We start from the raw sequence: 141229 nt of genomic DNA, 5'->3' as shown, positions 1-141229 counted from the left end.
TAGTCTTCGTATTTCTCCTTAGGGTGTTAACTTTCTCTAGTGCCTGTCTTTAGTAGGAACCCATAGGAGTTCAAGATGATCCAGGAAACTCAAAACACATTCTTTATTTCAACAAGCCTAAATTCAGGATTAAATTACCCACAAGAAGATCAACTCCTAAAACTGCAATCATTTTGTTTGACTCACAATGATGAGGTTTAAAAATAAAATAAATTCAAGCCTATGTTTAACAATGGACAGTGTTCATTTAAAATAACAATTAGCCAATGAGGTGGCGCAAAGGTCAAGACTCTTGCGGTAAAGCCTAATAATTGTAGTTCAGGCCCTAGAACCTGCACTGTAGAAGGAGACCCAACTCCTGCAAGTTGTCCTCTGACACACAAACAAGTGCATGCACACAATAAATGAAAATACAAATTAAGATAAAGAGTTAGGGAGAAGGGGCTGGAGAGCTGGCTCAGCAGTTAAGAGCATTGCCTGCTCTTCCAAAGGTCCAGAGTTCAATTCCCAGCAACCACATGGTGGCTCACAACCATCTGTAATGAGGTCTGGTGCCCTCTTCTGGCCTGCAGGCACACACACTGACAGAACATTGTATACATAATAAATAAATAAATAAATATTTTTAAAAAAAAGAGTTAGGGAGAAGACAAAAAAAAAAAGGTACTTAAAAAAAAAAAAAGAAAAAAATGGGGCGTTCAGTTGGGCATAGTGGCAAATGTCAACTTTAATTTTAATCCCAGCACTCAGGAGGGAGAGGCAGACAAATCTCTGAGTTCAAGGCCAGCCTGGTCTACATAGTGAGTTTCAGGACAGTCAGGGCTACATAGAGGAACCTGATCTACGTATCTACATACATACATACATACATACATACAAACAAACATTCTATATACTTCAGCTTTCTAGTTCTTCTTGGAACTATAAAGTTGGACAATTTGAGGTCACATTCTCTTGGGAGCAGGAGCTGGTGCTCATAGGCACTGTATCCTTTTCAGGAGACCCCACTTCATGTTCACCACACGCCATTCATTCCCCGTGAACCTGTTTCCTGCCCTGACCTCTCAGGGAATGCACTAAACAACTGGGATAAGAGAAGGAATTTCACAACAGCCGTAGAGCTTGGCTTCGGAGAGTCTTGTCATTTTTTTACAGGGAACATCCATCACCCCAGACTGTGAAGATTTATCTGTTTTCCCTGAGTTCTTATTCTCCACCGTGAATGCAGAGAAGACCCACAGCTTTCTTCTCTTCCTGTTCCTCCTCAGAGACTCTTTCCTTGCCAGCCTCACCTGCCCACTCCAGCATGTCCTCAATGTTCTCTGCTGCCCTTGGTACCAGTCGGCTCTGATCAGTGTCCTCCAGTCTCAGAATGAAGCTCCCTCGGTGCTTCTTGGCAAAGATGTAGTTGTAGAGAGCGGTACGGAGGCCACCGAGGTGCAAGAAGCCTGGCAGAAGAGAAGAGGTCAGACAGGACAGGGAAAAGGCTAGATCACAGGCCTCAACTGAAATGCAAATAAGAATGTCCCAATCAAGTTTCAAGACCAAGAAATGGCTGTGACTGTCCTATTTCTTTGGTTGATAACCAGACTGTCACTGAAAAGGACACAGTGGGGATGGAGAGAAGGCCTAACGGCTATAAGCACTGGATGCTCTTCCAGAACCCAGGTTCACTACCCAGCATCTACATGGTGGCTCATAACTATCTGTAATCTAGTTCCAGTGGATCTAACACCATCTTCAGACCTTAGCAGGTACCATATAGAAATGGTACATATACACACATGTAGACAAATTACTCATAATGTAACATAAAATAAATAAATCTTAATAACAACAGAAAGAAAAAGTAAAGGTCAGGGTAGTTGACTCCATTTAGTCCTTCATCTTGGGAATGGAAAAACACCCACAGGTCAGGTCCAGGAGCTTGTCACCATATAAAAATGCTCCAACTCTTCCTGAGTGCCTTTAGCATTGAACTTTGACATTTACCTCAAGGCCAAGTTTCACCAGAAGGAGAAACAGCATTCATTATCTGTTTGAAAACTATTCAGAGGCCAGATCACACTAGCATTTACATTACATAAATCTACTGATATATTCCAGGGAGGAAGAAGGCTAATTCCATGTTAATAACACATCTAAATCCTATTTAAAAAATATTTTCATATATACTCTACATATCATACTTAATCACATCATGTAATCTGCATTTTTCCTACTTGAGATTATCACCATAAGCACTAGTTATAAGTAATTGTAATAAGCCAGGTGGTGGTTGCACACGCCTTTAATTCCAGCACTTGGGAGGCAGAGGTAGGAGGATCTCTGAGTTCGAGGCCAGCCTGGTCTACAAGAGCTAGTTCCAGGACAGGCTCCAAAGCTACAGGAAAACTGTGTCTTGAAAAACAACAACAAAAAAGTAATTATGATCAAAAGTAACTTTTGATTTTACGATATTTCCCTTTGTTGGAGTTTAAACTTTGAAAGTACTGTTACTGACTAAAAGTTTCAAATTTTCCCAGGTTGGTCATTTCCCCTTTCCACTCCTTTCTTTGGTCCAGGCCAGGGTCCTGGATCTCCACAGTCAGGCCATGTACATTTATAACGACCTTATCTGCATCTCCAGGTACGAAGGCACCATCAGACAGGAAATGTTCTATGTGAGTCTTTCAGCAAACCCACAAAACAAGTAGTTTCCCGTAGAACCGAGTTTCGGGAATTTCAAGACTAAGTGGCTTGAGTCAATAAAGTGCCTGCTGCGCAAGCATGACAACTTGAGTTTGGATCCCCAGCTAACCCTAACCCTACATAAAAGCCAAACATCCAGCTGTTAAGTCCTGCGCTGGCAGTGGGAAACAGGCAGATTCCTAGAGTTCACTAGCCAACCAGTTTTGGTGACTCTTTCTCATACCCACATGAAAACACAAATACACCATACATGAAATTTAAAAAAGAATTTTCAGTCTACCATTAAGAAATTCCTGCCAGGGGCACGCGCCTTTCATCCCAGCACTCAGGAGGCAGAGGCAGGCAGATCTCTGTGGGTTCAAGGCCAGCCTGGTCTACAAAAGCTAGCTCCAGGACAGGCTCCAAAGCTGCAGAGGAATCCCGTCTGGAAAAAAAAAAAATTCCTAACCTTTGAGAATTCACTTAGCTTTCACAAGTTTCAGTTTGCTGATGTCAGTAGGCTTAAAAAAAAAAAAAAGTCAGGCTGGATCTGGTGGCATAAACCTTTCCTCTTAACCGCTTTGGAGGCAGAAGCGGGTGATCTGTGTAAGTGAGCCAACAGCCTGGTCTACACAGCAAGTTCCAGGCCAGCCAGGGATGCAGTAAGTTCCTGTCGCAACTCAACAAAAACACCTGGATTCTTCTTTATCATTAGGTTGCTATGATACCTAAATGTTTACCAAAGCAGAACTTTAAGCCAGGTCTGGTGGCTCACACCTGTAACTCTAGTATCTGGAAGGCAGAGACAGGAGGATTGCTGCAAGTTCAGTGCCAGCATGATCTTCACAGTGAGTTCTAGGCCAATGGGCAATACAGTGAGCTGTTTCCAAATTAAAACAGCCAGAACAAAAAAAAATGTATACCTTCAATTAATTTTTTTTGATATACCTTCAACTAATTTTAACTATCACAGTGATCTACACTGATTGACAACTCCTGCTCATCTGGGTTTTTCCTGCCAGTCAGCAATGAAAATGAAGTCAGCAAAGAATTGAAGTGAAGGCTACTTCACATAGCAGATCTTGCTGAGTGGCTCAGCTACACTGGCTCAAGATCATCAGTCAAGAACTATTATTAGCCCTACTTGACAAATAGCAAAACTAGGACATAAACAGAGCAGAGAACATTGCCAAAATGACACATCTAGGAATGGCTAAAAACAGAAATATAGGCTCGGTGGTGGTGGCACACACCTTTCATCCCAGCACTCTTGGAGGCAGAGGCAGGGGGATCTCTGTAAGTTCAAACCCAGCGTGGTCTACAAAAGTTAGTTCCAGGACAGGCTCCAAAGCAAAAGAGAAACCCTGTCTCAAAAAACAAAACAAAACAAAAAAAACAAAAAAACTCTATGTATCTAGATAGACGTATGCAGAAAATGCCAGGCCTTGGTGACCTACACAAGTGCCTCTTCACATCCAGTGCACGCTCACAGTAGGTAAGTACAGAAATGGAGAGTTGAGGTTTAGAAACTTGCATCCATTTCATAAGCCATTTGACGTCCACTGAGACTAACAAAAAGAAAGGAGCTTTTGTTTTGTCTGGTTCCCAGATATTCGTTTTTTCCCTAGTAGTTTCATTTATGTTAGTCTTAAATACAGAATTACAACTGGTAATTAAGAATTGGGGCTTCCACCACACTGAGTTTAAAAAAATTACACGATTTATATCACCTGCCCAGAAGCAACGTGTCATTCCTGCGCAGCTGGGACTCCGTCCCAATGATCTTTTTCTGCTGACCTTGGGTCTGGAATGCACAGTGTCAAGTGGGTGGAAGGTGACTTGAGCTAAAGGAGGGTTGGGAACGTGTGGTACGGAGGGTAAGTGACGACAATGTTTCTCTCATTTTGGTCTTTTGTAGCCCTGGCTGTCCCGGAACTCTGTAGACCAGGCTGGCCTCGAGATCCGCCTAGCTCTACCTTCCAGGTGTTGGGATTAAAGGCGTGTGCTCCACCATCCAGCAAGACGACAGGACAGTATTTCTAACAGGCTATACACTGGCCTGATTTCCCTTGGCTTGCTAAGCTTCCAGCAGTAATAAACCCGGGCCACTGCGCCATTTGCTCTTAGGCTTCAAGCAGGTCTCCTTAACATGTGGTTCTCAACTCAAACGTTAACTCTTCAGCAATGCCTTCTAAGGCACCCTATTCCGCTTCATTTCCAAAATGACATATCTAACCCTAAAATTTTTCTTGTAAGTGCATGTCGTGGTCACTAGAATGACAGTTTCTTCAAAGCAGGAACCCTAACTTTTCAATGACCACTGCATTCTAGCGCATAGGGCTTGGCACAGTGTATACGCACTACACAAAAAAATAACAGAGACATTATAACAAAGGAATTTCCAGGAACCTGAATCACTTCAGATCTTAGTCCTCCATTTCCGTCTCTGTAAAATGGGGTCGCGCAGACACCGGAAGGGACTGGTTCTGGAACGTTCGGGGGCGGGGACAGACCGGTGGGCTGCGGCGCGGGCGTCTCGTCCGCCAGGATTACCTGTGGGGCTGGGAGCGAAGCGAACTCGCACCGTGGCCCCGGGATCTGGGCCCAGACTGGCGTCCCGCCGTCCCACGCGGTGGCCTAGGGCCGCCGCGCGAGGCCCGGCCCGCGGAAGCCTCTGGAGGAACGCCGCCATGTGAAATAGAAACACACACGTGGGCTTCTTCGAGCGTCACTTCCGCGCGGCTGGGGGGGCGGGGAAGCGCATTCTCACCAATCAACTTTCGCCACAGCGCGAACGGCCCCGCCCACTTAAAGGCGCAGGCCGCCCACTCCCCTCTGAACAGCTGGGACTGTGCACCGCCGCTAGGGGACGGCGCGCAGGGAGCGGGCCATTTCCCAGACCCGCCCCCTCGGCTGCGGGAATGCTAAAGCGTGGCAGGGGCCGGCCGGGGAAGCGGAGGAGGCGGGTCTCCATAGAAACCTCCACCTGTTTCCGGCCAGGCTGAGTGAAATTAGGGGCTGTAGCGGGGGCCAATCTCAGCCAGCTCGCTTCTTCCCGGCGGCCCCTGCGGGCGCCGTGGGTGTTGTACACAATCATCATGGCGGCGGCCGGAGCCCCGGATGGTGAGTGCGGAGGGGAAGGCGGTCGGTCGGCGGCTGAAGAGCTGCCGGCGCTGCGGGGGTCGGGGAACGGGAACTGGCCCTAGAGGGAGGAGGTGGCCCAGCAGCGACGGTGCAGTGGCGCCCGGGCTCATTCTCGTCGCAGGCCCGGCCCGCGGCGAGCGCCCACCCTCTTAACCCCTTTGCAGGCATGGACACGGAGGCTGAGGCTGTGCCCACCGAGGCGCCCGCACGGCCCCACAACTGCGTGGAGGACGAAGCAGCGGCGGGGGCGGCGGCCGAGGACTCCTGCGACGCGCGAGGCAGCCTGCAGCCGGCCCCTGCCCAGCCCCCTGGGGACCCTGTGGCTCAGGCCTCGGTCAGCAACGGCGAGGACGCAGGCGGCGGTGCGGGCAGGGAGCTGGTGGAGCTGAAGATAATTTGGAACAAGACTAAGCACGACGTGAAGGTCCCGTTGGACAGCACGGGTTCCGAGCTAAAGCAGAAGATTCACTCCATTACAGGTATTCTAGGAGCTGACAACCAACTGCCTCCATCCCCCACCCCCACCTTCTAGTCCGTATTGCTTACGTCGTGCTAGAACTGCTGTGTTTTCCTTGCATGGACTCCCGCTACCTTCGCTGCAGTTTTCTGAAGTCAGTATTTGCATGTCTTTTATTAATCATAGAGGGAAAACTGGACCCGTGATGATATAGAGCTACCAAGTGGTGGAGCAGAGATACAAACCTTAAACCGAATTATTAGGCTCAGCCTTCTAACTAATGTTGGACTACTAAGGATAGTGAAAATCTCCCATGGCATTTATTAAATTCACAGCTCCTGGGCACTAACTGTAGAGACTCTGAGTGGGTCTAGATTTATTTTTAGCAGATAGGTAAGTCTCATAAGGGAAGTTCCTGAAACATTAATATTGACTGACAGTCATGGTGGCCCTTCACAATTATTCATATTTGGTCACTCTGTTTGTATTGATTTGCTATTTAAAATTACTTCTTGCCGGGCGGTGGTGGTGCACGCCTTTAATCCCAGCACTCAGGAGGCAGAGGCAGGCGGATCTCTGGGAGTTCGAGACCAGCCTGGTCTACAAGAGCTAGTTTCAGGACAGGCTCCAAAGCCACAGAGAAACCCTGTCTCGAAAAACCAAAATAAATAAATAAATAAATAAACTTACTTCTTTCTTAAGCTATTCCCATGTAGCCTGTAAATGCCATAGGAAAGTAACTTACTGACTGCTGTGTCCCTGATGCTTGGACATTCTCAGTATCTAGGTGAGAATAAGGCTGAGGAGCGATTTGGAAGGAATGATAACGAAGACATGTTGAATAATTCTAAATACCCTAAATCTACTAGAAGGACCAAGTCTTAGCAACCAAATATCCTGCTGGTCCAAATTCCCCCAAGTTCAAAAAGCTGCTAGCTGATGGAGCCAGTGTTCACTTCCTGTTTCGTTACAGAAGCATGATGGTCCATGCATTTCCTGCTTACTCCTTTCCCTACCTTCCACTTTTTGTCAAGGTCTCCCACCCGCCATGCAGAAGGTCATGTATAAGGGACTTGTTCCTGAAGATAAAACGTTGAGAGAAATAAAAGTGACCAGTGGAGCCAAGATCATGGTGGTTGGCTCTACTATAAATGATGTTTTAGCAGTAAACACCCCCAAAGATGCTGCCCAGCAGGACGCAAAGGCTGAAGAGAACAAGAAGGAGCCCCTCTGCAGGCAGAAGGTGAGTGCACTGTGGACTTTCTTGTTGGTCCTGGGAAGTTGGAGGCTGGTTACATTCTCCCTAGAATAAGATGCTTTTTGGACAGGGCCCATGATGGACATTTATGGAGCAGTTGGGTGCAGCAGTGGAGTTGACAGCTACCTGAAATTTGCAACTTTGTCATCTGGCTGGTTAGTGTGCCTTAGTCTTCCTTGCTTTAGGATAAGGCCTTTGTGAAGGGAGACTTCTGCGAGTTAGCAGGTGGAACCAGATGTGGGTTTCTTTTATTTCGTGCCAGAGAAGATGACCAGCGTTAGAATGGAGCCCTTATTCTTTACAGGTGTCTTCTCAAGTTCAAAAAGCCCACTTCTGGATAGGTATGGAAGTCAAGAGATTTCAGAGGTTCTCCTAAAACTGACCATTTCAGGAACCCAAACCAAATTGAATAAGAAGATATTGACACTTTTTGTTGTGTGTTTATTGTGGCCCTTCATGACATAGCCTGCGTTTTATATTAGCTCTCTTACTCATTTTTCTGCTTGTTCTTTGAGGCAGGGTTTCACTTCTTAGCCCTGACTGGCCTGAAGCTTGATCTGGATACTAAGTTGGCCTGGACTTTGTACAGTTTTCTTGTCTCTGTCTCCCTGGTGCTGAGTTTGTGGGCATGTGCCATCATGCCTGTTTATAGGTGTGTGTTTTGTGTACACGACGCGGAGGACTGGACCTAGAGTCTTGTGCACAATAGTAGGCAAGAACTGTACACTGAACTACCCCCTAGTCCTGACCAGAGTAAAACTGACTTGAATGAACCAACATTAGTTATAGGGCCACACACTACAGACATAGTTCCAACCATGGGAGAAAGATGGTTTTGTGTTAGACACTTACAATCCATGTTTCCTTCATAATCAAAAATGAGTATTTTTAAAATTTTGGTAGCAAAATTGAACAAGTGTGAGGACAGTTACACTTTTTAAAAAATATTTTTTCTTTTTTTCTTTTTAAATATTTATTATGTGTATAATGTTCTATTTGTGTATATGCCGTAAGGCCAGAAGAGGGCACCACACCTCATTACAGATGGTTGTGCGCCACCATTTGGTTGCTGGGAATTGAACTCTGGACCTTTGGAAGAGCAGGCAGTGCTCTTAACCACTGAGCCATCTCTCCAGCCCTATTTTTTATTTTTATTTATTTCTTTATTTATTTGTTTTTTCGAGACAGGGTTTCTCTGTAGCTTTGGAGCCTATCCTGGAAATAGCTCTTGTATTGTTTTGTTTTGTTTTTCGAGACAAGGTTTCTCTGTAGCTTTTGTGCTGGTCCCAAAACTAGCTCTTATAGACCAGGCTGACCTCGAACTCCCAGAGATCCGCCTGCCTCTGCCTGGGATTAAAGGCGTGTACCACCACTACCCGGCTAAAAAATATTTTTTAAAAGATTTATTTGTTAGTGCTCTGTCTACATGTTCCTCTGCTCGCCAGAGGAGGACATTGGATTCCATTATAGATGGTTGTGAGCCACCCTGTGGTTGCTAAGAATTGAACTCAGGACCTCTGGAAGAGCCAGTGCTCTTAACCTCTGAGCAATCTCTCCAGCTCCTTTTAATATTTTTTGATGGAAATACTAATAGGCTTGAAAGAAGTATTGTTCGGTTATAAGTTACTACCCCAGATATCATAGAGAATATTATCTAACGTGTTTTAAAACTGTTATCTTTACAAAATCCCCAATACTCTGAAGTTCAAAACACCTATTTTTAGGGTATTTGTTTTCTGTTGTATTTGGTGCTGGGGATTGAACCTGGGACTTTTTTTAGACATATAACACATGCTCTACTGCAGAGCATCACCTCTATTTAGATAAGTGTTGTAAGGTTGAATTATCATCTAGAAGTAAATATTTATATGACCCATTTTCATCCCTAAATATGGGGTCCTAATTTCCTGTAAGCCATTGAGGTCATTGGTATTTTTTGTCTTCCCTTGCCACATTTATAAGGAAATGTGAGTATTTTCTCCTGTCACATCCTTAGTGCATAACTTGCCTTGTAAATACAGGTTTTGGGTTACTAATGGTAGCTTAACAGGCTTAAAACTGTTTACCACCGTTCAGGGACGATTCTCCCAAAGGTACTTATAAGGCATGACTCAAATATACTTCCAGTCTGTACTGCTTTGCTTTGATGATGCTACTGGTTACGAGGCATAGCACAACCTCCTGAGGCTTTTGATGAGCATGTTCTGGAATCTGAGGCTGATGTCAGCAGCAGCCCTTTGCTAGCCATCCCTGCCACGGGGTCCTGCTATACCAGTGAAGGCTGGAGTCGGCTCCTTGCCTGTGGGTGCTGCATCTCACTGAGTTTTACCCTTGGCCCATTTATTGGCCTATAGTTCCAGCCTTAGCAAGCAGCTGCTGTACCTGTGAAACCACAGATGTAACAGAGATGAGACGAAGGCATTTAGGGACTATGAGTTTGAAACGCGAGTTCTGAGATAGAAAGTCTGTGAAATTTTTATGTCTAATATGGTAGCTATGTGTGGATAGTTAATCTTAAATAAAAATGAGAAGTTACTTCTTTATGTTGCTAGTCACATACAAAGTGCTTATAAGTCAGCGACCAGTGGCTAGCTAGCCCAAGTAAAGGAACATTTTTTTTTCTTTTTTTTTTTTAAATTTTTATTATGTATACAACATTCTCCCTCCATGCATGCCCACAAGCCAGAAGAGGGCGCCACATCTCGTTACAGATGGTTGTGAGCTACCATGTGGTTGCTGGGAATTGAACTCACGACCTCTGGAAGAGCAGTCAGTGTTCTTCACCACTGAGCCATCTCTCCAGCCCGTAAAGGAACATTTCATTATCAACATAAACTCCCTTGAACACATTTGCTCTGCAGTGTTAAGGGATCTGTTATCCAACAAACATTTAGGCTGCTTCATTCTCTCTATTCAAGAGATAGAAACCTGGCTCAAATGTAGTAGAGTATCTTATGTCTTATTTTCCTCTTTGTTCTGACTTACATTGTAGCAACACAGGAAAGTGTTGGACAAAGGAAAGCCTGAAGATGTGATGCCATCTGTTAAGGGTGCCCAGGTAAGCTGGCCTGATTTTTGAACCCTTGAAGAATTTGGTTCCACAGTCTAAGATTCCTATAATCATGGCCTCAAGTTCTGTCTCATTTCCCTCTCTCTGTCCTACTGCCCCTCCCTTTCTCACTGTGCTCTTGTGCCTCCAGGAGCGCCTGCCAACGGTACCCTTGTCTGGCATGTATAATAAGTCTGGAGGGAAAGTGAGACTCACCTTTAAGCTAGAGCAAGACCAGCTGTGGATCGGCACTAAAGGTACTCTAGTTCTCAGCCTCTTTGGCATCCCGGCATCCTGCCTGCTTCTAGCACCCAACAGCAGTGGCTCCTGACTACAATTCTGCCTTTCATTTGGAGCCCCTCTCATCATGCTTTGTGTCTTCATAGCTTTTGATTGTGTCTTTATATGCTTGCCTCTTGGTTGGTCCCATTCCTTTCTTTCTTTTTAGTCTGATCTCAGAGACAATCCTTCACATTTGGCCCTTAAGTTAATATATAAACCAAGAGATCCCGAATATATGACCTAAATCTGGTCCTTAAGCAAGGGTTTTATGGATATGTACGTAGTTTATACAAATCAGATTTCTCTGAAACTAATGGGGAGAAGATCTGGCCACTGGAGCCTGCACTCTTTATGAGGCATTGAGTAGCTGTGACTAAGCAGTGGTATTCACCACAATCCCCATGGCCCCATCTAATTTTAGTTAGCTTTGCTCATGGTGCCTATGTGGTCCCTCCCTATTGGTCAGTTTGATTCTAGAAGTGAAATTTCCCTAATTGCCACCTAGATTTTCCCCCTTTGCTTGCTGATTGCCCTTTATATACATCCTCATCCCATGTCAGTAACACTCTGCCTGCCCACAGTATCTGGTTCAGCCTTGCTGTTTCTGTGAAGTATTTCTGACCATTTCTACTCAACCTTTCCTTGAGGCCTACTGAATTTTATTTATTATCTTTTTTTATGTAGTACTTCTTTATATAATTCAGGCTATCCTGGAACTTGTTCTGTAGACCAGGTTAGCCTCAAACTCACATCTTCCTGCCTCTGTCTCTGAGTACTGGGATTAAATGCATGCACCATCACTCCCAGCTAGTTGCCAAATCTTATTGGTAACACTCCAGAATTGCCCTACGTCCCTTTAGCTACTGCTAAAGGCTACTAGCCTGTTTTGAAAAGTTGCATTAGGAGCAAGTTTCTGTCTACCTGGCCCCTCTGTCTGTCAACTTTGGTCGTCATTGCTGTACTGCTTTTTGTCTGTTTCCTATACCTGTAAACCATTAATTCTTCCAGACCTGCTTCAGATGGTTTCATCATACCCCATTCTAAGTCCTCGGCCCACTCTGTCAGCCTTGTGTACTTGAGGCACATGCTTGAATTCTCCAGCTCATATTTTGCAGAATTCTTGTCTTTGCTGGGCCCTACCCTGGAATGTCTTCTCCTCAGTCCGTGGGATTAATAGTCTTCCAAGTCCCCCCACCCCCAAGATGCCCTTTCCTAATGAAGCCTTCCTTACATCTCCCTAGCCCTCCACTGAACTTTTGTTCCTTTGAGTTGCTTGTGCTCCTCGAGCACCCTGTTTATGTCCCTAGAGCACTCACTGCTCTCTGACTGTCTGTCCCCATTAGATTCCTAGAGGTACCTGAACGTGCCTAATTCAACTGTTTGTGGCTAGCACTGTAGGTGTTCAGTGTTTGAGGTACATGCCAAAGAGGAGAATAGTGGTCCCATCATCAGAGACTTGTTTCCAAGGGCAGGTTGCAGAAAATGGAATCAATTTTACAAAAATAAAACTTGGGCAGGGTGATGGGGGTTTGGTTTTCTTTCTTTCTTTCTTTCTTTTTTTTATTTATTTATTTTTTTTTTTTGGTTTTTCGAGACAGGGTTTCTCTGTGGCTTTGGAGCCTGTCCTGGAATTAGCTCTGTAGACCAGGCTGGTCTCGAACTCACAGAGATCCGCCTGCCTCTGCCTCCCGAGTACTGGGATTAAAGGCGTGTGCCACCATCACCCAGCTTGGGGGTGTGGTTTTTATTATCTGAACCATGAATCTAGAACACAGATCACTGTTTCAACCCTAGGGAGTTAAAAATGACTGTGAAGTGTTGAAAGTGAGTTTTCTCATTTTCTGATAGCTAGCTATATCGTTTATTTTATAGCCAACTCTTAACTGCGTGGTCAGACCAAATTCTCTTAAGTTTTAAAAGGTTTCTCTAGTTTTCCAATGGCTTTTGAAGGCTTTGCTCGAACATGCTATTCAAGAGAGCCTGTCATACTCTTCTTTGCCAGTGAGTAGCAGCCCTGCCTGGGTTTTCTTGGTGATCTTGCCTCATCTTCCACTACTGAGTTTCTTGCTGATGCGTATGGCTCTCCTCTGTAGCTGGGTGTCTCTGCTTGCTGGCAGCCCACATTGAGAGCAGTTGCACAGGCTGGTCTTGGAAGGCCATCATGTCCAGGAGGGTAGGTGCACGCAAGTGGTTTGGGATAGTTTTTCCCATGAAGTTGTGTATGTTGTTTGATGTTTTTGAGGAAACTATAGCTTAACCTGACCTCAGACTTTTGGTGATTCTTCCACTCCAGTTTCAAGAGTACTAGATTTAGGTAGGCATGAACTATCATGCCTGGTTCAGAGATTTTATTTAAGCTTCTGGAAGCAGCTGGCTTCCTGCTTTAGTGTGAGGGCAGAGCTCTAGCAATTTCCTGATGCACTGAGATTTGAGCTGTTTGAGAACTCCTTCCATTGCTGTATTTAAGGAACATGGCCATGAACTCCTTGTACCTTTCATGGTTGATAACCTGAGCTGTTTCGTTCTGAGCTAAACTTTTCCTTATCAATGGGCTACCTCCTTAGTAGCCCAGAGGGTGGGTAAGTGTTTTTCTTAGGTCCCCAGGAGTTTTGTCACCTAGCATCAAAGGGACTTGGGGAAGCACAGCTTGCTCTGGGAATTGGCTAAAAGCCATTGGCTTGTTTTTAGTTCAGCAAGAAGCTGCTGTAAAGTGAATGTCCCAGCAGCTAACTGGCCTCTCTATGAGTACTTTGGTGAGTAAGGGACTTTCAAGACTGCCACACACAACAAACTGTTGCCTGTGTAGGAAGAAGCAGGGTGAGACCATGGAGCTGCACAGGACAGCATGCTAGGCTTGTAGTCAGCTGCTGCGCCATACTTGTAGGACAGTCAAAGCTTAGTTGATTTCCATTATCAGCTGTGTGGTGTTTGCATTGTCCAGCCTTTGGAATTTGAGAAAAAGTCAGAAAAGGTGGAAAGTATTTGAATAGTCTCAATCTTAAGTATGCCGCTGTTCTTGCCTGTGTGTGGCTGCTGTTTTAGAGCCATGAAGTAGACATTCAGGCCCCTTCTCCCCATTCCCAGTTTTCAGAAGTCAAGGCCTATGGAAGTACAATACTTAAAGTGTACTGGTAAAACGAGAGCCCAGGACTCTTAAATTTCTAGTTCCATTTGATAACCTAGTTGTTTATTTATCTGTATTTAAGATCTTTTTTTTCTGTAAAAGCTCTAAGGAGTCTTTTCCACCTTGATTTAACAGTGTTATGACAATGCCTGCCTGTACCTCAGGTATCCTGGGTTATTCCTGTGGCAAAGATTCCCTGCCTCATCACCATTACACTTGTCTGCTACAGGTGCCTCATCTCACTGAAGGCCTGCTTCATGGCTGCCTCCTCTTTCCTGCCATCCTTAAACTTGTAAAATGGTCTCTGCCCCAGTGATCATTGGTGTTTCCAGTGTTAATCAGGTGAGGGCGTAAATGTTTTTGAGAGACCACCACAGTTATGTTTATGAAGGGTTTGGAAGTTTTGGCACAGGCAATAAATAGCCTTGGAAGCTTGGCAGATAGTCTTCCCTTCCCTCCTGTTGCTTCTTTGTCGTGGGCTTCTTTCTTTTTTTTTTTTTTTTTTTTTTTGGTTTTTCGAGACAGGGTTTCTCTGTGGCTTTGGAGCCTGTCCTGGAACTAGCTCTGTAGACCAGGCTGGTCTCCAACTCACAGAGATCCACCTGTCTCTGCCTCCCGAGTGCTGGGATTAAAGGCGTGCGCCACCATCGCCTGGCTTTGTCGTGGGCTTCTTGACTTTACCTTTTTTCAGGTGTTCAAAACCTTAGCCAAACTGGGCGGTGGTGGCGCACGCCTTTAATCCCAACACTTGGGAGGCAGAGGCAGGCGGATCTCTGGGAATTTAAGACCAGCCTGGTCTACAAGAGCTAGTTCCAGGACAGGCTCCAAAACCACAGAGAAACCCTGTCTCGGAACAAAAAAAAAAAACCTTAGCCAATTCCAGTTTTGGATTATGAAAGCAAAATGATGTTTTGAGGTGTTTTTTAATCATCAGACTTGAAAACTACTATTAAGATGGGTAAATGTGCTCTGACACTTTTACTCCACCGCCACTGAACCCTGTTTTCAATTTGATGCTCCAGATTTCCTAGCTCCCTTCCAGGCTATAGGTGCATTGGTCAGAAGATGCTGTCCCTTATCCCTAGAGGGCGTGGTACCTGCCACCTAAGTTACTATATATCCAACCAGCCCTAGTGTGGGAGGAATTGCTGTGGCCAAGGTGGAGTTGGGACAGGTAGACCTTTGAGTAACTGCTGTCCTTCTTTAAACCTAGAGCGGACTGAGAAACTGCCCATGGGCTCCATTAAAAATGTGGTTAGTGAACCTATCGAAGGACACGAAGACTACCACATGATGGTGAGTAGCCTCAGCCTGCCTGGCCGTCTGCTCCTGCTTTCTCTTGAAGGGAGTGGATTTCTAACAGGGCATTGCCAACTGAAAAGTAAGCAGTCTTCAGAAGACTGTGGAGATCCTTATGTTTTCTTGTCTACTTAGAGTTGAGTTCCCAGTTATGGGTTTTTTGTTTGTTTGTTTGGTTGGTTGGTTTTTTGTTTTTCTTTGATACTCTCCCAGTAGTCCAAAGGAGGGTATGTTTTCTCCTCTTCTTTTTAGAGAAATCTCTTCTGTTTCCCTCTTATTTGTTAAACTTTGTTTTTAGGCCAGGAAAATGAATTGGAATGGCTTTTGGACTTTCATTTTAAGTTTTGTCTTGCTTATAAAAGAGAACATCACCTTAGCCATGGGGCTGTGAAGATACCAGAAGTCTCTCCTGTAGTGGTCTGCCATGCCCAGCATGTGCCCACATGGCCGGGAGCCCTTTGGGATATGGGACCCAGGGCACGCTTGCTCTGTATGGAGCTCATCAGTTTGTCTAGAACAAAGCAGGCAGTGTAGTGAGCTGATAAAATGGGCAACTCTACAAGTGAAGTTTATCTGCCTAGACTCCAAAGTTGCTACAAGAGGCACCTAACCTGGGCTTGCAACAGTTCGAGGGTGGGTTTGCCTGCTGTTCTTCTCCAGGGGGCAGTTTTTTGTTTTGTTTTGTTTTGTTTTTTCCAGTATCTAGCTTATCGTGATGCTGCCATATTGCCCCCCACCTCCATGAGCAGCTAGGTGTTTAAACTATAGATAGGAGTACCAAGTCCATGGCACAGAGATACGTTGGACAATCTACTTGTTCTAGGGCAGTCAGCGAAAGGGACTTAGGATACAATGGGCTGCATAGCTGGTGTGTCCTTTCCTGCCTGCTCAGGGTCAGCTGGATGGTGCCGAAGTCAAGGCCATGGAACTGTAGTCGCTAGACACTGGCTCTTTGGAATTTCTTGGCGGTGATGAGAACATACTGGGGCTTCCTTTAGGGCCATCAGGCAGCCTCTACTGCCTGTAATATTCTCTGTAATATATAAAACAAGATAGCAGACAAATTGGTTTTGCCTGCTCAATTATTTTTCTACTTTAAAAGTTGATACTGATAATTTTAGCCTGACCCTTTCACTCCCTTTTGAAACATTTGTTTGAACAGTTTGACACTGTGGCCTTGCAAATTCTGTTTTCCAGGCAGCCTGGGGATGGGGAAGCAGATAGGGTAAATGGACCACATTAGACATTGCCTAAGGAATTTGTTTCCATGAATAATTATTTAGAATTTGGTTACAATGTTCTGAAGTCATTTTAGGCAAAAAGTGGATTCAGCAGTCCCCTCAGTCTTTTTTATTTATATATTTATTTATGCCATTAAATAGCACTTTTACCCTTGTCCTCATGAAAGATTTGCTTTCCTCTTCTAGATGTCATTTGTCTACTAGAGTAGTGTGTCACAGTTCACAGTGCTCTTTCATTTTTAGGGTTATGTTTCAAAGATACAGAAAAGGATACATCTTACATTTTATACCATAACCCGTATATCCATCACCAAAATATGATAGTTGTAAACATTTTGTAACTTGTTTTAAATCTTTTAAATAAAATTTTTTTACCAACAGTGATGTTGTCCCCATTGTCTTCCCCTCCCTTCCCCATTATTGTAAGCTATCATGTATGTTCTTCATCTGTCATTGCTTTTGTTTATACATATGTCCATGAACAAAATGGTGTACTGTGTTGTTTTTTCAGTTTTCATAAATAGCATCATGGTATCTACCCTTCTGCAACTTGATGTTGGCATTGTGATCTGTCATAACTCTAGATTGAAAGGATCTATTCATATCTTAATAAAAGACTCCAGTGTTTGTATGACTAGGCCACACCACTCTGAATTATGGGTACCCTTCCATACTGGTGGGTGTGTACATTACTGTCAAGATTTTAACATTTCAAACAGTGCACTTTAGACATTCATACCTGCTTCCTATGTGTGAGTGACATGTTTTCTAGGGCAGCAGTCCTCAAACTATGGCCTCTGGACCAGTAATGTTGAAATTACCTGGGAGCTTGCTAAAAGTTTTTTGGGCTTTGCCTCAGGGCTCCCAAACTAAAATCCAGGGGCTGGAGCCTGCAATCTATTTTTGCAAGTCTTTCAGATAGTTCTGATGTGTGCTGAAGTTTGCAAACTACTGCCTTAGAGTTGGCTGTGCTGAACTGAACTTTCTCCTCCCCACTTGCCCTTTTACCCTCCCCTTTTTTTAAGTATAGGAGAAACATGTACACAATTTGCTTTTGTTTTTCTTCCCTTTTTAATCAGTTTGCGCCCTTCCCTCCTGCGTCTGTTGTTCTGCCTGCTTGGTCACCCTCTTCTGAAGCATCGCTTGGTTTTTCCTTTTCCCTTGCAGGCGTTTCAGTTGGGCCCCACGGAAGCCTCTTACTACTGGGTGTACTGGGTTCCAACTCAATATGTGGATGCAATCAAAGACACTGTGCTGGGCAAGTGGCAGTATTTTTGAAAGCACTTTCACCTCTGGCCCAGGAGACTGACCCAAAGTGAAGGACATTGCCGGGAGAGGTCTGCAGCATCCCTGGATTGCAGAGTTCTGGGACTTTGTTCACACACAAAAAAATCTCTATTCAATCTGAGGTGATGTGGTGACTGAAGCCAGAGGTGATGTACTTTCACCATTAGCTTAATTTGAACTTAAAATCACCGGTTCCCTTTCTTGCAGTCAGCTTACCATTTTTAAAGTCAGTATGGTGGAAATTAATAAATCCAAGTTTCGAACATGTGTGGAATACTCTTAAGTGTGTTTGAGAGTATATCTGCCAGTATGCTGAGAGGGAATAATCAAAAGCTTTGTGGTTGTTTTCTTTGTTCTTTTTCTTTCTTTTTTTGTTTTGTTTTGTTTTGTCTTGTTTTTAGAAGTGATTTCAGCTGAAATCTTCAGATGTCTTTGGTTGCAGACATTTGGATTGGACTGCATTGAATGAGTTGGGTTTTTTTTTCTTTAGTATTAAAATCGTATGCAAAATGGGGGTGTTTAGTAAGCCATATTTTTTTGTGTGTGTGTGCTCATTGATTCAGAGATTTTCTTTTTAATGTTTCGCACTTCCTATGATTTTGTTTTAAACCCAAAGATGCCAGTTTCTCTTTTGGTACCTCATTCATCTTCACCTCCTTGCCAGGCTCTCTCCCATGTGCTGCTGCTGCTGCTTGGGAATACACATGGGAATAACAACTGGTGGTCTCGGTGTAGGGGCTCCCACCTTCCTGGGGTATTCGTTGAGCAGCAGAGTATCTCTCACTTGAGTCCTGTGTACACGTCTTACCCTCTGGACCCCTGTTCCGGGGAGTTCCACTGCTGGTTTGGTTGTTGACAGCCTTTCTTGAGCTTGGGTTTGAAACTCTGCCTATCACCACAACCTGGGACTTGCTGCTCCAAGGCCCCCAGCTCTGAGGAGCCAGCTCGCCATATGGCCTCAGATCACACACTTTCTTTCTTGGGAAGCTTCCTAGAACTCCTTAAGCAGTCCAGTGGTTGTTTGAATTATGCTTCTCCATTTGGTCCTCTGCTCATGCGTTCAGTTCAAGTGTCCTTTATCCTAGGTTCAGAAATGCTGCCTTTCTCACGGAAGACGTCTGACCCAGTGGGTCAGCCAGTGGTATTCCAACAACAGAGGTGGGATAAATTGCTTTTAGGACCAGCTTGCTCTCCTGGTTTTAGCCCTGATGTTCTTTGTACATGTGAACTGCTGTCTTCTCTGTAAGCCTTGACTGACTGAAATGAGGGACAGTCTCTTGGTGGATGATTCCCTTTGTGCCGTTTGCTGTTTTTCTGCTGCCGTCTTTGCAATTCTCCTCTCACTGGTTGCAGGCTCTCATAGTAAGGTTTGGTGAGAAACCTTTCCAGCTTCACATTTTGGAATCTAAGCTGTTACCCGCCTTCATCCTGTGAAATGTATTCGCATGTATTCGCCTAAGATGACTATTCCTTGTGAGCCAGTTAATGACGATATTTATGCCCTTCCCTTCTAAGCTGTAGTTTGGGAATCCAGCCCACATAGACAGACTCTTGCTTTTTGTGGTGTATTCAGTGCCAAGTTATGCATCTGGACAGGAAAACCTACTCTGCTTTTTGGGCGTGTAAGTAACGTATGCAAAATTCAGCGTCCAAGAAACTGCCTGTGTTTCAGCATCTCAGTGGTAATTGTGGATTTTCTGTTCTTGTTGGCCTGCAGTCCCTGGAGAAAGTAGATTTTGCTCCTTGTCCCAGCCTCCTCCTGCACTTGGCAGGTCTATCAAGGAAGTGACCAAGTGGCAGGTAGAACATCATCTTGGCTTGAATACTGTCATTTGTATGCCAATGTCCCTGTCCTTGAGACTTGTCTGACAATGCCACACACCCAGTTTTGGTCTCTCTGAGCTGACCTGTGTGTCCCCACCTTAGCTCTGAGGCCCCTTCTGCCAGCCCCCATTTTCTGTGAGGGTCCCAGTGCTCTCTGCCTTCTCTCCTAGTACACGTGCCCTGCTGTTGTCCCCCTGCTGCCCAAGAGCCAAACTGCTTCTCACGCAGGCTGGTGTCATTTCAAGAGGACCAAAGCCTCTGTGAGCCTTTTTATTTTTAGTACAATGGTGCTTTTTCCTTACTTGGAGATATTCTCTATACATAATGTAAATGACACCTTTTCGTATGGAGCTGTTTTGAGTATTGCTTTCCAGAGCTTGAGCTGTGGCTCCTGATCCTGTCAACACAGAAGGCTGCGCCAAAAGCTCTCAGAAGGGCAGGGGCAGGCAGCACCAAAAGCCCTGGGAATAAGTGTTCAGATCTGTCTGGGTCACAGCAGTATTTGCTATTTTGTCACTCAGTCCCTTGAGCAGTCTTTATATATTTCTACCATGTGGAGTATACTAACGAAATCTGTGTGAGCAAATTGAAATTCTCTTCCCGCTAGGTAGCATCACAGTGTTTTTTTCCTCAGGATTATTTCTGCACAGTTCCTTCACTGTCAGAAAAGAGGGCATGCAGGGAGCTCTTCAAAAGGCTTTTGGTGGCATTACATGAAGCTAGCTGGAGGAGTCCTACTCATGACGAGGCATCCCCTGGGCTTGTCAATGTAGCCACTCAACGGGCTGCTCTCCCATCTATAGCCCTTCTGCAGGATTGTCCTCATAGACATCATGCCTTCCTTTTCCTCCCTGAGGCTACTGGGCAGAAAAAATGTGACTACATAACCACTGCTGAGCCTGGGTGCCTCAGCTCAGAGCACTCAGACTCAAGATTTGCAGGACCTTTGTGAGATACTTAATCTATAGTGGGCCTTGCAGATAGCTTTGGCTCTTGGGCTAGGTTTGACTGAGCAAGGATGCACTTTCATAGCATCTTGTGGATATAGTAGGGGCCTGGTAAGGCCTAAGTAGCTCCTTATTGCTGCTTTCTCTTCTGAGGGCCAAAGAGATTAACTTTGCTCCATTGCCACGTCTCAGAAAAGTTGCCATGCCTCACCCAGAAGGGAATTCTTCCTCTTTAATGTGCCTGGAGGAGCATTGTGAGCTCTTGCAGTTGGCCAGCCCTTTTTTTTTTTTTTTTTTGCCAGGAGCCAAGAAGGGAAGGGATGGATAAATAAATTCCGATGTCAGGCTTTCTTTCCACACATCTACTGAGGGAGCCAACTTTCTCTTGCTCCTTGCTACTGTTCAACCCTGTTCTCTTGGAAAAGGACGGCCCCTTTGTCTTCAGATCAGGCCCATTTCCTTCTTCATAGGCCTAGAAACCTTTTTGAAGTCACAGTGGCCAGGAGCCCTCTGGTTTGCTGGTGGATTTACCTGCCAGGCTGGGTGGTTCTGCTTTCTTGGTGGCTAAGAACCTTCTTTACCTTTCCTACAGAGTTCTGCAGAGATATCTGACAATATGTAAGTACTATGTTTCCTTGTGGTGTACATTCTGTTCTTGTTTGTTTTTAAATCAAAAATGCCTGTTTGGGAGGAGATGAACGTATTTAGTCTATTAGATTTGCGCTGCTGGATTTTTTTTTAATGTGTAATCTTGACTAGCTGTCTTATTGTTTATCCTGTAAGATTAGTCTATCAATTAAAGTTTGATAATTAATTGCGTCTCTTTCCTTCCAATTCTTCATGCGCCTAATCTGTTCTTGGGACTAAGCAACATTTAGAACAGGACCCAGAGCTGTCCTCTGTCAGCTGTGGTCTGACTTGTATGATTCTGAGTAATATATACAAGTTTATTTTCTGAAACAGATGGCAAAGAGATGTGATTGAGTCTGAAATATCAGACTAATGAGCTTGCTAATCAGCTATTCTTTTGCTAGTGCAGCCCTCCACCATGCATGCCTCCAGTTAGGGGAAGCTGCCTCTCTGGCTTTTTTTGTTTTGTTTTGTTTTTTTGTTTTGTTTTTTTTAAGACAGATTTCTCTGTGTAAATTTGGAGCCTGTCCTGGAACTCGCTCTATAGACCAGGCTGGCCTCGAACAAAGAGATCTGCCTGCCTTTGCCTCCCAAGTGCTGGGATTAAAGTCATGTACCATCACCACCAGCCTGCAAAGACAGGTTTTTTTAAAAAAACAAACAAAAACAAAAACAAAAAAATCCCAAAACAAAAACAGTGGAAACAGAGAGGAGCCACATGCTATACAGAGAGGAGGAGGAAGAAAACTATTTCCAGAAATAGGATAAGACCAGAATTCTTGGCATTAAGGATGACAGTTTTTCAGGATGTGGCATAGTCCACTCGGTCACTCATGTTAGACATTTTCTTTCCCTTCCCTCCATTGGGCAAGTATTCCTGACGGTTCTGGTCTCCCAATTTTCTTGTTTTCTAATACCTCCTACTTCTGAAGCAACACTGAAAAGTAGTTTTCTTTTCTTTCTTTCTTAAGATAGGGTCTTGCTAGGTGGTATAGGCTGGCCTGGAACTCAGGATTCTCCCACCTTACCCTCCTAAAGGACTATAGGCATGTGATGTAATGTCCAGCTTCACCGTCTTAGATTTCTATTAAGAGTTTTATTAAAGTTTTGTGTGTGCACACATATCACATGTGGAGATTAGAGGACAGCTTTTGGAAGTCGGTTCTTCCCTCCTGCCATGTAGTTTCCAGGATGGAAAGGCTTGGCAACCGGGTAAGCCACAGAGCCATCTTGCCAGCTCACCTATAGATTCTTCAAGATCTGGCTAACAGCTGTTTCCACAGTAGAGACCCTACAAACAGACAGTCCTCAGAGCTAGAGACGGGTCTCTTCCCACTTTTACTTGAGCCAAAGCCAGCTGAGAAGTGTGAGATGCTTCCTGCTGTGAGACCTCTCCCACACAACTGCCAAGGCTGCTTTTCTTTCCTCTCACTCCCCTAGCCATTTCTATTTGACATAGTTGACCAGGGCCATTTTTATTTTCAACCTGTCTTGCTTTTTCTCCAACTTTCTTTTTATTTTTTTTACTTTTTATTTTTTTTTTGGTTTTTCGAGACAGGGTTTCTCTGTGGTTTTGGAGCCTGTCCTGGAACTAGCTCTTGTAGACCAGGCTGGTCTCGAACTCACAGAGATCTGCCTGCCTCTGCCTCCCAAGTGCTGGGATTAAAGGCGTGCGCCACCACCGCCCGGCTTTCTTCAACTTTCTTGTTCACCCAATCTTTCCACTAATTTTCAAACTTCTCATTTTTATGCCTTCTGCCCTTATCTAAATTCTTTGTTATTTTTCTGACCTTAAAACTTTTTTTAATTGCATGTATGTGGGCACACTTACTAAGTCGCTCATGTGAGGAGGTCAAAGGGCAAGTTAGTGGACTTGGTTTCCTACTTCCATATTGACTGGATTCTAGGAAGCCAACTCAGGTTATCAGGTGTATGCGGGAAAAGTCTTCACCTGCTGAGCCATCTTTAGCCCCTCTTTTTGTTTGGAAAGTTGAAATATCCTAATCTGTTCAGCATCCCCATACCTTTTACTTGGTTAACCATTAGCTATGGTATTGTCCACATGTGCTTTCTAATCAGACCACGTTACTGTGCTGATGAGAGACATGCAAATCGAGACGCTTGTGTTTACATAAACATATCTCCTAGGAATAAGTATGAATGCTACTATCTTATCTAAAATATATCAATATCTAATTTGTAGAATTTTTTCCTCTTAATACTCATGTACTTTTTTTTCTTTTCCTTTTTTCTAAAACAGGGACTCACTCGAGCTCTGGCTGGCCTGGAACTTGGTATGTGGATCAGGCTGGCCTCGAACTCACTATGAAGCTGAGGGTAGCCTTACTCCTTCATTCTACTTCTATTTCTGTCTCCCAAGTGCTGAGACTAGGTGTGTGCCACCATGCACTGTCCTGCTTGGTTATGAGTCTTGTTCTACTTCATGCTACAAGTTTCCATGGCTAGGGATCCTCTGGTCTGGGTGTGTTTAGCAGGGATTCTCCTTCTACCCCTCAGGGCCAGGTCCGTCTGTATAGCGATCACTGTGGCTGTGCTGTCACATCCACGTCTGAGACTTAGACTCCACTGGTCAATTACTGAGGGCTGATGAAGCGTTTACTTACATTGTTCTATTAGTAGCTAAAACTCTGGAGTCAGGTATTGGGGTGAAAACCTGACAGATCCAAAGAGTTATGTAGTAACAGTCAGCTAACTCTGCCCCTCCACGATTCCCAGAGCCAAAAAGGCCACAACTTCTTCTGTTTCACTCCAGAATCTATGGCTACGACTTCGTGTTTCTCTCTGTATGTATCCTGGGTCTTCCAAAACCTCTGTGGGTAATTCTTGTCAGCTAGTTGCTAACTCTGCCCCCTGATTCATGGTTAAATTTTATTGGAAGAATGTCAGTGTGAACAGATATCCCAAAACAAACAGACTGATAAAAGTTTTTGTTTTTGTTTTGTTTTGGAGACAGGGTTTCTCTGTCTAACAGCCCTGGCTGTCCTGGAACTTGCTCTGTAGACCAGGCTGGCCTTGAGTGCTGGGATTAAAGGCGCACGCTGCCACCACCACCACCGGGCCTGGTGTAGTTCTTGATAACAAACTCTGTTCCCATAAGTCAGGCAAACAACTTAGGCTCTTTTACTAAAAATGGAAACCCAGAGTGTCAGACCCAGCCCAATGCAAATACTCCAGTAAGGTTGTCAGGGGTGACTATGTAATGCCTGGTTCTGCTGTGTGTGATCTCTGTGGAGCTGGAACCTGTCCTCTAGCAACACCACAGGAGGTTTTTTTGTCCCCAGAGTTCTGGCAAGAGTTCCAGTTGATGCATTATTCTGTTACTCTTGCCCTCCACAGACCAGACATTGTCCCTTCAGTTTCGAAGATGCCCCATTCATTGTGAAACTGACTGTTCAGCAGTTACTCTATAGAGATAACAGCACTTTGACAGGCCATCTCACAGGGCTTTGACCTCTTGCTATGTGACAAAATACTGCCTGAATACACCTTTTCTAGGGCTCCAGCCTTCAAGGGAAGAATGGCGGCCAGAGAGGAAGACCTGAGGGGCTCTCTCATAGGACTTATTCTAAATACTGCATCCAGCTCCTGCAATGTGAGCACTCTCGGTTCCCTTATTTTAGCCATTAAAGGACTTAGGCCCAGCAACCAATCACATGCCCATCTGTAACCAACCAGATGATTCAGAACCCAGATTTGCCTGGTGCTGAATTCTGCAACCATTCACCTCACTATTTAGGACTTAAGAAAAGTGGTTCTGCCTATTTTGCTTGATTGTCCCCTCCCTGATTTCACTGATGCATGTTGGGAATTGCTTGCTTAAACCTTTACCTTGGCATTTATTCATTGAACTTATTAATAAAAGTCTGAAATTTGCTCATTTGGCTTTATTATCACTTTTAAAACTCAAAGTCATATATACTGCACTAGATAAGGGAATTTCAAGTGATAGATGTATGTCTGCTTCCCTGTCTACTTACAACCCCAGCTGCACTATTGCTGAAGGAGCAGAATTCATGCAGGCTTCAGCACATGAAGACCCATCCCAGGAACACAATCAGCTTTAACTCACTTGCTAGAGTGAGGAGGCACCTCATAGGCCCTTAGCTGTGAGTCCTGGCTCCAGCATGGCATTTTTCTTACCCTTTTACTCATCTTGTTTGCCTGTTTGTGTATCCCACGAGCCCCTCAAATTCACCATGTCCCAAATGGGAATTATGACACCCCTTAAAAATCTTGGACCCTCGTTTTATTCCTGGTTTCAATAGCAGCTCACCTGTGTGAACAATTGATACCAAGTTAGAGACCTTCTCTGTCCGTTACTTTATCCCAGTCTCCGATCTTTTTCCCTTATGAGCTCTTGTGGTAACCATCAGGTTCATCCTCTTCAGTACACCCTAGGTGTCTGCCCTCAGAAAATCCCACTGTGGCTAACACGTTCCTTAGACTACGAGGTCCTTTGTGGACTCACCCTGGTCACTTCTTTAACTGCAGGTGACCATCTAGTCACTGTACTACAAGTTTCCTAAACCAGAGTCTGATGTCTCGCCTACTTTTAATACTATATTTTATTTTTGAGACTGGACTTCATGTAGCCCTGGTTGGCTTTGAACTTAGGTAGCTGAGGTTCACACATGGGGCAATCACTTGGATTTCCATTCATTACTGCCCCTGCTGTTGTATGCTGCCCTTCCTATGTGGTGCTACACATGGCACCAGCTCCTTAGCCTGGGCTGGACTTCTGTCAGTGTTCACACCCTCTATGATACTTTCTTTTTTCCTTTTTTTTTTTTCAAGACATGGTTTCTCTGTGTAACAGCCCTAGCTGTCCTGGAACTAGCTCTATAGACCAGACTGGCCTTGAACTCACCACGGAGATCTACCTGCTTCCACCTCCCAAATGCTGGGATTAAAGGTGTGCACCACCACCACCCAGCATGATACTTTCATTCATTCATTAACAATGAATTAAAATTAAAAATTTACTTGTTAACTACTCCTCTCTCTGATGTGTCTTGGTAATGGCCACTATTCATACTTTAGTGCCTTTTATTTTTTTCATTGTATGATTTATAGAAGGGATCATGCTGCCTCTTCACCTTGTTTTGAGACGGAGTGCCGTGCAGCTAAGGGTAATCTTGAACTCCTAATCCTCTCACCTCCTCCCAAGTGCTGGAATTACAGGCCTGTGTTTATTTTCTCTTAACTTTTCCATATTCTACAGATTTGTTTCTAGTCAACCAACCCCACCCAGCGCTTGTTAACTTTTGAGACAGTTTGTTTCAGGCTAGTCTCAGAGTTCATGAGATCTTGCTGGACATCCGATTATAAATCCTCAGTATATTCCTTTTCAAATTTATATTGAAACATTCTCCCAACTTTTGATGATTTGACAGCTGAAAGAATATTAGTATCACTAGCTTAGTCAACAGTTAGCATTTTAATTTTTTTTCCTGAATCATTTCAAGTCAGCTGCTGTCATGCTTCATTCCTAAATATTTTGTATTCCCAGGCAGTACAGTTACTCTAGCTGTTGAACCTAAGAACTCTAACACTAACACTGTCTTATCACATACATACAGTCCATTTGTCCCCAAATGTTTCCTCCTAGCGCTTTCCAGCTCCATGTTTCCCAAAGTTACATCTCTCTGGTCTTTGAGTTAGAGCAGTCATGCTGCGTTTTCCCATGGCAATTAGAAGCTCAGGGTGGACAGACTCACTCCTTCTCCATCAGTTTGCTTACAGGATTTTAAGAACACCTAGAGGGGATATGTCAATGGTACATCAGCACAGCTCGTGTTATTGGAAATACTGTCACATAAACTTTAAACATCTCCCGAGTCTCCTGGTGGGCTCATTGTTGGGACTGTCTGGAGGGGCGGGGGCAGAGGGGACTGAAGTGGCTGAACTAGAGGTACTGGGAGACAGTGGCTGAAGACAGTGCTGGCTCCAGGGTCTTGTGCATTCTGGGCAAGTGTTCTACTCTACCATCCAGCTTCATTCCCAGCCACAAGGGCTCACGAGTCACCCAGGACACAAAAGACAGGAAATGACCCAAACCATCTGGCCAGCTAGATGAGCAGCAAGCCTCATTATGTAAGGAGGAGGAAGACCCATATCATCAACCTTGGTCTTTGCCACAACACACGTGAACACACGTCAACATACACACCAAACTTAACATTAACTGCATGGCTTCTGTCCTCTCATTTCTATGCAATTTGGAATGCTATGTGTGGTCAGGTTGCTGCCTACCTATCAAAACACAGAATCCTTACTGAAACCATTCTGATGAATCTTTAGAGCATCAAGGGATAGTTAAGCACAAGGACCCTAAATCTGTGACCAGTGGACTTTAGCTACCTCCAGAGTGACGTGAATAGGCCAGGCATGTGGTGAGATATTAATGAGAAGTTGCCCTGGTGGCAGTACTGCTAAACTTTGTGATCTTTGGCAAAAGAATCCAGATGCAGTATTTGGTCAGATCTTCAGCTGTCCTGGGATTTAAAGTAGCCAGAACAACTTGGGGGACTAATAACAAAATATCCTAGTTCTGGTCAGAGCAGTCAGTCACTTGTAGCCTGAGTGGTTCACTGTTGGTTGTCAGTATGTAACAAGTTTCCAGCTCTTCATGGAATAAAGGCATCTGTAAAAACTAGGCTCCTTAATGCTCCTTGATGGCAGTTTTACATGGTATTTTTTTAAATGTTTACCCATTAAGTCTCACCAACAGATTGCCTAAACATGAACTGAATAAAGATGACACACATCTTTTATATATATATCCACACAACAAAGAGACCATGATTCGAAGGAGACTTATATTTAGGAATATGTGCACTCATGCGTGTGTGTATATACACAATAACAGAATTTGATGGCGAATAGGGAGGACTATATGGTAAAGTTTGAAGGGAGGAAAAAGTAATGCTAAAAAATTAATTTAAAAGGAGGGTAGCTGAGGGTGTAGCATAGTGTTAGAACACTCGTCTAACATGTGAACCCCTGAACCTATCCCCAGCACTACAGGGAATAATAAAAACAAACTAACAGTGGTTTCTATTACTAGAAAGTATGTGTGACCACCATGTCTAGAATAACTCTAAGGAGATAAAGAGACTGGGGAATTCAGAAAGAGGTGTGCCTTGAAGGTAGGCCCAAATGTAGAATTGGCTGCTCCCCTTCCACCACCTCATCCCACCCAGAAGTATCTCTGCTGGCTGAGGCTCACCTCAGTTTCTTGTCTTGCTGATATCACCTACAAGCTCCTGCTTCTGCTCTCTCCTACAAACAACTGCAGTAAAAAAGCAATTATGGCACAACTCTCAAACAGGATGTAAGCTTTGTGTACACATTACCAACATCAACCCCAAGAACTACAGTGCTGAGAATAAAAGGGTAGCTGCTGTGGAGGCATATACGTATTGTCCCAGCACTTGGAAGACTGAGCTAGGACTGTCTGAGGCCAGCCTGGGCTCTAGAGAAAGCATGTCTCAAGAAGGGGTGGGGGCAGAATGGAGAATGGCTATGTGACTGAAGAGCAGTGTTGAAAACAGAGCTGATCCTCCCCACAAACTTCAATTCTGGTATTTTGGAAAGAGGTTTTTTGGGAAGAACTAGCCCTGCATGCTGTCAGCCAGTCACATCTAATTCATCAGCACGGAGGGAAAAACAAGCGAAGCAAGTGTTCTTTCATCATGAGCACACGCACATGTACTGAGGTGGGAAAGGGAAACTTACTTCAGGTGCATTGCTGGAACACAGCATCTTGCTATGTTACCCAGCTGGCTTTACCTCTTATACAATAGAGCTTTGGGCATATACCACCATGCCTGGATAGGTCATACAGTTTTCATTTTTATTTTTTTATTTTTGGTCAGCATACAAAATAATGGGTTTCATTGTGGCTTTTTTACACAAAATACATTATTTTTTATTATTTTCACCCTAGCTGCCCAGCACAGTACCCTAGGCTGTATTTTTGATATGCATGGTTATCGATGACAGATCTTTAAAAGCATTAAGCAAAATCAATAAGATTTAAAAATTAGGTGGAACGGGGTGGTTCAAATCTCTAATCTTAGCACTTGGGAGGTTAGCTGTGCTAATGAGTTCAGGCCAGAACAAGATTGTCTCAAAAAAGAAAAAGGAAACTGAAGACTGAGAAAAATGTTAGTTTTATAATAGATTTATTTTTAAAGGGTAAAACACTCAGACAATTTAAATACAAGTCCAACAGAACCGCTGTCAGTCAGCCATGATGCAGTCGGGCATTCTCGGAGTCCTCCGGATGAGGAAGAAGGCTCTGGCAATGACAAGATAAGTTGGGTTTCCTTTTAGTGTGTAGTCACTGACTCTTAAGTACCACCTTTAAGGTGCCCAGTGCATTGAAACTAAATATTCTAAGCACAAAACAGTAGAGCTGAAACAACAGCGACTGTCAACTAAGGCTTATACCAGGCAACGATGCCCATCTATGACCCAGTTTGACCTTCACAAAGCCCTGATAGGGTCAGGCTTCACTGCCACTTTACATGGGACTAAATTCATAGTTCAGCAACTTGTCCAAGATCATCAGACTCACTGCATAAGGGGTATTACAGCCAATTTGGGTCTCTGTCTCTGAAGCCTACCCTCTTAGTTTGGGAGCAACCCTAGGCCATCTCTGCTTCTTGAAGCAGGTAAGGCTGTGCTGGAAGGGTAACAAGGACGGAGGTTCATTTCTGGGTTGTGACATGCAGTATTTGTGTAAGACTGCTTTTAAGAAGGCTGAGCCAGGTGGTGGCAGCACACGCCTTTAATCCCAGCACTCGGGAGATAGAGACAGGTGGATCTATCTATGTGAGTTTGTGGCCAGCCTGGCCTACAAGAGCTAGTTCCAGGACAGACGCCAAAGCTACAGAGAAACCCTGTCTTAAAAAACCAAAAGAGAGCTGAATCCTGTCCAGGAATGATGCCCCCAAGCCTCTCTTAAAGATCACAGCAAGGGTTAGGGCTTGGATGAACCATAAAGGGTCTGTGTTCTCTAACTAATGACAGTCTCTATCAATACTTCCAACTTCTGTGAGTCTTGTTTAATCCTATGAGAGAATGTGGTTTAATGTCAGGTTATTTACCTGAAACTTTATTCATATACATCCTTCTTATCTGCAATGTAATCTACAATTTCTTGTGGACACATTAACTTCTCTGCATCTATATCAGGAATTTCAAATCCTAAAATGGAAAAAAATGGTAACAGTATGTGAATATGGAAAAAGCGAACCCTTTAGAACTAAAAGCGTATGACTCCCCTCCCCCTTTAATTTTAGGTTAGAGTCTCAGTAATTCAGGCTGAGCCTGAAATTTCTAGTAGCTGTGATTACAAGTTTGTGCCACCAGACTTGGCTTACATTTGATCCTTTCTTAATACCTACAGCTGTGTTCAACATCTCCAGCAATCTTGAATCCCATTTCGTTTTTGAACTAGGTAAGTTTTAGAAAATAAGTACATCATGTTGGGCTTAAGTTTTTTTTTGAAACAATAGAAAATTTCTCCTTTTAAATATACAAGTCGGTAGTTCATAGTGTGCTCACAAGGTTGTACAACCACTGCTATTATTTAATCCCCTAAGAATTAATCCAGTTGGGGGCTGGAGAGATGGCTCAGCGGTTAAGAGCACTGGCTGCTCTTCCAAAGGTCCTGAGTTCAATTCCCAGCAACCACATGGTGGCTCACAACCATCTGTAATGGGATCTGGTGCCCTCTTCTGTCCTGCAGGCATACATTCAGTTAGAATACTGAGAATACTGAATACATAATAAATAAAATCTTAAAAAAAAAAAAAGAATCCAATTAATCAAAGTCCACTAGAACAGTGGCTCTTAACCTGTGGGTCTCCTTTGGGGTCACAGTCACATATCAGATATTTACAGTATGATTCACAACAGTAGCAAAATTACAGTTATGAAGTAGCAACAAAATAATTTTATGGTGGTTTATGGTGGTGGTCACCACAACATGAGAAACTTTATTAAAGGCTCACATTAGGAAGGTTGAGAACCACTGCCCTAGAACATTATCACCCCTAAAAAACCAAACCAAAAAAAAAAAAAAAAAAAACCCTGTGTCATTAGTAGCTCACTCCCCATCATCCCAACACTTGGTGGCCTTAAACATACTCTGTCCCCAACTGTTTTCCTCTTGGAACTTCATGCCATGAAGCAAGTGTGCAGCATGTGATGAGCTGCTTTGTATTTTGTCCTCCGGGGTTATTCATGCTGCAGTGTGTACTTCTTTGTTCCTTGTTACAGCTGGGTTGTGGTAATTTCAGTAGGGTTTACTTTGGCTCAGATACTGGATTGAGCATGTTATATGTGCTCTCTCAGCAGTCCCCATCTTGAGGCTCCTAGCCGGCACACTCACTTCACAGTGTAGGAAGACTCTGAGAGGTGCCGTTGCTTGTCAGGCTCCAAAATGTCTGAACTCAGTCCAGACCAAAAACCAAAAGGTTTTTAAGTAGCAACAGCATAGCACTTGCTTATATCATCTATGAGGAGCGTTAACTATGGCTTGCCCTATTAGGTGGCACACATATCCTTTGCTTCCTAAACAGCCACCCAAAAAGGAGCCAAGGGATTTTATAAAGTCTTGTTTGCACAGCAAACAGATCTTAATAAAAACAACTTGGAGCAGGCATGGCAAACAATCACAGGAGACCCAGACCTCACCTGTGTGTCCTTAGCACCGCTTATTACTGCTGTTTAGCTGAAGGTCCCACGTTCCCAAGCCCTTTCAGACCAGCCAGCCCTTAATGCTAGTCTGCATTCTGCCAGGCCTGCACTGTCCCTAACATTACTTCACCTGACAGTAAGAAGCCTGGCAAGTATTGCTGTTATTGTATCTACTAATATCTGAATCTAGTCCAGACTCCAGCATTTTCTTCAGTTTAAACTAAACCACCAAAGAGTCAACTGGGATATAGCCTGGACTGCAGAGAGAGAGACCTTTTCTTAAAAACAACAAAATGAGGACTCCTAGCATACAGATCCCAAGCATATATTTGTTACCAAATTCGTCTTCCATGGCCATAATAATCTCCACTTGGTCCAAACTGTCTAAGCCCAGGTCCTTCATAAAATGAGAATTTACTGAGAGCTGCAAGAAAGAAATAAACAAAATTGAATCCATGAAAGTGTCTGCTTCCCAAGACAACAGAGTGGTACTTTATCATTATATTGAAGATTTGCAAAGAAACACAAGCCTTTAAATAACATGGTGTATTTAACATATGCTGCTATGGACACAGTATATTTTGTTAGCCTGTTCAATTTTACTTTAAGGTGGTTAAGTTTAGAAAGAAATTTAAATAAAAGATTTCATGCTACATATTTTAATAGGATCTTTGATAACTATTCTAAAGGACATCTGAGAGAATTTGTTTTCTTGATATTTTACTAACAAATAAAAACCCTTCTCCTCCAAGCCTAATTATAGGCTACTATCCTAGCACTCAGGAGGCAGACACTGAAAGATCTCTGAGTTTGAGGCCAGCCTGGTCTACACAGAAAGTTCCATTACAGTCAGCGCTACACAGTGGGGAAAAAAAAAAAAACAAACCAAGCTATTATAGGGCTGTAGCTCAGTATAGAACATTTGCCTAGTATGCATGAGGCCCACAGTTCCATCCCCAGCAACACATGCACACTCAACAACTAAAAATCCTAAGATTTATTATAAATTGTAGATGCCTGGCAGATGACAGAATACTGTATTCACTTGCTTATAATTTGGCTTTTAAAATCACCAGGAAATATTCTTCAAAATCCATGTTAAGGGCCTAAGATGGTTCAGCAATTAAAAGAATTCCCTATACAATACTGAGGACCAAAGTTCGGATCCCAGTACCCATCTAACAAGCTGTGTGTCTAGTATATGCCTGTACCCACATCTCGAGTGGGCAGACACACTGGATTTGGTGGTTTCCAGCCTAGCTGAGAAAGTGGAAGCACCAGGTTCAGAGAGACCTTGCCTCAAAATAGATGAGAGAACCTGATGACCTCTTCTGCCCTCAGTTCACACATAGGCAGGTAAACGCACATATACACAAATCTTTTTTAAAAAAAATCTTTTTAAAAACTATGTTAAACTACACAACAGATTCAGTTACTAAAGAAAAAAAAAACTGTTTCAAACCACCATAAAAAATTCTAAGAGTTAAATTAAAAAACAAAGAAGCAAACCTCATGTGGTAGTACCTCTATATTCCCAGCATTCAGGAGGAGGGAGAATATGACTTTAGGGCCAGCCTGGGCTACATAGCGAGACCCTGTTTTTTAAAACAAAAAAGCAAATGGCTGCCAGGCAGTGGTGGTGCACGCCTTTAATCCCAGCACTCAGGAGGCAGAGGCAGGTGGATCTCTGTGAGTGTGAGGCCAGCCTGGTCTACAAGAGCTAGTTCCAGGCCAGGCTCCAAAGCTACAGAGAAACCCTCTCTCAAGAAAACAAAAGACTCAAGAGGCAGAAAGAATGCAATTCTGGTATATGGGCCACCTGTGGTTTTTTGCAGGCTTTCCTTGTACTGAGGATTGTGATTAGGCCCTGTCATGGGGTAAATATGTTTCTCCCTGAACTACACTCCCAGACCACTTGTGTTTTCAGAAGAGTGGTTTGAATGAGAAGTCCCCATAAGTCTTAGGCATGTGAATATTTGGTTCCTAGTTGGTGACTATTTGGAAAGCATTAGGAGGTATAGCCTTGTTGGAGGAGTTGTGTCCCAGAGGCAGGCTTTAAGGCATTGAAAGCCTCCTCCATCCCAGGTGTACTCTCTACTTCCTGTTTGTGGTTCAAGATGTAAACTCTCAGATACTTCTCCAGTGCCATGCTTACCTGCCTACTGCATTTTCTCTGCCATGATGGAACTATAACCTAAATAAACCCTTCCTTCTGTAAGTTGCCTTGGTCATGTTTTATCTCAGCAATAGAAATGTAACTAAGACAAATATTTATGCTATATAATGTGCCTGTGCTACTGAAATAACGATTATTTCTCTCTGGAAAGATAAACCAGAAGCTATATCTATACAGGGACAATGCCAATCTCCTAGTAGAAGAACTGGTTGGCTGGAAGCTGGGAAGAGGTTTTTTATTTTACTATTTATGTGCATTGGTATATCTGCCTGCAAGAATGTCTGTATGAAGGTGTTGGGTACCCTGGAACTGGAGTTACAGACAGTTATGAGCAGCCATATGGGTGCTGGGAATTGAGCCCGGGTCCTATGGAAGAGCAGCTAGTGCTATTAATCGCTGAGCCATCTCTCCAGCCCTGCTGGGAGGACTTTTAATTGAATGTTTGTTTGGACCCTTTGAATTTTATACTATGTGATTAAATATGCTAAAGGAAAAAAATAGGGGCTGGCGAGATGGCTCAGCAGGAGAAGATGCTTGCTACCGATCCTGATGACCTCTGAGCTCAATCTCTGGTAGGGCATGGTGGAAGGAAAGAACTAACTGCTGCAAATTGTCCTGTGACTTCCTCAAGGGGGGGGGCACGACATGCATATACAAGGTGCATAAGTACATACACAAACACACAAAAACAAAGCAAAAGGGAAATTAGTAAATTTTGAAAGGAAATCTAAACCAGTTACCTTTTCTGGGTCAATCTTGTCATAGAGTTTCAAGACATACAGCACTCGGTCCTTAATTCCCTCTAACGTCAAAGGGGGTGCATCACTGTACTGGCGGCACAAGTGTGTGACCCTTCCAGGCACCTAGAACAAAGACAGGAAGGAGAGTGTCATTCAGTTCCAAGTGTCTTTACGTAGTGCACATGTCTACAGGTATCTTTTTAAAAACTTAGATGTAAATTTTTTACTTGGGAGCAGGATGCCATGGCACTTGATTGGAGGTCAGAGAACAAGCTGTGGGGGTCAGTTCTCTCCTTCTGGGTCCTAGGGATTGAGCTGAGGTCACCAAGTTTGGTGGCAGGTGTCTTTACCTGCTGAGCCACCTCAATATGCACGCCAAGCACTTTCACAAAGCTTCTGGCCTCTACAAATCCCTACCATCTCATTCTCCAATGTGGCCATTGCTATATACTGAGTCATATATGTGGGTCAACTCAGCAGCTCTAGCATCAAAATGGGTGTCACTTGTCCTCAAAATCAGGACTCGTTCCTCTGACTTTGGACACCATCTTGTTCAGTAAGACTGTCACTAACATAAAAGGGCCAGTGCTCCTAACCTCTGAGCCATCTCTCTAGCCCTTTTTTTTTAAGTTCTTAATTTGTTGCTAAGGCTTTTCCACAGAAAATGATTTTGTAGCTAGGCTTTTAATCCCAGATACTTGGGAAGTAAGGCAGAGGAGGATCAAGATCAAGGCCAGTCTAGGCAATTTAGTGAGAACCTGTTTCAAAATAAAGAGGGGGCAGGGATGTAATATAGCTAATAGCAGAGCAATTTGCTTAGTGTGTGAAATCCTGGGTTCAATCTTGAATACTGAAGGGGGAGGAAGAAAGACAGCAATATGGATCAGAGGCTAAAGGCACTAGCCACCAAGCTTGATAATCTAAGTTCAATCCTTAGAATCTACATGGTGGGAAAAAAACATGGACCCTCAAGTTATCCCCTGACCTTCTCATGTAAATTCACACTAACTAAACAAATGTATGAGGGAGAACTGGGTTTGCTTGCTGGCACTCAGGTCCCTGAGTATGTCTGTGAAAAAATACCCATGAAAAATGACCTAAGAAGCCGGGCGATGGTGGCGCACGCCTTTAATCCCAGCACTCGGGAGGCAGAGGTAGGCGGATCTCTGTGAGTTCGAGACCAGCCTGGTCTACGGAGCTAGTTCCAGGACAGGCTCCAAAGCCAGAGAGAAACCCTGTCTCGAAAAACCAAAAAAAAAAAATGACCTAAGAGCTGCTGTGGTGTCAAATGTTTGTAACCCTAACACTTGAGAGGTTGAGGTTGATATCCAGAGCCCAGGCTTGCCTGGACTATAGAGCAAGAACCTACTTCAAAATAAAACTGAGCCAGTATATACCGCTTTATCAAGATAGACTTAATTTGCAGCAAACTAAAGACATTAACTGAAGAGAGATTCTAGAGGATCTCTGAAGACTATGGCAAAGCACCTTTTTTTCACGCCTAAATCCATTGTTGCCTTTGTACTGTGTGTGAGAGCCCTTTGATTAGGGACATACCATTAGATCTACTCATCACAGTGACTTGAAGAGGTCACAAAATGAAGCAGAAAAGAATAAAGAGGGAGAAGAAATATGATAATAATGAGAATGACCTTCTGAGGTAGGAGGACCTATCAAGTCCTGTGTGCATATCAAGAAGGTATAGAAAAGAGATTAGAAACTAGTAAGGGACTGGGGTTGTAGTTCATTGGTTGAGGGCTTGCCTAGTATGAGTTAGGCCTCGTGTTCAGTGTTCCGCCTGGAAGGAAAAAAAATCTGAGCAGATTTTAGAAAGACATGGTGGTTCGGGCTTGCAATCCTCGTACTTGGGAGGCTGAGGAAGAGTAACACACCCTCACCAACACAGTTCCAAGGCCAGCCTTAAATCTCAAAGACAAAAAACAAAAAGTATCAAGGACTGGTATGAAGTGGAGATGGAGAACTGTGTCCAGCATGTCACCATGCCATGGGAAACGAGTGACTGGGAAGAGTCTGCACGTATGCAGTTACTCATGTGATCACTAGGTGTCAGCAGCTCACCAGGCATCATTGGCAATTTCTTGCAGGGCCAGGTAAGTACCAAGAGATTGAACTAAGAGTTCTGTCTTGAGGCTACATGTCATTCTAAAATAGATGGTCGCAGTGAGCTCAGTACAAGGCAGCAAGATGTAGTGAGCTGAGAGGTGAGCCTCAGAAACCAGATCAGATTAGGAAACAGACTCTGCTGTTAATTAGCATCAGGGTATAGCTCTTACTAGCTGTTTGTCCCCATCCAGTTATATAACCTGTATATGCCTCAGTTTCTTTAGCTGTTAAATATGGATAAACAGCAGCACCTCTTTCATAATACTGTGGCAAGGTAAGATGTTATGAAAGCGCTGGACACTGCTTGGCATCTATCTAGCAATACTACAGCAGCCTGGCAATGTGGCCCTCAGCTGTGGTGTAGCCTAAAATACATATCCCATTTATTCCTTTCCTAAGTCATTTTAAAAATTTGTTATTTACTTATTTTGGTACTGGAATGGGGCCCGTTTCATCTATGTCAGGCAGGGGCTCCACCATTATACTGCCAGCCTTGGTTTTGAAATGGGGCTTAATTAAGTTACTCTGGGTAGCTTTGAACTTACTTTTACCCAGACAGGCCTTAAACATGTTAATTTATTGCTGCCTACAAAGGAGCTGAGATTACAGGCCAGGACTGATTTGCCTCACTAAATCAGACCGTGGTACTACTCTAAGCACTTTACACACCTTTTACTAAGAAACTGAGGCAAGATGGTTAAGTACCCTGCCCCAGGGCCCCTGCATGCTCTCTTGGAGGGTCTATATTGCTTCCTTCTGCCAGATGTCTACTGTTTGGAAAGCACCTCCCCCGCAGTCAACAGTTGTCTTGGGGGGTGTTCTTCCCCCAGACTCAGACATGTGACATAAATGATCTCCAAGCATCAAGGGTGGCTCTATCTGCAATGACGCTGAGTTAGCCTGATACTGAAGAGTTTCTATTAGAATCCATCTTGTTCCCCTCTGCCCTTCTTTGTTTATGGAAAAAGCTTTAAAGGCCATCTCTGTCACTTGCCCACTTCAAACCTCAGGACTGAGACACCTCAAATGCAGCTGTCTGAAACAAACCCGCGCCTCTACAAATCTCTTCCTTACTCTACTCCCTCTCCATTTTCTGTCTAGCCAGAAACTTCCAAGCCAAGTGGGTGATTCAGTGAAAAGGTTTCTTACTGCTTCAACAAATATTGCTTACTGTTTGCTTCCTCTGATTTGTGCAGAGAACATTCATATTCCAATAACAAACCTTAAAATACCCTGTAAACAACTGTCTCTCTTCATGTATCAAAACCATTCTGTAAGCATAAAGCAGTTCCCCTACTGTCAGTATAAACCCAGCAGAGAGAGCTCTGTTGTAAACATGGTCTCAGGGTCACATATGCAAAGCCCAGGAAAACAAATCAGTCTTCTATTATAACTCCGAGGATCTGTGTGCACACCTATGACTGCGAAGCAATGCTGTAAGAACAGGGAGACTAATTGAAATTAGTCTCTAGACCCAAACACACAGGCAACTTTACTGCCCTTCTAACACCTTATATGACAAGCTTTTGGTACACTGTCAGCGAATCTCAACACTGGATGTAGATTGTTTTTTTTTAATTATTTATTTATTATGTATACAATATTCTGTCTGTGTGTATGCCTGCAGGCCAGAAGAGGGCACCAGACCTCATTACAGATGGTTGTGAGCCACCATGTGGTTGCTGGAAATTGAACTCAGGACCTTTGGAAGAGCAGGCAATGCTCTTAACCTCTGAGCCAGCTCTCCAGCCCCCTGGATGTAGATTCTTATTCCTGTAGGATGCAGGTGTAACTGAAACCACGACCATAGGAAGCTCATGAGTCTGAAAAGGGTTTTCCACCTTGGTCCAGTCTATCCTACAGTAAGCAGTTCCTAATCTGGGATGCACACGGCGAACGTGAAGCCATGCCAGGGCCTGATCCCATAGGAATAAGTCAGAAGGGGTGCGGGAAGAGGGCTAAATCTATTGTTGGGCATCTAGGGTTGGAAGTGACGCCCAAGTTTCAGCCTCACACTTGTTTCCTATCTCTACTTCCAGAAGGCTCACAGACAAGGTGTCACAAGGGAAAAATTACGACAGAACTCTAGGAAGGCAATACTCTGTGCAGGCGAGTGGTTTCCCCTTGTGCACGCTTTCTTTAACCTTCCCTAGGAAGTAACCAGAGTATACCATCACCACAACAACGGGGACTGCAGGAGGTGCTCTACTCGACCTCTCTCAACTGAACTTCACTGCCACTCTGCAAGGATGAGATCTGGTGCCCAATTCTGTTCGGTCGAGACTTGGTCAAAGTGCTGTGCTCTAATCACAAGACACTCGCCCTCGCGACAAGAGTCAACCAAAACTCGTCGGGCAGCAGGGCTAGCAGTGTACCCCGAATCATTCCTGCAGCCGCTGTGCAGCCGGCCCGGGCCCCTCCCCCAAACCGGACGGCCCGGGCCCTGACCCCTGAGCAGCCCCGGCAAAGTCACCGCGAGTCACCTGCGTGAGGGCCTGGGCGGGCTGCAGAGTCCCGGACCTCCTCCGGGTTCCCTCAGGGCAGACAGTGATGCTGAGTGGCCGGGCCAAGGCCAGTGTGGGAAGCCGGGGCAGCGGCGCGAAGGCCGCGGGCAGGCGGCGGACACACACGGAAAGGACACGAGCCGCCATAGCTGCGCCAACCCAGAATGCACTGCGTCGCGGTCTCCCGCCCAAGCCTCTGTTAGCTCCGTACGCTGGCGACGCATAGAGCGGCGCTTGAGGACTCCGCGGGCGCTGGCGACCCCTGGCGGCTCCTGGAGGCGCTGCGCCCACCTCCGTTTGAAGGACGAGAGCTACCTTGGTGCCAACTGCACAAATGCCATCTGCTCTTAAACAGTTACAGACAAAAAAGGAACTTATTTATTTTCTCAGAGTTCTGAAATATATTGTTTTAAGAATGTCCGCCTTTGATTCTGGAATTGTGGCAAACGTCTTTAAAGTTAGCACTCTGGAGCAGGAGGGTCTCTGTGAATTCGAGGCCAGCCTGATCTACACCGCAAGTTCCAAGCCAGTCAGAGCTACATATTAAGACCCTGTCTCAAAAAATAAAATATGCCACGATTCTCCCATAGCATTAAGATTTTTTTGTTTGAATGAAAACTCAGTACAAAATATGAGTGTGAAACAGAATGGATTTAAGACTAGTAGCCAGCTGTGGCTGCTACATCTATGATCTCAGCTCCAGAGGCTGAGGCAGATGATGGTAATCTAGACTACATAGCAAGGTACCGTCTCTAACTAAATAAACAACCCAAAACACACATACACAAACAACCCCCAAAAGCCCATGTGCTTGCTTATGTAATCTGAAGACTGATAAATGTGGAAGTATAACAATCCATATTTTAAATTTTGGTAATGTACAACTCCGGGTTAAGTCTGCAGTACAGCAAAAGGTACGACTGGACAATCTGTAAGCAATATAACCAACAAAACGAACAAGTGGCAACTTTAGCGTCCACACACCAGTTCCACTATGTAAGGCAAACACCCAAGGGGCAAACTCCTAAATTTTTATGCACTTTCAAAGTGTCCTTTATTTTCAGCGAAGGCTTTCTGGTGTAAGCTGAGCATGCCTGGAGGCATTCCTGTTCATCCCCCCCCCCCTTAATCTCATAAACACATACCCCCTGACCTAAAAATGTACCTATCTTCTTAAATTAATTAAGCTGAGCATGTTCAGAAGTGTTTGTAGGGATGAGAGTATGATTAAGAATGGGCCAGCCACACTCCAGCACTTCCCCTTTTAGGAGCTGTAGGATCCTGACCCAGGGCAACAGGAGGATATCTGAGTCTCTGAGGGCCCAGTATTGACTTTGTATCCGAAGCCAGAGGCCTTGAAGCAGCCTAATGACTCACAGCAATGAACATTCTTAAGTCAAGCTGCTTGGAGGAGAGTATACTATGTGACACACCGCAATTTCCAGTGTCACCATGACAAATGACTATATGATGGAGATGCGGGAGGGATGGAGGAACAGAATGGCACGTGCACCAGAACGCTGCAGTTGGTAGAGGAGCAGGGTCGACAAGATGTTTTTGTTTTGTTTTGTCTTTTCTAATTTTATTTACTTCGGGAGGGAGGCTACAAGAGTGGAGGGTGAATATAGAAACACTGGGAAATGGGGAATTGGGGTACATCAAGTGAAATACCTAAAGATTCAATAAAAAAATTATGTTATAAAAAAACAAAAACATGGGCCAACCCGTGTGGATATATAGAGCTCACTGAATAAAATTCCCCAGTGTTGGGGACCCGGGGGGGGGGGGGGGGGGGGAAGGTCGCGCAAAGATGAGAACACCACCAAGTCTAATAAACCAGAAGCAAACTTTATTCCAGAAACCAGATCCTAGGAAAACCAGAAGCAAACTTAAAAATAAAAATAAAACGCCGCAGGGCACAGAAGCTTATCAGCTAGCTGAGACCACAGCCAGAGATGGTGTTTGTTAGGCTGTGGTCCCGACTAGTTTTTGAACCCACCTTTTATAGTAAGGCACCAAGCACTAGGTCTGGGCAAAGGAATTTTTACAACCTTGCCCTGATGCTTGGGTTAGTCAGCAGAGACCCTAGAGAGGGGAGTGAGTTTTAATGTCAATGGGTAACTAGGCAGCCATCATGAAATATGTTTCAGAGGCGATTACAGCGAAAATCACTAATTGTAAGAAAACAGATGTCTTTAGCAATTATTTAGAAAAGGGACTGCTAGTAATACGAGACGGTTAATAAATTAGGATTAACTGGTTCTTAGGCTGAGAATTTAGAAGATAGCGGAAAGCTTTTCACACTATCTAAAGATAAAACTCAGATACTGACTGCCATACTTTACAACCTCCATTATCAGAGCTCATCAATTAAACCATTGTTTGTATTTTTCCACTGTCTCCTGTACCTCCAGGCAGTGTATACTGAAGCCCTATGCCTCTCCTTAATGGTGACAGTTTTCCATAACAGAGGTCAGTATCTCTGTCTCCTAAAGCTTAACTCAGTTCACATCTGTCGTTTATCAAGGATGGCCAGGACACTACTCTCAGTTTGCAGGGAGAAGCTCTGGCCTTGTAAAAGAAACATCTAGTTGTGAAATGACCTAAGCTTCCCAAGCTTCTGAGAAAACAGCTCACTGTGAATGAATAATCTTAGATCTGCTGAGAAAGCTGCTGATAGTCTGTTCTCATTCTCCTAGACTTATAAATTTATATTTCTTTATTTTTACATTCTTATTTTTGGAATCTACATTTTTATTTTCTTATTCTTGGACTCTTCACCCAGTACCTTTGTTTAATGAGTATCTGCCTTTGCTCTCCTGACTGCTGCACTATTTTACGTCTTGGCTGTACTTCGGACCAATCACGTGGGTAAACATTCACTTCAAGCTATACTCAGACTACCTTCCCAAGAAGCTTTCCCCCCCTAATTTAGCAGCTAGCGTAATAATTGCGAGATTTATTCAGCACATGGTTAATGTAGACTGGGTAACTGCGAGGTCTATTAATTAGTCTCTTGTTTAAAGATTATGAGACTTCAAAAAAATTCTATAATCAAGGTAAATCAAATTTTTCTTTCTTCTTTTGCTTAGTCTGAGTATTGGGAAGACCCTAACTGCCATCATCCGAAGATCTGGACATTTCCTATAAAGAGTGGGATGGTTTGTGGAGAAGAGGATTTGGGCCATGTGATGTAAGCACAAGAACACATGACCTTGCTGTTTCCTTCTCCCCCAGCTCTTCACTCAACTCCTAGTTTCTGTTAATGTTATCTAGGATTGAAATCCAGATGATTTAACAACCACCTTCAATTAAAAATTTCCCTTTGCACAGCAATAAACATGTAGTTTTCTATTTAGGCCCAAGGGCCATGTCACTAGTTTGAGCTAGAAACCAGACAGGTGGGCTGTAAATCCAGACAGCTGCTGGGAGCAGCGGGGTGGCACAAGGAGGAAGAAAGGTGTGCCTCTTGAGTTACACAGGGAGGTCATCAGGCCAACTGAAGGAGAAAGGATGGCTCTTCAGAGAAATGGTGAGAAAACCCAGAGGGTCAAGGAAATCATGCTTAGGCTTTGGGCCAGTACCTGAAAAGAAGGGTTATACTTTTATGTTTTTTTTTTTGTTTTGTTTTGTTTTGTTTTTACCTAAAGCTTGAAAAAGTGGGCAGGCTTAGCAGTCAGACTTGTAAGATTGTATTCTGATCATCTCCTTGTCCTAACCATACAGAACACCCTAACCCTAACCTATGGCAGGGCAGAATGTAGCTAGGCTGGAAAGCCAAACTGAATCCAGGGAGAAAGAAAGGAAGGCGGAGTCAAGGGAAACACTGGAAGCCTCCAGAGAAGCAAGATGTGAGGTAACAAGCCACAAGCCTCATGGTAAAATATAAACTAATAGAAAGGGGTTAAACTGTAAGAGCTAGTTAATAATAAGCCTGAGCTAATAGGCCAAACAATATGTAACTAATATTAAGCCTCTGAATAGTTATTTTAAAAGTAGTTATGGGACCAGGTGGGATGAGAAAGCTCTGTTAAATCTGCAAAAAATGAGGCAAGGCTATACATACCTATAATCCTAGCATGCTGAAGGTGGAGGCAGGAGATGGGGAGTCTGAGGTCATCCTTGGCTACATAGCTAGTTTGAGGCTAGCCTGTGACACATGAGACACTTTCTCAAAAGGGGAATGGAGATGGGCAAGGTGTGGTGGCACTTGCTACCCACAACCTGGGAAATTGAGGCAGGAAGATACTGAATCTAGAAGTACTTGGGCTATACAGCAAGACCATCTGGCCTCAAAAAACCAACCAACCAAAAGAGGCTATATAGATGGCTCATCAGTCAAGAGCACTAGGTACTATTCCAGGATCCAGGTTCAATCCCCAGCATCCTCACAACTATTCACGTCTCCATTTCTAGGTGATCTGATGCACTTTCTGGCCTCTGAGGGTACCAGATGCACAAATAGTACAGATATACATGTAGGCAAAACACCCATATACATCAAAAAGAATTTTTTTAAAAAAAGAATGTGGGAGAACCTCTCCAAATCCCTTAAAACCACAGGCTCAAATCCAAGAAGACACTGTCCAGACAGAAGCAGCAGAACCATTTCTCTAGAACTGCTTCCTGTGTGGTAAGAACAGCTTACCCTCAAAAGACAAGCTCTCCTGATGAGGGCTAACTTATACTGCACAGTCTCCCTTATTTCTGAGAAGGTAGGTAAGGATCTGCAAGTGGGAAGGTGAGCGACACAAGCCAGGCATGCAGGCATATACCTGTTATCTCAGCACTTGGCAACAGAAACCGGAGGATCTAGAGTTCAAGGCCAGGCTTGGCACAAAACCTTTTCAAAATACTAAAAACCAAAACGACAGAAGAGGTGAGAGCCTTTTCAGTAGTACCCCATCTGAGTGAATAAGCACTCCAGTGCCTCCCTTGTACACACCCCAGCAACACATCAGGTATCCTTCTTCCTTACAACCCATTTGCCCCGCTGTCACCCCCTTCTTTTCAATCCACTCTTCTTTGTGTGCTAGGCAAGTGTCCTCATCCATTTCTCTACCTTTAATAATTTGTCTGGTTCTTTCCCATGAGTCCATATACATGCTTGTTTCTAACTTAAAGCCAGAGGACCCTTCCAATGACCTTTGTATACTTCTGGTGCTACCATTCCTCCTTGTCATGGTCAAGCGTAAGAAACGACCTATATTTAATTCTTCACTTTCTAACTCACTCTTGACAACTAGATTCTTTTCCCCCACCCTCCTTTCTTTCTTTAAGACCCGGTCTTTTGTAGCTCAAGTTGGCACTTGGGAAGATGAAAAGAGTAATAGCTGTAAGTTTGAGACAAGCCTGGACTAACATAGTGAGTCCCAGTGCAGCGTGAGACTTTATCTCAAATGAAATATGTAAATAAATCTCCTTCATCCACCATTTAAATACCAGTCTTAGGGTGCTGCCTTTAATCCACCCTCTGCTTTAAACATTCAAGATTTTAGAACCAATGTGCTCCAGAGATGTTAATTCCCACCTGAATCTGACTCTGATTAACAGTTCAATATCCAATTACCTAGTAAATGTTCTTTTTGGGTGATTTCTAAGTATTCAAACAAATCTTCTTCTTCCAACTACTGATAACATCACTCATCAAGCCCAGGTTTTAGGATGCCTTCATTTCCTCCCTACTCAGGCACAGTCCTGCTCACTTCCTTGTTGTCCACCGGCTCTGCCAAGGGTCAGACCCCTCTGCCCTCTGTCTGCCTCTGTTCTGTCTGACCTTCACGAGCCTTTACTCACTTTGGAGAACAGAGTATGACCTGATTTTACAACTCAGCCTCTCTTTTTCAACTGCACAATAAAGTTCGGACAAGACTGATTCTCAGGGGATGGAGAGATGGCTAAGTGGTTAAGAGCACCGCCTGCTTGTCTAAAGGTCCTGAGTTCAATTCCCAGCAACCACATGGTGGTTCAAATCATCTTTAATGAGATTTGGTGACTTCTTCTGGCCTGTAGGCATGCATGTAGACAGAATACTGTATACACAATAAATAAATCTTAAAAAAAAAAAAGACTGATTCTCTATGACATAGTTTGTCTTTGTAAATCTGAGCTGTCTGTCCTTTCTGCCTGGAATCCTTCACTTTGGCTTCATTTATTCATCCTGTGGGAATCACCTGTCAGCCTCCATGGAGCTTTCCAGGTTGTTCTAACTGCACAATATTTGCATCTCCATAGCAGCACTGGAGCTAACTTTTTTTTTTTTTTTTTTTTTTCCGAGACAGGGTTTCTCTGTGGCTTTGGAGCCTGTCCTGGCACTAGCTCTGTAGACCAGGCTGGTCTCGAACTCACAGCGATCCGCCTGCCTCTGCCTCCCGAGTGCTGGGATTAAAGGCGTGCGCCACCATCGTCCGGCTGGAGCTAACTTTTTTTTTTTAAATATTTATTTATTATGTATACAATATTCTGTTTGCGTTATGTCTCCAGGCCAGAAGAGGGCACCAGACCTCATTACAGATGGTTGTGAGCCACCATGTGGTTGCTGGGAATTGAACTCAGGATCTTTGGAAAAGCAGGCGATGCTCTTAACCACTGAGCCATCTCTCCAGCCCCCTGGAGCTAACTCTTAAAGGACCCACACAGCACTTAAGCTTTATGTTTCCCAGGACAGAAAGTGATGTTAAATTTCATTCAGTACTGTAAATTGATTTATTTTATGGGCATCTGTGAATTGCCTGCATATATGTCTGTGTGAGGGTGTCAGGTACCCTAGAACTGGAGCTATAGATAGTTGTGAACTACTATATGGGTGCTGAGAATTGAACCGAGGAATCTGGCTATTTTTGCCTTCCCAGTGCTAGAATTACAATTCTGTCACTATGTCATTGTCCCCCCTGGTAATTGATGTCAAGTATATGCAAGTACTTTACTGATTATCTTCCACAGCCTTCTAAGTAATTCTTATTATTGAAATGACCTGAACAGACTGGGAAAAAAAAAGGAATAGCCAAGCAGGATGTATCAAAATAAATATTTATTAACATTTACTGTTTATGTACACCTATAATAGCAAATGTGCAAATATGGACTTAAAACCATAACACCAAAACAAACATAAGCAAATATTGTCAGTAGTGCCACCATCAGGCAATCATGTTAAATGTCTCTTAGATATTGTATTCTTTTTCAAAAAACTATTCAAAGGCAAAATACCCAGAAACTATTTGCCTCTTAACTTAAAAGTAGCGGTATATGAATATATTTCCATCTTTTTGTCCAGCCAGCAAGTGAGAATCTGTAACTGACCACTTAACCAAAGACCAATTCTGATTAGAGACAGGTGGGAGGAGAGCAGTGCAGTGACCCAGTGTCAGGTCCCAAACGGCAATCGTCCCAGAAGTCAGGACTGCTGCTGCGACATGATCCTTCACATCCCCTTCCAGGAGCCTGAGACAAAGAAGAGACAATTCCGATCTGACGTCAAAGGCTTTAAAAAGGCCCTGAGAGTGCAGGAAAGGCACTTCACTGAACATTCGTGTTTAATGTCTGGAACCCACATGATAGAAAGAAAAATGACTATTGAAAGTTGATCTCTTAGCCAGGCTGTGGTGGTGCAGGCCTTTAATCCCAGCACTTGGGAGGCAGAAGCAGGCAGATCCCTGTGAGTTTGAGGCCAACCTGGTGGTCTACAGAGTGAGTTCCAAGACAGCCAGGACTACACGGAGAAACCCTGTCTTGAAAAACAAAACAACAAAACAAAAAAAAGTTTTGAAGGAGTGCAGGGGCTGGAGAGATGGCTCAGCAGTTAAGAGAACTGGTTGGGCTGCTCTATCAAAGGAATATAGCTTGACTCTCAGCACTCACGGCCACCCTAACTCCAGTTCCAGGGGATTTGACATCTTCTGGCCTCTGTGGGCGCTGTTTATACCAGGTACAGAAACATATACCCAGGATGGATGTACACATACATTAAAGAAATAATAACAAAGCAACCCTCCCCCAATATCCCAAACTTTGGGAAGTGGAGGAGATGGCTTGTTCCATCTAGTCTGTTGTTGCACCAAGAGGAAGGAGAGAAAACACTTATGAGTCTTTAATAAATCACCACATAAGCGTCTACTGATCAGATTGGGGAGCCTTGTTTTTCCTGGCAGCCCCAAGCAGGGGCAGGAGTGAGACCATAAATACACCTGTGCCAAGTTACAATCACCTTTTTCACCAATCAGGATTCAGGGATTAAGGGCTTTCCCTATATGTCCCGTCATTATCAACCAGCGCAGAATGTTCAACCAATTAGATCCATTTGTTCTTTCTGTTAGGAACAGCCATAATGTCTTGGAGAACTAAGGGGCAAGTTTCTATTGTTTAAGGAGGAGGTGGGCCAACCACTGGAAAGGTCTCAGCTCCCCTAGGTTCTGGGAACCTGAACTTTATTTCACCCTAGAGGTAAGATGGAATCTGAAGTCAGACTGGCAGTACTTAGGCCAAGGTGCTTTTCTCTGCTCCCTTCAGGCTCAAATGCTGAAAAGTATTAGCTGCTTTCCCAGAGGGTCTGGGTTTGACTTCCACTACCCACATGGTACCTCACCATTATCTTTAAGTCCAGTCCTACTTAATCCCATACTGATGGGACATCAGGAACTAGGGAGACTAAAATTTAGTCAACTCCAGGAAGCATCTCTTCATTTCTGTTACCCTCGGTAATGATTTTTTTTTAAAATTTATTTATTAATATTATTTGTTATTTTTCTGAGACAGGGTCTCTTTTTGTAGTCCTGGATGTCCTGGAACTTGCTATATATATAGCCAAGACTGACCTTAAACTCACAGAGATCCTCCTGTTTCTGACTCCCAGTGGGATTAAAGACATGTACCATTGCATTTAAGGTTTGTAGCCACTGAGCCATCTCCCTAGCTCGGTGGCAAAGATCCTGAACCCAGGGCATCAGACACACTAGGCAAGTCAGAACACACACACTGAGCAACTCAACAGCCTTTAGCACCTCATGTGTCTAGTAACACAAAAGTACTGGTTTTATATCTGCAGTGTCTTCCAAAACACCCAACCCTTGAACAGCAGTCACACACTTACCTTCCAGCTTGCCCTTGAGGAAGGCAGCACAGCAGAACGCCCACACTCTGAGCCGTCTTAGGGTTAATCACCAGAAGCTGAAACACGGGGCTTCCAAAGGCCTGGCTCTCTTTGGCACAAGGATGACTCAGAACAACAAATAGGAGCCCCTGATGTAGGAGAGAAATAACCAATCAGACCACCAAGAGAATGTTTGGGGGTGGTGACAAAACAAAAGTAAAAGGAATGATCACCAGACTCTTCAATATGAGGGACATAACCACTGGCCTCCCTTTGTCCGTACAGCAGCTGCTGAGAGGATCTCCACAGTAGACCTCTGGATCCTCATCCAGTCCTGTCATCCTGAATCCAGCCGACTCAGTTTCCTTACTTTAGCTACACCTCGTGCCATCCATTTAGGAAAAGGCTGGCACAGGGAAGGAGGTCATAGAGACATAGCATTCTGGAAGTAACCCACTAAAGACCCTTGTTTATAGGACACCGACTAGTAGTAATTAGTACATACCAAATAAACCAATTAGTTAAATGAAAAACAGGTAAATTCTAGAAACAAATTCAACCTTCTTAAAAGATTATAAAAGCCAGGTTCAAGATTTTGTGACAGCCTGATCTACATATTGAATTCCAGATCAACCAGAGCTATCTTGTGATTTTTTTTCCCCTTTTCCTTTTTAAGTAGTTGGGTATTTTAAAAATATGAATAAAATCCACATCTTAGAATGTGCGTCTTTATATCATACAGTTAGAATATGAGACAAGTAATCACATAAACCTATTTTTATTCATAAACTTCGAAAAGAGCAAACAGGTTAGGAATGTAGCTCAGTCAATCGAGTGTCCATCATGTGCTAGCAATCCCAGCACTGGAGAGGTAGAAGCAGGGGGGTCATAGCTCAAGGTCATTTTATTCAATACATAGGGAGTTTCAGGCCAGCCTAGGCTACACGAGACCCTGTCTCCAAACAAAGCAAAGCAAAGCACACTGTCATCCAATCTGACGACTGCTACTACCACTGCTCTCACTAGTGAGACCAATAGAGTACAAACAAACACCAAGACCCGGATCACCACTCACCATCTCAGAATAGGCTCTGTGACAGACCGAAGCTTGGTAAGAGTCATCAACGTGAACCTTTTTCAGGAGTTGGCCAGTTTTTAAGTTCCTTAGACATCAAAATAAATGAGATTACATTCTTTCAGTGAACTGATTTTCACATAGTACACTTTTCTCCACTGTTTGAAGTAAGGCACCACTAATGCAGCTTAGGCTGCCCTCAAACTTGAGCTCTTTGGGCCTCACAGTCTCTCAATGCAGGTATGGCAGTCCTGCACCACCATGCCTGGTTCCTCATTTGTTACAAACTATTTTGGGAGGTGGCAAAAAGAAATCAATAAGGGACAGAGCATCGTATTTTTGTTTAGCCACACTTTATACACAACTTTTTGATCTCTGAGATAAGGTCTAACTAAGTGGCCCTGCCTAGTCTAGAATTTTCTATGTAGGTCCAGCTGGCCTCAAATTCACACCTGCTTCTACCTCCTGAGGGCTGGGATTAAGGACATTCACCACTATGCCCAGCACTTTATATACCCTTATTAAAAGTGTAATGACAGGTTAACTTTGCCAAAGATTGAACCTGATACTTGGGTGAACTCTGCTACACCACCATGGAGAATCTCTCTACAATCTACTCAACCTATTCCACCATCTCCCTGTGTCTGGAATTAAGCCAGCTACAAGTAACACCTCTCGACATTATGACTTTTCTCCCCACACCTGCCCCTTGGCCAGATGGTGGTGGTGCACACTTTTAATTCCAGCACTTGGGAGGCAAAGGCAAGCAGATCTTTTTGAGTTTGAGGCCAGCTTGATCTACAAAGCAAGTTCCAGGAATGCCAATGCTACACAGAGAAACCCTGTCTCAAAAAACTAAATAAAGATATAAAAAATGTTTTGCCCCCACCAGTCTTCATATACACACTGTGTATGCCTGTATTTATGACACTTGCATGCAGTGCCAGCAGAGGCCAGAAGAGGGCATTGGATCCGTTGGAAGAGGAGTTATAGGCAGCTGTGAGCTTCCTGACTGGAAGTGACCTATAAGAGTTATGTGTCCAGTTTGTGTTCACTCTTGTTATGCTAATATTTCCCACTGAGAATGACCACATTACCAAATTACACTGTAAAAAAATTTATAGCTATTGTCTGTATTTTACTTATTCATATCAGCACTAGTCCAAAATAATGGCATGAGCACAGATTCAACATAATGCCCATCAAAATCACAGCAAAATTCTTCAAAGAATGGTCCTCAACTTCATATGGAAAAGCAAAAACCTCAGGATACCCAAAACAATCCTGTACAACAAAATAACTTCTGGAGGCATCACAATCCCTGACTTCAAACTCTACTACAGAGCTACAGTACTGAAAACAGCCTGGCATTGGCATAAGAACAGACAGGAGGACCAATGGAACCGAATAGAAGACCCAGAGATCAATCCACACATCTTCGAACACCTGATCTTTGATAAAGAAGTAAAAAATATCAAATGGAAAAAAGAAAAGTATATTTAACAAGTGGTGCTGGCATAACTGGATATCAACATGTAGAAAAATGAAAATAGACCCTTATCTATCACCATGCACAAAACTCAAGTACAAATGGATCAAAGACCTCAACATAAAGCCAGCCACACTGAACCTTATAGAAGAGAAAGTGGGGTGTACACTAACGCATTGGCACAGGGAACCACTTCCTAAATATAACCCCAGCAGCACAGACACTGAGAGAAATAATCAATAAATGGAACCTCCTGAAACTGAAAAGCTTCTGTAAAGCAAAAAACATGGTCAACAAGACAAAACGACAGCCTATAGAATGGGAAAAGATCTTCACTAACCCCACATCAGACAGAGATCTGATCTCCAAAATATACAAAGAACTCAAGAAACTGGACACCAAAAGAGCACATAACCCAATAAAAAAATGGAGTGAAGACCTAAACAGAGAACTCTCAACAGAGGAATCTAAAATGGCTGAAAGACACTTAAAAAGGAAATGTTCAACATCCTTAGTCATCAGAAAAATGCAAATCAAAACAACTCTGAGATTCCATCTTACACCTGTAAGAATGGCCAAGATCAAAATCACTGATGACAACTTATGCTGGAGAGGTTGTGGGGAAAAGGGAACACTTCTGCATTGCTGGTGGGAATGCAAGCTGGTGGGAATGGATGTCAGTGTGGTGATTTCACAGAAAATTAGGAAACAACTTTCCTTAAGACCCAGTAATACCACTTTTGGGTATATATCCAAAAGATGCTCAATCGTGCCACAAGGACATGTGCTCAACTATGTTCATAGCAGCATTGTTTGTCATAGCCAGAACCTGGAAACAACCTAAATGTCCCTTGACCGAAAAATGGATAAGGAAAATGTGGTACATTTACACAATGGAGTACTACACAGAAGAAATACATAACGACAGCTTGAATTCTGCAGGAAAATGGATGGAGCTAGAAAACATTATTTGAGTGAGGTAACCCAGACACAGAAAGACAATTATCACATGCACTCACTCATAACTCACTCATAGGTGTTTTTTTTAAAATATTTATTTACTTATTATGTATATAATATTCTGTCTGTGTTTATGTCTGCAGGCCAGAAGAGGGCACCAGACCTCATTACAGAGGGTTGTGAGCCACCATGTGGTGCTGGGAATTGAACTCAGGACCTTTGGAAGAGCAGGCAATGCTCTTAACCACTGAGCCATCTCTCCAGCCCCCTCATAGGTGTTTTGTTTTTGTTTTTTTTTAACATAAAGCAAAGAACAAAATCCCAGAGAACAATGAAAACACTAAGAGACTTACATAGATCTAATCTACATGGGAAGTAGAAAGTAGAAAAAGACAAGATCTCCTGAGTAAATTGGGAACATGGGAACCTTGAGGGAGGGAAGAGCCAGGGAGGGGTGCAGAGAAAAATGTAGAGCTCAATAAAAATAAAAAAATATTTCTTTTTCACATATCTGGGTTTATTTTCTCCTGAGAGTAGAAAAGAGAAAACTACAGTCATGTTTGCAGTCTCTTTCTCTGGGGCAGGCTCTTTCCATGTATCCTGCAGTGGTCAAATTAGCATTTTCCCCTAAATCTCCTGTTTTCTTGGATTACAGCTACGTAGCACCATACTGCCCAGGCCCAGCATATCTAACCTTCCCACTCTATACAAACAGAAGCATATTAGTATATATAGATGAGTACCTAGAGTGAAAGCTTACCAGATCACAATGTTGTTCACAGTAGTGGTGCCAAGCAGAGCATCCTGTATCCCTTGGACTTCAGCAAAAGTCAGTATAGTCTCATCAGGGGGCATCAAAAGCTGTTCATCTTTGCTACTGTATTTAAAGCAGTACTCAAAATCACTTTTTGAGCCAAAACAGTTTCTAAGTAGTCCTATACATTACTGGACTATGTACAATAAACATTAAACAAACAGCAGAAAAAGGTTGTAACCAGAAGACATGTGTTCTACACTTTCTATGATGAACACATTTTCTTACCTCATGACTTTCCGGACACATTATTTAGCTCACAGACATTCCTACCTCAATGAATGTAGTACCAATTACGCAGGTGACCTACTCTGAAAACTGACATTATTGTGGCCCCCTCTTGAGGCACTCATTCATCATTCAGTAGGTCTAGAGACTCTGTAGGCTCATTTCTCACAAACTTGTCTTCTTTCCTTGGCCACCAACACTTTCCTGGGGATTGTTTGATTTGAGCCAGAGTCATATGTCCAGATAACTGGACAGCAGACCTAAACTCACATCAATTCTCCCAATGCTGGAATTAGAGGTGTGTACCACCATAGGTGGTTCACTTTATTAATTTAAGGAATCACATGTCTCTTGCCTAGATTACCATGTCAGTTCAGGGGTTACTATGACAAATAATATGCTTGCTTTCAGTTATTAGGAATAACAAAATAGTAAGTACAGCAGGATATTCTTAATATTGTCCAGGGTTCGATCCCCAGGACTAAAGTAAACAAAGTAGGAAAAAAGTGCACGCTATGATAGGATATGCTCCAAAGAGAGAACGTTTCTTTGTTCGGGTTCCCATGTGCTATTGAACAAGCATGAAGGTCTAGAGCATGAGTGGCTTAGAGCTTGCTACGCATGGTCAGTGGGCAATGAACATGAAAGAGTATGTGGTACAAGGCACTTCTAATACTTAAGGGACACAGACAAATTTCAAAGAAAGCCAAAGAGAGAGCAAACTACATTTGCTGAGCTTCTCCACTCCACAGGCTTCTGCCTCTTTAAGCCTGCTTGTTGGTTAAAATGTGGCATTGAAACCATGCTTGCTACATGTGGTAGTTTGAATGTAATTAGCCCCCACAAGCTCATAGAAGTGGCAGTATTGGGAGGTATGGCTTTGTCGGAATGGGTATGGCCTTACTGGAGGAAGTATGTCACTATGGGGGCAGGCTTTGAGGTTTCCTTTGCTCAGGATACCACCTAGTGTCTTAGTCGAATTACTATTGCCTGCAAGGTGAAGGACTCGCAGCTACTACTCCAGCACCAAATTCCCTGCATGCCGACATGCTCCCTGTCATGATGATAATGGACTGAACTTCTGAAACTGTAGGCTTAAAGAGGCCAGTGTGTGAAGCTGTGAAGGAGAAGGCTGGATTGCCTTGGAGACCACAAGATGATAGAGATTCCAGAGCCATGGGATACATGCCAAGGAAAGTTGCTTACAGGGAGTGGAACCAGCCCAAAAGAAAGTGTGTTGTAGTCAGCAAAGACAAAAGGAATTGGAGATGTGAAGAGCACTTTGACATCATACATGGAGATGCAGAGTTTGAGATTTCCCCAGCTGACTTTTGGTCTTACTTTGGTCCAGTATTTCCTCGCTATTCTCCCTTTCCTACATTTTGGAATGGTAATATATATCCTATGCGTTTATGTTTGAAGAATGGGATCTGCTTTTTTTTTTTTTTGGTTTTTCGAGACAGGGTTTCTCTGTGGCTTTGGAGCCTGTCCTGGAACTAGCTCTTGTAGACCAGGCTGGTCTCGAACTCACAGAGATCCGCCTGCCTCTGCCTCCTGAGTGCTGGGATTAAAGGCGTGCGCCACCATCGCCCGGCGGGATCTGCTTTTTGATTTTGATTTTTACAGGGTATTACAATTAACAGATTGCATGAATCGCTGAAGAGACTTTGAACTTTAAAACACTGTTGAAACTGTGATAAGACTGGGGATTTTTGAAGTTGAACTAAATGCATTTTGTATGATGATATTGCTACAAGTTTTTGGGAGCTAGCAAGCGGAATGTGGTAGTTTGAATGTATAGCTGACTCCTATACGTTCATAGGCAGTGGCACTATTAAGAGGCGTGGCTTACTTGGAATGGGTATAACCTTACTGGAGGAATTGTGTCACTGTGGGAGCGGGCCTTGAGGTTCCTATGCTCAGGATACCGCCCACTGTGTTAGTCGACTTCTTGTTGCCCCAGCTACTACTCCAGCACCATGACTACCTGCATGTCTCCATGCTCCCTATCATGATAATGGATAGAACCTCTGCAACTATAAGCCACCCCAATTAAATGTTTTCCTTTAAGAGTTGCCGTGGTCTTGGTCTCTTCACGGCTACAGAAACACTAACAAGGCACTATTAGACCTATATCATAGAAAAATCAGGATCCTAGCCATCTACTTTCCCTGAAGCCTGGGGGAAAAATGCCTCTTTACAGAATAGTGAAGACCAACCAATGCTTTTCTTACCCTCCATCTTCGGCAAATGTCATGATTTGTACTTGTTGACTGCAAAAGGTTCCAATGCTACTAACCAGTCTTCTCTTTGTTAGGCCAAGCACAGCTTTTATATTTCCAGATTTCAGTAATACTTGCTTTTCACTTTCATCCCCGGAGGAACACAGCAATGCCCTAAACAAAAAGCAAAGACAAATGGGGAGAAGCCAGGAATAAGCAGTGAGCTATAAGGAAATGAGCACAAATTCTAAATACCAACTTCAAAGACACCAGTCTACACGTGGTTTTATCTCTTAAGGATTTTATCCTACTTGTGTCTCAGCTAAAGATGTCAGTCCACACATAGTTTAAGGATTTTAATGTGTAGGGGGTGTGCACATACATGTGGATATAAATCCTGGTGCCTAAAGACAAGAAGAGGGCTTAGAGTCTCTCAGAGCTGGAACTACAGGTGTCTGAAGAGCATCTGGCTTATTATGTGGGTGCTATATTCTGAACTGCTAAGCCATCTCTCCAGCCGCTAAAATTTTTTAAGACAAAGTTTCACTATGCAGCCCTGACAGGCTCTGAACTTGCTATGTAGATCAAGGTAGCCTTAAACTCAAGAGATTTGCTTGCCTCTGCCTCCTAAGTACTAAGAATAAAAGCTTGTGTTACCATGCTCAGCTAGATTAACACAAACAAACAAACAAAAAACCAAAATACAAAACACACAAAAAACCCACAGATCTTCTTTTAGAAATAAATTCAGATTCCCCTTTTAAATTTTTTGAAACAGTGATTCATGTACTCCAGGCTGCCTTAAAACTTAGAATCCTCCCTCAGCTTCACAAGAGTTAGAGGAGTGTTGTGTGTCACCGTGCCTGGATCTACCTTTCTCTCTCATTTATTTTTATTTTATATGTGTTAGTGTTTTGCCTGCCAGAGTGTCTGTGTGACAGTGTTGTATTCCCTGGAACTGGAACTACAGACAGTTGTGAGCTGCCATGTGGGTGCTGAGAACTGAACCCAGGTCCTCTGCAAGAACAGTCAGAGCTCTTAACCACTGAGCCACCTCTCCTCCACCACCTGGATCTCTTTTAAAATAGTGACTTTCATTTTCAGTTACATGTATTTGTGTGCCTGTGTGTGGTATGTACACCAGTGCACTGCCCACAGAAGCCAGAAGAGGGAGTCAGATTCTCTCAAGATGGAGTTATAAGTGGTTGTTAAGCTGCCCCACAAGGTGCTAAAAACTGAACATGGGTCCTCTTGTAATAGTAGTGTGAACTGTTCACTGCTAAGCCATCTTTTCAGCCCTGATATTCTTCTCTCTCTCTCTCTCTCTCTCTCTCTCTCTCTCTCTCTTTTTTTTGGTTTTTCGAAACAGGGTTTCTCTGTAGCTTTGGAGCCTGTCCTGGAACTAGCTCTTGTAGACCAGGCTGGTGTTGAACCTACAGAGATCTGCCTGCCCTTGCCTCCCGAGTGCTGGGATTAAAGGCACATGCCACCACCGCCTGGCTTTTATTTGCACTTTTATGTGTATATAAGTGTATGTACACAATGCACATACAGGCGCCCAGAGGTCAGAAGAGGATCATAAGTAGCTGTGAACGTCCATGTGGGGCCTGGGAACCAAACCCTAGCCTTCTCAGAGTAGTAAGCACTGGTACCCACTGAGCCATCTCTCCAACCCATTTGTTTGTTTGTCTTATGTGGGCCTTAAACTTCCTCTGTAGCTAAGGATGATGATAACCTCTAACTCTTAATCCTCCAGCTTCAATTTTGCAAATGCTAAGATTACAGAAAAAAAAAAAAAGATTTAGCTGGGCATGGTGTCACATACATGCCTCTAATCCCAGCACTTGAGGGGCAGAGGCAGACAGATCTCTGTGAGTTCAAGGCCAGCCTGGTCTACAAAGCAAGTTCCAGGATGGCTAGGGTTACACAGAGAAACCCTGTCTCTAAAAACAAAACAAAACAAATTACTTATTTTATGGTTATGTGCCTGAGCATATATGTGGACATGCACCATATGTGTATAGGTGCCTGGAGATGCCAGAAGAGTGTGTCAGAGCCCCTGGAATTGGAGTTGAGGGTAGCTGTGAGCTACCAAGCACAGGTATTGGGAACCCAACCTGGATCCTCTGCAAGAGGAGCAAGTGGCCCTCAACACTGAGCTATCTCTCCAGCTTTGGAAAACTCAAGAGTCTTTCAAGACATCCTGCTTTTAAGATTTATGAAAGGTCAGAATGACTCAAAATAACCTGAAAAGAACAAAGATAAAGATGGCAGAGTGTGAGAGCAAGAGATCACGTGTGGAGTCTTGAGAAACTGCATACCTGATTTCTCTGATTTCCAAATTTCCCAAAGCTACACATATAAGACTGTAAACATCAGGCACTGGAACTATTTGTAATACTGGAACCTACATAAAGCAAAATTATACTCAGTCATTTATAGTTTCATGAATAGTTTACAAAAATTTATCATATTCTTTTATGTTATTGCAACTGAGCATAGGGTCTTGCTTATGCTAGGCAAACACTTTTATAACCAAGCTGTAGCCCTGGCCTTTTTACTTTGTATTTTGAGATAGGGTCTTATTTAGCTGTTGAGGTTGGCCTGAACTTGTAATCCTTCGCCAGCTAATCATATTCTCTTTAATTCTCGTGCTATCAGATTTAAATTCCAACATTCAAACAAATGTGAAAGTTCAGAAAAATCTTCTTGTCACTTACTACCCCCATTTAGCATTTGTGTGTATGTGTGTGTTTTGAAACAATGTCTCACTATGTAGCCCTGACTGACCTGAACTCAATGTGACTATTCTAATTAGTGAGTTGTAAAACAAGAGACCTCATTTCAAAAAGCAAGATGGACGACAGCTAATGAGAATTGACCCACGTGACACACACATGATGCCATCCTCTGGTCTGCACATATGTGTACCTGAAACTGAATACATAGGTGCATTACCTGCACACATAAATATACAGGAAGGAAGGGAGGGAGAGAGGGAGGAACACTCATTCATGTTAGAGGCTGGACGTGAAGTTCAATGGCAGATCACGAGCCTCTTAGCATGAATAAGGCCCTGGGTATAATCCTCAGAGTAAAAAGATTTTTAGTCACTGTGGAGACAGATGTTCATTGTCACCTCTGTGCAAAGCCCAGTGTTCAAAGCTGTGGGCATAGAAAGAACAAGGAAAGAGCACGAGTACATATAAAGAATATACAGACAGGACAAGCATATGGTATGTGCCTATAACCCCAGTACATGACAGATAGAGGCAGGAGTTCAAGGTAAGCTTTACTACATGGGGAGCGCCAGGCCAATGTGGACTATATGAGACCCTGTCTCCGTACTTTCCTCTCCCAAAGAAAAGAATAAATAGAAAGAAGTAAATGTTCATATGGATTTAAAAATCTTATACAGGGGCTGGGAAGATGGTTCAGCAGGTAAAAATACTTGCTGTACAAGCCCGGTGACCTGAGTTCAATCCCAGGTGCTGGAATTAAAAGGAGAGAATGATTTCTGAAAGCTGTCTTCTGACTTCAAAACACATGCTGTGGCATGCATACACCCACGCACGCATGCGCGCACACACACAATAATAATAATAGTAGCAATGACAGTAATAGTAATTTCTAACTGTAACTACGTTAAGAGGTGTATGAAGATGAATAAAGACAATATATAGAAAACAGAATAGTGTTCTGAAGAGGAAGAAACACAGCTATCAGCAGTTTAGACTGTAGAATAGACACAAATGCAAGCTTCCCAGAAGACCCACTGTAGAACTCCACTTGCATGCGTGCATGACGAAACAATGTTATAATGCTAACTGTAACATGAATTCTAGTTGTCTTAATAATAAAAACCCAGAATCAGATATAGGGGTTAACGCTGAAGATCAGAGAAGCAGAGTAGCCAGATACTATAGAGTTCTTTTACCTCTACCAATGCTCAGACTGAGGGGCGATCCTGTCATACTGCATCTGTCTCCACCAAACCTCAGACTGCACTGACCTCCTGTCTCCTTCCACCTTATCTTCGTCTCCCTACTCACTCATATCCTTTCCTGTCTCCACCTCCCTAGTGCTAGGATTATAAGTGTGGGATCCCAGGTGCTGGGATCACCTTTGTGTGAGCTGTTTCTCTTTTAGACAGATTCAATCTCGTGGTTTAGCTCTGCACTCTGATCTTCAGGCAAGCTTTATTTATTAAAACATAAATAAAATATCACTAAAGCTATACTGGCATGAGATGGTGAGCATGTGGTGCTCAGTGTAAACTTTCATAATAAATGCTCGAACACAAATCTGCAAGGAGTAGTCACAGACTAAGTTGTCCATCCACACCGTAAATCCCCCTTTCAGTCTAAAGACTGGACATACCTCTGTGAAGTGCCAGGTATGAACTTTTTCCCACTGCAAAGCATCCAAAGGTTTCCAAAGAGAAACTACATCTTCACAGGCAGTTACGATACACGGCTCCTTAGCACCAGCTCTGTCCCACCACACAGCACTCACATCCACAGAACAGGAACTGGAAGGATTCTGTCCCAGAAGGATAAGTTATGTTAAAGTTCTGCTTCGCGGAGTAAGTACAAAAAGGATGAGTTACAAAGATGAGAAGAAGCACCAGCTAAGTCATATGAAAGTTTTATGCAGGTTCTAAGAAAGAGCTTAATAAATTTTATGTCACAAAACAAACAAAAAAACCCAAAACCATCTACCAGATTTACACCATGATCAACCACAAGAAACTTACCTGTTTGTAAATTAAACGTCCTGATGAACAACTCAGGAGTTAAACCATACACCATAAACTTTTGTTAGAAGACAGGGTCTCGCTGGGCAGCCTTGGCTGAACTAGAACTTGAAAGGTAGATCAGGTTGGCCTCCCAAGTGCTGGGATTATAGGCATGTACCAGTATGCCCCACTTCACTATGCCATTTTTAATTAGGACAAGGAGAGTACTATGTGTCAAAATCCACAATCATGGTACAAATGGTCTTTTTCAGAAAAAATAAAAGATTACATACAATCTAAGAAGTTAATAAAAAAACCAAAGAGAACAAAGTAAAAACAATGAATGAACCAGGTGTGATGGTACATGGCTGTAATTCCAGTACCAGAAAAAAGAGGCACGAGGACCTGAGTCTAAGGCCAGCTTGAGCTACACACTACTCCACCCCTAAAGCAAAACAAAAATCAGTATAATCAAGAGCTATATGCTTTTGAAAACAAACATGAACAAAAAAGACAAAATTTTAACGTCTGATGCAAAAGGAAATTACTTTCAGAAATAGGGGGATATGCCTTATTTGGCAAAGTACTTATCTATTGCATACAAAGCCCTGGGTTCAATTCCCAGCACCCAACAAACTGGCCATGAAGAAATATATTGTAATCCTAGCACACCCACAACTTGGAAAAGTAGAAGGATAAGAAGTTTAAGACCATCCTCAGCTAAATCGGGACCGTCTTGTATACTTCAGTCCCTGACTCAAATAAATAAATTAAATTTAAAAAATAGGAGAATGGCTGGACGATGGTAGTGCATGCCTTTAATCCTAGCACTCGAAAGGCAAAGGCAGGTGAAATCTCTGTGAGTTTGAGGTCAGCCTTCTTTACAGAGCAAGTTCCAGGACAGGCTCCAAAGCTACACAGAGAAACCCTGAATCGAAAAACCAAGGGGGGGGGGGGGAATGAGATAAACATGGTGATACACATCTTTAATTCTAGAATTTAAGAGGCAGAGGCACGCGGATCTGAGTTTTCTGAGTTGAGTTCCAGGACTGCCAGGGCTACACAGAGAAATCTTGTCTCCAAAAACCAAAAAGAACTGTAATCTTTAACAAATAATTTGAAAATATGAACAAAATGATAAAATTCCATCAGAATTTAAGGCATTTAAATTGACCCGAGTTGAGGACGCCAGGCGAACATGGCCACGGAACCAACTAAGTAGGACTCATGGGGGCTCACAAGACTGAAGCGATAATCACAGACCTTATATGGGTCTGTGCTAGGTCATCTGCATATATTTTATGGTGTGTAGTTTGGTGTACTTGTGGGACTCCTAATTGTGTGTTGGGGGTATCTCTGACCCTTCTGTGTGCTCTTGGGATCCTTTTCCTCCTACTCAGTTGCCGTGATATGAGGGTTTGTGCCTAGTCTTATGGTAACTTGCTATGCTGTGCTCAGGTGATATCCCTGGGAGGCCTGCTCTTTCTGAAAAGAAAGAGAGGAGGATGGCATCTGGGATATGGGAAGGGGTTGGGAGGAGTGGAGGGAAGGGCAACTGAAGTTGGGATGTAATGTATGAGAGAGAAGAATGAATAAAATAGATATAAACATACACATGTATATAAAATTGACCTGAGAACAGCTTTGACATAGAGCATAGGTGCTACTCCTACGTACCTGCTACAGAAAAGGAACCTGGAGCCCAGAGGCTAGTCTCCCAGTAATTGGCAGCAGCACTTCTGTGAGTTTGAAGTTTTTCCTCTATACCAGTGATTTCCAACTGGGAAACACTCCACACCCTCACCTCCATCTCCAAGAACAACTCAGCAACATTGGAAGACATTTTTGGAAGGTAATTAAACAATTCTGTGTTCAAGGATGGCCTTGAACACAGAGATCCTTTTGCCTCCACCCTGAGGGCTGGGATTAAAGGTGAGCACCAGGCCTGCACCACCACTGCCCCAGGGGATTATCCTTTTCTTGGGAGTTTACTGTAAAACCCAATCTGACCTTGAAACTGATAGGAAGCCTACACAGGCCTCAAACTCAAGGCCTACTGTTACTGTCTATTGTGTGCCACTTTCTTATAAATCGTTAAGTGATTCTTGAAGAATATTAGAGCAGGAGAGCCATGGATGATTCCTCTCTCCCACCCTCCTCCTCCTCCTCTGTTAAAACATCTGATTTAAATAAATTACTCAGCTCATTTAAATAAACAAGTTCATTTTTACAAATTAAGGCAAGTGTGGTGGAATATGCCTTTAATCCTAGCTCAGTACTTGGGAGGTAGGCAGAGGCAAGTAAATCTCTAAGGCCAGCCCATAGGAACACTCTATCTCAAAAAAAAAAAAAAAAAGGTTAAGTTGTTCTTGGGAATAAGTTGGTGCATAAATTTCAGAAAGATAACTCTAGCCGGGCGATGGTGGCGCACACCTTTAATCCCAGCACTCGGGAGGCAGAGGCAGGCGGATCGCTGTGAGTTCGAGACTAGCCTGGTCTACAGAGCTAGTTCCAGGACAGGCTCCAAAGTCACAGAGAAACCCTGTCTCGAAGAAAAAAAAAAAAAAAAAAAAAAAAGAAAGATAACTCAAAACATAACTACAACTAAATACTGTGATAAAGAATTAAAATCTGCTTTTCTGCACCTGTTTCTCAATACATTTAATAACAAACAAGAAATTAAGACAGCTGGGTTCTTCCCAAACTTCTCATCAACACACAACAGGATATTCTTCTGACCTTGAACTTTGAGACTAACTGTAGGCTGCTTGGGTTCCAGGTGTCCTGAGCAGGAAGGCCTGCAACGTCAGTCTGTGAAGACAAATTACACCGTGAGTTTACTTCCGTGATGCTTGCCTTTCTCACCACTCAGCAGCACAGCTTCCTCAGATGTCCCCTCTACTAACAACACCAAGGCAAATGTGCTACCTCACTGATGACAAAGACAATAGGACCCTCCTCGTATTCTTAAAATACGTAATTCTGGTTGCTGGAGAGATGGCTCAGCAGTTAGGAATACTGGCTGCAGTGAGGACCTGGGTTCAATTCCCAGCAATCACATGCCAGCTTACAACTGTCTGTGACTTTAGTTCCAGAGGATCCAACATCCTCATAGACATACAAGCAGGCAGAACACCAATGATCATAAAATAAAGATTATTAAATACATAATTTAATCACTTATTTTTCCCAGAATGAACATAACGTTTACAATGAAGTCATTTCAAACATAGCAAAAAATTTTTATCAATACTGAGAAGCTGATGGTGAGAAAGTCATGCTGTCTATATTCACTAAGACATTGCATCCTTTCAGAGAAAATTTCATAAAGGAAATGATTGTACCTGTTCAATGGAATGTTCATGTAACTCGAGGCATGCATTTCCACAGAGCTGATTTTCTCTGGAAGTGAATGACTCATTGGGCAAAGGTGTTGCTTGGGGGCCAGATTCACTGTCACAGGTAGGTTGTCCTTGCCTACCTGACACATGCAGGTTGGTATCCAGTTTTGGTGAGCTGACTGAACTGTTGCATTGTTTATTGCTATTAGCAAGACTGTTTGTGTCTCCCAAGTGAGAAGGTCGGGATGTAGAGCAAGTCTGTCCAACTTCAATGGTTACATTCTCACTGGTGGCTTGAGAGGCAAAAGCTGGAGTCGTGCCAAGAATGGGGAAAGCAGGTGAACACAGGTAGGCAGTAGATTTGCCACTATGGTTAGGTGCAGCTGTATCTGTAGGAGTGAAAAGCACTGCAGATGAGGAAAGGCCCTTGGTCGTAGGCTGCCGTTTCAGGGTCGGCCCTGGAGGGTGTGCTTCTGATGGAGCAGTGAGTTCCTCTTCCAAGTCCTCCACTTCTGAATCTATTTGCAGTGCTTCCAGAGTGGCACAATTTCCTTCCCTAGAAAGTCTCTTTCCAAAGGTTTTGGAGTCAGGAGACTCAATCAGTTTTTCTGAGTAGGACTTTAATTTTTGGAGCTTAAGAGGTCCAAAGTCTTCATCAGGTAACTCGAAGTCTGTGATATTGAGAAAAGACAAGTTGCCTTAAAATTCAGATTTTGTTCTCATGGTGCAATGAAAGCATATCATTACACCAAAGTACTAAGTGTTACTATTATTCTAGTGTAGATCTGTATATTTTCACATGTGTATGTTCACATGCATGCAGAGACCAGAGGTCTCTACTTCTTTTTAGGACAAGGTCACTCACTGAGCCTGGAGCTGGTAAGTTCACCTAGCCTGGTTGGCCAGCAAGCTATTCAGCCACAAAAAGGAGTGAAACATTGATATATTCTACAGCATGGACATAACAGTTATTTTTTTATTTTTTAATATTTATGTATTTATTATGCATACAGGGTTCTGCCTGCATGTGTGCCTGCAGGCCAAAAGAGGGCACCAGATCTCATTACAGATGGTTGTGAGCCACCATGTGGTTGCTGGGAATCGAACTCAGGACCTCTGTAAGAGCAGCCAGTGCTCTTACCCGCTGAGTCATCTCTCCAACTCCTGGACATAATGCTAAGTAAAAACAAACAGATGCAAAATGCAAAGGTCATCTAACACATAATTCCATTTATCTGAAGTATCTAGAATGCTACCTGTCCCCCAGATATGTAGTAGATTGGTAGTTAGTTGTATATGGACTGGGGATGAAATAGAAAGCAGGTGCTTAGGGAGTGTGGGCTTCCCTGTAGAATGATAAAATGTTTCTGAACTAGAGATGGCAACTGTGTAACACAGTAAACCAGGAAAAATCAGTAAATGTCACTGGATTGCTCACTTAACAACAAACAATTAACTTTATGTTATATGAATGTCACCTCTAGTCAAATTTTTTTGTTTTGTTTTGAGGCAGAGTTTCTGTGTAAAAATCCTGGCTGTCCTGGAACTCACTCTGTAGACCAGGGTGGCCTCAAACTCAGAAATCCACCTGCCTCTGACCCCCAAATGCTGGAATTAAAAGTGTGCGTTACCATACCCAGCTCTAGAAAGCTTTTAATTCTCACAGACTGATACTGCTTATTATCTCATCATCTTTAGTAAAACCATGTCTCTGGGACTGGAGAGAACGGTTTAGAACATGTACTTTGGGGCTGGAGCAATAGCTTAGAGATTAAGAATGTTTATTGTTCTTTTAAAGGACTCACAACCACCTGTAACTCCAGCTGTAACACCTCTAGTTTTGTCGGCAGTTGCATTCACATGCACAGACATATATATCTCCACAGTTGAAAATAAAATAAATCGAAGGAGCAAGAGAAAAAAAAAAAAGAAAAGAATGTGTACTGCTCTTACAAAAGGCCAGAGTTTGGTTCCCAGAATGCACATGGAATAAGCAGCTCATGACTGCCTGTAACTCCAGCTCCAGGGGATCTGACACCTTCTTCAGGTCCCTTCAAGCACTACAGTCAAATGAACAAACCCACACACATATGCACATAAATAAACAACTTAAAACAACAAACATGTCTCTTCTCTGATCCTGCAAGAAGGCAGCACTAGGCTGGGTGTGATGACACAAGCATTTGGTCTCAACAGAAGCAGAGGCAGGCATACCCTTTAGTATCAGTAATCAAGAGGCAGAGCTAAGAAATGTTTATGAGTCCCAGGGTAGTCTGGTCCACACAACAAATGCCAGGATAGCCAAGGGCTACACAGAAGGACCCTGTCTCAAATTAAAAACAAACAAACAAAAAAAAAACAAACCCTCAAAACAAACCAAAATCAGAAAGTAGCTGTTTTTTTAATTGTTATTAAAGAAGGTTTTGCTGCAGGTTTTCTTGCTTTATCTTTGTCATGAATGATGCTTTCAAGACATCTCTAATAGGGGGCTGGAGAGATGGCTCAAAGGTTAAGAGCACTGGCTGCTCTTCAGAGGTCCTGAGTTCAATTCCCAGCAACCACACAATAGCTTGAAATATCTATGATGAGATCTGGTACCCTCTTCCTGTGTGCAGGCACACATGCAAGCAGAATACTGTATACATAATAAATAAATCTTTAAAAAAGATCCCTAGTAAATCCAAACTCAAATATGAATAGTAAACTTAATAATGGAAACAGTAAGTTTTTTTGTTGTTGTTGTTTTTTTTTTTTTAGATCCTCCTGCCTCTGCCTCCCAAGTGCTGGGATTAAAGGTGCGTGCTACCACCGCCTGGCCAGAAAGGTTTTTAATGTAGTTTACTAAAATCATAGCAGGGGACTGGGAAGATGGCTCAGCAGCAAAGAACACTCCAGAACTGGGACTCACAACTATTTATACTCCAATTCCCAGGATCCGACACCTCTTATGACCAGCTCTGGTAGACAAGCAGGCCAAACACTCATACACATAAATGAAAATAAAATCACAACAGACTATTTTGAATTATATATGTAAAAAAATATCTACCTAGGCAAGGTAGCTCGGCACTCAGAAAGCTGAGGCAGAAGGATCTAGCTTGGACTAGATACTGAGAACCTGTCTCCAAATGGAAAGTTTCTAGATTGTTGGAGTGCACAGTTTTTCTTTTGAGACACTGTCTCACTATATAACACTGGATGTTATAGAACTCAGAAACATGCCTGCCTCTACTTTATTTGTGATCAATGGTATGCAATACCACATCTGGTCTTTTTTTCTTAAATTTTTATATCGTTGATTTAGAGAAGGAAAAGAGCCATGCTTACTATTTTAAAATGAAAGAATTATAGCTCATAAACGAACATCTATGCTCAATGTCTGTCTGTTTATGTACAAAGTTTTATGAGAACATACTAAGTTACATATTGCCTACTGCATCACAGCAGAATAGGTGAGAAAAATGACAAGCAAAATAGTCACCATCTATATTTGCAGTCATTTGCTCATCCCCTATTTAAAGCTGTAGTGATCCTGTATTTTCTGTTGTTTGTCAGATATGATTGACTTCTGAGAAGATGAATAAAAAGCTTGTTATATTCTTGCCTACTATTCTAAATAATCTTATATTCGACAGACCCCAGCATGTTATCTGCAAAAGTTCTCAGGCTTTCTATTACATGATGGAGTTTTTCTGTAGTTTTATCTAATACATATTTCATTTTACTTCAAAATACCTATATTAGATTCTTCCCATGAAAAGACTGTGCTGTACTTAAATAGGTATTAGTCTGAGTGAGCACCCAATGTATTTCATTTGCTGTGTGAGTGTTTCAAACCTATCACTGAACTCTGGTGCCACACTGTCAGGTTTCAGTCTCAGTTCTACCATCTAAAGTCAATGTACCCTCTCTTACTTTCCTCAATTGAAAGCGGAGATGAAAAGGTCTACTTTGTATAACGCAGTGATGATTCAGTAAGTTACTAGTGCACAGCATTTTCAAGTACCAGGTACACAGTGATGATTAGCTGTCACATCAACCACCATCAAACACAACCCGATTTATATTCAACTTTCTTCTTACCGTGAATAGTTACTTTTCCACTCTGCCACTTATGCTTGGTGAATCTGCCCTTGGACATGTTAAGACGCAGTATGTGGCAAGGAGGGAAAAGCAGCTGACGACCCAGTGTGGAGACTTGGACTGATTTTCGTTTTCCTCTGTGTGCCCTGCCAGGTGTAGTAGCTTTCCTAGACTGGCTGTCAGCTTCAGCAGGTTCTGTGGGAGAGCTGACCTCAGTTGACAAGATTAGTTCCTGAGAGGGACTTCCTGAGCTGGACCATCCTGTACATGCGTCCAACATACTACTTTCACTGTGGTCAGTTTCTTCACCGGAGAGGACTACATTCTTAGTTGCTTTATTTTTGTTTTTAAGCCCTTTCTTCTTGACACCCAAGTGACTTTGAATTACAGCTTCTAGAGCTACTTTTCTCTGACAGTCTGACATACGACGGGTAGTTCTAACATAGTATTCTGCAGGAAACAAAAGGCCTTCAAGCATTGTGTAAGAATGCATTTGACTTTCTGTGGAGGGAGGAGAGACTGCCGCTGGGCTGAGGTTCTTAGATGAACCTAGAATTTCATCTTCCTCAAGATCCTCATTTCTACCATCAACAGTGTTACCAGGAGATTTTAAAGATTTAAAGTTTTGGGTGGTATTTGCTGGCAAGTTACTGTGAGTGAGATCATTTATAGAACATGAATTACTTGCCTCTAAATTAGGACTTCCTGGCAGCTGATCACTGGCACTCACAGCTTTCTTTACTACTGGGTTACCGGTAAAGACAGTCATTTTTCTGCCTTGTGCCTCCACATTTATGGATGAAGCTGGGCCCTGAGTAGCAATTTTGCAGTACCCATTAGGAGATGTAAGTTCAAGCTGTTGACTATGACTGTTGTCTGACACAGGGCACGAATGGACTGTAGTCTCCATGGAGACATTATTTCCTCTTACAGGTATATCAATATCCCTTTCCAACTTGCCAGACGGTGGAATTAATACACCCTCTCCATCAATTTCTGTATCAAGGGCTGGAGGGTAAGGAGTTTTAGTTTTAGACTTCAGACTTAAAAGGCGATTCTCTTCAGGCACCGGGGACCTAGGACTTTTGCTGCTGCTGGCTTCCTGTATCTTTCGTTGTTTGTCAGGGAGTATGAGAGAATTAATGCCAAGGAAATGTTCTTTCTCCTGTGAAACAGATGTTTTCTTCCACTGCTCCTGTGTTCTCCCTGGCAGTGCACTCCACTCTTTCTTACCATCGGGACTGCTGATGCCATGCAAAAATTGTTCTTGGATGTCACCTGCTCTTTGTATACATAATACATCTTCTTGGCCATTTTTATGGTTAAAGGACTGAGGTTCAACATCAAGTATTACAGAGATGTTTTCTCCAGTTTCCCTATCAAGATGGTTGATTTGTAATGTGTCACAAGGAGAACCTTCATTTATAGATTCTGAGGGAGAAAGTATGTATATATAAAATCAGTTAAGTCTAGTCCCAGGTAGAGCTGCAAGAGAATCAAAAACAGACTCACACAGAAACATATACATAGCCATTCATGTAGCATTTTTTTTCCGTCAAAAAGTGGCACTGGGCATGGTAGCCTCACACTAGTGAGGCTGAAGCAGGATTGCCATGAGTACAAAACCAGTTTGGGAAACATAAGTACCAGGCCATCTAGGGCTATGTGGCAAGATGCTACATAAAAAATCATAACTAGGGGCTGGAGAGATGGCTCAGTGGTTAAGAGCACTGCCTATTCTTCCAAAGGTCCTGAGTTCAGTTCTCAGCAACCACATGGTGGCTCACAACCATCTGTAATGAGATCTGGTGCCCTCTTCTGGCCTGCAATATTGTATACATAATAAATAAATTTTTAAAAAATCATAAAAATAAATTAAAAACAACAAAGTTAAAAAGCAGAAAATCAATAACTAAACACAAATTAAAAATAACTAAAAATTTAAAAGTCATTTTTCCAATATTAATTCATTGACTGTAGTTCCTAAAATTTGAGAAAAAGAGCAACTAAATAGACAATCCAACTTAAGACAAAGGGTATTGCTTGAATTGTATAATATATCAATTTTGTATTATTTAAGATGTCTACTGTTTATTATCCATGGGCTGTGAAAAATAACATCAGCCAATTGGGGAATGCATACAAAGTGAGTGTAAGTGAACAGGCTAATTTACCAGAGCGGCTTAGCTGTGGGGAGGCTTCCTGATGGGGCACACAATCTTCTATTGCTTTCTTAGAGTTCTTAACCTTCTCAGCTCTTTTGGCACGCTAGAGAAAACAAAAGCAGCCCAAAAAAAATCAATTCTCTTTAAAGCTTTATTACTGTCAGAACCTTTCTTCCCATTATGTGTGGTGGTACACACCTGAAATCTTAGTACCCAGAAGGCCACAGCAGGATTGTGGGTTTATTTATTTTATTATATTTTTATTTATTGCGTATGCATTTGCACACATACACTCAAATATCCCCATGTATGTGTGCCTTAGCGCTTCATTGGAAGTCAAAAGACAACTTTCCTAACACCACGTTGGTCACAGGCACTGAGCTCACTTTGTCGACCTTGGCAGCAAAAATGACTTCTGAACCATCTTGCTGGCCCCAGGTTTATGAGCTTAAGTCCACAATGGACTACGTAATGAGGCTCTGTTTCAAAACCAAAAACCAAACCACAACATCTTTTACATAGTTTGTATAACACCTTTATTTGCAGAATATGACTCACTCACCTTAAGACGAGCAAGTGTCTTGCTGTATTCCTTTTTCAAAAATGCTAACTTTTCCTTCAACTGGAAGAAAACATGAACAATTCTGAGCAGTGGTGAGGTGGAACCAGAGGGAAGGGAAGTAGTACCTAGCAGGACTGACAAGGGTGGTGCTCAGTGTGCAGCGCTCAGCAGCATCCCTCCTGTTAGACTCAGCACAGGGAAGGGCAGTTTCCCCAAACAGATCTTTTCCTTTCTGAGTTCCTACAGAGTACCAAGCTCTGAGGTTTCCTGTCACCTGGAGCAACTCATCCCTTTCCGTTCCCACTCAATCTGCAGGGTTATTTCCCTGGAGTAGATTTCTAGGTTATTACTCAAACTGTTTAGACACTTTCCCATTCCTCTGTGCTCATTTCAAAATATGATGGTGTCCATTTCCTTCTGCCTTTCAGTCACTTTGAGAAACAGGGAGGGATTGTTATCACAGTCAATCAACCAACCAATAAATGCTTTCTATCTATTAATGCCTCAGGAACTTATGGTTGTTAACACCTATCCCTCCCCCAGTGATACACACAGAGCCCGTTATCTCTCTCTGGTGCTTGAGGCACAAGGTGATTAAGACGATTTACTTGTAGTGAGGGATGCAGAGCGTAAGGAAGACAACAGGTAAGACTTCACCTGGTAACAGATACCTAGATCAACCTGGGTGATATGAGTAACTAGCTTCCTGAAGGTACTACTTCAGGGAATGTAGTCTTGGAGGCATTTCTGAGGGTAACCACTGGCACCTAGGTCTGAAGGAAGGAACTAATCTTGGGGGATGGAGGAATTGCAGTTATTTTAGGCACCACGAGCAGGAAAGCTTCACGGTGGACAGGGTTCATGTGTTTGAAAGTAATACAGAAGAAAGCCAGTGAAGGAGGCAGGAGCTGTCACTGCTGAGTTCCCAGCGAGGCACACAGAAGCTTTTGTAAATAAATTTAATTAGACTATGCCAAGTTATTAATCTCTCAAAGTTTAGATTCTTTGTCTTGGCTTCTGTGGTTGAAACCATTCTCTCAGCAGCAAAGCCACCCTCATCTTTCTGCCCTTTAGGAACCTTAAAGTGGTATCCATCTTTCAGACAATGTGGGGCTGGAGATGCATCTGCCTTGGTGGAGTGCTCATCCAGCACGGCAAAGTCCTGGCTCTGATCCTCAGCACTGCATAGCCCCAGGTGTGCGACGAACACCTGTAACCCCAGCACTTGGGAGGTAGAGAGGAAGATCAGGAGTCTAGGTCGTCCTTAGCTACCTAGGAAGTGCAAGACTAGCTTGGGATAGGAGACCCCCTTTTAACAACAACAACCTCGAAAACAAAAGAGCAGCCAACAAAGGTTGCAAACAATGCTAACTTTTCTGCATCAATCACTTCCCCCTGCTCAGCTCAGTTTCCAGAGCAGTGTGTGGACTCCAGCACTAAAGTCACTCCAGTCCCCATCCATCTTCAGTCACACGATGATAATAATAACTGCTGATACTTTCGTAACATGATTTTTGTGACTTTAATGTCCATTACCTCGATTACATTCACAATGGACCCTAACAAACAGACTGTATATAACCACCCTTACTTTACAGATATGTAAAATGAACACAGAATAAACATTTCTCCAGGATGCTGCCATTTATAACTGCTCCATTCAACACCCATAGGAAGGGCCTGGAGCAGCTGTTCTCAACCTATGCGTGAAGACCCCTGGGTGGTAGAATGACCCCTTGATAGGGGTCGCCTAAGGCCACCGGAAAACACAGATATTTATATTACAATCCATGACAGTAGCAAAGTTACAGTTAGGAAGCAGCAACAAAAACAATTTCGTGGTTGGTGGTCACCACAGTATGAGGAACTACATTAAAGGGTCACAGCATTAGGAAAGTTGAGAACCACTGTCTGTGCCCTCAGTCTCTATGGCTGTCCTCAATCTTATCAATCCGTGGGACTAATCTTGTTTACCTGTAAACAATCTTTATCACTGGTAGAAGGTTAAGACGGGACAGGAGGACAAATTGAATTCTCTTTTGCGTGGCAAGCACAAGAATCTACAATCTTTTAAGTCTTGTGGAAGAGTAACATATTGAGTCCTAATGGAATGAGAGCACTGCGAAACCACAGACTACTATATTACACTAATATGCATACACACATAATTCGTTATATGTAATACTTATATTTCTCCTTCCCATTGTCCTGGTCCAACATGGGTCTTAAACACAGAGAAACAGAAGGTGCAGAACCAGCTAGAGCACACACTGTGAACACCTCCCTCTCCAATAGTACCTACTACTTTTGGAGGTCAAGATCCAATCACATTGCAAGGACGAAAATGTCTGTATGTACAAAACTGTTGGAAGACTTACGTCAGGGGGCAAGAGTGGGAAAGGCGGAGGGTGTCAAGGGGGTCTTTAGGTTTACCTCTATTTAAAGTTTTACACCTAACACTTATGCAAGTTATGTGCCGCTAATTTGCATTTGAAGCTTCGCTACGTGGGCAGTGCGTGCACTAGTCTCAACGACTTCTCGTGGAGGGCAGGCCGGGGGACTTTGCCTCCCTCGGATTCAGGAGCCAGGGCTTGAAGTCCTGGGACGCGGGGTTAGAACCCTGGGTCACCCTTCCCGCAACCCGGGCACCTTTTCCTTCTCCGCACAGCTGAGAGACTTCCCGGAAAGCTCTTCCATCCGGATGGGAGCAAAGCGCAGGGAGCAGCCGTCGGCAGCCTGAGGCCTGTGGTCAAGCGGACCCCGCTGGGCCTTCCTGGACCCAGGAGGAATTCCGGGGAGGAATGAGGACCTTGCCTGCTCCTTGCGCGTGACTAGCGGGCCCACCTGGATCCCGCGCGCTCCCCAGGCTGGCCAATTAAAACCGCCGCTCGCTCTGCGCAGGCGTAGCTGGAGAGCGCCGCGCGACTGCGCGGGGCTGCCTAGTGGAAAGTCGAGCAGTCGATGAGAGGCCAGGGCGCGGATAGCGGAAGTGGACCGGCAGCCGGAAGTAGCTGGAATCCCAGTCGGATTGAGCGACTGACAGGATCCTGAGTTTCGAAGGGAAGGAGGCAGCCATGGAATTGGGCGAGCTGCTGTACAACAAGTCCGAATACATTGAGACGGTGAGCCTGTACAGACCCTGTTCCCGCTGGTAGCCCAGCGGCCCCTGGACGACAAGACGACCGTCCCTCCTGTCCCTGCTTCACCCGGTCCTGCTCTCTCAGTCTGTTCCTTGGGGATGACGTAGAGAAGCTTCGTGTTTCCTCTGATTTTATTATTTAGTCCGTGCATGCATGAATTAGGCGCTCTCCTCCTTCCCACCCTCCGTCCGTCCGTCTCACCCGCCCCCCGTATGCATATATATCGATGTGTGGGCGTATACACACATATCTGGTTTTCCTGTAGTGATAATGTCTTCCGGAATACACAATACAGTTTGTTCGTTCTGGTATTCGTTACAGTTTCAGGGTTTAAGCACCTTTAAAAATAATATTTCACAGTCTACTAACGTGTTAAAAGTTATTGTTTCTAGTCGTCAACTCATGATAACACGTGAAAAGTGCTGAAAACACGCAAGTGCCGCTATTAGGGTTACTCTTTATTTTTTTCTGTATGTCCTTCCAACCCTGTGGTCATGGGAAAGTCGTTTTCCTCATTTAGGGCTGTGAAACCAGAGAATAGAACTGGGGTTTGAATGCGCATTAGATACAAATCTATAATTCTTTTACTGAACTTTTAGTTCCTAGTCCACCCTTGCTCCTTTGAAATATTGGATTCTGTCCATCTTACATGTTTTGGGGTACTTAGCACTCTTAGCATTGTGTTATACCCCAGCCTTCCCTCCCTTTCCTACTCTCTCTCTCTCTCTCTCTCTCTCTCTTCCTTCTCTAATTTGTTTTTGTGATGGAGTCTCACTTTGCTGTCCACTCTGCAAACCCCAAATTCATAATCCTCCTGCCAAGAGCTGGGACAGTAGGGGTGCAGTACCACACTCAGCCCTCATCCCGTTTTAGACTGCACTCCGTTTATAGTAATTGTCTCTGCAGTGCGAGCTTTCTTGATGGAAATGGTAGCCCAGAAATCCCAGCTTTTTCACTCCAGATTTCTCTTAACCTTTAGGCGTCTGGGAACAAAGTTAGCCGCCAGTCTGTTTTGTGCGGAAGCCAGAACATCGTTCTCAACGGCAAGGTAAAGTACACTGGCAGCTCCGGAGTGCATACCTTTGCTCGTCACCATAGCAGCGGGGTTATAAGATGGTGCTGTGTCTCCAGTTTGTTGTACATTTCCAGTTCTCTTTCTTTGTTTTATTTTTTTCTCCAAATTGGATGTATTGAATGAACAAAAGTGATAGATAGGGAGAAGCTAGGGAATCAGAAACGGGTGATTAGATGGGGACTAGAGATGTGTTAAGGAAGAAGGGTGGGGAGAGCAGTGTTAACACATGAGATGTAAAGAGGAAGGCACAATAGACAAAGGGCATGGGCAAATAGAGCAAGGGAGGGGGCTGGAGAGATGGCTCAGAGGTTAAGAGCACTGGCTGTATTTCCAGAGGTCCTGAGTTCAATTCCCAGCAACCACATGGTGGCTCTCAACCATCTGTAATGAGATCTGATGCCCTCTTCTGGCCTGCACGTGTACGTGCAGGCAGAACTCTGTATACATATAAATAAATAATAATATTTTGGAAAAAAATAGAGCAAGGGAGGAGTGAAAGGGGAGGAATTTCATCTAAACTGAACATGAACTGTTTTTTGCCTTTTTCTTCAATATTGTATTTACACTGAATTAAATATTATGAATAAAAAGTGTTGGTGTGGGGGAAGGAACAGAATCCTTTTATGCTTGAACAAAATACAATGGCCCATTTTCTGCTGTGTTATATTGTGCCCAGGACTACTGGACATTAAACCTAAAAAGGCAATAAACTATTTTAAAGCAGAAGTTAGGGAGATGCTTGCCTGTAATCTCAGCACTTGGGGAGATGATCGCACCAAGTTTCAGGTTACCTTTGACTACATAGGTGTTGCGGGAGCTCCTTCTGCTCCTTCAGCCAATAGCCGCTGAGATACCAGCCTACTGGGGCGTGGTCTCTCTCCCCCTTTTGTTTAAGTATGGCACCCAATGTGGGGTGCCAATTGAAGGCGTAAGTCACAAACAATCCCACACCAGTTTGGAATTTGGGCTGGTATCTCAGTGGCTATTGACCGAAGGAGCGGAAGGAGCTCCCACAACACATAGCAAGGTCCAGATCATCCTCAGAGACTTAATGAGAGAAACTGTCTCAAAACAAAGTAAGTGGGGAACATACAACCAACATATGCGGACATTGTTATTGCTGAGAGTGTAGACCTATATACCAAAGCTTCTGATATATTTCTAAAGGGACTGGAATGACAGCCACATGTGGTGGCACGGCCTGTGTGAAAGCAGATAGGGCAGTCCCTGACCAAGTCTCCAAGGCTCAGAGGACCTCAGGTGAATCTGCGTGACTCTAAACACGTAGTTTTCAACCTGTGGATAGCAAGTCAGATACTTACCTTACGATTCATAATAGTACAAAATTCCAGTTATGAAGTAGATGAAGTAGCAATGAAATAATTTTATGTTTGGGGTCACCACAACATGAGGAACTGTACTAAAGGGTTACACAGTGTTAGAAAGGTTGAGATCCACTGCTCTACATAGATAATGTTACCTAGCGTGTTCACTCAGTGAGTCATATTTGTGGAGCATTGGGATCAAAACTTACATTGTTTTGCAGTCAATCCGAAGCCAGTTCTCCTTTCACCGTACAGTTGCTACTTTTATAGAACATTTGGTGGCACGAACCACAGCATAATGCTCAGTGTCCTGTTGATTATCTTTTTATGTTACTTTTAGGCTACACTGGTAATTTTTAAAACGTGTTTTGCTTTCTAGACCATTGTAATGAATGACTGTATCATCCGAGGGGATCTGGCAAACGTGAGAGTTGGACGGCACTGTGTTGTAAAAAGCCGTAGTGTCATCAGGCCACCGTTCAAGAAATTCAGTAAAGGGTATGTGATTAATTTCCAGTCCCAGGCTCCACACTGCTCCTGGTGATACTGTCCATGTCTTTAGATGTATAATGAGAAGGGCTATCCTGTTTGGTGGGGTGCTGAATGAGAGTTCCCAATAATAAACACTGCTCTGGGTGGTTGTAGCCTTGTTCATGTTTGGTTGTCAGAACTAGAATAGTCCCTATGAGAGATAGAGAAATGAAGCTTAAATAGTAAAGCTTAAAGAGTAAAAGGTGAAGGTCATATCAGAATCAGATAATGCTAAGATATTTAGGTTTCTAATTTAAAATTAAAGAACTCTCAGAACTGATGTAGCCTATAGTTCATAAAATGTGGGTCATGACCCTGTATTGTCTGCATAACTGAGTGTGGAAGACTGTGGGAAAAATTGGCCACAATGAAAGGTTTCTAAATATGCAACAACCAAAAATTAATTTGAAATGAAGTATATAGTGAACCCAAAGTTCCTGACAGTGCTTCCCATGTGGCAGGACTGCAGTCTCGGTTTTGCGCACAGCATGTGCATTGCACTGTACGTGATGTCATACAAGCCACACCAATGAATACCGCCTGAAACACTTCTGCTCAGGCTTAGTCTACTGTATGTTATAAATTCTAAAGTCTTTACTGAACATACTAAGTGTCTTAGTTAGGGTTTCTATTTCTGTGATCAATCACCTTGACCAAAAAGCAAGTTGTGGGGGAAAGGGTTTATTTGGCTTACTCTTCCACATTGCCGCTCATCACTGAAGGAAGTTAGGACAGGAACTCAAATGGCAGGATCTTGGAGACAGGAGCTAATAATACAGAGGCCATAGAGGGATGCTGCTTCTGACTTGCTTCCCATGACTTGCTCAGCCTGCTTTTTTATAGAATCCAGGACCACCAGTCCAGTGATGGCACCACCCACTGTGAACTGGGCCTCCCCCATTGGTTACTAATTGAGAAAATGCCTTACAGCTGGATATCGTGGAGGCATTTCTTTAACTGAGGCTATTTTCTCTCTGATGACTCTAACTTGTGTCAAGTTGACACATAAAATTGGCCAATATAATATGTTTGCTATTAGAAAAACATAATGGTTTAATTACTGAAAATAAACTTTTAATATTTTTCTATAGTTATCCCTTAACGTGTAAATATAAAATTAGTATATATTTCTATTTTATTTTAGAATGTTGGGTTTTGAGACTGGAGAGATGGCTCAGCAGTTAAGAGTACCACTGCTCTTGCAAAGGACCTGGGTGATTTACAGCTGTGTATCATTCTAAGGGACTAGTTCTTTCTTCTGGCCTCCTTGGACTTTGGTGTGCATGTGGTGTACATCAGCTCATGCAAACAAATACACATATAAACTCCGTGGTTACAGGTGCTTACTGCTCTGTCAGAGGACCAAGTAAGTTCAGATACCAGCATCCACATCAGGTGGCCTATACCTCCAGCGCCAAGGGATCCACTGCTCCCTCCTGACCTCTATAGGTACCCAGAAACATACAAATAAAATAAGGCTTTAACAAAAACAAGTTCTATTAAATGCTATTATAGAAGCATTGTCAGTAATATTTTAGGACTCACAGAAAATGAAATGATGTTAGATGTTTGGAGGAAGCCTGATAACTCCTGTTCAGTCTTGATTTAAATATAATCTTATTTTGTTTTTTCTTTCCCCAAGATAGACTTTCACTATGTAGCTCTGGCTGTCCTGGAACTCACAGAGATCTATGAGACCAGGCTGGTTTTGAACTCACTGATCTGTCTCTGCCTCCCAAGTGCTAGGATTAAAGGTGTGAGCCACCACATCTGGCTTTAAATTTCACTCTCCAGTAGACTTTCCCAAAACCCCTGTTATGTATTGGCACAGCCTTCTATCACAGCTGTAACTAATTATGTGTATAGTCCTTTACTTGATCTGTTTTCTTCTCTTGATTGTACACTCTTGGTGCAGCAGATCTGTTTTGCTTACATTGTATCCCCAGTTCCTAGCAGAGAGTCTGGCACACAGTAAATATGGCAGACGGTTAAAGTTTAAGAATGTTGGGAACTAAAATGATTTTTTTAAGATCAGAGAATGTAGAGTCCTTGTATAGCATACATAAGGCCCTAGGTTCAGTCCCAGCACTATATGAACAGGTATGATGGCACACAGCTCTAGTTCAGAGCCAGAAGGATCAGATGTTCAGGTCATCTTCTGCTACATAGCAAATTTAAGACCAGGTGAGCTAAATGAAACCGTGTTCTCTTCCCTAGCTCTCCAGGTTTTTTTTGTTTTTGTTGTTTTATTTTGTTTTTGGTTATTGTTGTGGTTGTTCTTTGCTCTGGTTTGAGCACCAAAACGGATAGCCTATGAACTTGTCAGTACTGGAAACAGGTTACTGAACATGTCTGTGAGCTTTGTCAAGGAAAGCAGGAATGGGTCAGTACCCACATTTTAATTTGCTTTGAAGATTCTACTCCTGCTTTACTGTTTCCTTGTACAACACAGTAATTCTGATTCACTTGTACAACACAGTGACCTGATTCCTTGGTTTTAATATTTGGAATTTCAGTGACCTGGGGATTCTTTTCTTGCAGGGAATAGTCTTATTAACATGACAAAAACTGAGGGTATGGTACATGCTTGTAATCCCACTGCTCAGGAAGCTAAGCCAGGAGGATCAAAGGTTTATGGCCATCTTAGACTATATGATAAATTCTGGGTCAGCCTGGGTAACATAGGAAGAGTCTGGACAGACGGTGGTGGCGCACACCTTTAATCCCTACACTTGGAAGGCAGAAGCAGGCAGATCTCTGTGAGTTCAAGGACAGCCTGGTCTACAGAGCTAGTTCCAGGACATCTAGGACTATTACACCAAGAAATCCTATTTCAAAAAACCAAAAAAAAAAAAAAAAAAAAAAAAAGAGTGTCTGTAAAGGCTGGACCTGGTGACAAATGTTTATAATCCCAGAGCTTCAGAGACAGAGGGGCAAGAGGATCTCTCAGTGAGTTTAAAGCCAGCCTGCTGCCGCCGGGCGGTGGTGGTGCACGCCTTTAATCCCAGCACTCGGGAGGCAGAGGCAGGCGGATCTCTGTGAGTTCGAGGCCAGCCTGGTCTGCAGGAGCTAGTTCCAGGACAGGCACCAAAGCTTCAGAGAAACCCTGTCTCGAAAAACCAAAATAAATAAATAAATAAATAAATAAATAAATAAATAAAGCCAGCCTGCTCTACATAGCAAGTTCTAGGATAGTCAGGACTACAAAGAGAAATCCTGTCTCAAAAAACAAGGTTCTATCTGTAAGTAAATATATGTTGAGATTATTATCTGTAGTTCTGTAAACCTTAACCCAAACTCCAGTACCTTGACCTTTTCTTGTTTGTCTTCTTTTCCTTTTTAGTGTTGCATTCTTTCCTCTCCATATTGGGGACCATGTCTTTATTGAGGAAGACTGTGTGGTCAACGCTGCTCAGATCGGTTCCTATGTTCATGTTGGGAAGAACTGTGTGATTGTGAGTATGTGACTCACTCAGATAAGCAGCATCACTTCCTCTCTGTCATCCTTTCCCGCCCACTCTGTGGGAATCTGTCCTTGTAATGGGGGGCATTCTATTTTCTTGGGGTTTTGTTTTTTCTTACTAGATTTGGAGGGTTTTTTTTTCATTTTTTTTACAAGCATTAATAATAATGGCTAGTGGGCTGGGGATCTAACTCACTGGTTTATGTAGCTTGTATGAGGTTCTGGATTTGATTCTTCAACACTGCAAAGACATAATCACACACCCAAAATAAAACCAAGTACAAATGGCTAGCCTTTATTGAACTTTTTCCATATGATGTTAAATATGGGGATACACACACACACACACACATGGGGCTCTTGGGGCTCAGAAGATAACTCGGTTGATAAGGTATCAGTCATGTAAAGTGAGAATCTAAATTTGGTCCCTAGGACCCATATAAAGAGCCAGAGTGATATCACACACTTCTAACTGACCACTGGGGAGGCAGAAACAGGCAGACCCCTGGGTCTCACTGTCTGGCCAGCCAGTCTTCTTGGTAAACACCAGATCAATGAGAGATCCTGCCCCCGAAAAAAACAAGGTACCTGGTGCCTGAGGACCAACACTAGAGGTTGACCTCTGGCCTCCAGATATGATCACATACATGTCGTCATAGTAAACGTATATGCACACAAAACCTTTTCCCTCAGTCACTTCATTTTAGATTTATAACCATAGAAGACTGTTGATACTGTTGTTATTCCTGTTTGCTGAAGAGAGGATTGAGAACCATAGAGACTAAGGAATTTGACAGAGGGAGTCTGTGGTAGAGCTAGGATTTATATACATGTCATTTGAATGGTTGTGCTGCCGCATGGGCTCTTTGTTGCCTTGCTTCACCAGGACAGGCTCCAAAGCTACAGAGAAACCCTGTCTTGAAAAACAAAAAACAAAAACAACAACAACAACAAAAAAACTTGCAGTATGATAAGGATGAAGGATATGATGGACAGAAGACAGTATAGTTTGGTCATTTCAGGGGAGGGATTGTTATACGCAAGAGTCTGTTAGGGGACTGCAGGGCACAGACAGGCCTCTAGTTCAGTGTCTCTATTGTTAGGGGACTGCAGGGCACAGACAGGCCTCTAGTTTTGGTCCATAGTAGCACAGGCATAAGTTTGTTTTATACAACCAGGATTTGGGTTTCTTGCTGTTTGGTAGATGAAGAGTTTGGTATCTGTTGGGGTTTCTGAGAATCATGTTCTAGTTGAGAATGTTAATAACCTAAATTTGTCTACCTAAAGTCTAGAGAAGATGTTCCCTGTAATTAGATGTGTACCTCAGACTGGAAGTATAGTTTAAAAAAAAAAAAGCCATATTCTCCGTCCCCAAATTGCAGAGCCAACTCCCTGCCCGAGATAAGCATCAGATGTTGAAGTATCCAAACCCATGCAGTTCACGTTCTAAGAGCCACAAGGACTCAGCATGGGTGGTCAGTGCAGGAAAGACTCACGTTGATGTGAAAACAATCCTAATTGGACTTTACTCAGAGGTGGGGAATGATTATTTTGCCAAAGGAATTCTTTAATATATGTAGAGACAACGTTTTTGTTCTGTTTCATGTTAAAGAAAGGGAATAAGGGACTGGAGAGAAAGGTCAGAGTACTGGCTCCTCTTCCAGAGGTCCTAAGTTCAATTTCCAGCACCCACATGTGTCTCACAGCCATCTAGAGTGGGATCTGGTACCCTTTTTTTTGTCCTGAAGACAGAATTCCATATACATGATAAATAAATAAATCTTTTTTTTAAAAAAAGAAGGGGCCAGGCAGTGGTGGCGCACGCCTTTAATCCCAGCACTTGGGAGGCAGAGACAGGTGGTTCTCTGTGAGTTCAAGGACATCCTGGTCTACAAGAGCTACTGACAGGACAGACTCTAAAACTACAGTGAAACCCTGTCTTGAAAAACCAAAAAAAAGGTGTCGGGGGGCGGGGGAATGATGAAACATTAATCTCAAATAGAAGAAAGGAAAGTAGTGATTAAAGAAAGACTAGAAGGAGATTGAGCAGGGCGGTGGTGGCGCACTCCTTTAATCCCAGCACTCGGGAGGCACAGGCAGGCGGATCTCTGTGAGTTCGAGGCCAGCCTGGTCTACAAGGGCTAGTTCCAGGACAGAGAAACCCTGTCTCGAAAAAATTAAAAAAAAAAAAAAAGATTGAATAAGGACACTAAAATACAGCTTAGTAAGGAAGACATTCTAGTAGAGTAGCCACAGTTCACAACAACCTACTGTATACTGAAGAATTTGAAGAGAGGCATTTGAATACTCAAAATGTGAAGTGATAAGACAGTCAAAATTCTAATTGCATTGATTTGATCAGCACATGTTGTGTACTGAAGTATCATACCGTAACTTACAAATACAGTTATTACATACTGATTATTACATATTGCTCTTAGAAATTGAACCTAGGGCCTTGTGTGTGCCAGGCAAACATTCTATCCTGAGCTACTCTTTTTTTTTTTTTTTTTTTTTTTTTTGGTTTTTCGAGACAGGGTTTCTCTGTGATTTTGGAGCCTGTCCTGGAACTAGCTCTTGTAGACCAGGCTGGTCTCGAACTCACAGAGATCCGCCTGCCTCTGCCTCCCGAGTGCTGGGATTAAAGGCGTGCGCCACCACCGCCCGGCCTGAGCTACTCTTAAAACATATTTGTTTTAATTTTTAGGACAGGGATTGTCTAAGTTGCTTGGTCTAACCTGAACTTGGTGTGGCCTAGACTGGCCTTAAACTTGTGCCACTGTTGCCCCAGCCTTCCGAGTAGTTGGGTTATACGTTTGTACCACCTGGCGAGATACTCTCCTTTTTATACCTCTTTTCAGAATATTACTTGATGACCTCGTCATTGTTCAGTGTGAGCAGTACTTGTTAGCCCTTGACACATTTTAAAGTAGACTCTGAGAGCTAAAGCCTGACTGCCCCCATAGCACACTGACTTTCTAGAGTGTCTTCTGTGGCAGCCTAATGATGGGCTTGCTGTGTAAATCAGAATTGTCATATGCCGGGAGGAAAAGCTTAGCAAGCAATATCCTAGGCATTACGGTGCTGTCAGCTTTATGCTTGTTACTGGACTGGTGGCATTACTGTTGGTTTGGCTTTATATCCTGCTTCTAGGTGAGGAAACCAAGGCTCAGAGATGCAAATTTGTTTTTGTTTTGAGACAGGTTCTCATTAGTAGCTGGCCTGGAATGTATAGACTAGGTTTACCTGGAACTCTCAGCTTGCCTGTGCTGGGATTAAAGAAGGCTGCTACCATTTCTGGTGGTAGAAGCTTTTTAAAAAAAAATTCATTTAGGGAGGCTGGAGAGATGGCTCAGCAGTTTAGAACACTGGCTCTTTACACATCTGCATTCTCAGCCAGATATTTTTCATCTGGTTGTCTAATCTCATTTCTCCTATCTTGTGTTTTACTACCCAGATTTTTGTCAAATTGTTTTTATCAGGACATAGGAGAATTTACAAGCCCTAGTAAAGAAAGCTTTAGGAGCTCAGGGGGTAGTGTTTTCTATGTTAAGGCAAAGGATCTGAGAGTAAGTCTCCAGCACCCATATAAAACCTGGGCATACCCCAGTTCTGGAGAGTGAAAGCTCTTGTGTCAGAAAATAAGGTTGAAAATTACCACTTTCCTGATTAAAAAAACAACTTCTGACCTCCACATGGATATGCATGGATGAGCACACTCACATACACACAATAAAAAAAAAAATAGTTAATAAAGAGTGAAACTTTGAGCCAGCCGGTGGTGGCACAGGCTTTAAATCCCAGCACTTGAGAGACAGAGGCAGGCACATCTCTGAGTTTGAAGCTAGACTAGTTTATGGAGTGAGTTCCGGGACAGCCAGGGCTACACAGAGAAACCCTGTCTTACAAAACAAAACAAAACAAACAAACAAATAAGAATAAACCTTGATCTGTTCAGTGAGTATCCTAAGGCATAGGTTTAAACCATATATGTGTGTGTGTGTGTGTGTGTGTGTGTGTGTGTGTGTGTGTGTGTATTCCCTTAACCTAACAAATAAATGAGTTTTCCCATGGCACATTTCTTGCCTTTAAAATGCTGTGAATTATAGAAGAATTGAAAAAAATGTTACCACTGTATAAAGTTAATCATAGTTGAAATATTCAAATAGCTATCTCCCATGGAAAAACAAGTTGACTAATACCTTCTACTGAAGAAAATTTGTCCAGAGAACAGACAAGTAGCCCTTAAACTGGCAGGTATCCAGTCAGATGTATTAGATTAGCTAATATAAACTGAGAGTCCAGAAGTAGATCCTAATTTCATGCTCACATGATCCAACGGCTCATCTGACACCATGAAGAGAGGTAACTTCCTGGCAAGGATAAAATGTGGTGGGCATCCATCCTGTCTTCTAAATTCTAAAGTGCTCAACCCAGGTTGAGGTTTATTAGACTAAGTTGGCTCATATGCCAGTTCCCCAAACCTGTCACTGGTCAAGCATGGAGTCTGTGTGTGGGCTAGAGATAAATAAAGTGTGTGGACCAAGATGGGGTGGGTAGTGCCAATGCAAAAAGATTTCTATGACCAGAAGAAAAGACATCAAAACAACAGATGTCACTAGGTCAAATAGAAGAGAAAAATGGAACTCTCAGAAGACAGAGGTTGGCCTAGTGTCTAATGCCTAAGGCAACCTATACTCTCTGTAGCATACATCCCTCCCTCCTGTGTATACCTGTGCATACACACACACCTACATACACTCACAAACCCTTTACTCCTTCTTGTCAGATTCCACTTGAAGTATATAATTTCAACCAAACACCCCTGTCGTTGTCTTTGGCTCCCTTGCTATTATAAGATACCATGAATGCTTGGGTATGATGGTGCTTGGCATTAATGCTAACACTCTGGAGGTAAAAGCAGGCAGATCTCTGCGTTCAAGGCTAGCCTGGTCTACATAGCAAATTCCAGGCCAAGTAGGACTACAATAGTTAGACACTGTCATAAAAATACTATGGACAGAGAAAATATAGACCAGCCTTCCACGCCGAGTACTAAAAAAGCTTTACTCCCATGTCTTGGTCAATCCCTATTAATAACATTTTAATTTCAGGGTCGCCGGTGTGTCTTGAAAGACTGCTGCAAAATTCTTGACAATACAGTATTACCTCCAGAAACTGTGGTCCCACCATTTACCGTCTTCTCAGGCTGTCCAGGTAATGTTGATGTTAATGTCTATTTCAGCCTCCTTAAAACTCTTTTCCATTACTAAAGTAATCCATGCGACTTCTGATTCTGATATGTGATTAGCAACAAAACACTTAGAAAAGGCATGCAAATAAGTTGCTTTTGGTGGTGGTGGTGGTGGTATTTGTTTTTTGAGATGGGGTCTCCTTTGTGTAACCTTGGCTGGTCTGAAATTCACTTCATAGACTAGGCTGCCCTTGAATTCACAGAGATCAGCCTGCATGCACCTCCTAGTTCTCAGATAAAAGGCGTGCACCACCATACCCAGCGAACAAACTGTGTTTTGAATGAATAACTGGATTTACAAGGAAAAAAGGAAATTATCAGAAGTAAGAGGAAATGAGTCCCAAGCTAGAAGACTGCAGGTGTTAAATGCTGACTTCATAATAGAATGATTAAAATGTAGTAGATAAAGCCTTAGATCCACACGTGGCAGAGAGATTCTCAAATACCTTTGAAGGGTTTTCCCTCAAGGTTGCTATAGGGACTGGAAAGATGGCTCAGTGGTTAAAAGCACTGGATGCTCTTCCACGGGACCTGGGTTCAATTCCCTACACCCACATGGCAGTTCAACTTTCTCTAAGTCTAGTTCCATGAAATTCAACTCCCTTTTATGGCCTCTGCAGTCACCAGGCACATACAAGGTAAACAGACATACATGCAGGCAAAATACCCATACACATAAAAATAAATAAATAACATCTAGGAAAAAAGGTTGCTGTGGAACACATCTGCCATTAGCACATAGTAAGGACAAAGAAACATTTCTTTCTTGGCCTGGGCTCTGAGTAGACAAAGGGGAAGGAGAAAAATCTCTTTAGAGATATGGCATGTATGCTTCATCTTCTTAATGCATTCAGGTTCCTTAGTACCAGCTTCTATGGTCATTGAACACTGATGTCAGAAGACAAGGAACCGTCCTGGTGTTTCAGGTTGAATTAATAAAGACTATCTTTGAAAAGGCCCAGGTGCATAGAACCGTCCAGGTATCTGAATATGTGAAAACAGACTGGAAGGTGGGCTGTCCCCAGTGTCAAAGCCTTGTCCAGCTCCAGAGACCCCTCATTTAGAGCCCAAAGCTTCTTGCACCATAACAAGGTATTTTTTGTTTTTCTTTTGAGTAGTTTCACAAATATATGCCAGACATTAGGGTACTTTTTTGGCACTTCCTTCTTTGAATTCAGACATGTGGGTTTGCAAGGAATCTGGCACATTTGTGATGGCTACATGAGATAAAATTGATCATGAAGCAAAAAGAAATGGAAACCAGGATCAATCTTGATCAGAAGCCACAAGCTCTGATGCTGTTGCAGCCAGGCAGATAATGTAGTAATTGAAGTCATAGCTCATCGTGGCTGTTTAACATGGCAACTGAGAGCATGAAATCTGATGTTTAAGGAACAGCTAAAAATGGAAATTTATGTGGTATCTCTGAATTTTTAAGGTGATCTAATTATTACTGTGATGCTTAGTGGCTGGAGAGATGGCTCAGCTAGTAAGAACACTTGTTTCTCTTGCAAAGGACCTGGGTTTGATTCCAAGCACCCACATGACTCACAGCCATCCATAAACCCACTTCCAGGGGATCCAAAGCCCACTTCTGACTTGGGCAGCAGGCATGCACATGGTGCACAAACATACATGCAGGCAAAATATTCAAACACAAAAGAACAAAAGAAGTTTTTTGAGCCAGTTGTGCTAGCATATATCTTTATCTCAGCACTCAGGAGTTTGAAGCCAGTCTGGTGTGCATGGTAAGTTCCAGGACAGCCAGGACTACATAGAGTCTCTGACTCAGATGAACAAAACAAAACAAAAAAAAATACTGTGAAGTTTAAATATGTTTACACGCCTAACACGTAGCTTTTAATTATAGAGTATGAGAATTTTACAAAGTTGGTTTTTTATATATACTTTACATTTTGTATAAGTGTATAAAATATCTGTGTTTGTAGGTTTGAATGGAAAATGTAGGTATTTGAAACTGCACCTGTATTAATGAAACTGCTCAGAAACTATCATTTATTTAGCAGTATACCTTGGGTAGCTTTTCAGGTGTTATATGAAGAGCAACATCACTCCTCTCAAGGGTTACAGGTTTCACACACTGCATAGGTAGATTTACCACAAAGCATTGAATCAGTCCCATAGTGTAATGGGTCATTAGTAATTGTACCTGGGCACTATTAGAAACTATCTTGACACTCTTTTACATGTATTGCACTATTGGACACAATTATCTCTGGTGTATATTCTTAGAAACACTTAGGACCACAGAATGTGAACGTTGAAAACTTTGCTGGCTATTTTTATTTTATGTGTTTGTGTCTTTGCCTGCATATATCTCTGGGTGCATGCAGCACCGAGACCTGAAGTTACAGGTGATTGTTAACTGCCGTGTGGGTGCTGGGACTGAACCTTGGACTTCTGCAAGAACAATCAGTGCTCTTAACTGCCAGGGCATCTCTCTAGCCCTTTACTAGCTATTTTTAAAGTGTCCTTCAAAACATCTGCATGATGGGGCTGGAGAGATGACTCCACAGTTAAGAGCACTAGCTACTCTTCCAGAGGACGTGGGTTCGATTTTCAGTACCCCACATGGCAGCTCACAATTGTCTGTAACTCTAGTTCCAAGGGGATCCAACAACCTTACATGGATGAATGTAGGCAAAACACCAATGCACATTTAAAAAAAAATCTACAGAGTAAGATCCAGGACATCACAGAGAAACCCTGTCTCTAACCAAAACAAACAACCAAAACAGCAAAAACAAACGAAATCTGCATGAATGGAGACAGCAGCTCAGAGTACCAACCACTGTTTCAGAATTTTTTTCCTTTGATTTTGCTTTTGTTTTTCTGAGGTAGGATTTCCCTGTGTAGCCCTGCTTGTCCTGGAACTCATACCGTAGACCAGGCTGGCTTCGAACTTACAGAGATCTGCCTGCCTCTACTTCTCAGAGTGCTGGAACTAAAGGCATGTGCCTTCATGCCCACCTAGGAGTGAAGTTCTCTGCCTTGCTTGTTCTGTTATGAACTGTTTTGCTGTCCTCCTTGGATTCACCTACACCTAGCATCATTGCTTGGGTTTTATTGTGCTGGACTGAGTTTCACTGTAGGAATGGCAGGGCAGTTCTTGCCTCAGGGGTAAAACAGGCTCTGTGGGGCTCACACTGTAATTTTGGGAGTGGAAGGCCCTTGTGTGGAACGACACTCAGAGCAGTCAGAGGTGCTTCTCTCTTTTTATCTCGTAAGCATGTTCTGACCTCCTCCACCTGCCATTTGCTTCTTCATTTGGAAAGCTGTGGTGTTTGTTTCCCAAACACAAACTCAGACCTTTCAGAAGATGTCGGTAGTCAACAGTCTTGTCAGTCTGAAGATGAAGTACCTCACAGTTAGATCCTCACAGTAGATCCCAGAAGGCTTTGCACAAAGGGTAGGACTCCAGGCCTCCTGGCTCCCTTGCTTGACCGACCGGCTCTCTTTCTCCCCAGGACTCTTCTCAGGGGAGCTCCCAGAGTGCACACAGGAGCTGATGATTGACGTCACCAAGAGCTACTACCAGAAGTTTCTACCCCTAACACAAGTCTAATATCTCTGCTTTATATCTTGAATTCTTTTGACTTCTACGATGAACTTGGAGATAAAGCGAGCAGACAGTAACTACAAGAGCTACCATGTTTTTGACAACATCTACTCTCCTTGATTTTTGGTTCCTTTTTTTTTTAATTATTTAAAATTTTCAGTTCTCCAAGGCTCTGAGCATTTAAGAATTTAATAAGAAGACTGGAGAGGTGGCCCTGTGGTTAAGAGTACTGGCTGCTCTTCCAGAGGACCCAGGTTCAGTTCCCAGCACCCACTTGGCACCTTACAACCATCTATAATTCCAGTTTCAGGTGATCTGATGGGTTTCTGGCCTTCCTGGGCGCCAGATATATATGTGGTACAGACATATATGCAGCCAAAACATCCCTTAACATCAAATAATGAACTCTTTAAAAATAATTTTAATAAGAGAACGTCTGGAGTTGTCTCTGCATGCTGTGCTTACACCTGCTATGTCACCAGTCATTGTACCATTGTCTGAGAAGGGCAGAAAGGTCTGTTCCCAACACTCCAGCCCTATGGGCCTGCAGAGCAATAGCACCCTCCCAGCCTAGGGTCACATGACCAAGGTGCTGCTCACAACCATGTTCTACCCCTACTCCACACCACCACACAGATTACATTCATCTATCCTGCTGCTAACATGGGACTGGCAGCCACAATTTCTTGTACCCTGGGGAAAGTGTTTGTGGCTGTTAAAACGTGGGGGACAGAGACGGGCTGTAGTGACACATACCTGCCACCCTAGCACCTGTGGAGCAGAGGCAGGAGGACTGACAGCTGCATGGTGAGCTCACACTTGCCTGGTTTTCTACTTGAGACCCTGCTTCAAAACAACAAAAACAGATCAGGAAAAGAAAACATAAAGAGCAGGTGGTAGCTGTTCTTTATTTCAGAGAGACCTTAGCTGTCCTAAAGTAGTTAATAAAGATATAAAACATCCTGTTTTAGGCTCATTTATTTACAGAGGGGGAACCTACACTGCAGACTTTGCTTCTGCAGAATTCAGGGTTTAGGTGTGGATTGCTTAGTCAGGTCCTCATTCCTCATGTCAAGGTTTACTTCACCAGAAACAAGCTTCTGTGAACCTTGCTCTTTAGCCTAGAAACATTTGTCTCAACTGGTATATATAAAGGGGATTTAGTATAGGAATGACTAATCCAACTAGTCCAAACAGTGGATATCTACCAATGGAAGGTCTAAGAATCCAGAAGTTGCTCGGTCTGTGAGGCTGGATTTCTCAGTTGGTTTTCAGTATCCTCTGGAATCCTGAAGAAGTCCGCTCTAATTCCAGTGAAGGAATGGACTTGCCGCTGGGAGTGAGAGCAAGCAAGCAAAGAGAGAATGCTTTCTTATTCCATGCTCTTTATAGAGGCTGCTAGCTGAATGTATAGCCCAGATTAAAAGGTGGATGGATCTTCCTACCTCAAAGAGGGATTAGAAGTGGGTCTTCCCACTTCAAATGGTTTAATTAAGAAAAAAAAATCCCTCACAGATGTACCTAGCCATTTGGGTTTTAGTTAATTCTAGATGTAATAAAGTTGACAACCTAGAGTAGCCGTCACATTCCCCTAACAGTGCAGGGATACACAAGTAAGTGGCTGAGCTACCTGATGTTATCAGGTATCCTGCTTGTTACCTTTCAACATTTAGCCATAAGGGAGCCTGTAAACTTAATCTCCATTTGGGTGGCCAAACTTGAGGTGACAGTTCGTGTCATGAATCTCACTGTAAGCATTGCAGCTCGCATGGAAAGGGATCCTGGCAGTCGGGAGACAAGGAATACTGAGTGTTACAGCTCCGGTTCAAGAGTATTGAGCCGGTCTAGAGCCAGGGAATAGCATCACAGGGTGGCAATTTACAGCCCTGCTCTAGGGAAGGGTTTCCCGGTGGTAACAGCTCTGCTCCAGCAGGCAGGAGAGGGCTTTGGCTTTGGTGCCCTGGGCTAGGGCTCCGCAGTGTAACAGGTCCACTCTGCTAGGGCGAGGTTTGTGTGAAAGTGTTACACCCCTGCTCTGCTTGCCTCTGGCTTCCCCAGTGAAGTTGTAACAATTTGGTGCTGCTAGGGGAAGGCTTCTCCAGTGAAAGTGTTACAGCCCTGCCCCATGCACTCTAAGCGGCTAAAGAAGGTCTTCACCCAAACATCATTCAAGAGATTTATTGGGAGGGAAGATTCCAGGAGAGAGACGGCCACTACCAGAGTGGAAAAAGGGCAGCCACAAACTGAGCAGGCACAGGGTTTATATAGGGCTTCTTAGGGGTGGACTTTTTCCTGGAAGAAGATTTTCATGGTTGCAATTGGTCAGATTGGCTGGATTTCTGCTCAGGTGATCAGGGGCAGATTTGACTCTGGTTTCAGGGCCAAGGTGTGTTTCTTTCACTAGCCCTTTTTAACCGTTTGGCTCTAATTTCAGGGCCAGGGCATATTTCTTTAACTGACTCTGATTCTGTGGCCAAAGTGGGTTTTTGTTTATTTGTTTGTTTTTTTGGTGTGGTTTTTTTTTTTGTTGTTTTGTTTTGGCATTGGCTTCAGGGTCAGGGTGTGTTTCTTTGGTTCTGGGTTGGGGCTAAAGTATTTCTTATACTGGCTCTGGTCTCAGAGCCAGGGTGTTTTTCTTTCACTGGCTCTGGTTTCAGAGCCAGGGATGTGTGTGTGTGTGTGTGTGTGTGTGTTTCCCCCACTGGCTCTGGTTTCAGAACCCGGGTGGGTTTCTTTGGCCTCACAGTGACCTAGGCTAGAAAGGACTTTCTGATATTAAAGAGACATAAGTAGACAGTAAGCAGACTTGAGCAAACCTCTGTGTTTGCTTTGTTTTTCTTTTACTGCAAGTGAGATTTCTCTGTACATTTGGGATATGACAAGTTACAGCTCTAGACTACTACCATTGTGTCCCAGAGACACTCCAGTTTTAGCCTGACAAATCCCAAAGAGAATGCTTAATGCTTTATATATGTGAGATCTGTGCCCTTTGAATCATTGTGTCTGGCTCTGTGATTGACCCAGTCAGGGTCATCACCTTTCCTCCCTCACCCTAGTTTGAGAAATGGAGCCTGTTGCCAAATCAATGTGCCAAGAAGACAAAAACAGTCCCCACTATGAATAGTAGCAACTTTGTAATTATGTGCTGATAATATTTGAGAGTATACTTAACGGTCATGAGTATGTATCCTAGGAAAGGCCAGCTGGACTCTGTCTCCATGGTGGCTCTCACCCTAGGGACAGCTTGCCACTAGGCAATTATAATTCCAGAGAAGAAAAACTCTTTGTTGGTGGAATATCAGAAGAGAAGATAGATGGCAAAGACTTTTCCAGCTGCAGAGAGGAAGAGAAAGGACTTGGGTTTCTGTTTCTGAGAAAGCCAGGCCTCAGTTGAACTTCAGGCTAGATTCCAAGACCAAAATGTCACAAGGACCTGCCTGGCTCCTGCCTGTTTTCCTTTGAGATGGTTCTTTTATCTGTCTGTCTGTCTGTCTTTCTTGAAACACAGTCTCTCTATGTAACCCTGGCTGTCATGGAACTCACTATGGTCCAAGATAGACCAGGTTGGCTTCAACTCCCAGAATACTGCCTCTGCCTCCTAGGATTAAAGGTGTGTGCCATCATGCCTTATTTTCAGATACCATAGTACGACCCCCCTCCCACACACACACATAGCTTTTTTTTTTTTTTTTTTTTGTGGGGCAGGGATTGAGACAGTTTTTCTGTAGCTTTGGCGCCTGTCCTGGACTCACTCTGCCTCCCGAGTGCTGGGATTAAAGGCATGTACCACCACCACCCAGCACACACAGCTTTTGGTATTGGTAGAAAGAGCTCCCCTTTGCTAAAAAGCCCCTGGGTTTGGTTCTCATTGGTCCAGATCAGAGAGATGTCCAGACTCAAGTCATCATTATAGCTAAGAAGTGACACACGGAATGAGAGTTAATGGCTGGTAGTTCCCAATGATTCTAACTACCACAGAGGGAATAACTATGTCTGGGCAGGGAAAATCATCAGGTGTCTGGTGCAGGCCTCTTCCTTTCCCCAGATGTCTTCACCCTCCCCTGATCAGTCCCCATCCACACTTAACCTACTCCCTCATTACTCTTGGTCCCAAAGGACATTTTGTTTTGTTTTTCAAGGCAGGGTTTCCCTGTGTATAGCTTTGGAACCTGTCCTGGAACTCACTCTGTAGACCAGGCTGGCCTCAAATTTAGAGATCCACCTGCCTCTGCCTCCCCAAGTGCTGGGATTAAAGGTGTGTGCCACCACCGCCCAGACCAAAGGACAGTTTATAAGGGCCCTGAAGGGGGATCTGGGCCCAGACTAGGGGCAAAGGGAAATATGTTTAGCTCGAGTAGGTGTGGTCAACAAAGAGCCATTCCAAAGATGCTTTTCTGTTAGGAACTGCGGAACTGCTTTCTTCTGTCCCCAGCCAGTCATCTAGGTAGAAGTCTAGTTCTGTACCTCTATTTCTTAAGGAAGTAGGAGTAAGCTCCTGGGTTACCCAGTACTTATATAGTAGATGCTTACCTGAATATGAGCCATACTCTTCCCATCCCTACTCCTGTCCAGATAAGTTTCACATTGCAGGGTTCCAAGGGATTGGGAACAAGATAGAATAATTGACCTGTAAGGTTCTATTGTCCCATTCTGTTTTATAGTTATCCAGAGCCTTTGTGGTTGGTTGGGGCTGGCTAGTGGCTTCTGAATGAATCACTTATACCTCAGTCAGTTCTCTTAGAACCCAGGGCTATAGTTCCTTTCCTGGTCATTGACATATCTAGGCAATGGTAGGTTTGGAATTAATCAGACAACTATTTGTCCTACTTAGCACATCCTTAGAATATTAGCCATAATGAAGAGGTCTTGGCAATTAGAAATGTCTTTCTTGGCATACCACCATGGCCTATAAGAGCCCAGAGGGTGTTTTCCAGCCATGTTCCGGCTAGCATCAGCCACCCGCCAGGACAAACTGGCTTCTATAGATGAGCTGATAGCTATAAGGCTGTTAAAATAGCACTGGCAGTGCTGGGGCAGTTGGTAACTGGTCTCAGCAAAATGCCCTGTCACCTTGGACAAGCTGTCATAGTCCATGCTCACTGAAACACAGAAACCTAGCAACAGCATTGTGGTTCTCATAACTTGTGTGCTTGTCATCCATTAGCATCGGAAGGTGGGACCCTGACCACATGCTGTGTAGCAGAAGACAGCACCAGGCACCCACCTACTCATTTAAATACTTACTGAGCCCACTCAGAGAACCAGGCCCTGCACTGGAGAGTAACAGGCAATCAGTCCTTGCTCCTAGGGACCGAACAGCTTAGTCAGGGGAGAAAGCCATGAAACAAACTAGAGTTCCCCGGTAGAGGTCTGATTTTGGCAGTTGTGAAGTGTGGGTGCCGAGGTGGGAATGTCAGCTCCCACTCTGCCACATACTAACCCTGTTATCTGACCCCTTGGAACCTCCAATCTTTGATCTGTAAAGCAAGAAGGGTCGGGTAGTTTGAGGACTTCAGTTCCTTCACACATGTAAAGCCCTGGATCTCAGTGAGCACACCATAAACAGCACTGTCTTTCAAAAGCGCAAGACCCTGAGTAGGAACCCTGTCGTTAAAAGCACAGCTTCTGACACATTTTAGGTTTATAGTGAGATTAAGCAAATTTTACCTTTATAATCAGACTACCACAAAAAAGAGACGGGAGGGGGAATATCATTTACAAAAAAGTTTTATTTATTATGTACACAGTATTCTGCCTCTAGCAGACCAGAAGAGGGCATCAGATCTCATTATGAGATGTGGTTGCTGGGAATTGAACTCAGGACCTCAGGAAGAGCAGTCAGTGCTCTTAAACACTGGGCCATCTCCTCTCCAGCCTGGAAAAATCATTCTTATTTTTGCATCTATGGAATGCCAGGCACTCAGCAGAAAACATTTAATCCTTTTAACTTTCAACAAAGTAAGGATTTTCACAACCCATTTTACAAAGGATGAAACTAATTATCAGAGAAGTTGAGTAAATTTACCCAGTGCTACACACCAGAAAATTGAGCAGAATCAAAGCCAGCTGTTATCTGGGTGCAAAGTCCATCTTGTATGTCGCTATTCCCATGTCCGGGGTGGCAAAAGCAGTTGACTGGGTGTCAAGTACCTGGGTGGTGTGTTCAAAGTTTCCACAGAAGCCAGGCAGGCAAGTGGCTAACAGCGGCCAGAGTTGACGTTTTTTGTTTTGTTTTTTAGGAAAGCCACACACCTGCACTGTGCCATTCTTTTTTACTTGTTGTAAATGTTTTTTCTTTTAATGAAGGCCAAACAGAATTCTCCTGCTGGGCAGATTTGGCCCTGCTGCTTTGCTAGCGCTCTTCCAACCAGCCATCCCTCCCAATGACTAGAAAATACGTGTTTTCTACTTGGGACTCTGGATGAGCCAACTCAGGACAAGCCAGGCAACCTTTTTGCGTTGCGGGCATGATATCTGGTGCTGCTTGCATTTAACCGCACTAGGAATCACCTGAAAGTATTGTTTGACCTGCCGGTCGGGCCTGGGAAGTTTCTTTCCTGGTGGGCGCGCGGAGGGGGTGGGTGGGTGGTTGGGGGAAAGTCTCAAGCAGCTGAGGCTGACCTAAGGCTAATTTGTAATCTTGAACTCCCGCCCCTCCAAAGGAGTTCCCGGGTGTAGCAGGTACTGCTGGCCCCTGGGTTTTCCTGGAGACGGCTTGAGCTCCGTTCAGCTCTGGGGCAGTGATTGCCATAGAGGGCCGGTCTTCTACGCTCTGAAGCTCTATCTGTTTGCCAGGTGTGCTGGGTTTGTTCAGGTTTGGGTTTATTTAGGCTAGCCGGGGAGAGGGCAGTCGAGGGCGAAGGTGCACTGTCAAGAGGCCTGGAGTTTCAGATCTAGAAAGTCAAGTGGGGTGGAGGAAGCCCCTGGAGGCGCAGATGAACCACATGAGCATTACCCGGTCGAGGAGCAGAAAGCAGGACCGAATCCTGTCTCCCTGGGGATTTCCGCGTATCCCGTTCTTTCCTGGTTATCCCAAGTGCATTCAATCCTAAAGTCCCTGCCCATCAAGTTACTCAGTTGCAAGTTGGTGGGGTTTAAAGGCGGCTGCGCCGTAGAGCACTCCCATGGTGCCGCGCGCTGGGCGGGTTTGTATTTTAAATCCCCGCAGCCAATCAGCAACGCGCAGGCCCTTGTAACGTTCCCAGCGCTGCGTTTGAATTCGGGGAGGAACGGAGCAGGGCAAGATCCTCTGCACCGGCCCGGCCAGGTCCGCGGAGAAAATCTAGGAGCATGAATGCAGCGGCCAAAGCTGGAAAGCTGGCTCGAGCACCAGCCGACCTCGGGAAAGCCGGAGTCCCGGGGGATGCAGCTCCCGGTGCTCCAGTGGCTGCCCCGCTATCGAAGGAGATTCCGGAGATCTTAGTGGACCCACGCAGCCGGCGCCAGTATGTACGGGGCCGCTTTCTGGGTAAAGGAGGTTTTGCCAAATGCTTCGAGATCTCAGACGCAGACACAAAGGAGGTGTTCGCAGGCAAGATCGTGCCTAAGTCGTTGCTTCTCAAGCCCCACCAGAAGGAGAAGATGTCTATGGAGATTTCAATTCACCGCAGCCTCGCACACCAACACGTCGTAGGATTCCATGGCTTTTTCGAAGACAGCGACTTTGTGTTTGTGGTTTTGGAGCTCTGTCGCAGAAGGGTGAGTGTTTCTGCTGCGGGTCTGGGGCGCCCACACCGGGAACTTGCTGGCAAAGAGGCACCGACTCCTGGGAGTGGCTAGAGGAGTACTTGGGCTTCTAGTGAGCGTACTTGGCACTCCGCGCTGCAGAGGCCAGGGTTCAGGGCAAGCGGAGCCCGGGACATGTTGCTATTAGGGATCATGACTCCTGCACGCAAGGCTGTGAACAGGTAAAGGAAAAGGGTGTTTAAAGTGGTTAACAAGGGTCCCAGGCTACGGCTGCCGCGGATATAGAACTTCCGGAGTGGGGGAGGGAGAAGAGGCTGTTTGGAGTTAGACTTAAGGGCTTTCAGGAAAAGGAGAGGGTCTCCTCCGGGGAGGAAGCCCCTAGATAGGGAATCGAGAGTGGGGTTGAGAGAAGACTCTGGGTAAGGGCAAGAGTTAACAGGAGAAGGTCCTGTGAATGATAGCTACCAATGTATGGGCAGAACCATCAGGAGCCTGCGAAGACACAAGAAATACGGGTTAATTTAAGTGGAAGAGTTAGCTAGTAACAGGCCTAGAGTGATATTTGGGACCGGGCGGTTGGGGCAGAAAACATCCGTCTACACTTGACTCCCGAGGGTCTAGTCCTGGCCACATCCAGCTGGCCATCCATTTCCTTGGGCCTCAGTTACGTCTTCCCTCTTCCTCAGTCCCTCCTGGAGCTGCACAAGAGGAGGAAAGCGCTGACGGAACCCGAGGCGCGCTACTATCTGCGGCAGATAGTCCTGGGCTGCCAGTACCTGTACCGCAATCAGGTCATTCACAGGGACCTCAAGCTGGGCAACCTTTTCCTGAACGAGGATCTGGAGGTGAAAATAGGTGAGATGCTGGACCTGCGGGTGCCTGGTGCCAATACAAGAGACAGCAAGGAGGGGAACTGTGGGAGAATGGGAGCCAGAGAAATGGAAGGCGGGTGGGAAATGGAGGTGCTGCCCTCCAGAAAGCCCTCTAGTTCAGAAATGGAAAGCGAGTGGCTCACAGGCCAGTTGTCTTGCCTTCAGATGCATTGTTTTTTGCTGTTGGTGTTGTTTTGTGTACCGTAGTACAGTGGTTTTGAAAATAATGGTGTACTGGGGTGCCTCCCCCAAACACTACCCTATCTCATAGTGCTGAGCTGGTCCATCTCAGTCAATTTCCTATTTAAACTGCAGGTCTGGAGATACGCAGTGGAGCAAAACTGGCAGCATCCCCTCGGCTGTCTCTTTACTGAGCCAAAAAGTACATGTCCTCTTGAGACTGATTTGTCTCAGTTCCTATACCCCTGTCACGTTTTTTTGGGGGGGGGGGGCGGTGGGATTTTTCGAGACAGGGTTTCTCCATAGCTTTTGGTTCCTGTCCTGGAACTAGCTCTTGTTGACCAGGCTGGCCTCGAACTCACAGAGATCCGCCTGCCTCTGCCTCCCAAGTGCTGGGATTAAAGGCGTGCGCCACCGCTGCCCAGCTCCCTGTCACTTTTTTTAAACTTGACCATCAGCAGTCAGGAAGAGTATTTCCTTGATTGCCTACTGCATCCAGTTCTGCTCTCCTAAGCTTTTTAAATTTCATTTATGTAGGGGGTGGGACTAGAAGGTAACTATCAGGAATCAGTTCTCTCCTTTCGCTGTGCGGGTCGCAGGGTCAACTCAAGTCATCAGTCTTAGTGGCAAACACCTTTACCTACCGAGCCGTCTTACCACCCTAGCCCTGCTATCTAGAGGAGAATGTACAGGGCAGTGGGGGGCCTGCTGGGACCAGCACAGTGGGGAAGTTTCGGGGAGCAGACCAGGAGTCCACAGGCATTGGTTCTCATTGGTCAGGCCTGAGCAGGAGTCTGCAGCCACAGATGGCCCCGACTTGGCAGCTGAGCACCCTCTCTTCTTCCCTTTGTCCCAGGGGATTTTGGGCTGGCAACCAAAGTGGAATATGAAGGGGAACGAAAGAAGACCTTATGCGGCACTCCCAACTACATAGCTCCCGAGGTGCTGAGCAAGAAGGGGCACAGTTTTGAGGTGGATGTGTGGTCCATTGGGTGCATCATGTAAGTTGGAAATGGACGCGGGAGCTATTGGGTCTCGCGGGGCTTTCTGAGGCATTTCGCCCAGTTGACCTTACCCCCTGGATCCTTCTTCCTTACACAAAGGCTGTTTCAGAGAGCAGGCTGCCCACATGAAGCCCTGTTTCCTTATCTGGCGTAGGCTGTAGGATTTCTCTAGCTTGGACTTACGGTCCAGGGAAGGGACAAGAAAGTCTCCATACTTCTTTCTCCAGCTCCATGTATACACCCAAACCTTCAACACCTGAGGGCTTGTTAGGAATGTGGAATCTCAGTTCTGAACCTGAGTTTAATTTAATCTCTGGCTGACTTTCAAAAAAGCTTTAGAAGCACTAATGAGAGAATTAGGTCAGCAGAAAGGCTGCTGGGTAGGCAGAAGTCCCATCACGGTGGCCTCTGGAGTCCTTGGAGTCCTCTGTTAGTGCAGGCCAGAGCTGGGGGATCCCTGACCTCTAAGTATCCGAGTGTTGTCAGCTGCATTCTTCTGAGGGCTTGTCCTAGCCATTGGTTGCTATGGCACTGGGCAGACTTGGAGATCATCCCATCCATTCCTAATTGGGGGCTGCATTTGGACTTTCCTGGGAGTTTAAGCAAAATCCTTCCTTGTACCTCCAGGTATACCTTGCTAGTGGGCAAGCCACCTTTTGAGACTTCATGCCTAAAAGAGACCTACCTCCGGATCAAGAAAAATGAATACAGTATCCCCAAGGTGATGACACCATACTGTTTAATTTTATGTTACATCCAAAAGCTGTTCACTGAGCCCAGCCCGCTATATCCTAGGGACAGAGATGAGTCAGCCCTGCCCTGCCTCTAGTATAGCCATGGAGAATATATGTCTGAAGGTTGGCCTTTCTCACTGCATGTTGAGTTTGAGCGTCAGATTCTCCTGCCTCTTCCTCCCAAGTGTTGAGATTATAGGCATGTGCCACCATGCTGGCTTTATGGTAGAATGGGAGCTGAACTTGGCTTTGTGCTTATGGGCAAGCACTCTTATCAACTGAGTTCCGTTCCCAACTTCCTGAATGGATGAAGGTGCAGGGAGGAAAGGAGGGAGTAGGAGCAGACACGCTTAAGCATGGGACACGGACCATCTCCGCCCAGCTGAGCTGTGTTTAGCAGGTGACGGCTTGACTCTTGTGAACCAGGCTTCCCATCGGCAAAGTGGGAGTTTCCCCAAGTGCTTCCTATGACAAAATGACGTCTATTTTCACAACTGGTGGCATAAATCTGTTTGAAGGGATAACCCATTTCTGGGGACTTACAGCCACTTTCTAGTCGGTGTCCTTGACTTGTACGAGAGTAGCCAGGACACAGAAGGTTGGCTCACTGCAGGCAGCATGGACTGGCTTGAGCCAGCTGGACTGCTATGGTTTAAGTCCTGGCTTTATCAGCTAGACTGTGGGTATTCTCAGACAGGGGCACTCAGTCCTCTGAGCCTGTTTGTTCATCTACAGGTGAAGCCTAATAGTGGAGTAGTCTTACTATTTGTAAAGCTGAGGCAGAGGGATTGCAAGTTCCAGGTTAGCCTCAGCTACACAGTGACATCCTGTCTCAATTCAAATTATACAGAGGGAGGGGGAAGAGAGAGTCCTTAGGTGTTTTTGTGAGGACCAAATGAACTAATGCACAGGAATGTATTTCTGGTGTATAAGAAGCATAGAGTTACTGCTCTGACTGATGGGCCTGTGCTAGGCTTTTTAGCCCACAAACCAGCATCCCACCTGGTGGTGTCCCAGGTATGGTGCCCTTCTTCCATTCTATAGATAATGCATTGGTAGGCCCAGAAAGTCCAGGCTATTTGTCATAGCTGAAATCAAGGGGATGGAACTAGGATTTCAACACAGGTCTGGGAACCTAGAGGCCTATGCTGTCAGGTGCCCCTCTGGTGGCAAGGTGGGGAAATCATCGCAAGTTAATATTGAATGCCAAGTGGCAGGAAATGGTCCTTCTCACCAGTAGGGTGACATTGGTTCTTGCTAAAGCTGAGAGCAGAGGACCTGGTGGAACTCCTGGTCACTGAGCTATGGTATATTTGAGACAGGAGTAGCCACATGCCGAGTGGGGTCCCCATCTCATCTCAGGCTCTGCCTCTCCACTCCAGCACATCAATCCTGTGGCCACCGCCCTCATCCAGAAGATGCTTCAGACAGACCCCACTGCTCGCCCCACCATTCACGAGTTGCTTGATGATGAGTTCTTCACTTCTGGGTATATCCCCGCCCGTCTCCCCATCACCTGCCTCACCATCCCACCAAGGTTTTCCATAGCTCCCAGCAGCCTGGACCCCAGCAGCAGGAAGCCTCTCACGGTCCTCAATAAAGGTAAAGCTCGGGCTCAGTAGGGTAGACCCCAGAGAGCCCTGATTTCCAGAGTGCATTTCAGGGGGCATGTGCCTTTCTCTGCCCCCAGAGTTGGGTCCTATCCTTGAGGTCTGGTCCCTGGGCTCTTCTGCCACTTGGCCTTGGCAGGAAAAATTACCTTTAAAAGTGCACACCTTTAATTCCATCAGAAGGCTGAGGCGGGCAGGTCTCTGAGTTCAAGGCCAGCCTGGTGAGCCAGGAACTGCCCTACTTTCTCTCAACTGCTTGAGAGTGGGCTTTCCTCTACCGGAAGTGCTTCAGTGTATACTTGAAAACAGACATGACAGACACCAGCATAACCTTCAGGACGGTGACCATTAGTCTAATTCCATATTGTCTTACGATTTCTTTTTCTATTCCCCCCCCCCCCCCCCCCAGACAAGATCTGACTATGTAGCTCAGGCTGGTCTCCAACTCAAAGACATCCACCTGCCTCTGTGCGGAAGTGCTAGGATCAAAGGTGTGAACCACCTCACCTGGTAGAATTGTTTTGTTTTGTGGTTATTGTTCCTCCCTCCTTCCTTTTTTGTTGTTGTTATTTTTGTTTGTTTTTGAGACAGGCTATGAAGCCAAAGACTGGCCTCAGGTTTGAAATCTCCTGCCTCACACCCGCCCCCTTCCCAGTGCTGGGCTTATAGGAGTGTGCCACTGCATTTAGCTTTACTTTTTTATCTTGCAGTTTTATTTGTCCTTGATATATTTTATTAAGTGTTACAATCTTTGAGAAGTAGCTTGAAGGGCTTTGTTTCTTTGTGTGGATATATCACCAACTTAATATAAAATTCTCAGTTCATCGGTTACAATTAGATTTACATTTTTATGCAAATAACTTGTGATGTTTTGGTTTTGGTGATTTGGTTCAGGCTAATCTTGAACTCTCAAATGCTGGGGTTACAAATATGTGCCTAACCCCTGTCTCAATGACTTGGTTTATTTTGGAATAATTTTAGGGCTGTACAAAACTGTTAGGAACAAAATAGAGCTGATTCCCATGTACCCTTCCCCCAGCTTCCACAGTCAGCATCTCTCCACCATAGAATGATAACCAAAACTAAAAACATTAACAAGATAATCCTGTCAACAAACTGCAGCCCTCACGTCAGTCAATCAGATTCCACCTTAACATCACCTTTTCTGTACAAGGATGCAAGCCAGTAGTACTCCAGTTTAGTGACCTTGGCTCCTTAGTTTCCTCCCACCCTGTGACAGTCTCTGGGTTTTTCCTGTCTTGTGACCTTGACTCTTTTACAGGGTGCTGATGAATGTATTTCCTGCTGGATTCGTTGCATCTTTCATGATTTAGGGAAGGGGCTGCCTTTTGAGCAAGAATGCTGCATGGGGAATGTGCTGTTCTCTGTGTGCCAGGGAGACAAGTCTGTCTCCGCTGCAGATGCTGTTTCTTCAGTAATTGATAAGTGTCTTACAGGAAATTGTTTGAAAAACTGTTGCCCACCAATTTTAGCATCCACACGTGGGTGTTGGTATAGCAACTTACTGTAATTTTTATTTTTCCTTTTTAATTTTTGAGACAGTGTCTCATATGGCCCAGGCTGCTTGGAATTCACAGTAGCCAAAGATGACCTTGAACTTCTGTTCCTTCTGCCTCTAAGTGCTAGGATTGCAGGTATGGGCCACCGAGCCCAGTTTATAGGGAGCTGAGAGTCTTAGTTCAGGGCTTCATACTAGACAAACACTCTACTAATTGATCTACCGCTGAGCTCCCTTTTCTGTTAGCCTTTCCTGTAGTGCGGGACTTAGGGATTCCTATCTTATTGGGGGCGGGTATTAAAATACTGCTATTCTAAGGATCTTTTTAAAATAAAATAGCATGGAAAAAGAATGTTCTTTAGACATTTTCCAAGCTTGTCCAAAGGTAGAGAATTGTATAATGTGTTATATATTCCTGGGGTAGTCCTCCTCTGTGTCCAATAGTTATATTTGGACAGGCTTGATTTTGCATGTTCTGCAAACACTCTCATTTTGTTGTTGTTTTTACTGTGTGTGGGTTTTTTTGCATGCATATATATGTATGTGTGTGTGTGTGTGTGTGCACACACATGCACCACATGCATGCCTGGTGACCAAAGAAGCCAGAAGACGGTGTTGGGTCCCCTGGAACTGGAGATATAGGTAATTGTGAGCCCCCATGTGAATGCTGGGAACCAAAGCTAGGTTCTTAACAAGAATAGCTGGTGCTCTTAATGGCTGAGCCATCTCTCAGCCCCTTTTTGACTAGTTTTAAAATCAGATCTTGATGATTTTATTTCACACTTAAATTCTTAATATAGGTCCAGAGGCTGCTGTGCCGGCCCTCTCCCTGTCCTCGGCTTTCTTGCTGTTTGGGCTTCCTAGCTAGGATTACTTCACAAGCTTCCCTCTCAATCTGGCACTTCTCCTTCTCCTTTCTGGGACAATGTCACACATTCTTTGCCAAAAGCACCCCCCTTGACACCCTGTTTCAATTTTCTTCCACTTGTAAAATGTCAGTTTTTCTGTTCCTCCAATATTGCTGCTTTCATTAAAAAAAAAAATTCTTAATATAGCATGGTGGGATTTTTGTTGTTTTTAATTGAAAATTTAAGAAATGTTCTGTATCACAGAAGAACCAACATATGCTGTTTTGGGGAAATAAATTGTTCAAGCGTAGGATGGCATGCCCCCGGCCACCATAGGCCAACTTAATGCTTCAGTGTCTACTTCCTTAGACTCAGTTATCTGTGAGCACGCAAAGCAAAAGGGTTACACTGCGTCATCTCTTCTTTCTGGGTGCACAAGGTGCCCCTCATTCTTTGCTTGAATTGGTGTCTTCATGCTGCCTCCCTGAGTGACAGCCACAGCTGCTGTCCTGGAAGGCCAGGCTGTTGGAGCAGAGACCAGAGCACCAGAGGCTTTGTGGCCTTTCAGTAAGCACCACATACCTGACCCACAAACCTGGCACTGACTCAGTCTCCCATAGCAGTGCATTCATGGGTGTGAGCTGTGACAGGCAGTTTTTTGCTCCCTCCCCCAGTTTTGTGCCTGGCCAATGACCATGTCACCTTCTCAGGTGTAGAGAACCCCTTGCCTGACCGTTCCCGGGAAAAGGAAGAACCAGTGGTTCGTGAGGCAAATGAGGCCATCGAGTGTCACCTTAGTGACCTGCTGCAGCAGCTGATCAATGTCAATGCCTCCAAGCCCTCAGAGAGAGGACTGGTGCGGCAAGGTGAGTACCGCAGGGGACCGCACATCTGGAGGAGGCTGGGCATCCTGATCAGCAGAGCACCCATTTCCTACAGCTCAAAATCCAGATGCGTTAGCATGACACCCAAGGGCCTCCCTGGTGTGCCTTCTGCCTGTTTCTGCTCCACCTCATTTTGTGGGTGGATGGTAGGTCACCTCTGCATAGCTGCATCTATTGTGTCTCCTTCCTGCCTAGGGAATTTAATCCCTTGGTCCTCAGAGACTCCAGTTATCTCCAGTCTCGGGGCTTTGTGCCTGCCACCACCAGCCTGACACCCACTGCCAGCACTCCCAGCCTGATTTAATTCTCTATAACATTTCTTCCCAACACACCTGTGTCTTTGCAGTGGAGACTTGTACGCACTGAGTCGGTTCTAGCATTGCAGGAGCTGTCGGGTCTGCTCAGTTCTTCATCACTTCGATCTGGGGCAGTTGGCTTCCATCAGAGCAGCTTAGAGGCTTTGATCACTCTTCATCCCTGTGGTTGGAGCATGGGCCCTTCCAGAAGCCTGGGGTTTTCTTTTCCTGTCCACACCTACCACAGTTCCTGGGCCAGGGTAACGGGACCCACTTAATGAAGTGGGACTTGATGTCCTGGGCTGCACTTTTCCATTTGGGTGTCTAGGTTTGTGCTGTCAGGTTCCTCCCCAGGCTTCATGGGGTACCCTTCCAGCCCTGGGGAGGGCTGCCTGAGAAGACAAGAGAAGGGGCTGGCCTAACCAGTGCTCTGTTCCTTTCCCAGAGGAGGCCGAGGATCCTGCATGCATCCCCATCTTCTGGGTCAGCAAGTGGGTAGACTATTCAGACAAGTATGGACTTGGTAGGTGTCTCCAGGATGTGGGATGGGCAGGGGATGGTGTGGCCATGGTAGCTTTTGAGTGGACAAGTGAGTGATAACTGTATTGTATGCGTGTCTGTGTGTCTCTGTATGTTACCAAGAATTATTAGGGCCTTACACAAGCACTCTACTACTGGGTTATGCCCAGGCCTTTGCCCACCTCCTCCTGCCTTTCTGAGATAGCCCTCCCTCTGCCATTAGGATACCAGCTGTGTGACAACAGTGTGGGGGTGCTCTTCAATGACTCAACCCGCCTCATCCTCTACAATGACGGTGACAGCCTACAGTACATAGAACGCGATGGCACGGAGTCCTACCTCACTGTGAGCTCTCACCCTAACTCCTTGATGAAGAAGGTGAGCACTGGCTGCTGAGGGATGGGTGGGGTGGCAGGATTCGGGGGTTGCCTCGGTCAGGCCCTCATTCTGCAATCCTGAACCCCACTTTTTTCCCAACCAGATCACTCTCCTCAAGTATTTCCGGAATTACATGAGTGAACACCTGCTGAAGGCGGGGGCGAACATCACGCCCCGGGAAGGAGATGAGCTGGCTCGGTTGCCCTACCTGCGGACATGGTTCCGCACGCGCAGCGCCATCATCCTGCACCTCAGCAATGGCACCGTACAGATCAATTTCTTCCAGGTGTGCAGGGGCCGGGGCCTGTAGCTGGGGTGCCTTCCTCCCCTTTTGCCTCCACCTCAGGCACCAGCTGAGCTCTTCACGCATTCACTTCTTCCCTCCTAGGACCACACCAAGCTTATCCTGTGCCCCCTGATGGCAGCAGTGACCTACATCGATGAGAAGAGGGACTTCCGCACATACCGCCTGAGCCTGCTGGAGGAATATGGCTGCTGCAAGGAGCTGGCTAGCCGGCTGCGCTATGCCCGCACCATGGTAGACAAGCTGCTGAGCTCACGCTCTGCCTGCAACCGCCTCAAGGCTTCCTCATAAGCCTCTGTCCCTCGGACTGGTTCCCCTTCACTCTGCAAGTTCTATCTGGGCCTACACTGCTAGGCTCCTGGGGCTGTTGTTCAGTGCCCCTGGCCCTGGGGGCTGGGTGGGGAACAGTGCCCCCCGTTGAAGGGGTTGCTGTGTAAGTTATTTTTGTACATGTTTGGGTATGGGTTTACAACCTCTTCCCTTGCCCTCAGCCCTCTGTATCAATTGTATAGATATTTTTATTGAATTTGGGACTGTCCTTTTCTTAGCTTTATATACATTAAATATATGTACATCCTTTTTTTTTTATCCTGTGTTTCTTGAGGGTGCCCTAATCCCCGAGTATTTCTCTGCTCCAGCAGCCTCAGGCTGCTAAACTGCTGTCGTTTTCTGACACACTCCCAAGACCAGATTGAGCCACAGGCTTAACTCCTCGGTCCACCTTTGGGGTCTCTGGCTGTCTTAGCTCTTTGTGGCATCTGGCAGGACCTCCTGGCATCTGAAGCTGGTGGATAGTAGGGCAAGAAGAGGCTCTCAGAAGCGCAGGTCCTCATGGCCTGGTGAGTGTGGAGCAGCAGCCTTGGGAAGCGGTGTGTGAAGTACTGGATGAAGCCAGCAGGGAGTTGGCCCAGTGCCTGGTGTACCTCGGTTGGGAGCTCCCTGTAGTGGTGCTTCTGAGGATGGGCAGGACAAAGACCTGGGTCAGCTATGGCAGGGCATCCCTGATCCACGTCCCGCCCAGGCTCTAGAACACACCTTATTCCTCATGGCACGGAGCAGGTCTCTCACTGATGTCCCCTTGTATGATCGGAACCTTTTCAGATCTGCGTGCAGAGAAGTGGGTTGCAGAGGCGTCCCCATTGGCTCTTCCTTTCAGGCCCACCCAAGTATGGCCCTACCTGCTTGCAGTGGTGCCGAGATGTGCTTGTGCCAGTTTTCCCGGACCACCTTGTGACTTCCTGCCTCCAGCGCCATCACGAGGGGTCCCTGCTCTGGCTCCTTCTCCAACCAGTCACTGACATCCTAGGATCCCACAGAGCTTCCTAAGTCTTGTGGACAGTCCTGAGGCCCCAGGGCCAGGGCTGTGTTATGTGGTTGATGTTGAAGTAGTGCTAGCCCTTGACCTCGGATGATAGGGGCTTTTGCCTCGTGGAGAGTGTGGCTTCCCTGTGCTTTACCTTCACGCTACCACCCACCTTGAGGGAAGCACTGTCGCCTCTGTTGTATAGGAAGTCAGCCTGCAAGTCAAGTGTGGTCCTTTGTCCAAGGTCACAAATGGAAGGAGTATCTACACTGTGGGTGACTGCAGATGAGAATACACCGCATTCCCATACAGGCAAAGCTAGAGCCAGTGCACAGATTCTGGGGTCCAAGATGACAAGACTGCCTTTTCTTAGCTACTCTGACTTCTCATTTCTTGTTCAGGACCTGTGATGGCTTTAATAAGAATGACTTCCATAGGTTCCTATGTTTGAATGTTTAGTTCCCAGTTAGTGGAACTGTTTGAGAAGGATTGGGTGTGGTCTTGGAAGAGGTATGTCATTGGGGGTGGGCTTTGAGGTTTCAAAAGTTCACATCAAGCCTAGTTTTCCTTTATTGGTGTGCAACTTGTGGATTAGACGTGAGCTCTAAGCTACTGCCCCCACACCACCAAAATGATGATGAACTCACCCTCTGAAACTGTGAGCAAGTCCCCAATTAAATACAACTTCTTTTGTATGTTGTCTTGGTCATGGTGTCTCCTCACAGCAATAGGACAGTAACTAACACAGGACCCAAACTTGGAGGTTGGGGGACCCTTCCCAAGATCTCCATCTGACCTGGAAGAACTGGAGTTGCTTGGCTCTGCTCCAAAAGAGGGGGTGGGCCAGCACCCATTCAGCTGAGGGGCGATCCTGGGGCAGCAGGCTCAGCATGGCTTTCACCAAGTCCAATGCCACAACCTTGTCTGGAGGGCAGAAGAGAAGGGATGGTTTATATAGGTGCTTAGCGTTATGCTTCCTTCCTCCCATAGTCTGACTGGGCTCTCCCTTCCTCACCGTGGGTCTCTTCCTCCAGATGAGCCAGACAGGGATGCCCTGAGAGGATGTTGGCTTGGCGGTAGAGACTCTTACCAAAGGGGTGGCTGCCACCAGAGAGCACGTAGTAAAACACGCAGCCTGCAGAGAAGATATCCACAGCACTGGTCTGGGGGCCAGAAAGATGGTCATGAGAAGGAGGAAGTGGGCCTTCTAAAAATCCCTTCTGGACCTGTAGAGCTCTGTGTGTGTGTGTGTGTGCACATACACGCTTGTACACACGTGTGTATATAGGAGTTTTCTCCAATGTTAAAATACTGACTGCTAGTGTAAAAACTATACTCGCAGGATCTAATGTGAAAACTACTGTATAGGCAGGATCTAATATGAAAACTATACTGTCTAGGCAGGATCTAATATGAAAACTATACTGTATAGGCAGGATCTAATATGAAAACTATACTGTATGGGCAGGCACCTAACACCAGTGCATCAAGTCCCTAGGCACTTAGGTCTCCAGTTCCCTTATTACTACTTCCTCTTGTCTTTAGGAATGGGTGTGACTCTCCTGGTGACCCTTCTACCTGCTCACCATGAATCCAGATCTAGAGTCCTGGGGTCCCAAACTCAACAGGGGCCAGGTGCTGCTTTGTCCTTTGTATTACTGTGGTGTTAGTTCACTCCCCCATGTGTGTTAACCCCAGGTCTATACTGGTCCCGTGTTCTACCTAGCTCATCAGGTCAAAACAGATGAGAGCCAGCATCTTTTTTTCTCTATGTAGCTTGAACTCAGAATCCTCCTGCCTCAGCTTTCTGAGTGCCGCAATTACAGGCTACCAAGTCATTTTCTAAGATATGGTTTCTCAACCTGAGTGGTACTGATACAGAAGAGAAAACTCAGGGAAAAGGTGGGTGTATATTGAGTCATACTGTGGCATGCTTAGCAGCATCCCTGGCCTCAGGATGACAGAGGCAATCCAGCCAAAATGACAACAGGCATTGCTTGTTGTCCTCTGAACAGCATAACAGTCCCTGGTGGAGTCTGCCTTAGGGAAGAGGGAGTGGATTATCTCCTGGGAATAGATGAGTGGGCACAGAGAAAATCCTGTGGCTGGTGGGCAGGCTTACCGGGCTGTCTGGGGGCTGCTGCAGAAGCTCTGGTGCCATCCAGCCTTCTGTGCCGGGAATGCCAGAGTGGAGACTGAAGCTACACCGGCCTGCAGGGAGCTTCTTGCAGAGGCCAAAGTCAGAAATGACCACTCTGCCTTGACCCTGGCTGTCAGGCCCAGCCATGAGAATGTTGCCTGGCTTCAAGTCACGGTGTACTACAGGAAGGAAGGGAGAGAGTGAGTGATAGCCGATGGGAAAGAGCAGGGGACTAGGGACCGCAAACAAGAAGTGGTACCTATGTGTAAGGAATGTAGGTGGGCCAGGCCAGACATCATCTGCTGTAGCACCATAGTGGGCTCCAGGCCCCAGCGGTCTCGGTCTGGGTTCTCCACATACTAAGATAAGGGAGGGACAGAAATGTCATTCTCCAGCCCCAGGCCTCCCTCCCTTCTTCCCTCCCTGAGCTCCCATCTCACCTCTTGCAAGGAGGCCTGGCAGAGCTCCAAGGCAATGTAGTGGAACTGGGGACCATGCTCCGTGCAGAAGTAGCGGAGCACATTGGGGTGCCGGTCAGACTCTTGCAGCAGCTGCACCTCTCTCCGAACCAAGCTGAAGCACTCCCGGAGGAGCCTCTTCACAGCTACTGCCCGTCCCTCAAATTGCCCTCTGAGAGGTGGATCAGGGATTGGGGGTTCAGAGAGAGCAGACGTGGGGGGGGATCGGGGCCTATGCCCAAATCTGGGGGTCTGGAAGAATGCCTGTTCTTTGGTGGTTGTCAAAAGGGCTGCAAGTGATAATAGCTACAGCCTGGATTCTACCTGCTACTCACCGGAAAACAAAAGTTCCGCCTGCCCCATGTCCCAGCACATCCTTGGGGTTGAAGGAGATCTTCCCCACTACGGTGGGCTGCTCTGCTACAGGGGGAAAGGGATCATTGTCCTCTTAGTGATCTCTACCCACTGCCCACAGTCATCTTCCCTGCCTTCCTCTGCCAGCCAGAGTCCAGACCCACCCTCCGCCTTGACCTTTCTCCAGACTTCCACCCTTCCTGAGTGTGCTGCGGTAGCTGAGAGCAAGGACCCTGATGCTAGGCACGTGGCTCCAGTGGCTGGTGCTGCTATTGGTGTAGCTAGACGAATGACTCAGAGCTGATACTGATACCGTCTGCATTGGTGAGGACCAAGCAGATATGTGCTACGTGATTCTCATTTGAGCACCTCCTGTCTCTGTTTCTTCCCCTTCTTCTCTCTGCAGTCTTCCCATCTCTAACACTTGTAACAATTCTTTTCACTGAAGTCGAATCGTTTCAAATAAAAAGATGAATGCAAGTAAACAAATGCATGATGAGAGTTATAACAAAGAGGGATGATGCTGGGTGTTACAGTGCACACCTAGAGCATGGCAGTGCCCTCAAAAGTCTCGGTGTGCAACTAAGATGGGTGAGGTTGGGACTGGGGAGATGGCTCAGTCCGTAAAGTGCCTGCCTTGCTATGGGAACCTAAGCTTGCTCCCAGCATCCATGTACTGCACATAGTAATCCATAGTTGGAATCTCAGCACCGAGTGAAGAGATTGAGACAGGCTGATCCCTGAGGCACATAGGCCACCAGCCAATCTCAAAAGACTAAAACCAACAATAAAGAACCCAAGGTATATGGCTCCTGAGAAATAGCACCTGAGGTTGTCCCCTGGTCCACACACACACACACACACACACACTGACAGAGGAAATGAATATCACGTAGAGTTCTTTCCCCAAAGAGTTTAAGTGAAAGTATTAGTTGAAATAGAAGCAGTCTCTAGGTAATCTGTTGAGTTTCTTGAGCTCTGGTCTCAAAGCATTGAGGACATTCCCTATGGTGGGTGGGTAAGGAATAATTGGCCTTTAGAATAACAAGGCTAAACCATATGTGGGGCTCAAGATGGTGGTGGTGGTGCACGCTTTTAATCCCAGCACTCGGGAGGCAGAGGCAGCCAGCCTGGTCTACAAGAGCTAGTTCCAGGACAGGCACCAAAGCTACAGAGAAACCTTATCTTGAAAAAAACAAAAAATTCCCCACCATCACTTTAGTGCTGGGTATCGAAACCAGAGCCTCACATATGCTAGGTAAGTGTACTACTACCTATTGACCTAGATAGGAAGTGGAGAAACTTCCAAAGCAGGAATTCCCATCACCTTGCATCAATGGCAGGGGTGAGGCGGCTAATAAACTGGAGTAGAGTTGCATGCTCTTGGGCTTGGAGAGATAGCTCAGCAGGTAAGAGCACTTGAGTTCAAATCCCCAGAACTCATGTAAAAATCCAAGCATGGCAGTATGTGCCAGGAATCCAGGTGCTGTGGAGACTGGAGTCGGAAGCATTTCTCAGGCTTCCTGGCTAGCTTAGCTCCTGTCTTAGATCAGAGCCCTGTTTCAAGAGGATAATGTGGGGGGTGATAGATGAGGACACTCAACATCTTACCCGACATCACAGATGATGAGAAACATGCCCCGTCATGTGCGCACACACATGTGCATACACACACATTTCGCTATTAAAAAACAAACAACTAGCTGGGCGGTGGTGGCACACACCTTTAATCCCAGCCCTTGGGAGGCAGAGGCAGGCGGATCTCTGTGAGTTCGAGGCCAGCCTGGTCTTCAGAGCGAGTTCCAGGACAGGCTCCAAAGCTACACTGAGACACCCTGTCTCGAAAAACAAAACAAACTATAGGGCATTGGCAAGAACATCCCTGGGAAAAGAAAGACAAGGCGACTTGCTCCAGAGTCAGAAGGTCCAAGGAAATGGGTTTTTAAGTGCAGGAATGGGTATTTACTTGGATTCAGTGCAGTCAACAACAAGAACTACATCTCAGGGTTGGGGTTTGTTGTGGAGCGTTTGAAAAAGCTGCCCGTGGGCTGGAGATGTAGCTCAGAGGTCGGGCTTTGCTAGAACTGACTCGGAGGACTGACTGAGGCCCAAGGAAGAGGAGGACCGAGGTGAATACAGGAAGCTCAAGTCAGGAGCCAGGCAGACATCAGCTTAAGTACGTGGACAGCATGTGGGGATCTGACTTGGGGAAACAGGTTGAGCAGCAATGTGGAGGTACCAGCACCAGCTCTCAAAGACACAAAAGGCAACAGCCTGGCTCAGAGCCGAAGAGCAGAAGACTAGAGTGAGCAATAGATGCACAGACTATTCCCACCAAGCACTGAGCAGACACCGGTGGGTCTTTGTGGGCTAAGGCTTAAACCAAGAAGCACTGAGAAGAAGGTAGAAGCAAAATCAAAACCATGCCTAGGGAATTTACTGCTACCATTACCAATAATAATAGTAATAACAATAATAATAATATTGGGTTTTTTTTGAGACAGGGTTTCTCTGTAGCTTTGGAGCCTATCCTGGAACTAGTTCTTGTAGACCAGGCTGGCCTTGAAGTCACAGAGGTCTACCTGCCTCTCGAGGGCTGGGATTAAAGGCGTGTGCCACCACCACCCAGCTCCAAAAACATTATTTTAAAACTATTATTATTATTATTTTATTAATTTTTTGAGACAGGGTTTCTCTGCGTAACTGCCCTAGCTGTCCTAGAACTCCCTTTGTAGAGTAGGCTGGCCTCAAACTCACAGAGATCTGCCTCCCAAGTAAAACAATTATTAACATCACCTAAGTGTGATTTTTTTTTTTTTTGGAGCCTGTCCTGGAACTAGCTCTGCAAACCAGGCTGGCCTCGAACTTGCAGAGATCTACCTGCTTCTGCCTCCCAAGTGCTGGGATTAAAGGCGTGCGACACCATCGCCCGGCAACTTCTGGTCCTTTTGCCTCCATTTCCTGAGTGCTGGGATTATAGGCATGTACCAGCATGCCTGGTTTATGAGTGCTAGGGTTCAAACCCAGGACTTTGCACATGCTAGGCACACACTCTCCTAGCTGAGGTATGTTCCCAGCACTGACTTGGTAACGATGATCATGGCAGCTTCTCACAGGGCAGTGATGCAATGAGGTGGGTGTTAGTATTCCCTTTGGACCCGTGAGAAAACAGATGCTCAGAGGCAACTCTTCAAAAGTTAGCTGGAGACAGTTTGATCTACACACAGTTCTATCCGCAACCAGAGACCCTGAAAATAACAATAAAACTATAATAGGATATACTTGAGGGGACTGCCTCTTATTACCTAGCCCACCATCTGTGACTTCTAACAATTTGACTTTGAAATTAAATTCTGTTCACCTCTCCCTTTTCTCTGTTTTGGACTCCCCAGATTTGTTCACTCAACTTCACCTTCAGGGCCACGGGATGGCCTGGCTTGCTCTGAGGGGTTTTGAAATCTCTTTTCGTTATGCAGGGTGGCCCTTGAAGGTTGTGTCTGAGCGTCCGGTGAGGGGTCCTGCGGGTCTCCAGGTGCTGAAGGGCTCTGCTGCTGCTGTAACACATGGGTTCTGATGAACGTGAGCCCCACGCCCGTGCTGGGGCTGGGTTTACCACAGAGCTTGGACTTAGAGAGCGCAGCAGGAGCAGGGCTTCCTGAGAGGAAGGCAGAGGCAGCTGAAGTCACGCAAGAGAGAAGCAGAGTTCTGGCTGGGAAGACTCTGAGTTGGACAAAGTCAGGATGCTGGACTTACTTGCCTCATCAGGTAGAGGACCCAGGCTCCCAGGAGGAGGGCTGTGAAGCTAGCAGCCAGCAGGTCTTGGGACCCCAACCGTGGATTGGGGTCTGAAGCTTTCTCTTCAGGATGTGGTTCAGAATCCCAAGGCTCTTCCCTCCTCAGGCTCAGGAGCTAGAAACAGAGCGGTTTTCACTCTTGGTACTCCCTCCTACTGTGAAACTCCCAATTCTTCTTGATCACTGGGTTCAGGGCAGGGCTTAGCTGAAGGTGTGTGTGTGGGGTTGTGGGGGTCCCTGCATGATGGACTTGCAGTGCTGGCCATGATCTCAAACAGCAAGGTGCACAGGAGAGGAGTGGACCAAATCTATCAGAAGGGCAGCATCTCTTTGAACATCATTAAAAGTTCACATGCTCAGCTGGGGTGGTGGTGTGTGCCTTCAATCTCAGCACTCGGGAGGTAGAGGCAGGTGGATCTCTGTGAGTTCGAGGCCAGCCTGGTCTACAGAGGGAGTTTCAGGACAGCTAGGGCTACACAGAGAGAGCCTGTCTTGAAAACAAACAAAAAAAGAAATAAAGGAACCATTTGCTCTCTGGATTATTGCTGAAACTTCAAGATGCACTTCTATGATCAGACATTTGGTGGGTCTGGGACAAACCCCCAGCATCTGAAAACCGCTGCTTTTTCTAACCTTGAACAACTCACTAGCGCTTCTCCAGTCTCTCCCAGGAGAGCATACCTTTATAGTTTTTTTCTATTTTCAATTTCTCACTTGATTAATAATTTACAATGTTCACCTGGAAACCACGCTCTGTGACTTAGGAAACCAATATCATTTTGACATTTTTAACATGCCTGGTAGTAGCACCAACAACATGTTTGTTTTCTGGGAACTTTCGTGATATTAACTGGGGAAGAGGTACAAGCACTGAGTGACGTCTCTGGGTCTACCCATAGCAGCTGGCATCCCAGCACTAACCTCAGAGAAGAGAGCCGGAGCGTGGGACTCCTCTGGGGCTCTTGTCTCAGCAGACCCTTTCTCTAGGGTGGGATGAACCCTCAGCATGGTGGTGTGCAGGACCGGTGGGAGTTCATGGTATCCTAAGTAGTAGGAATAAAAGCCAGAGGGTTGAGGATGCTGTCAGCATTCCAACTCAGAAACTGGGCTTATAAATCTTCATCTACTCCAGATTAAAGTCAGGGGATCTCACCAATGAGCAGCCACTGGCTGGGCAGGGCCACACTGCCTGAGGGGTATCTGACAGCAGTGCTGGGTGAGCCCTCTCGCTCCCCTGAGACTTGAAGCGTCACCTCATCTGTTGTGGGGCCATCCATGGGTGCCAGGGTCAGTCCACGGGGCTATGGCAGAAGATGGAGAGCCACATGTGAAATAAACCCCTTTCCTGCTCTATCCCTCTTTGCATCCCACTCAGAGGCCCCCTTCTCACCACGAGGGCCACCCCAGTGTGGACCAGTGCTTTGGAGACATAGAAACCAGCTTCTTCTTTCCCCACATACAGCGTCATCCTAAAGGGGAGGGAAAGGAAAGATGAGTGATTCTGCTGGGAGGCTTCAGCATTGCTTATGTCCCTGTAGCTTCTTCCAGATGGACTCTGGGATTGACCATGTGACTTGCTTTAGCCAATAAGAGAAAGGCAACACAAGCAGATGCTTGAATGGTTGTATTCAAGTTGCCCTGCCTCCCCCACCTTGGTTCTGTTCTCTGAAACCCTGAGACTACCGTGTAAGGAAACCTACCCTCCCAAAAGGGACGAAAGACCTTATGGTATACAAATGAACCATTCTATTTGATGCTAACTCGGCCAACTGGCCCACCAAGTACTAGATAGGTGGGCCACTGTCCCAGATCATTGCCTCCACCAAGTCACCAGTTGATATTTTAGAGACCAGAAAAATGACCTGGATGGCCCCCAACATCTTGGAAAGCAGCAGGTGTCTGCTGTTTTAAAACTCCAAGTGTTGGGGCTGGAGAGATGGCTCAGTGGTTAAGAGCACTGACTGCTCTTCCAGAGGTCCTGAGTTCAATTCCCAGCAACCACATGGTGGCTCACAACCACCTATAATGAGATCTGGTGCCTTCTTCTGGCCTATAGATAGGATGCTATATAAATAAATAAATCTTAAAAAAAAAAACAACTCCAAGTGTTGGCGTATTTGCTATGCAGCAAAACTAACTGCTACAAAATCTATAGCAGCGTTTTCTCAATATATTTCTCACTTTTTGTATGCTTGTTTTTTTGAGACAGGGCTTCTCTGTGTAGCTCTGGCTGTCCTGGAACTCGTTCTGTAGACCAGGCTGGCCTCGAACTCACAGAGATCAGCTTGTCTATGCGTCCCGAGTGTTGGGATTAAAGGCACCTGGCTCACTTTTTTTTAAAAAGATGGACCTTACTACGTAGCTCAGGCTAGCCTCACATTCATGGCGCTCTGTCAGCAGCACGCTGAGTACTGGATTACTGGCCTACACTACCACACCTGGCCCAGACCTCTTATAAGAACTCAGTTTCCTAAACTGGAACTCATCATCTCTCTTTTCACCCTTTGTTTTTTTCTCTCTTCCTCCTTTAGTGCTTTGAACTTCTGAAAATGATAGCAGCCATGAATTTCTAGAACTTCTAGAAGCCTGGAACTTCTAGAAGGCTGAACTCTCTAAACATTCTTGATCCTCCTCATCCCCCCTCCTTCCTCTCTGTCACCCTCTACTTAGTACCTTGAGTTTTTCTGCTCCAGCCTGCAGCATCATCTTTTTTTCCAGTGTAATACATTTTATTTTGAAAATGATTGGATATTTTGCTTGCATGTATGTCTGTATACTACACACATGCATGGTGCTCATAGAAGCTGAAAGAGGGCATCAGATCACCGGGAACTGGAGTTACACATGGTTGTTAGTTGCCATGTGAGGGCTGGGAATTAACCTGGGTCCTCTGGAAGAGCAGTCAAAGCTCTTAAGTACTTAAGTATGTCTCTCCAGCACCTCTGTGGTGTGTGTGTGTGTGTGTGTGTGTGTGTGTGTGTGTGTGTGTGGTGGTGTTGTCTCCAGGCCGTTATGACTGGTTTTAAACTCATAGAGATCTACATGCCATTGACTTCTGAGGGCTGGGATTAAAGGTCTGCAGCACCATGGCCAGTCCCATGGTATCATGATTTTCCTACTCATTCAGAGATACTCTATACTGTCACCAGAATAATCTTTCTGAAATGAAAACCCGAGTCAGCCACTTCCTGGCTTGAAACTCTCCAGGGACCGTTCCTTAGCCTTGAAAAAAAAATGTTCAAGCCTTCTAGATGTGATCCTGGCTTTACTACAGCCTTGGGCATGAGGCTGCTTAGACCTATGGCTCAGTCTTTAACTTTCTGTACCGCGTGTGCCATGCCTTCTCCCATTTTATGCTGATCCTTTAGGTCTTACATTAGATGTTTCTTCATCTGAGAAGCTTTCCATGGCTTCCTCTTGGTTCCAGTCTCAGTCTGGGTATCTTTATATGCATTGCCACCACAACCTGTCTGTCTCTTTACCCTAATTATACCCATGTTATACCCATGTTATAGTTCTCTTTCATATGTCTGTCCCCTACCAGACTCTGAGATTCCCGTAGGCAGGAACATTGACTCTGTTGTTTGCTATTGCATTTTCAGAGCCTAGTAAATGACCAGCATACAATACGTGCTCACTTAGCATTTGTAGAGCAAATGGAATGAATGGGCAACCCCTGATTTCTCCAGTCTGTGTCTTAGGATGGCATAAGGCAAGGAGAGGTTTGGAGTATTTAACAATCAGTTCAATATAGCATTTTTGGAGCAAATAGGTTGGGACTCAGAGTCTCCTCCGAAGACAGACTTTACTCAATCACTTGCTAAATGGTGACTATCCCTGAGTCCTAGGGACCCTGTCTTGACACCTGATTCAGCTGTGTTGGTGGCTCATAGTTGAATATCATGACTGGCTATTTGACGGGGGCTGTACCACCTCCAGAAATTCCCTCCTTAGGCTCTAGATGTGGACACTTACAGAAGCTGGATGTCTAAGGAAGAGAAGTGGGCAGCTGTGTCCTGGGATCTAGAGGCAGGAAGTCGGATGTGGCCCCAGCGGAGGACAAGAAAATGTAGAGTGTCCCTAGCCAGAGAAAGATGAGGCAGCTGGCGCAGCCCATCCTGATGCCATGTGTAGATGCCCATCACAGGCACTCCCAGGTCCTGCGTCCACAGCACAGTTCCACTTCCCGGGTCCACGGTGAGCAGCAGGCCCATCCCACAGGATGTCAGGTGGCTTATGTCTGTCAAGAAAGGCAGCTGGGGAGATGTCAGAGAGATCTCACGGGACACACCAGAGAGTTGCTTGGGTGTGCAAAGGTCATTTGAGGTCACGTAGAGGGAGACAGTTTGTTTTAAATGGGAAGGGATTGGCTGGGCCATCTAAAGTTGACTTGGGTGTGTCTGTGAGTCTGGGTCATTTGAAAGAGCTATGATGAGAGGTCATTGAAGGAAAGTTCTTAAGATGTAGCTCATCAATCGTAGACATGGTCAGACTGATGTTTGCCAAGGTCAAGTGCTGGGTCCTTTAGCAAGCACATAGAACCTGATGGGGCCAGTTAGGAGCCTTGCTGGTGTCACTTATATGTCATAGTTGCCTGCATGGTGCCTCATGAAGAGTGATGGAGTCAAAGTTTGAGGAGTTAATTAGGAGTACCTGTGAGGTTCCTCGTTGTGGTGGTTTGAAATAAAATGGTCCCCAAAGGGAGTGACACTAGTAGGAGGTGTAGCCTTGTTGGAGTAGGTGTGGTCTCATTGGAAGAAATGTGTCACTGTGGAGGTGGGCTTTGAGGTCTCATATATTTTCAAGCAATGCCCAGTGACCTGGACCACTTCCTGTTGTCTGTGAGTCAAGATGTAAGAACTCAGCTCTCTCTCCAGTACCATGCCTGCCTGCATGCCACCATGCTCTCAGATGCCATGTTCCCCACTATAACAATAATGAACTAAACCTCTGAACTGTGAGTCACTTCAATTAAATGCTTTCTTTCTTTCTTTCTTTCTTTATTTCTTTCTTTTCCTTTCTTTTCTTTTTTTGAGACAGGGTTTCTCTATGTAGCTTTGAAACCTGTCCTGGAACTTGCTTTGTAGACCAGGCTGACCTCAAAAGCCACAGACATCCACTTGCTTCTGCCTCCTGAGGGCTGCGATTAAAGGCGTGTGCCATCATCACCCAGCTAAATGTTTTCCTTTTTAAGAGTTGTCATAGTCATGGTTTCTTTTCATAGTAACAGGAACCCCTAACTAAGACACTCGGGAAGATGATAGGGTGGATATATAATATCAAGGGGGTAGCAAGAGTTATATGGAGGAGTCACTCTGGGCCATATGCAGAAGCCACTCACCATATTGAGGTCAGCTAGGAATGGATGGGATTGCTCAGGATATTGGAGAGGTTGCTAGGTGTCCCCTCAGCTGCAAGGAGTCACCTCAGGCTACCTGGCTGGGGTAATTTGGGGTTTGGATAAGTTCAGATGTATTTCTCGGGCTATGTGAGCATCAGTTCTGGTACCCAGAATCATCTCAGGTCACCTGTCAGGCTGTATCGTTCAGCATGTGAGGGGACATCATGCAGGTGGATCAGTATGTGCTGGGACTCGGTCCTGATGTCACTCAGGACTTCCCAGGTTGGGGACTTTGATCCAAGGTTAGGCCAAGAAAGGTGACACTCACATTTCCCAGGTGAGTCCTCCATGGGGGGTGCTGAGTAGCGGCGGTAGGTTGTGTTCCAGCGCAGGGCTGGAGCTCTTGGGTCATGCATGGAGACCGTGTACTCTGTGTGTGAGAAACAGAGGTTACCAGGAATGTAGTCATACTTCCCCAGTCCGACTCCAGAGACTGTCCCTCCCGTAGGGTTGGAGGCTTCCCGAGCATTTGGATCGGAGGCCTAATGATCAAGTTTATCATTATACCTCTAGCTCCTCGGTCAATACTAGTACAATGTGTATTGATGACTGTCAGACTGACTGACAAGCCTGAACTCAACATGGATAACAACTGTCAGGCCTGGGCAAAGAAAATGTGGGGATTTCACCGAACATAGGAACATCTGACTTACGCGTTCGGCCAATGTAGAGTTGAGGGGTAGAAAGGCCTTCTGTGGTCAGTGTCATGTGAGTCTCCCCTGATTCAGGGTCCACCACAAACCAGGTATCCTGCTTCCGGCCTGTGGAGGGGGACAGTGAGCTAACTTTCAAGACAGCGTAGGAGAAGGTGTGTGTGCCCTTTTGTCCCTGGCCAAGTTGGCCTGGCATGACCCAGGTCCCCATCCCTACTGGCTGGACTTGCCACCCACAGGCTGCAGAGATACTCACCTGTGTAGAAGACCCCATCAGAGCTGCGACAGGGAGAGGCATGGACCAGCTCCGGGATGGTGAATGGCAATTTCTGAGATGTAAAGATTCCAAAAAGGGAGAAGTTCAGAAGTGTGTGAGTACTTCCTGTGCCACCGCTGTGCCATACTCTCCCGAGGGCAGCCCAGAGAAACCCTTCCACTGGGCACCTTGTCCTTTCTGTTTCCCAGGAGAAACTGGTGCTGGGAGAGGCTCAGTAACTCAGATCGCGACTCTCAGGCAGCCCAGTCTCAGAGCCAGCCTCCTTAGTCACTCTGCTATAGGGCCTCTTCAAGAACTGCAGAAAACCCCACACTGGGGGCTAAGACACCGCATGAGTCCCTCGATTCCACCTGATGACCTCCTCCAAATAAGTAAACAGACACACATGGACATACAGTCCAGAGACACTGACACACCCACACAGACACACCCACAAAGACATCCACACGCACACGTGCACACACACACACAGGCTTTAAAACTCAGTGACCACAAAAGACTCAGCAAGATCGAAGAGCTGTTTGGACTCAGTGTTGATGGTGAATGGGGATCTGCTCTCTCACCGTCCTTTGGCTCTGATTTGTCAGGAATCAGATCCCAGTCTAGGTTATGTGAGAGTCCTGCATTCAGGTTTTTTATGGGTTTTAACAAGGGGGCACTGAGTGGGGTGAGCAGATACAAATCACCAACTTTTAGAAACAGAGCCATTCAGCTGACACACATGCGCGAGCAAACTCAATCCAGACTAGCAGAACTACCCAGCCTAACTTGGAGGTTTTGGGGTTTGAAGTCTTTAATTCATGGGTGATATGTTATTTAGCAAAAGCTAACCAATACAGTTTTTACCTTACTGCCCTCTTAGTCTTGGAGATGCCCCCGGGAACACTCAGAGGTCTGATATTCTGCTCTGCAGACATAGCCAGACCCTCCACACTTTGGTAGACAGCCTTCCACAGTGCTCAGAGCCCTGACTTATAGCATCAAAGGACACCTCACTCTGACACGCTGTCCTTTCACCCATTGGTACTCTGGCTGACGGAGTCCTGTCCACACCCATCCCAGGCCATGAGGGGAAACAGACCATCAGTCCCTGCTGTTTCTGCGTCCCCAAGATGTACAGGCTGCCATCAGCTGGGTCAGAGAGAAAGGCCGTTCTGTGGAGCAGAGGGACATAGTGAAGGCTGGGTGTGTAGTCCTGGTTTTGTGAAGGCCTTGTCCCTCCACCTTCTCAGCTAGTAGACCCGACCCTTGTGGGAGACACCTTGGAGCAGCCAGAGGCCTTTACACATCATAGAAGACTAAGTCTCTCCCCTAAGACTCCCACATGTGGCTCCCAAAACCCTCATCCAACTATGGCTGCCACAACTGCTCTCTCCTTAAGAAGCCCCAGTTCACTTACTCTGTGACATACATTGGTCCTTGGATGATGGGGTCTGCGGGGACAAAAACATGGAACTTGAGTCTCTTTTTGACCCTATTGGAAAGCATAGTTAAAGCACACCAGCATTTACCCTGTGCCAGAGGCAGACCCAGCAGGTGGCAAGAGTTCTATGGGTAGTCTCTGTCATGCTACTTTGCCCGGGTTTGCAGGCAAAGCCATTAAGGCTCAGAGAGTTGAAATAATTTTCCCAAGACCAGACAGTTAGCGAGTGGTGAAGTTTCCTACAGACACTGACTTGCTGGACTCTAGTGCCTGTGTGAGGGCACTGTGTGCGTGTGCATGTGTGTGTGCATGTGCGTGTATGTGTGCATGTATGTGTGTGTGCATGTGCGTGTATGTGTGCGTGTGTGTGTACGTGTGTGCAGGTGTATGTGTGTGTGAGGGTCAGAGGTGTCTTCTTTTCTTTAGACAGCGTCTCCCACTGAACCTGAAGCTGGGCAGCCAGGAAGTCTCACAGATCTTCCTATCTGTGCCTTCCCAGTGCGTGTGTCCAGAAACACATGGCTGTGGTTGTTTTTATTTGTTTGTTTGTTTGTTGATGTGGGTGCTGGCAATCTAAACTCAGGGCTTTGTGCTTGTGCAGCAAGCACTTTACCAACTGGGCCGGCTCCCTAACCCTTTAGTGCGCATGCTCTTATCTTCCATGCCAAAGTGACTGCCCACTCTACTACTTAAAGAGATAGGTAGCTACTCCTTGCTCACCATCTTTCAGTGTCCACTTCAAGTCCCCTGTCTGCTTGTTCAGTGCATGGAGACTTCCATCCAAGGTAGACACAAACAGAAGGCTCTCTGGCCTGAGAGTCTGGACCTGGAATGGGAAACAAAACTCATCTCGTCTGAGGGTTTCAGGACCACCTTGCCTTTGCCGCAGGCCGGAGTGACTACGAGTCCTCACTTTCTACCTTATTTATTGAGACAGGGTCTCTCACTGAACCTGAGGCTCACTGATTCTACTAGACTGGCCAGTGTGCTCCAGGAAACACTCTCTCACCCCACCGCTAACCCTGATTCCTGCCACCCAGCACTGGGGTGGCATTCATGCCCGTAGTCATCAGGCTTTTCTGTGGGTGCTGGTGATTCAAACTCAGGTCCTTGGGACTTAGTGGCGAACAAAAGGGCTTCGTTGGTGCATGCAGCCTACTGCACAGGTCAGGGAGTCTGGGGCACAGGATGGTCAGAAATGGCACAAGCGGGTGTAGAGTCTCCTCCAGGACGTGGTTTCCTTCTCCTTACTCACATGTGTGCCCCTTTTCAGAAGACCCTTTCTCTCTCCCTGGACTGGCTCTGCTGCTTTCGGTGCCAAGCTTTGTAGTCCCCTGATGGCTACAGGAAGGAGGCCTGGCTCTACCTTCTATCTGGCCCCTGCTGGCCTCACTTGCCAGCCCCGGGCCCTCCTTGAGCAAACAAGGTGAGGCTGAGCTCAGAGCAGAAATCCTAACATCCGGGTGGCCCAGCCACACCCCTTCAAAGCCCACATCCTGCTTCAGGACCCTCAGGTTGGGGGTAGGGCCAGTGGTATTTGCTGGAGAGTCAGGAGCCCACCAGCTAGACCCTCTCTTGTGGGCCTCAGTCTTACCATCCGCAACATGACAAAGAAATGGGCCAGGGGAAAGGCTGCCTCCTGATCGACTGCCCCAAAGAGAATTTTGTTTGATCCTTTCAGTACTTAAAATATTGCTCTTAATTGTCTTACTGCTATTGTTTTGTGAGACAAGGTCTCCTGTTGCTTGCTGTGTAGAGCAGGCAGCTTTGAATTTTCAACAATCTTACTGCCTCTGCCTCCAGAGTTATGGCATTAAAGGGATGGAATGCCATGCCCAACATTAACAGTGTTTTTTTTTATTTTAGCCAGAGATCTGATTGATTGATTGATTGATAGTTCATTTGAGATAGAGTCTCTCTGTGTAACTCTGACTATGCTAGAACTCACTCTCTAGACAGGCTGGCCTCGAACTCAGAAATCTGCTTGCCTTGCCTCCTGAGTGCTAGGATTAAAAGATGTGTGCCACCACTATCTGGATGAAAATTTTAATTTTAAAAATCCAGGTTTTCATTATTATTCTCATTTCTAGTCCTCCCCCCCCCCCCCCAGAAATGTCAGGTCTGGACATACCAGGCTCCCATTATTGTTTGACAACTGCTTGTTTGACAACTGCGGAGGGAGCCTGAGCTGGGAGAGGGGCTCCCAGTGCCTAATTCTACCCCGTCCCTTTAACTGGGAGTGAGAGGTGGAGAAAAGGAGAGAGAGAGAGAGAGAGAGAGAGAGAGAGAGAGAGAGACCCCAGGCTGGGCAGAGTGAACTGATTGGCTCCCAGCAGGCAGATTGGACCAGATCTCTACACTTGAAGATAGATCATTTGTCCTAGAAGTTCTGAGTCTGAGGGTAGGGGGTGGTGATCCAGTCGCAGACAAAGGGAAGGGGCAGTATACAGCGCCAGAGCTTGAACCAGTTCGTTTCACAGCAGAAGACTCTAAATGGATCATATCTTTCAAGACAACTGGATTCTCAAAGGGTTTTAGAGGCCTGGCTTTACCGTCTACTGTCTCCTCCGCACTGCCTCCCTTGCCATCTCTGCTACCGAAGAGGCTGAGTGGCGCATCTTCCCATGTAGGCTGTAAGAGGCATCTCCCCGAGTTTATGAGGGGTTCACTCTCTAGGCGTTGATTTGGGCGAAGGAGGGAGAGGCAGGCGTCCCTACTGACCAGCTACATCCGCAGTCACCTGACCCTGCACTCACCTGTGGCCCGATCGTCCCCAGCAAAGTCGCAAGCTGCAGCAGGAACCCAAAGGGAGACCATGGTGGGAACCCCCAGGCTGAGCTCGCCATTGCCTGTGGGCATCACAAAGTCGCCAGCTTCCCTCTACTCACTTCGTGGCTCCAGGTGACAGCAGAGCTCTCCCCCCCGGGAAGACTCCGCCCCCAGCAGTGCCAGCTGGGGAAGCAGAGTCTTAGGTGAAACCTCACCCTGTGGTGGCCCCCGCCCTTCCTATCGCACCTACCTATCGCGGTCCGTCCCTTCCTCCTTGGCATTCAATGCTGCCAGTTTGAAGGATTTTGCTGAGGTGGACTGTGGAGAACTAACAAGGTCTGTGTTGGTTCTCTCTCTCTCTCTCTCTCTCTCTCTCTCTCTCTCTCTCTCTCTCTCAAGATTTACTTATCTTATTCAATGGGGTGTTTTGCTCGCATGTATCTCTGTACATCATACGCGTGCCTGGTGCCCAAGGAGGTCAGAAGATGGTGTTGGATCCCCTGGAACTGGAGTTAGGATGACCGTGAGGCTCTGCCATGTAGGTGCTGGGAATGAAACCCCGGGTACTATGCAAGAACAAGTGCCCTTAACCCTCTCTCCAGACACTGTATAGACTCTTCATCCTTTCTTACCAAGGCAAGGCTCAGACTCAGAACTGGAGCTAACATTCAGACACCCAACCTCAGTGCCTGTGTTCTTTATTATTTCTTCATGTGGCTGGCCTCTTCCGAACTGTTATGAACTGTGGATCAACTGATGGAGCCACTCATTTGTCCAACAGGTATTTCACGATCCATTAGGCTACCTTGCTGAGCAAGACAGAGAAGTTCTTTGTCTTTGTAGAGCTTCTAGATCACAGGGTCAAGACATCAAAGCTGGGCAAGGTCAGGGGCTCAAGGTCATCCCTGGCTTCATGAGTTTAAAGTCATCTTAGAAGTTACATGAGACCCTAACAGAAAAATGGAGAACAGCAAACAAACAAAGACATCAGACATAAAGACGGAAGAGAATTTTGTATGGCTGTAACTAGTTTAAAAATAAAATATTTTTGTGCTGTGTATTTTGCCACTATGTGTATCAGTGGCCGAAGGATCAGGGATTCAAGGTTGCATAGTGAATTCAAGGCCAACATGAGCCACAAGAACGTCCGTCTCAAAAACAAAACAAACAAAAGATTCCGCTGGTCATCTCTACCTTTATTCCAGGGTGCTGAAATGTCAGCCCTGCCTGCTGCCACACTCCCTTGGTCAGCTCTTCCCTGTCCTTACCTGCTCAATCCTAGCAGTGTTGCGGCAGCCCTTCTGCTGAAGGCAATGGCACACTACATCCCTCAAATTCCTTTGTCTCATACCTGCAACTAGAACCCCACACATTTCCCCCATACACACCTTTACCTTCCTCCCCTGAGTTTCAGGGGACAGGTCTCTCACTTCCAGCCCTTTTTGGCCTTTCCTGGGGTAACTTTATATATATGACGCATACACATATATCAGTACAATGTAATTTTTCAGGGCCATGGAGATGGGTCTATTGGTAAGTGCCTGCCACACAAGCATTAGGATCTGAGTTCAGATCCCCAGCACCCATGTAGAAAAGTCAGACCCAGCTTCCCCTCACCGGTTTTCCCTCTATACCTGTAATTCTGGCAAGACCAAAGTTGAAAGATCAACACATTTTTACCCCCTTGAACCTTCTTTTCTTTTGTAGAAGAAAAGCCTTTCTCAAATACAAGAGAGGCTGCTTACAGGGAAGGGATGAAAAAGTAGAAAAAGAAAATATCTGTCTTTGGAGTCATTAAAGAGCCCAGCATATAAATCTAGGCTTGAGAAAATGATGAGACAAGGATTTGCTGAATGCATCTACTTATGTTCCTGGAGTTTTAACTGCAAGCTTGGCAGGCGCTCTACCACTGACCCTCACTCCCAGTCACAAATAAACTCCTATTGCTTTGTAATTTACCTAGTGTGGTGGTTTGGAGGAGAATGGCCTCCACAGGCTCATATACTTGAATGTTTGTTTCCCAGTTAACGGAACTGTTGGGGAAGGGTTTGGGTGTGTGGCCTTATTGAAGGAGGCACGCCAATGTGGATAGGCTTTGAGGTCCCTCTCACTTCCTGCCTGCTACCTGTGGATCAGGATGTAAAATAAAGCTCTCAGCCACTGCTCCGACACCATGCCTGTCTGCTTTCTGCTGTGATGATCGTGTACTAACCCTCTAAAACTGGAAGCAAGCCCCTAACTTCTTTTTTCTATAAGAGGGGGCTTTGGTCATTGTGCTGGATAGTTTTATATCAATCTGAGAAAAGGGAACCTCAATTGAGAAACCATCTCCATAAGGTCGGGCTATGGGCAAGCCTGTAGGGCATTTTCTTTATTAGTGATTGATAGGGGAGGACTCAGCCCACTGAGGGTGGTGCAACCCCTGGACTAGGGGCCCTGGGTCCTTCTCTCTCTCTCTCTCTCTCTCTCTCTCTCTCTCTCTCTCTTTCTCTCTCTCTCTTTCCTCTTTCTGACAGGGTTTCTGTGTGTCACAGTCCTAGCTTTCCTGGAACTCCCTTTGTAGACCATGCTGGCCTTGAACTCACAGAAATCCACCTGCTTCTGCCTCCTAAGAGCTGGTATTAAAAGCTTGTACCACCACTGCCCAGCTGCTCCTGAGTTCTTTAAGAAAGCAGGTTGAGCAAGCATGGGGAACAAACTAGTAAGCAGCGCCCTCTATCACCTCTGCTCTGCTCCTGCCTCCAGGATTCTGCCCTGCTTCAGTTCCTGTTGTGATTTCCTCTGAGGATGAATAGTGATAGGGAAGTGTAAACCAAATAAACACTTTCTTCCCCCACTTGCTCTTTGGTCATGGTGTTTCATCACAGCAATAGAAACCCCAACTGAGACAGTCATGGTGTCTCTCACAGCAATAGAGCAATAACTAAGACATCTAGTTTGTGACATTAGAGCAGTGGTTCTCAACCCTCCTAATGCTGCGACCCTTTAAGACAGTTCCTCATGTTGTGGTGACCTCAACCATAAAATTATTTTCATTGCTACTTCATAAGTAATTTTGCTACTGATATGAGTCATAATCTAAATATTTTTGGAATTAAAGGTTTAACAAAGTAGTCATGACTGAGAACAGGGTTGAGAACTTCTGTTTAGAGCAACATCAAATAGATTAAGACAGAGCGAGGCAAGTGATAAATAATAGATAGATAGATAGATAGATAGATAACTAGAGGGACACAGAGAGGGACATGGACAGATAAGGAGAAAGACTAAGTTAGGAAAGGAAAGAGAAACAATGCAGCAGAGACACTGAGGACAAGATGGGACTCAATGACACCATGGTCATCTCAGGGGATACCAGCTAGGACACACAATGTTCCTGGTGCTATGTGAACTCAGTGGAACTTAAACCTACCCTAGATAAAGCCTGGAGCAAGCCAGATGGTACTGGATATTTTTCAACTTGACATAAAGAAAGCTTAAAATAAAAAAGTTGTGTAGGGGCTGGAGAGATGGCTCAGAGGATAAGAGCACTGGCTGCTCTTCCAGAGGTCCTGAGTTCAATTCCCAGCAACCACATGGTAGCTCATAATCAGTTATAATGAGATCTGGTGCCCTCTTCTGGCCCACGGGGATACATGCAGGCAGAATATTATATATATATATATATATATTATATATATATAATATATATATAATCTTTAAAAATAGTTGTGGAAAGTCTATACATTTGTATGAAGTTTTAAAGACATGAGCTCAAGGGTTGGGATGGTGATCAGTGGTACGTGTATAGCTTGTATGGGCGCTGGCCTGGACCCCATCCTCAGCACTGCAACAAATGAACAAACCAAAACGAGTGATGTTCTGCTCCTGCCACCACCTCCCACCTAAGCATGTGCCCTAAAGTGTTCCTGATACACGCACGGTTGGATGTCTGCAGCCACAGATTTAACCAACTGTGAAGAAGAGGGTGGTCAGTGCCCCAGGAGCTGAAGATACCGACATGGGTGCTGGGTACTGAACTCAGGCCCTCTGGGAGGGTAGCGAGTGCTCTTAACCACTGAGCCATTTCTCTAGATCCCTGAAAAACATCTCCACTGAGCATACTCAAACATTTTTCTTGTCATTATTTCTTAAATGATACGGTATACAAGTATTCACATGGAACTTACGTTGTATTTTGTATTTGGTACTATAAACTAGAGGTGATTTAAGGTGTATATGTAAAGGTTATATGCAAATACTAAGTCATTTTATATTATTAACTTGAAGTCATTATCCCTGGAAATCTTGGAGTCAGTCTTGTGAATACTGAAGGATGTTTGTACACGCATCAGTGGCTTTTAAAATGGAAATACAAATGGGAACAATATTATAATCGTAAGTGCAATGAAGGGAACATGCTTAGGAGTTGATTAAACTAGAAAGGCACAGGATTTATGTAAAGAAAATTCTGAATATTTATGAAGGACTTAAACGATGAACAAGTGGAAAGATAACTTCTCTGTGCAGGGAGAGTTAACAGAGTGAAAACATCAATTCTCTTCAAAGTAAAATATCAGTAAATGAAATTCTTATGAAATTCAGGTTTTAAAGGCTAAAGATCATTGGAAATAGTAATGATTAGTCATTAGTAATGATTTCTGGGTGTGGTGGTGCACGCCTTTAATCCCAGCACTTGGGAAGCAGAGGCAGGCAAGTTCCAGGACAGACTGATCTACATAGTGGGTTCCAGACCAGCCAGAGCTCCATAGTGAGCGAGGTCCTGTCTAAAAAAGGAAATTACAGAAAATAGTTAAGGAAAGTGAAAATGAAGACCAGAGGGGACCTTGTCTTACTAGATGTCAGAAAATATGATGAAGCCATACTATTAGCATCATTTTAGTATATAAATTGTGCTGAGAAAACTAGAGAAATACCTGGGTAGGAAGTACTCTAAAATGAGGCTCATGTGTTTAAGGATTGGTCCCCACCACTGGAGATTGGGTACTGGTGTAGGAGGGTCTTCTATGTGTTACTTTCATTGGTCAAATAAAGAAACTGCCTTGGCTTTTTGATAGGGCAGAATTTAGATAGGTGGAATAGACCAAACAGAATGCTGGGAGAAAGAAAGCAGAGTCAGGCAGACGCCATGGCTCTCCTCTCCGAGAGGGACACTGGTTAGACTCATGCTGGTAAGCCACAGTCAAGTGGCAATACAGATTATTAGAAATGGGTTAGATCAATATGTGAGAGTTAGCCAACAGGGGCTGGAGATAATGGGCCAGGCAGCAATTTAATTAATACAGATCTTTGTGTGATTATTTCGGGCATAAGCTAGCCAGGTGGCAGGGAAGCAGCCTACCGCTCCTTTTTATAACAGAGTGGTGCCCAATGTGGGGCTTGAACCTACAACCCTGAGATTAAGAGTCTCATGCCCTATCAACTAAGCTAGCTGAGGTCCAATCATTCAACTGAGAAAGTGAGAGCGTGCATGACACCATGACCCCTCTCCTTCAGCTCTTTTTGTTTTGTTTTGTTTTTCGAGATAAGATTTCTCTATGTAGCTTTGGCCCCTGTCCTGGCATTAGCTCTTGTACACCAGGCTGATCTCAAACTCACAGAGATCCTCCTTCCTCTGCCTCCTGAGTGCTGGGATTAAAGGCATGTGCCACCACTACCTGGCTTTCTTCTCAGCTTTTAAGTGGTCATGTAGGCAGACAAGACCACGCCGCCCTAGGGCTTGCTTCCCCAAAGGTCATTGGCCAAACAGATCAAAATCCCACAACACTTCCCCGTTTTTTTCAAAATAAGAAGTTATAATCCTATACTATAAAACTGTCTACAATAAGAACAACTATCAAGTATTGTGCAGAAGAAAGAAAAGGTAATATCATAAGCAAAGATGAAACTACAATCAACAAGAACAACATCAAGTGAGAAACACATTCTAAATATCCAGGTCATAGGTAATTGGCAAATTACAGAGATTATTCCAATAGTTGTCCCAATCTGGAGAGTCTATGTCTTGTACCCTAGTTAAGATATGAGAGGATTGGCCTGGTGCAGATAGTGCACACCTTTAATTCCAGCACTCGGGAGGCAGAGGCAGGCGGATCTCTGTGAGTTCGAGGCCAGCCTGGTCTACAAGAGCTAGTTCCAGGACAGGCTCCAAAGCTACAGAGAAAACATGTCTCGAAAAAACCAACACCCCCAATTGCTTTTATTTATGTATATGCATGCATGCCTCTGTGTGATTATTTTGGGGTTGAGCAACCAGGAATGAACTAGCGGCCTCCTACTACCCATCAACAGAATTCTAAGGCATTAAGAAGTAGGCTCTAATGCCAATGTAGGAATGGACTTACTAGTAAGGCAAGGGCAAGTAGGCAAAGAGAAAAACTTCCATCTTATATAGACTCCCAGCAGAAGGTGTGGCCTGAATTAGTCCAGGTCAAAGGTGTGTGTCTTTCCACCTGACCTCAAAGGTCAGGGCTAGAAGAGGATTCACCCACTTTAAACCAAGCCAAAATAATCTCTCATAGGTTTGCCCTCCGTTTCTGGACTGTAGTTCATTTCAAATGTAGTCGAGTAGACAGCCAAGAGTAGCCAGCACATTCCCCATCTCTCCCTGCTTCCTTCGCCATGAGGTGAGCAGCTTCCCTTCGCCATGCCCTTCTCACATGGTAGCCTACCTTGTCACAGGCCTTAAAGCAATGGAGCCAGGTAAGTGTGAATGGAAGCTTCTGAAATGATGAGCCCAGACCCTTCCTCCCTGTCTTAGTGTGAATACCCTGACAAAAGCAATTGAGGGGAGGAAGGGTTTACTCTGTCTCACAGTTTCAGATGATAGTCTGTACAGTGGGGAGGTTACAGTGACAGGAGCTTGATACAGCTGGTCACGTTACCTCTATAGTCAAAAAGCAGAGAGCAAGGAATGCATGCATGCTTGTGCTCAGTTTGCTTTTATACATAGTTCAGGATCACCTACCTAGGGAATGATGCCACCTGAAGTGGGCAAGTCTCCTCGCCTCAGTGAATGCCATCAAGAGGTTTCCCCACAGACATATTTGCTATCCATTATTACATAGCAAATTTCTGTCAGAGCAACGATATTGAGCCAGGTATGGTGTCATGTGCCTGTGATCCTCCTTGGGAAACTGAAGCAGGGAAAGCTAGAGTTTAAAACTAGTCTGGGTTACGTAGGGAATTTGAAGCCAGCTTAAGCTATATAATGAGACCTTTTATCAAACAGCAGCAGAGACAGACCCAAACAACAGTTGTTTTAGAATCCAGAGCATAGGCACGGCTCAGTTGGGTTCTTGTTTAAGAGCTTCACAATGCAGTAACCATGTGCTTGCAGGCCTGAGGTTTTTGAAAATGTTCACCAGGGAAGAAGGCGCTTCCAAACTCCTTCTTGTGGTTGTGAAAAAAAATCTTTTTTGTGGAGTGTTGGACTAAATTCCTTGAGAGCTGTAGGTTGGAGTCCATCCTCTGATCCTTGCCAGTGGAACTTTCCATAGGACAGTTCATTTCCTAGAAATGGAATTTATGAAAGAGATACAGGGAGTGTACTATAGGAATGAAGGGCAAAACCAACAGCAAATAAAAAATCACAGTTACTCAAAACTAGAAAATAAAACTGGAAGTAGTGGCACATGCATGCCATCACAGCACTTGAGAGGCTGAGGCAGGAGGATTGTAAGTTAAAGCCTCACAGAGTGAGACCTCTGAAAAAAACCAGTCAACCAAACAACAGCAGAAGATGCTTTCCTTCCGCACCCATCATTTTTTTTTTTTGGTTTTTCGAGACAGGGTTTCTCTGTGGTTTTGGAGCCTGTCCTGGAACTAGCTCTGTAGACCAGGCTGGTCTTGAACTCACAGAGATCCGCCTGCCTCTGCCTCCCGAGTGCTGGGATTAAAGGCGTGCGCCACCATCGCCTGGCTCCGCACCCATCATTTATATATATACGTGGCTTTGATGTGCAGCTGTGCTCCTCACCCAGTGAAGGAGCTGTTTGCTACAATATTAATGTCCATCACAATGGTTTGGAGGTCTGTCAATCTGGAAGTTCATGTCTTGGAGACTTGGCCCCCAGAATGGTGATTTTGTGAATGATGAGGGCTTTAAGAGATGGGGCTAAGTGACAAGTCTGCTGGCCATTTGGAGAGTGGCTCAGGGAAGGATTGTGGGACCTCAGTACCTGGCTTTGTGATGTGAGGTGTAATCCTTTCTCTTGGCTGTACCCCATAACCTATCATAGATTCCTGCTGGAGTCTCACACTGTGTGGCCTCCAATACTGTGAGCTGAACACCATTTCTTTTAAAAAAAATTGTAAGCACATTTATTTATTTGTGTATGTGTGTCCCTATGTGCCATGCACATGTGTGGAGGTCAGAGGACAATTTGCCGGAGTTCCTTCTCTCCTTCCACCAGGTAGGCTCTGGGGATTGAATTTAGGTCTTTGGGTCTTGTGGCAGTGCCTTTATCTTCTAAGCCATCTTGCTGGCCCCTAAGCCTGTTTTTTTTTTGTTTGTTTGTTTTAAATAAATCCAGTCAGCCTCTGGTATTTTAGATAACAAAAATAATAAAGACCAGCTGGGCGATGGTGGCGCACACCTTTAATCCCAGCACTCGGGAGGCAGAGGCAAGCGGATCTCTGTGAGTTCGAGACCAGCCTGGTCTTCAGAGCTAGTTCCAGGACAGGCTCCTAAGCCACAGAGAAACCCTGTCTTGAAAAACAAAACAAAACAAAACAAAGACCAGGAAGGAAAATGCATTGTTCTGGTCTTGTTTCTGTGATAAACAGCATGGCCCAAGGAAACTTGGGGGAGAAAGGGTATGTCTGGCCTCACAGGTTTATCAGGGGAAGCCAAGGCAGGAACCTAGAGGCAGGAATGGAAGCAGAAGCCACAGAGAAATGCTGCCTATGGGCTTGCTCTCCGGGACTTGTTCAATCTGCTTTCTCCTACAGCCCAGAACCACGAACCCAGCAATGGCACCGCTGACAGTGGGATGGGTCCTCTCGCAGCAATCATCAGTGAAGAAAACGACCCTACACACTTGTCCACAGGCCATTCAGATGAAGGCAGTTCTCATTTGAAGTTCTCTTTTCCCAGTATGGGTCAAGTTGACAAAAACAAACCAACACATCCATCCATGCTTCCAAACCCAGCCAGTACTGCTCGAACACCTGGGCACCCTTCAGAGCGTCTTTGCACAATCACCTTTACACCTTTTGCACATCAAAACAGCCATTACTAGCCAGGCATGGTGGGACACACCTTTAATCCCAACAGTTGGATTTCTGTGATATTTAGGTTAAGAAGTCATTGCTGAAAAATATCTTAGGTCCTCCTCTTCACATACCTATATGTACCTATGTACACACACACACACATATATGTGTGTGTGTGTGTGTGTGTATATATATATGTACATATCAGTTAACTAACTTACAGGGGAAGTTTTATTGTCCTCAGTTTACAGACGAACAAACAGTGTTGCAGAGACATTTAGTAATTTACCTAAGTAGTGTGAATCAAATCCAGCTCTTCTTGACCTCTGGAGAGCCTCTGCCTTGCCTCACGGGAGGCCTCTAGTGGTAACTTCTCAAACTGCAGGATTATCCTTTTGAAGGAAAAATTTCAGGCTGCTATAATCAAGAAGACTGGTCACCCTGGGCATGGGTGGGAAAGGAGGGAGAGACAGGGGCAGGGGATGGCAACCCGAGGCACCAGGAAGACTGTGCTGTGGGAGGTCTGATTATGTTGCATTTCTTGATGCTGGCGTCTGGGGACTTTTTCCGTGTGCCTGAGTGTCAATTATTACATTTTCAGACATTTTATGAGTGGTTGGTTAATCACGGCTACATGCCCACAGTTCCAGCACTTGGGCTCAGGCCCAGGCGTGGGGGTCTGAGGTCAGCCTGGGTTCCTTAACAAGACCTCGCCTCAAACAAACAAACAAAAAACAAAATAAAAAAATAATGATGACTAGTTGGATGTGGTGGCCCAGGCCTTTAATCCCAGCACTTGGGAGGCAGAAGCAGGTAGATCTCTGAGTTCAAGGCCAACCGAGTCTATAAAGCGAATTCCATGACAGCCAGGGCTACGCAGAGAAACTCTGTCTCAAAATAACAACAACAACAATAACAACAACAATAATGCCAAGTGCCTAGCCTGTGCCGGGCTCTGTGTAAAGAGCCTCTCATAAGTACCTTTTGAGTTTTCTCAAAACAATCCTATGAGAAAAATCACCGCTATTGTTCCCATTTTTATAGACAACAAAACTGAGTTCCAGAGATGCTTAGAGTTCACACATTATTTGGAAACAAAATTATAGAGCCAGGCTGGACCCTTAGTGTACCCCATTCCAAACCTCTTCCCCATCTTTTGTTTTGAAAGATTTCCCCATGTAGGTCAGGCTGTCTTCAAACTTGTACCCCCTGCCTCAGCCTTCTGAGTGCTGGGGTTAACTGTGACTTGCCATTACCTTGCCCCAAAGTTCTTAATGAGAAGACTCTCTGGACATGTTCTGCTTTCCTTCTCTCTCTCTCTCTCTCTCTCTCTCTCTCTCTCTCTCTCTCTCTCTCTCTCAGACTAAACAGCATTGTTGTGAGTGTTATATGTGGAAGCAGGAAATGGATTATGTAGGGGTAGTGTTTATAAGGTGTTGGCTTATTCGTGGTCATTATAGGCTTGTTCTTTCGTAGGCTCCAGGGTTGTCCTAGGCTCATTGCCGGTCCCTGTAGGCTGGGTCCCTGCCTTGTACTGATCACCACCACAGAGCAGTATCTGACATGAGTGAATTCTCAGCCGTGTGCCATAGCGTACCCTAAACAGAGCAAACGAGCTGACTCATCAGTGTGTGGACACGACAGCCAACAGATAATATCTAAAACTCTGTGAGTATCTCGAACCCAGTGTTTCAGGACCCTTTGGACTGTAACATGAGCAATTCTTTCCCTTTTCTTTTTTTTTTTAAATTATTGCTTTACTTTTATGTACACGAATGCTCTATCTTCATGTACACCTTCATGCCAGAAGGGGGCACCAAATCCCACTACAGACGTTTGTGGGCCCCCTGTGGTTGCTGGGCATAGAATTCAGGACTGTGAGCGGCCACACCCTGCTCTGAAGTTCTTCGCAATGAGAAGACTCTCTGGACTTGTGAAGAGCCAGCGCTCTTAACCATCGAGCCATTTCTCTAGCTCCTGCATGAATGGTTCTTACAGCAATCTTTTCTTGCAAAGGCTGCACTTTAAGTTCTGCGTTGCCAGGACGAAGGTGGCAGCATGTTTGGTTCCCCGGAAGCCACTTTCTCTCTGTGTCCTCCTGGGCCAGGCCTTCCAGGTCTGCGCGCTTTAAGTTCACAGTTTGGTCTATTGGTTTCACATTTTTTTCTTTAAAGGTTTATTGTACGTGTATGAAAATCTCGCCTGCACAGAGGGCACCAGAGAGCTTGGCTCTGCAGGAGCTATAGATGACTGTGAGCCGCCCTGCGGGTGCTGGGGATGGAGCTGGGGTCCTCTGAGAGAGCAGCAAGTGTCCTGAACAGCTGAGTCATCTCTCCAGCTCCTCATTTTTGTTTTTTATGGCACGGCTTTGAATGGTTTTTATTTTGTCTCCCTTGAGATGGCGTGCTAGAAAGATCTAGAGCTACCCTTTTACCCTTGGCTCATGCGCTCTGTCACCCGTCCCCGCCCCCACAGAGGTTCTAAGTAGCTCCTTAGGATTCTTCTTTTCCCATCTTTACAATTCTGTGTGTATATTATCTGGAGGTCAAGGGTGTAGCATCATTTACTTACAGCAGGGGGCAGTACAATGTAGCGGATAAGTGTCTGTGACTGTAACTGGGTTTGAAATTGATTTTAATCTTTGATTCCTATATGATTACAGGCCTTTTTCAGTGAGAAATTTTTTGACTGTGCATCCTTCAATGCTTATATTATTATTTTTTAATTTATACATGATTCCTGTCCTAATAATATTATGTATGTGTATATTATAGAATGTAATAAAATGAAATTGAAATAAAAAAAGATGAAATTCACCTTAACATATTTTATTGGCAATCGATTGCACATATTAAAAATACACAACCTAGACTGGAGAGAGGGCTCGGTGGTTCAGCACTACTGCTCCAAACAGAGGCTCTGAGTTCAGTCTCCAGCCCCTGCATGGTAGCTCACAACCCCCTGTAACTACGGATCCAACACCCTTTCCTGCTCTCTGAGGACTCCTGCACAGAGGTGCTATCCGCATACTCTTGCAGGCTCACAACCATACACATTAAAAATTTAACCTTTTAACAACAGAGTTATGTATTTTATTTCTTATTGTCTTATTTTTCTATTGCTGTGACAAGACATCGCAAGCAGGATAACTTATCGAAGAAAGCGTTTCACTGGGCTTTTGGTTTCAGAGGGACAGCATCCACCATCGCATCCACGATGGCGGAGCAAAGGCATGTCAGAGCGAATAGCTGAGAGCTCGCATCTTGATCTCTGTGTGCGAGGTAGAGAGAGAGCACGTTGGGAATGGCTAGAGTCTTTCGAAGCTCTCAAAGCCCTCCCCCAGTGACACATGTCCTCCAGCAAGGCCATGCTTTCTAATGCTTCTCAAAGAGTTCTACCAATGGGGACCAAGTATTCAAACATAGGAGCCTGTGGGGACCATTCTCATTCAAACTACACAATTTTAATATGGGTGCCTAAATAAGTTTCATTTATTTGCATTTGCCCATAGAGGTCAGAGAGCATCAGATCCCCTGGAACTGGAGTGACAGGTAATTATGAGCTTTCTGCTGTGGGTGCTGGGAATTAAACAAGGGCTTCTGCTGGAGCAATTAGCACTCGTAACTGCTGACCCACATGTCCGGCTCCCTAAAACAAATCTGAAAAACCAACCAAAACCAAACCAAACAATAACAACAACAACACACACACACACACACAGAAAGACAGAGAGAGACTGGTATGTTTTGACACCATGAACATGTTATACCATTAAGATCCATCAGACACAAAGGTCATCTAGTCTGCTTTCTGTCCCTATGGATTACTTTGTATCTTGTAGAGTTCATAGCTTTTTAAAAACATTTTTTTAATGGTGTGTGTGTGTGTGTGTGTGTGTGTTTATGCGTGCGTGCTGGTGTGGGTGCCTGCTGCAACTGTGCATTGGTGTTGGCCAGAGGACAACTTGCAGGAGGAGCTGGCTCTCTCCTTCCGCCGCATGGGTTAAGGTGATAAGTTCAGAGTCTCAGATCCTCAGGCCTGGTGGCGGCAAGTGGACTTCTCTGCTGAGCTGTCTCACTGACTCCACATTTTGTCAAGGTTTATATGCAGCATAATTATTTAAACTATTTTCCTGCATTCATTCATTTACTTTCACGTACTTGGGAGTATGTGGATACGGTTGCACAGATGTGTACACGCTCCAGCATGTGTGTGGAGGGCAGAGGATAACATCTGGAGTTAATTCCACCGACTGAACTCATGCAATTGAATGCAAGCCACCAGGCTTTTCACCCGCGGAGCCATCTCGTTGGCCCCAGCGTGGATTCTCTTTTGTTCTGACTGCTTTTTATTCAGCACATCTCCTTTAAGTTTCATATTTACAGATGAAATTGAGGATGAAATATTGGCGATGTTACCTTAAAAATAACATTTGGTTTGTAGTAGCGTGAAAATACCTTTATTTTTCAATTGAATTTAAATTTTAAAAATTAATTTATTCTTTTTTTAATATGCGGGTGAATGTGTACATGTTCTCGGGTGGATGGGTACACTTGTGTATGTGGATATTTGTATGGAGGTCAGGGGATAGTCTTGAGTATTATTTCTCAGGCATCTGCCATCTTTTGTTTAAAAAGGGTCCTCCTGCTTGGTGTGGCAGCGCACACCTCTAATCTAGGCACTTGGGAGCCTGAGGCAGGTGAATCTCTGTGAATTTGAAGCCAGTCTGGTCTGTACAGCAAATTTCAATCTGGGCAGGGCTATACAGTCTTTTTTTTTTTAAAATATTTATTTATTATGTATACAATGTTCTTTCTGTGTGTATGCCTGAAGGCCAGAAGAGGGCACCAGACCTCATTACAGAGGTTGTGAGCCACCACGTGGTTGCTGGGAATTGAACTCAGGACCTTTGGAAGAGCAGGCAATGCTCTTAACCGCTGAGCCATCTCTCCAGCCCAGAGATATACAGTCTTAATAAATAAAAAAATAAATAAAATAAATAAAAAGAGAAAAGTGTGTGGTGTGTGTGTTGGGGGGCGGAGTGGGACTTCACTAACTGGGCGAGACTAGCTGGCCAGCAAGCTGCCAGGGCCCTGCCTGTCTCTTCCGCCCCATCTCACCCAGAGTTATACCACATGCCACTGTGTTTGATGCGGGCTCAGGTAGGTCCTCGGTGCTCACGCTTCCTTTCCTGACTCAGCCATCTCCTCTGCTGTCATTCATTTGCTAAGGCAGGGGCTTGCTACAAAACCTAGGTCAGCCTTGAATTCGAAACACTCTCTTTTCCTGCCTGCTGGGTCCTGGGATTCCAGGCTCCTGCCACCATGCCTGGTTTAGAGTGTAGTCTGAGACTTAGCCACAAAAACAGGTGTGACGTGGAAAGACCCTTGCTAATGGCTACCCTACATTTGTCTAAGTTGGGCCGTCCTTTCCCACTTTATCAGAAATATCTTTCAGATTCAGTCCTTCATGTATAAAAACATAGATATTTTTGCGTGTTTTCCCAGCATTTAAGGAAAATATTGGTTCTTAAGAACACACACTGGCCCACAGCTAGCTTTTTTTTGCTTTCGCTTGGTATATCTTAGAGGTGTTTCCATAAAAATCTGTAGAAAGCACCTCCTCCTCCCCCAGCTTCATCATATTCCATTAGCCTAATGGCTATCTGGGTGGATTCCAGGTTTTTTGTTTTTATTTTTTGCTGGAAAGAACAGCCCTGCATCAGACAGCCTTGCTCACAAGTTGTCTTACAAGTGGGTAAGGGTTTCCTTAGGGCGAATTCCTAGAATTCTAGTGTTAGGATTCTAGTGCACATCTGTCATTTCGTGCCCCAGTAACTAACTCCGCAAGAGTGAGGCCGAGTCACCCGTTCACCCCTTACAGCTGATGGACAAGAGACTGCCTGTGTGAGATGCCCCGGAATCTCACAACTGTGTTTATTCAACACCTGGAGTCCTTCCAGTTTCAAAAAATGAAAAAAAAAAAATCATCGTGGTGTAGCTTTAATTTGCATTTCCTTTACTAAGATGGAAATTGAATTGTGTGTTTTGTTTTTAAATGTCTTGCTAGGCTGGTGAGACGGCTCAGCGAGCACAGGGGCTTCCAAGGGGCTGATGACTGAATTCAGTCTCTGGGCCCCGTGGGGTGGAAGAAGAGAACCAACCCACACTAGCCTATACATGCACACTGTGTCACATAAACACACATGCACGCACATGTGACTCCATTGTTCTTTAAAAAGTCTTGTTGGTTGTGATAACTTCATAAATTATCTAAACTCTTAAGGGGTGAAATATGCCCAGTGTTGCAGATGGAGGTTTCTAGACCTTTCCATGAGAATGGTGATGCTGGATGTCTGAATTCTTTCTCCTGGACTTTCATGTACAGGCTACCACACTCATACGATCATGGATCCAAGTCTACATTGCTTTATGAACACAGGATTCATCAGTCTCTGCTCAGCTGTGTTGTGTGACCATGGGCGACTTTGATTGCACTTAGCTGTTTTAATTTCATATTGACTTAGGAACCTGATTTCCATGTGACTGCCATCCATTGTCCTGGAAAGAGGGCCATTTCCTTTGGAAAATCTACATTCTGTTGGAATACCGTTTTATTACCTATTGTCTATGGCTTCTCACGCTGCCAGGGCAGAGCTGGGTAAGCACGGAGCAGAACGTGAGGCTGTTAAAGCTGAGGTGTTTATGGTCTGACCCTCTACAGAGAAAGCATGTGGACCCCTGACTTACACCAGCAAATTCAAACAGTGGTCCTCGCTGAAGAAGAATTTTCCTCTTCCTTCTGTCCTTTCTTCCCCTTCTCTCCCCTCCCCTTCCTTTAACTCCTTTCTTTCTCCTTCCCCCTTTCCCCCTCTCTTTTTCCTCATCTCTCTTCTTTCTCTTTTTCCCTCCCCTCTTCTCCCTTTTTCTCCCCTCTCCTCTTGTCTCCTTTCTTTTTGTCAGATTCTCATTATATAGTTCGGGCTAACTTCAAACTTGTGATCCTCCTGCCTCAGTCTTCTTAATGCTGAGGTCATAGGTGTGCTTATGAAAAAAAATCAATCTTATTTGTATACACACACACACACATTTTGAAATAACTGTCATTAGATTTATGTTAGTGGTAGGGACTTTTTTTTTTTGGAATGGATTCTGAATGAGACCCTTGCTCCCTGCAAATAGAGCAAATGCCCCACCTGTGAAAATGATGCAGTCACTCTAATCTCAAGGCATGTGGATAGGCTGCCTAATCTCCTAATGCAAGCCAGTACTTTCATCAGAACTGAGAGAACCGGAGAAAGGTTTTCCTTAAGTGTTGTTCTAGAATGAGTACTGTGGTTGGCCAGAGACCCAGATGCCCCTTGTCTGACTTTACTGTGACTTGGGACTAGCTTCTCGGGAGGCTCTGTGGCTTGGATCAAGCTTACCATCCAGTCTTGGAGTCTGTGGGTCACATACAGAAATGAATTCTATGGCATAAGAACATCTGTAACCTTGGAGCCAGATGTGGAAGGATGGTGATGGGCACCTGTGGGAAGTGAGCCAGGCCCTGGGTACCGGTGTCTATAGGTTGCACAGGAGCCTCCTAGCAGCACCAGGGAAGACACACCTGGTGCTCCTCGTCTGTATCTGCAGGTAGAGCTGTGTTCTAGTTCCGATCTGGTTTTCTGATGGCTAAGGGAGAAGGTCGCCCTTGCTCCCTCTGTACTAGAGTGAACTGGTACGGGTTGAGAGTGACGGAGAAAGTCCAGAGGCACCAGGACCCAGCTGGCAGTCACTCAGGTCATTGAAGGGGACTTGGCTTGGAGAGGGATGGCCCCTTTCTTGGGGATGCAGTTCTGGATTTTCAGTTTCTTCTTTTTTGTTTATTTGTTTTGATTTCTAGAGACAGGATTTCTCTGCGTTCTCCGCGTAGCCCCAACTGTCCTGTAACTCTCTCTGTAGACCAAACTGGCCTCAAACTCACAGAGATCCACTTGCCTCTGCCT

At 44.9% G+C, this 141229-nt stretch overlaps 7 protein-coding genes across 11 annotated transcripts in view; 3 read left to right on the top strand and 4 right to left on the bottom strand.

Moving 5' to 3' along the window:
• The window catches only part of Ears2 (glutamyl-tRNA synthetase 2, mitochondrial), a 30260-nt gene extending 24895 nt beyond the window's left edge, over positions 1-5365 (bottom strand). For 2 of the 3 annotated variants that reach the window (XR_005975784.1, XM_041666813.1), the window contains exons 1-2: positions 5224-5365; positions 1293-1448 (exon numbers count right to left, since the gene is read on the bottom strand). Coding sequence is in view for 2 of the 3 variants with exons in the window: in XM_041666813.1 (XP_041522747.1) it covers positions 1293-1448; positions 5224-5362 (295 nt within the window). In the remaining variant the exon portion in view is untranslated. The other variant, XM_041666814.1, reaches the window with a different exon arrangement.
• Positions 5366-5575: 210 nt separating this feature from the next.
• Ubfd1 (ubiquitin family domain containing 1) lies at positions 5576-18324 on the top strand. Its single transcript, XM_041666480.1, has 7 exons — positions 5576-5793; positions 5979-6293; positions 7306-7514; positions 10522-10587; positions 10730-10835; positions 15198-15280; positions 17692-18324. The coding sequence occupies exons 1-7, from the start codon at positions 5769-5771 to the stop codon at positions 17800-17802; spliced, it is 915 nt and encodes a 304-aa protein (XP_041522414.1). The 5' UTR covers positions 5576-5768; the 3' UTR covers positions 17803-18324.
• Positions 18325-29402: 11078 nt separating this feature from the next.
• On the bottom strand, positions 29403-39671 carry Ndufab1 (NADH:ubiquinone oxidoreductase subunit AB1). Its single transcript, XM_041666704.1, has 5 exons — positions 39467-39671; positions 34860-34982; positions 32280-32367; positions 30347-30446; positions 29403-29535 (listed from the first exon to the last, which is right to left on the bottom strand). Exons 1-4 carry the CDS (start codon positions 39632-39634, stop codon positions 30355-30357), a joined length of 471 nt encoding a protein of 156 aa, XP_041522638.1. The 5' UTR covers positions 39635-39671; the 3' UTR covers positions 29403-29535; positions 30347-30354.
• Positions 39672-46625: 6954 nt separating this feature from the next.
• On the bottom strand, positions 46626-73074 carry Palb2 (partner and localizer of BRCA2). The gene is made up of 13 exons (XM_041666734.1): positions 72902-73074; positions 70253-70312; positions 69700-69793; positions 67526-68956; positions 63446-64113; positions 62841-62912; positions 59744-59905; positions 57685-57770; positions 55376-55537; positions 52860-52976; positions 49651-49738; positions 48576-48724; positions 46626-46930 (listed from the first exon to the last, which is right to left on the bottom strand). Exons 1-13 carry the CDS (start codon positions 72947-72949, stop codon positions 46720-46722), a joined length of 3348 nt encoding a protein of 1115 aa, XP_041522668.1. The 5' UTR covers positions 72950-73074; the 3' UTR covers positions 46626-46719.
• A 142-nt stretch (positions 73075-73216) lies between these two features.
• Positions 73217-89585, top strand: Dctn5 (dynactin subunit 5). Its single transcript, XM_041666498.1, has 6 exons — positions 73217-73374; positions 74372-74440; positions 76172-76290; positions 79667-79778; positions 84901-85003; positions 88529-89585. Exons 1-6 carry the CDS (start codon positions 73327-73329, stop codon positions 88624-88626), a joined length of 549 nt encoding a protein of 182 aa, XP_041522432.1. The 5' UTR covers positions 73217-73326; the 3' UTR covers positions 88627-89585.
• Positions 89586-95794: 6209 nt separating this feature from the next.
• Plk1 (polo like kinase 1) lies at positions 95795-106033 on the top strand. Its single transcript, XM_041666855.1, has 10 exons — positions 95795-96318; positions 96993-97161; positions 98215-98359; positions 98990-99083; positions 100479-100698; positions 103784-103939; positions 104699-104776; positions 104996-105150; positions 105254-105436; positions 105539-106033. Exons 1-10 carry the CDS (start codon positions 95911-95913, stop codon positions 105743-105745), a joined length of 1815 nt encoding a protein of 604 aa, XP_041522789.1. The 5' UTR covers positions 95795-95910; the 3' UTR covers positions 105746-106033.
• A 115-nt stretch (positions 106034-106148) lies between these two features.
• Positions 106149-124141, bottom strand: Ern2 (endoplasmic reticulum to nucleus signaling 2). 3 transcript variants are annotated; one of them, XM_041666852.1, is made up of 22 exons: positions 124014-124141; positions 121978-122083; positions 121234-121267; positions 120916-120988; positions 119814-119886; positions 119558-119665; positions 119173-119274; positions 117479-117743; positions 114894-114972; positions 114657-114804; positions 114425-114546; positions 113463-113618; positions 113122-113263; positions 109691-109775; positions 109338-109527; positions 109157-109256; positions 108880-109076; positions 107773-107920; positions 107554-107681; positions 106633-106756; positions 106490-106557; positions 106149-106407 (listed from the first exon to the last, which is right to left on the bottom strand). In XM_041666852.1, exons 1-22 carry the CDS (start codon positions 124101-124103, stop codon positions 106159-106161), a joined length of 2787 nt encoding a protein of 928 aa, XP_041522786.1. In that variant the 5' UTR covers positions 124104-124141; the 3' UTR covers positions 106149-106158. The 3 variants fall into 3 exon arrangements, with proteins under 3 accessions (XP_041522786.1, XP_041522788.1, XP_041522787.1); XM_041666854.1 differs by having other exon boundaries at positions 109691-109772; XM_041666853.1 differs by having other exon boundaries at positions 113122-113260.
• Positions 124142-141229: the final 17088 nt, after the last annotated feature.

Source organism: Microtus oregoni, unplaced genomic scaffold (genome assembly GCF_018167655.1).
Source record: "Microtus oregoni isolate MIOR12 unplaced genomic scaffold, Mior012 000016F_ref0000370, whole genome shotgun sequence".
NCBI lineage: Eukaryota > Metazoa > Chordata > Mammalia > Rodentia > Cricetidae > Microtus > Microtus oregoni.
This window is presented reverse-complemented; position numbering and strand designations above follow the sequence as displayed.

Excerpts from the sequence above, each read along its gene's own strand:
- Ubfd1 (XM_041666480.1), top strand. The coding sequence starts at position 5,769 with ATGGCGGCGGCCGGAGCCCCGGATG. Across the intron at positions 6,294-7,305 it reads GAAGATTCACTCCATTACAG|GTCTCCCACCCGCCATGCAG; the intron begins GTATTCTAGGAG and ends CTTTTTGTCAAG. Across the intron at positions 15,281-17,691 it reads ACGAAGACTACCACATGATG|GCGTTTCAGTTGGGCCCCAC; the intron begins GTGAGTAGCCTC and ends TTTCCCTTGCAG.
- Plk1 (XM_041666855.1), top strand. The coding sequence starts at position 95,911 with ATGAATGCAGCGGCCAAAGCTGGAAAGCTGGCTCGAGCACCAGCCGAC. Across the intron at positions 98,360-98,989 it reads TGGTCCATTGGGTGCATCAT|GTATACCTTGCTAGTGGGCA; the intron begins GTAAGTTGGAAA and ends TTGTACCTCCAG. Across the intron at positions 100,699-103,783 it reads TCTCACGGTCCTCAATAAAG|GTGTAGAGAACCCCTTGCCT; the intron begins GTAAAGCTCGGG and ends TCACCTTCTCAG.
- Ern2 (XM_041666852.1), bottom strand. The coding sequence starts at position 124,103 with ATGGCGAGCTCAGCCTGGGGGTTCCCACCATGGTCTCCCTTTGGGTTC. Across the intron at positions 119,666-119,813 it reads TGATGGGGTCTTCTACACAG|GCCGGAAGCAGGATACCTGG; the intron begins GTGAGTATCTCT and ends CCCCCTCCACAG. Across the intron at positions 113,619-114,424 it reads CTCCGGCTCTCTTCTCTGAG|CTCCTGAGCCTGAGGAGGGA; the intron begins GTTAGTGCTGGG and ends CTCTGTTTCTAG.
- Dctn5 (XM_041666498.1), top strand. The coding sequence starts at position 73,327 with ATGGAATTGGGCGAGCTGCTGTACAACAAGTCCGAATACATTGAGACG. Across the intron at positions 73,375-74,371 it reads AGTCCGAATACATTGAGACG|GCGTCTGGGAACAAAGTTAG; the intron begins GTGAGCCTGTAC and ends CTTAACCTTTAG. Across the intron at positions 79,779-84,900 it reads TTGGGAAGAACTGTGTGATT|GGTCGCCGGTGTGTCTTGAA; the intron begins GTGAGTATGTGA and ends TTTTAATTTCAG.
- Ndufab1 (XM_041666704.1), bottom strand. The coding sequence starts at position 39,634 with ATGGCGGCTCGTGTCCTTTCCGTGTGTGTCCGCCGCCTGCCCGCGGCC. Across the intron at positions 34,983-39,466 it reads CCGCCCAGGCCCTCACGCAG|GTGCCTGGAAGGGTCACACA; the intron begins GTGACTCGCGGT and ends TCTTTGTTCTAG. Across the intron at positions 30,447-32,279 it reads GGCCATGGAAGACGAATTTG|GATTTGAAATTCCTGATATA; the intron begins GTAACAAATATA and ends TTTCCATTTTAG.
- Palb2 (XM_041666734.1), bottom strand. The coding sequence starts at position 72,949 with ATGGAAGAGCTTTCCGGGAAGTCTCTCAGCTGTGCGGAGAAGGAAAAG. Across the intron at positions 64,114-67,525 it reads TGGAAAAGTAACTATTCACG|ACTTCGAGTTACCTGATGAA; the intron begins GTAAGAAGAAAG and ends TCAATATCACAG. Across the intron at positions 48,725-49,650 it reads ACAGAGCCTATTCTGAGATG|GGGCTCCTATTTGTTGTTCT; the intron begins GTGAGTGGTGAT and ends CTCCTACATCAG.